The sequence below is a fragment of the Gigantopelta aegis genome, chromosome 6 (assembly GCF_016097555.1).
Source record: "Gigantopelta aegis isolate Gae_Host chromosome 6, Gae_host_genome, whole genome shotgun sequence".
Classification (NCBI taxonomy): domain Eukaryota; kingdom Metazoa; phylum Mollusca; class Gastropoda; order Neomphalida; family Peltospiridae; genus Gigantopelta; species Gigantopelta aegis.
The window spans coordinates 17,912,156-18,056,334 of NC_054704.1; the positions used below are offsets into that span (position 1 = coordinate 17,912,156).

The window sequence follows — 144,179 nt, forward strand, 5'->3', positions numbered from 1 at the left end:
GATAGGCCTACGCTCAGTGTAGTGGAGATTAAGCGAGCACGTAAGGCCGAATTAGTTGAAATCGCGGGTGAGAGAGAAATTGATTTAACGTCAGCTAAAACCTTAGGAGATATAAGGACAATTATTATCCAGGAAGCTTTTGGTGATAGTCCTGTTATGGAAGACAGTGAGATTGTTCCAGAGATAGAGATAAATCAGTTAAGTGTGGAACAACAATTAGCTTTTAAAAAGCTTGAGTACGAAAGAGAAGAACGTGATAGAGAGAGAGAGAGAGAGAGAGAGAGAGAGAGAGAGAGAGAGAGAGAGAGAGAGAGAGAGAGAGAGAGAGAAAGGGATAGAGAGGGAGAGAGAGAGAGAGAGAGAGAGAGAGACATAGAGATAGAGAAAGAGAAGAGAGGGATAGAGAGAGAGAGAAAGAGAAGAGAGGTATAGAGAATTCCAGTTAGAAAAATTAAAAGTGGAACATGAGTTAAAGTTGAATACTGAAGAAGTTAGACGAGAGGCAGGAAATGGTTTTAACATGTCGGAGGCTTATAGATCAGTGCCTGTATTTGACGACCAGGAGGTACATATGTTCTTCCAACTTTTTGAACGGGCCGCTAAGCAGCTAAATTGGCCGCAGTCTAAGTGGACATTGTTAGCCGTGTCTAAGTTTAAGGGGAAGGCTAGTGTAGCTTATAATTCAATGAGTGATGAGCGAGCAAGTCAGTACGACCTAGTTAAGGCTGCAGTGTTGAGGGCTTATGAATTGCGACCTGAGGATTATCGTTTACGGTATAGCGAGTTGAGAAAAACGCAGGGTCAGTCTTATAGTGAGTTTGTGGCTAAGAAGGCAGGGATGTTTGATAAATGGGTGGTGTCTCATCAGGTAGAGTCATATACCGAGTTACGGGAGTTGTTGATCTTACAGGACATTAAAAATGGATTACCAGTTAGCTTACGTATTCATTTAGAGGATCGTGATGTCAAAAAGATAGAGGAGGCAGGTATAGTGGCAGATGACTACGTGTTAATGCACAAGGCTTAGGCAGTACAGGGTAGCTCTATGCAACAGGGGGATAAGAAGAAATTTCAGCCAGGTTTTTTCCCGAGAAAGTAACTATCGGGGAGAGTCATCTAGTTGGTCAGCTAGTCAGGCAAGGAATGTACCTGGTGGGCAAAGTAAGGATAAGCCTGCATTATCAGCCAATGCACGAACTTTTCGTCCACATTGCAGTTACTGTAAAAAGGAGAACCATCTTGTCGGGGACTGTTTTAAATGGAAACGCGATAATGCGCAAGTGGTCGGTTTAGTGAGGTCAGCTCCGTTAGCGAGAGAGTTAATGGTTAGTCCCATGGCAGAGAAAGTAAACCCGTATGTGTCCACTGGTATGGTTTGTGATGTGAAACAAGAATGGAGTCCTAAGGCAATATCAATCTATAGAGAGGTTAAGCCATCGGACCACAGGCTGGTAGGTACAGGTTCGCAGCCCGGTACCGGCTCCAACCCAGAGCGAGTTCTTAAGGTCTCAATGGGTAGGTGTAAGGCCACTACACCCTCTTCTCTCTCACTAACTACTAACCAACTAACAATTAACCTACTGTCCTGGACAGACAGCCCAGATAGCTGAGGTGTGTGCCCAGGACAGCGTGCTTGAACCTTAATTGGATATAAGCACGAAAATAAGTTGAAATGAAAATCTATAGAGATACTGGGTGTAGTCAGTCGCTGATAACGCAAGAGTGTTTAGCTGGTATTGAGAATTCAGATACAGGACGTAGTTTGGCTTTAACCTCAGTTACTGGAGAAAATATGGTTGTCCGGTTACATAACGTTTTCTTGTATTCGAAGTTTGTGATGGGACCAGTCATTATGGGTGTTGTGAAGGACTTGCCTTTTGAAAACATAGGAGTTTTGTTGGGTAATGATTTGACTAGTCAATGTTGTCAGCCGCAATGTGACCAATTGTTAATTGAAGACAGCCCTTTACCCATAGAAGAGTGTGAGGTTGATGAGACTAGATATCCTGCGTGTGTAATGACTAGGGCTATGGCCAGTAGGTTTGCACGAGACCCAGAGGATATTTGTGATTTGTCTGATACGTGTGTGAGCCATGAAATTGGAGTGGATGAGGTTATCAGTAAAATGGTAGATAAGTCAACTGAGGAATTAAATGTGGTGGAACCCGTTGATCTCCTGCAGAGGGGAAATGAACCATTTGTGTTTGATAGGGGGGACTTACCTTGTAATAGACAAGAGTTAATCCTAGAGCAGGGGGCTGATCCAAGTTTGTTGGCAGCTCGCACTACATTGTTAACTGAGGGTGAGATGGAGGATCAGATGTCAGGGTATTATATGGACAAGGGAGTATTAATGAATAAGAGTGTGGAAAAGGTTGTGCCTGATAGTGAGGAATGTGTGACAATCTGTAGAATTGTGGTGCCCTCTAAGTACCGTCTGTCATTGTTATTGTTAGCACATGAGGACGTGTTTGCTGGCCACTTAGGGCGGAATAAAACTCATAGTAAACTTGCCTCAGAGTTTTATTGGAAGGAAATGTTTGCAGATGTCAGTAAGCATTGTATGTCATGTCATGTGTGTCAGGTTGTGGGCAAACCAAATCAGCTAATTCCTCCCTATCCCCTGCAGAAGGTTCCCATAGTTGGGGAAGCTTTTTCAAAAGTGTTGATAGATGTCGTGGGGCCATTACCGAAAACGCGTTCAGGCAACCAATTCTTGTTAACAATTATGTGCTTAACTACGCGTTTTCCAGAGGCGATTCACTTAAGGAAGGTTACTGCGTCTGTTGTAGCTAGTGTGCTGCTTAAGTACTTCACGTACACGGGTTTACCAGGTGAAATTCAAAGCGACTGGGGTATGAACTTTATGAGCAAGTTAATCCAGCAAGTACTGTCTATGTTAGATATACGACAGATTCGTTCTGCTGCATTCCACCCTAAGAGCCAGGGCGCCATAGAACGTTTCCACCAGAGCATGAAAAGTATGCTCCGCTGCCATTGTTTCGACAATGGTACTGACTGGGACCAGTCAATTCCTTTTGTGTTGTTCGCAGCACGGGATGCTAAGCAAGAATCCTTAGGATTCACCCCATTTGAGTTGGTCTATGGGCATTCAGCCCGAGGCCCTCTCAAATTGGTAAAAGATAGTTGGTTAGACAAGGATAATGCCGAAAACCTTCTGATTTATGTAGGGAGAGTTATAAATAGGTTGTGGCAGGCGACCGAACTGGCTAGGAAGCATCTGAGCTATGCTCAGAGCAAAATAAAATCAGTGTTTGACAGGAAGGCTAAGAGTCGGGAATTTAAACCAGGGGATAAGGTGCTGCTGTACCTTCCCATTAAACGGGGTTCATTACAGAACAGGTATTTCGGTCCCTATGTTGTGCACAAACGGGTTAATGAGACAGGGTATGTGATAAACACTCCTGATAGGGTTAAGAAAAGTAGATATTGTTGGAACACGACATTCTGGAACCATCAAACAGTCAGTGGGCATCACCTGTTATTGTGATTCAAAAGGGAGATAACAGTTTCCGGGTGTGCGCGGAATCAACTCATCAAGGCAGATGCCTACCCTCTACCCCGCCTTAACGATTGGACACGCGCAATACATCACCAAATTGGACCTACTGAAGGGTTTTTATGCCATTCCGTTAACGGAGGAAGTTAAGGACATTCTGGCGATCATCACACCTGACTGCCTCTTCCAATTCCGAGTGAAGCCGTTTGGTTTTACGACTGCCCTGCTGCCTTTCAAAGGATGATTAACCAGGTGTTATCAGACCTAGAAAACGTCAGTGTATATCTGGACGATGTGGTGTTAGCCACCGACACTTGGGATGAACATTTAACCGGGTTACAACAAATATTCAGTCGCCTACAGAAAGCTAACTTGACTGTGAACCTGGGCAAATGTGAATTCGTGAAAGCTTCAGTGACCTACTTAGGTCATACTGTCGGACATGGTTGCATCGCCCCACTGCAGGCCAAGACACTAAGCATCAGCCAGTACCCTGCATCGACCAACCGTTGTGAAGTTCGCCGGTTCCTTGGTATGGCCGGTTATTATCGTCGTTTCTGTGCTAAAATTGCGACGGTAGCGGCCCCCATCACATCGCTGCTAAAGAAGGAAACGAAGTTCCAGTGGTCAGATGAATGCGAGAAGTCATTCAACCGTCTCAAGCAGATGCTCTCCTCGTCTCCCGTGATGGCAGCACCAGACTACTGAATGCCTTTCAAGCTAGCTGTGGATGCCAGTGACGTGGGAGCTGGAGCTGTGCTGTTCCAGGAAGACGAAAATGGACTGGACCATCCTGTAAGTTTCTTCTCCAAAAAGTTTGACAAACACCAGGTGAACTATTCCACTACAGAGAAGGAAGCTTTGGCCATGGTACAAGCTCTGAAGCATTTTCAATCTACGTGAAATCGGCAGTGCATTAAGTGGTGGTCTTTACTGATCATAATCCGCTCACTTTTATTCACAGAATGAAAGCCTCCAACCAGAGAGTTTTGAGATGGAGTCTTCTTCTGCAGGAATTCCCAATTACCATTGGACATATCAAGGGCACTTCTAACGTAATCGCTGATGCCCTGTCCCGAAGTTGAACGTTATGATAATGTGTTGACATTCTTGATTTCTGTTTTGTTTTTATATATTTTATTTGTATACCAGGGACTCAGAGACTCAGTGTGATTACTGGTAGTCACCTTATTATTACATGTGTTATAAATGCCCGGATGCGTCTTTTAACGCACCTTTTGTTTTAATGTAGTATATTTCCCTATTCCTAGAGTAGAGGAAATATCCCTTTTGAGGTGGGGGTGTGTGACGGTACATACTCTTAATTTCTTTTCTCCTGTGGCGATATTAATTGTTTTAGAGGGCCGTGTGCAGTTCCAATATGCACTTAGTCCAGGGATGGAGGAAATGTGGCCAGTAGTTACATAATACCTCCGCGAGTGCGGTTTTTACAACCGTGATTTTGGCGACTAGGCGTCATTGAGTCTGGCGATCTAAGAGAAAGATATGCCGTCTTGGTCGCTGTGGAATATCACTTGATAGGGGGAGGACCGCCTTGTACCCCCAGGCGATATTTGGTTTTTTAATAAATAGCTAGGGTTTTAGAGATATCGGGGAGAAACATATTGGAAGGTGTCCAGGGGGAACGTTGTCCGTTTGGACTTGGTAATTATATATATTCTGCTCTGTGTATAACCTTGATGTGATTGATGTGACTTTAAATATTAATACTGTATTATACCAATATTATTTAGACGGTACTGCCGGTCATCTGACGCAGTATACTGTAGGCTCACCGTTCTGATCTATATATTATTAAGGCTTAGCCAGTCATCCTAGAGGACCTAGGTAAACTGTAGGTTATTGTCTTTATTGTGATAGGTACCAGTATTAATTCTGTGTTACAAGGTTACTGAATGAGTAGTAATTGTTAATTAAAAATTAACCAGTTAGGAATAGAGTTGTAATTCCTTTATTAATTAAGTTCCCCTGGCAGCGTTTCTCAATTATCACACGTTACTGAATGAGTAGTAAGGGTTAATTAAAAATTAACCAGTTAGGAATAGAGTTGTAATTCCTTTATTAATTAAGTTCCCCTGGAAGCGTTTCTCAATTATCACACTTGTGGGTGTTGTGTCACGGTGAAGTGATTAGCATATTGTGTAAACTAGACACCTAGAGATTAACTAATTAAGTGATCAGTTCTGGGTTGTTATTATTTGTTGTTGTTAATTAACTACTGCGGCAGTACATTTGTCAGCGTAGGTTAATACAGATTCCAAAGTGTATTGTGTTTTTGTTGTGTTTTCTAGTGAACTAAACGTGCTATAATAATATATACTTATATAAGATCTTATCTCTGATCATACCTAGACGAGCCACAAGCGGGTATAAGTGCCTATTACAGAGAGATCTAATAGATATACAGTTAGGAGAGATATTTGGACAATCGTGTTTCATTCAGTTACGGGTATTATAGGATCCCCGTGACAATGACCAAAACAAATTATTAAAGTTATCAATCTTTCCTTTAAAATTCGAAAATAATATCTACATATTTGACCATGTAATGATCATTAAAACATAAAACAATATATTAACAAACAATTTCCATTCATAAATGAAACTGAGGTAATGTAAACAAACATCTTCCCATTTTACAGTGTGTTTTTAGTTGTTCTCCATTTGGCTGGAACATAATCCCTTCTATCTCCTTGCTTGACGGTTACATCGAGGAGTGTGTATACAAATGCAACCTTTTGCATTACGTTATTGTCGAACGGTCGCCAAGACTGCTGTGTTGGAAAAATGAAGCATAACATTTTGTAATTGGATATTGGGAATTATCGACTCTGAAACGTCCGATACCATGTTAACAAAACGATTCAATGTCACAAAAAGAAGTGAAATCATTATGATTTACGCTAACAACTTACTTTTACCTTTGTAAAAACATTCCCACAGTAAAAGAATATATAGCCTCATATGTATATATAATACTTTTAATATACTTACGTGTTGATGGGGAACATACTGGTAACGAACATTTCCAGTTTAAAATGATGGCGCCAATCGAACGTATTTGATCCAGAAAAAAACATTTGGATGTGTAACGCGTATATTTTATTCCATTTCATCTCATTCCTGAAATGGAATACATTGTTCACATTAACCAACATTCGAATATAGTATAGCTACGTCCATCCTTGTTTAAATTATAATCATGAATAAAGAGAGTAACAAACATTTCACAATAGTTGGCGACACAAAGAAAATGGTAAAAATGTCTTTGAAATAGATTGGCATTGGAACGGAGTTTTCAATCATTTAAACTACTATATAAATATCTATGAAATGAGCAAATGAAATTAAGCCTGTTACATCATTTAGTATTATAAAAAGTGGCTGAAACATTATATTTCATAGCAGCGACAGTAACAAATCTTTTTAAAACGGTGACATTCGGAGGTGTGTAGGGAAAGTGGATGATTTCTAGGTTTTAAAACCGAGTGTCGATAGATCATGGGAACCCTAGCATTTAAAATCTGATAAATTATTTTGCTTTCCGAGCTTAATTCTTTTTAACCTATTGGCGCATCATATACACCGGTTTATTGAGAATGAGTGTGAATCGTTTGGTAATAAGAAGCTTAAATGTTTATTTCCACATCATACAGACCTCTGTACTACTGAAACAGAACTCCCACATACTGAAGGTCTCGAATTGCATCAATGTAATTAATTTGAATGTTTTTAATATTCCGTGTTACCAAGAGACTTTTAATTGTGGTGAATCGAACCCTTTTGTTGTTTGTCTACTCATCTACAAAAGGGTTTACCGCTACATTTCTCTTAATTAATAAATATATTATTATGCATGTTGTTGTTTTTTCCTCTCTCTCTCTCACACACGCAAAAATACTTCTATAGGTATTCGTCACTAGGGAATTTTGTTGCTCGTCAATCGATATAGCAAAATGCATGCAAATTTGTATTCTAGTAATCGCCACTCTCAACTAAGGGAAAGTACAACAGTCAAGAATATGTTACGCTTTTCGCATCCAGACATTTGCTTAAATTTTTTATTAAATACAGAATAGTTCTAATGTGCTTTTCAAAATAAGATTCATTCGATTATGAACACCCGACAGAGAAATCCCATTAAAATTTATTGTGTATGAGTAATCTGCTAAACAATTCCAAAGATTGGACCGTGTTTGTCAACCTATTGTCTTTAAACGCCACAGATTCCATACTCTGTGCAAGCCAATATATTCTTTTGCTGGATATTTGATCCCATTAGACATTCAGTAAAACTTGGAAACCAATGACATTCCAGATTCAGTAAATGATTTGTAACGATTGATTTGTCCGTCGGTGATAGTAACTTTTGAAGGTGGTGATGGCACATTGATTTCAAATTGGCGATGAGTGGTAAGCGCTGTCATGGGATTCCTATTCTTACAGAACAATGCGACGGGAATGTATTTTAGTTACCTCAGCTGCAATATGTTGAGACATACACACAGACGTGGAATACTTTCGTAGTCATGGAGTTGACTAGCATTGAAGAACGGTTTCCTGGAAACCATGTATGTATACTTTACATTATATTAATTTTATGACATTAATTCTAATGTGATGGATAAAGTACTGTTAATAAATAAACTGTTGTTTATTAAGTTCTGTAATTTATAGATAGATTCACCTATATGCGATAAAATGTTTATTATGAAGTTGTTGTTTTTCCCTTTTCTGTATCTAATATATTTATGTTTTTTCTTGTTTTGTTTTGTTTTTCACGTTTTAAACGTTTTGCAACCACTATCATTATTAAAATGTTAAGAACATAACTTTATAGATACATTTAACTGAACAATTTTAATTGTTTAGTTTACCGATTTAAAAAATAAAAAATAAATGTAAATTATCTATACAACATATAAATATTTGATATTCAGTGATAATGCGTTCTAGATGTATTGAATGCATTGATAATGTATTCTATATTGTTGTTCCGGTGACATTTGTTTGTTTATTTGTTTATTTGTTGTTATTTTGTTTTAGTTACTGAATATGTTTATATGTTGTTGAAAAATAATTGCATGATTTACATTTGCTTTATACTCATGTTAAGGGTGAAGGGGTCCCCGTGATTGCCGGTATCCTTAAACTAGTTCAAGTAGAGGAATAAAGCGAAAATAGTATTACAAAATGATTAGACGCTAATGCTCAGTAGGACAATATCTTAAATGGCTCCACATAATCGACGTCAAGGGAGCAACTAATCACTTCACTCATTGTTTTTGTTTTTGTTTTTTTGTATGGCGAGGTCTGGGTATTATAACCAAATAACATCATTTTTTTTATGTCATTTATACATTAAACTTTTTCTTGTTGTTTTTTGTTTTCTCAAAATGAAGGAATGGTCCACAGTAGTCTACACAAGTACAAATTTCAGGAATAATTCACACATATTAATATAGGTATTATCATAGTAGCTAAGTTTTAATAGTAGGGTTTCAACTTATTTTCGTGCTTATATCCAATTAAGGTTCAAGCACGCTGTCCTGGGCATACACCTCAGCTATCTGGGCTGTGTCCAGGACAGTGGGTTAGTTGTTAGTTTGTTAGTGGTTAGTGAGAGAGAAGAGGGTGTAGTGGCCTTACACCTACCCATTGAGCCCTCGCTCTGGGTTGGAGCCGGTACCGGGCTGCGAACCCGGTACCTACCAGCCTGTAGACCGATGGCTTAACCACTGCGCCACCGAGGCCGGTTAATAGTAGGGTCTACAATATTATGTTTGTTACAAAGGACTTGTTTTTATTGGTGCGCAGTTATATTCAGTATTCAGTTTGTTAGATTACATATGTGGTTTGCTTGCCGCTTAGATTACGGGGTCACGAGCGCATTTGTAATATTGTTATATCGCGATTGTTTGATTATCGAGTTTTGATAGTATGTACAATGTATATAATATATACTACAACAAGAAGAGTGTACGAACGAGATTTTGTTCTATTTTTAGTTATTTCTTCAGGGTGTCAACCTTTTCATTTTTTATTTTGTTTGATTTTGATTTTAGTATGTGAATTATATTTGAAGTTGTAGGTCATTCTCCAGAAACTGTAAACTCCCCCAAAACAGAATAAAGATTTAGGCACAGGTTGTTTCCCAGGTGTCTTCCTTCTGCTCCAGTTTTGTGTCTACATATAGCAATTTCTGAGATACCTATTATTCATACATCGATTTCAAGCAATGACATGTCACTGAGACTCAGAAGTTATTTCACCAGGGTTATGTTATTCAATAACGCTTGACCACTTTCCAAGTCTTTAAGACTATATCATTTATGTACAGCAGTTAGTTCATCAGGGTTATGTTATTCCATGACGATTGAACGCTTTCCAAGTCTTCTAAGACTATATCATTTAGGCACAGCAGTTAGTTCACCAGGGTTATGTTATTCAATAACGCTTGACCACTTTCCAAGTCTTTAAGACTATATCATTTATGTACAGCAGTTAGTTCATCAGGGTTATGTTATTCCATGACGATTGAACGCTTTCCAAGTCTTCTAAGACTATATCATTTAGGCACAGCAGTTAGTTCACCAGGGTTATGTTATTCAATAACGCTTGACCACTTTCCAAGTCTTTAAGACTATATCATTTATGTACAGCAGTTAGTTCATCAGGGTTATGTTATTCCATGACGATTGAACGCTTTCCAAGTCTTCTAAGACTATATCATTTAGGCACAGCAGTTAGTTCACCAGGGTTATGTTATTCAATAACGCTTGACCACTTTCCAAGTCTTTAAGACTATATCATTTATGTACAGCAGTTAGTTCATCAGGGTTATGTTATTCCATGACGCTTGAACACTTTCCAAGTCTTTCTTTAAGAACATGTCATTTAGACAGAAGTTATTTCATTAAGGTTATGTTATTCAATGACGCTTGAACGCTTTTCAAGTGTTTCTTTAAGATCATATCATTTAGGCACAAAAGTTATTTCACCAGAGTTATGTTATTGAATGACGTTTGAACATGTTACAAGTGGGCCCATTGGGCTATTTCTCGTTCCAGCCAGTGCACCACATTCAAAATAAACGCGCTATGAATCGCCTTTGACCAATTGTGGTGTACTGGTTGTAACGAGAAAACCCCCAGTTGAATGGATCCACCGAGGTGGTTCGATCCTGTGCAAGCACCTCAGGCTGATCCGACTGATCTAAATCCCGCCCCATCTTTTAAGACGATCGAGAGGGATAGCGGTCCTGTTGAGTATTTGAACAGGCGTGTGGACGGGTCTAAATTGTCGCGTGGGAAGTTTTTAGGGTGTGTGTGGGGTGGGGAGACGGGGTCAAGACATGTTACCCCCAAAAATACATTTTTAAAATTCGCTTGAGCATGGGGGTGGGGACAGTCTAACAAACAAAAGAGAATGTGTTTATATTGTTGTGCAGAATGTACTCGTCGTCATTGTCAACGTTATATTCAAACTCTTACCAAGACAACTATGAAAGCAGTGTGAAACCTGCATGCGGTTTGTTAAATAGATACATGTTTGATTCTTTTAAATGTTAAACAACAGTACCAAGACAAGAAGCAACTGCTTTTAGACTCACAACGTTTTAGGGTTTTGTTCTACCCGAAAGTCAAAACAAATTGCTCCTTGGTCTCTTATCAATGCACCGAATAGCAAATGCTCCAATACTTCTTATTAGCACCGAGTAGCAAATGCTCCAAGACTTCTTAGTAGCACCAAGAAGCAATTGCTCCTAGACCTCTTAGTAGCACCAAGAAGCAATTGCTCTTTCACCGTAGTAGCACCAAGCAGCAATTGTTCTTTGACCTCTTAGTAGCACCAAGAAGCAATTGCTCTTTGACCTCTTAGTAGTACCAAGAAGCAATTGCTCCTTGACCTCTTAGTAGCACCAGGAATCAATTGCTCCTTGACCCCTTAGTAGCACCAAAAAACAGTTGCTCCTAGACATCTTAGTAGCACCAAGAAGCAATTGCTCCTTGACCTCTTAGTAGCACCAGGAATCAATTGCTCCTTGACCTCTTAGTAGCACCAAAAAACAGTTGCTCCTAGACATCTTAGTAGCACCAAAAAACAGTTGCTCCTAGACATCTTAGTAACACTAAGAAGCAATTGCTCATTGACCTCTTAGTAGCACCAATAAACAATTGCTCACTGACGTCTAAAGGCGTAGCTTCAATAAGCAATTGTCCCTATGTCATGGCCCAATAGGGGTCCGTGAATCTAATGGCGTACTATTTATAACATTTCATTGAGACCCTTATAATCTTTACTGACCACCCTCGACCGCTCACCCCCTTCCACACACCCGCAATATCACCTTCCAAAACCAAACACTTTAAGTAAAACGGTTTCTTTCCTATGATGTGTAACGAGGTCAAACATTCTGATAGGATTTTCCATGATATTCTATACATAATTACTAAAGTAGTCTCTTCCGGTGCCCACTTTGGCTCGGATTGACTTGGACTTGTAAGTAGGGCGGGACGTAGCCCAGTGGTAAAGTTCTCACCCGATGCGCAGTCGGTTTAGGATTGATCGTCATCCTCGTCAGTGGGCCCACTGGGCTATTTTTTTGCTTTAGCCAGCGCTCTACCAACTGAACTAGATTCCGCCCCCGTTCTTTTTAAAAGTAAGCGGGTCCAGTGCGTGGTAACATTTAAAATTCCAATAAAACTGTTCGCTAATTGAACATGAGAAAATCGATAAGGCCTAATGATTTATTTATTTATTTATTTATTATTTTATTGCATATCAATTTTCACGTGGCCAAGTCTAATTGAAGTCGCAGTTTTAAAAATTGTTGGAACTCCGAACACGATACGGGTTTCAGAAAAGGTGGTTTGCAACCGGGCTTCGTGCTTTTTAACCAGTCATGCCGTCCTGAAGGCAGTATCGGTTACATTATGGTATTACCTCATGAAAAACGTTCACCATTCTATAATAAGATTCTTTTAAGGCGTATTTTCTTGTCTTAATTTTCAGTTTCCTTTTATATTTATTATCATTATTATTTTATTTTATTGTACAGTTAACAAACTCTGGATGAATATGATAAGAGTGCATTTGCAAACATTATTTGGATCAATATCCATTAGGTTTATGGCGTTTTTCTGAAAACCTCCAATATATGGTCAATAATGTAAAGATACACGCGCTGTCATTACGTTAAAGGCAGCAATTGTTACACAGTACACAGAAACAAATTTCAATGATGCATACCAGATTACATCTAAATGCAGTTTTTTGTCCCCTTATAATTATTGTCCTGTTCAATTATTTAAAAACTATTTAAAAAAATATATAATTACATTTAATTCCTATTCAGTACTTGTTGTTCCATACGCAATGCAACCAATCCAAACAATAACAATTTTTATACATAATTCATCTGAAAGGCACGAAGTTTAGCCGTTTCAGTTTTAAAGTCCAGTGGTACAACGCTTGGCTGATGCGCGATCAGACTAAGATCGATCCTGTCGGTTGGCCCATTGGGCTATTTCTCGTTCCAGCCAGTGCACCACAACTGGTATATCAAAGACCGTGCTATCCTGTCTGTGGGATTGTGCATCATATAAAAGATCCCTTGCTACTAATGGGAAAATGTAGCGGTTTTCGTCTCCGAGACTAATGTCAATATACTCTAGTGGTCTTGTTAAACAAAACATACTTTAAGTTATTTCAGCAGTCAATACCTAAAGCTATTTGCATAACAAAAAGCATCAAAATAATGTTCCTTTTGATTTTTCTATTTAAAAACTTATTGCAAAACATTATTCAAGAAATATATTTGTATATATTTTGTAGAAATAATTATACTCTGTCAAAAAAGAAACGCATAGGCAAAACATTCATGGAATTATCTCTTTAATACAAAGTGGCATTATTTCGTTATTTATGATCGTATCACAGTCAAATTTGACATGAGTATGTGACAATGTTCTTGCTATGGACTGACGGCAGTGGAGGCGTTTTCGTCTCCAAACAGCGTCGCACGAGGGCGATGAAATCAGTACCTTGTGTGGCCACCAGCAGCAGCAATCACTGCGCGACATCTTCTTGGCAAAGACTGAATGCGTCTCTGAATCCGGGCACGTGGAATCCTAGCCCATTCTTCCTGTAGCGCATGTGACAGTTGCGGAAGCGTCTGAGGCTCCGGGTCACGCTGGAGTACACGTCTGTCCAGTTTGTCCCATAGATGTTCAATGGGGTTGAGATCTGGCGATTTTGATGGCCATGGCAGCACATTAATATTCTCATTCTGTAGGAAATCTATTGTTACACGCGTCTTATGCGGCCTGGCATTGTCCTGCTGAAAGAGTTCTCTCTGTCGATCCAAAATGGGAAACATGTGACGGCGAAGAATTTCCTCCCGGTAGCGTACAGCTGTCAGGTTGCCTTGTAAGAACACAAGTTCATTTCTGCCGGTGTATGAGATGGCTCCCCACATCATGACACTCCCTCCAATCTTTTCCCCGAGTTTCACGTGCATTCGCCAAAATCTGACCATTTCACGCCGATTTCCTGCAATTGTCGCACAACGTGCCACAACGTGCGTTAAATTTGTTTTAGGGTGCATTTGGGCATGCTGTCCCATTCCAGGAACATTAACAAACATGGTAAAAAACCCACCACACACGATATTTTGTAAAATCAAACACTTTTCTTCTTTCCCTATCACCTATACGTTTCTTTTTTGACAGAGTATATATGTGAAATAAAGATTTTCGGGTGGTATTGAGGATTAAAACTGAAGTGAACGACTAACGTATATAGGTGAGATTATGATAATTCGGTTGCATGGCCGTGAATTATATGCAACATTAGCATATTCCCGTTTAGTGAGGTAGGTGGATGGAAGTAGTAGGTGCGTCACTTGAGCCTCATGTATGCAAATGAGCTAGGTCACGTGACCTGTCCTGCGCTCTGATTGGTTGACCTCTAAGGCATGGCCTCTTCTGATTGGCTGACCTCTAAGCGTGGGGGCGTGGCCTAATGACGTCACGTTCAGTGCCTTGACCTCGGGGTCATGCAGCTGGCTGACCTTTAAGCGTGGGGACGCTACTTTAATGGGTTTAACCGTCGGGGGTCCTTTGATGTACAGGAAACAGATAGTGCAGAAGTCGTTAATGACCCATAAAGTGGTGTCGAATGACGGGAGGTTTATCTGACTGTGACAACTGTTCCTTTGATGTACAGGAAACAGATGGCGAGGAAGTCGTTAAGATGGCAAGATTGCGTGGGTTTACGAGTTTGTTAACAGTCGGGTTCTAAACAGATGGGGCGGAAGTCGTTAATCAGATGGCAAGACAGCGTGGGTTTTATGAGTGTGTTAACCGTCGGGGGTCTAAACATATGGGGTGGAAGTCGTTAATCAGATGGCAAGATGGGTTTAATCGTTTTGACGTGTGTATCAACCAGATGTGAGTCAACGGGGAGTGGAAAATTCCACGACGTTTGAAACGTGTCCATATATGGTCATGGCGTGGGAACACCATGAGTCATCCCAGAACGTGTTCAGACACGTCTTGACCTCGAGATAGCGTGGGGGTCTGACGTCACAAGAAATGCCCGAATCATTGCTGTAGTCGGTGGTTAAGACCGGGGTAGATACCGGGAGTTCGTATCCGGGTATTAACTGGTCATCACCCAGCCTTTTCACTAGCCACAGACAGCGTGCTTGAACCATAATTGAAATATGAGCACGGAAATAAGTTGAAATAAATACAAATAGTAAGCTTTGTTTTAAAAGTTTAACGACGCCACTAGAGCACATTGATTTATTAATCATTGGCTGTTGGATGTCAAACGTGGTACTTTTGAAACATAAAGACGAAATCCGCTACATTATAGTAGCAAGGGGTCCTACACCAGCCCGCAGACAGGATAGCACATACCACACAACTCCCACTGTCTTAGATATCCACAGATAGCTGACGTGTGTGTGTGTGTGTGTGTGTGTGTGTGTGTGTGCGCGGGCGTGCTTAAACTTTAACGGGATAGAGTATTTCGTATTGCCAGACATTCGTAGAGGATGGCCCCCGAGACTTCATAACAAGATTAGCCAATGAGAAGGTTGCTAGTTTGTTTTGAAATACGACCTTCTTTCATATCTCGCAATGATCGCACGATGGTAATTTCAAAAATAAACAGACAAAGCATTAATATTACATATGTATCACTATAAAATAAATACTGAATGTATACTCAAACGATATATACCATTTAAAGAATAACAAACACGGGGGTGTTGGTAGTGGCATTTAACGTAAGAGCAGATAATCTCTCTCACCCCTACATTATCCCCACTGTCTTAGTCACAGATAACTGGCATTTAAACCTTAATGGGATAGAGGTACGGAAAAATAAATATAACCTCATAGTTTGAAACTTTATTTCAACATTAATCACTTCCCACTGAGACAGATGTGTAGCTAGATCTCTTAAAATACAGAAATACCGTCTGCTATAGATACTTAATGAGAAACACACGCGGGTCACTTCTAAGTATTACTTTCTTACTACGTTGTGGCTGATTGGGGGAAATATGATACCCCTGAAGCTACAAGCGAATGCTTTATTTAACGACGCACCTAAGCTTACAAAGTCGAGTTTAATTTCCCGGCTTATTTTTAGCGAAGCAGCCGATATTTTTCAAAGACAGAAAGAAATACAGTGGAAAAAGCAGATACACTTATTCGGTGGCCAGTAGGGGGAAGAAAGGAATGTGCGTAACAACCCAGCCCATTACAAACATTAATAAAGGAATGTATAGACGGCTTAATTGTTAAGGAAAGAAAGGAATGTGTGTGTGTGTTTGTGTGTGTGTAAAACACCCCAGCCCATTGCTTTGAAGAAAGAACGTGTGACTACAACTCAACGTTCCAACGTAACCTATGATCTTTTAACTGCATTTGAAATACGAGTATTTCCCTAGAGTACAAGCCTTTATAGACAACCAGTGTATTATGTCTGGTATGTCAAAGGCCGTGGTATGTGCTGCCCTGTACACACAGCTCTTGCTACTATAAAGTAGCGGTAGAAATATCCAATCGCAAATCTAGTCAGAGTAGAAAAAACAAAAAACAAACGCAGAGAGAGAGAGAGAGAGAGAGAGAGAGAGAGAGACTATTTTACCAAATGGGTAAATACAGTGATCGATCTTGGATCGATCCCCGTCGGTGGTCCAATAGGCTATAGCCAACCAGTGCATTATGCCAAGGGCCGTGGTATGTGCTGTCCTGTACACACATCCCTTGCTACTATGATGTAGCGGTAGAGACTGACATTCAATCACAAAACTAGTCATGGAGTAAAACACACAAAAAAACAAACGCAATGGGTTTTTTTTTTCATTTTATTTCTAAATGACAAATCACAAACTACACATATATAAAATGGACACACACTGGGTTACATCGAGAGGCCTTAAAGGGACACACCCTAGTTACGGCTATTTGTTAACCACTACGGCGTTGTTTTTCGCTATTAAACCCCATTTTTCACAAATAAAATTACACTTTACTTACATTTTATTATTTAGAATACACATTTCCATTCACCTGAAGTGCTTTTTGGTAATCCTGATGTTTGTAAAACCACGAAATGCATTTTTTGCTTTTTTTCACAAGACGTTCTGTCGAGAAAAAACCCGTTAAGCAAGCGAAGTCGAATCTATTTTTAATGTCACAGACGTTGGTATATCACGTGACCGTTATCATTTTGGTTCGGTTTGTTTTCTCGTGCACGGTTCGCGCAATCAACATCCGATTTGTTGTTGTTATTTTGTGAGATTGTTCTTCACAGTTCGTGAACATTTTCAGTAACAATAAAGTTCAGACAAGTAAGTGTCTCAATACAAAACGTTACAAACCCTTAAAACCAATAATTTTGCTAAGTCTTACGATATCTGGAGAGGGGATACAACCAGGACAGAACAGTTGGAACATGTCCAGGAGAGGTGAAACGAACGCACCCCAAGAATTAGAAATTTGTCGTGACGTAGGCATTGTTGTGCTTCGAGCGACATCTACCGTTGGCATCAGAATACTAACTTTCAAAATTATTTCAAGCAATTGGGACATGGGGATTCCCATGGTATTTATCGATATAAAACCTGCTTTTTCACTCCATTTGATAAAAACGTGATTTAAGTGTGTTACAGGTTTGTAGATTAACCAAATTATAATTTATTTTCGCTGGATGGAACTAGGGTGTGCGGCTTTAAGGGCGACAACTACATACAGTAGAATCTCATTGGCTCGAACACTGTCGGTGCATCAAAGTTTGTTCGACCCATCGGGTAGTTCGAACCATGCATTCGGCCGTTGTCGGATGCTTCTGCAACACAAAAATCATTCGGACAACCTCGCATATATATAAAATGGACACACATTGGGTTACATCGAGAGACCCTAAAGGGCGACATGTGAATAATATGAGTGTTCATTTCTCTTCATCTTCGTCCTCATCATCAGTATCATCACCATCGGTATCGTCGCCGTCTAGTTCGTCCACATATTCGCCGATCCACGAACGATACTGATTTAATTTAGAACGGATCTGAGGTCTCAGATCTCTTTTCGGATTCACAGACTGTAGAATTTTTCTCGTGTTGGGGCCTTTATCAAAGTAATGCATATAAGCCAGGAAGCGAGAGTAAATAACTTCCATTGTAAAGTCTTTATGTTTCTTTCGATGGCATCTTGGGACATGTTTTTTTTCTTCGTAGCGTTTCCTCTTGCTTTCGATATAATCACGATTGATGTCGAATTCACGCTCGATCATCAGACGTACGCCTTCGTTTTCCAGATCGGACGACGGCTCCTCTTCTTCATTTCCCTCCTTGCACGTTTTAAATCGTAGATGTCGCTGCAAGTCACTCCCGTCTTTAAAGACCAGACCACACGTATCGCAAGACTGCATCCTCTTGACTTTTTTCAGATAGGGCTCTACCTCATTTTCTTCTTCGTCGTCACTTTCGTAGGCGGGTATGCCTGGTAGTTTTCTCTTGAATGTGTTCCTTGGCATGATTTGCACGTAGAGCTCTTTCTCCGACGGTGGTTGAAACTCTTCTGAGACATTCGTCGTTACGTTCGTGCTTTTATACCATTCGGACGGCCCCGTCTCTAAACCATTAGGTCGAAGGCGCCAATGTTCGGGCGTGGTCGGTTTCAAGTCCACCAAGAGATGTCCGTAGGGCCTGTGGGTAGCTTCCTCAAACCGTTGCATGAAATGACGAGTATTTCCAGGATACATCTGCTGTGCCAAGGTTAGGACTTGCTGCTTGTCGATGGGTTGTTCAACAGTGCCAGGTAATGACAGTTTCTTCTCTGTGTCGGGTCTTTGCTGCTATAGAGGTTCTGGTTGATAGCACCGAGAGGTTTCTGTGGTGACTTCCTTCGGTGAACAGATCGGTGATACGAGTCTTTTCCAGCTGTAGACATCAGGTCATCCAACACGATGAGATTTCTGACTCTGGGATCCAAATAACGATCCTTTTCCAAATTGTCGGGTATGCCTTGAACAAATTTTACTCGAGCAACCATTTTGATCGTATCATAGAGAGGTTGCCATCGTTTGTAGAGCCAGATGATGCGCTGGGGAGGCGGGTGGATTTTACCATCCCGTAGCAGTTTGTACAACAAAAATGTTTTTCCACACGACGTGGGTCCCGACACGATCATGGTGAACGGATGTAACAATCTTAAGGGCTGCTGCTGCTGCTGCTGCTGCTGTTGCTGTTGTTGTTGTTGTTGCTGCTGCTGCTGCTGTTGTTGTTGCTGCTGCTGCTGCTGCTGCTGCTGCTGCTGCTGGGAAGGCTTATTTTCAGATTCCAAGAGTCCATGTTTATTTCGTACGTGCCGAGTTAGGTCGTGGGTCCAAACATTTTTTTTCCGCAAATGTGACACCGATTCATGATGTTGACTTTTGAAGTGTTCGACGTGAACTGGCGATGTTGAAACTGCCATGCCCCCTTTTTTAGTCTTCTCAGAAATGCTTGTGCCGTTTTTGCCCAGTCTGCTCTCGTCGTTTCTGTTCCACGCCGCTCTGTTCTCGTTTCCGTTTCTGCTCGGCCTTGGCTTGTTTTACCACCTGTTGCGTTAGGGAGACCATGACGACTTTAGGTGTCGGGTGCTTGTTCTGTTCCTCTTTTTCCTTTTTCCAAGTGGCATCGTAGAGTTCTAGACATCGATCCACGCTGTACATCATCTGACTTTTCCCACCACGCTGCACTGGAAAATGAGGTTGAAGTTTGCCTTGGGCTTGCAACTTGTAAAAGCGGGTCCACTTGTCCGCGTCGGGAATGTACAACTTGTACTGGTCTGACATGTTGCGCCTCTGAAGGTTCTATCTCAAATGACGATGTTACCCATTGCCCTTTTATTTATACTCTCTATAATTTCGCGCATGCGCACAAAGATTAAATTTTGTGTGATACGTATGGTCCATGGAGAATAACTCGTGCACGGCTCAGGGCCACTCTCGGGGTCACTCTCAGGGCCACACTCAGGACCACAGGGCTACACTCAGGGCCACACGGAGGGCCACAAGACCACACTCAGGGCCACACACGGGGCCACACTCAGAGCCACACACAGGTCCACACACACACACACACACACACACACACACACACACACAGAGTCACCCTTACATTAATAACAAACAAAACGTGTTATTCACATGTTTATTTTACAAAACGAAAAGTAGCACACACGTGTTTAATGTCTCAACACATTGTTAATGTTGGGAGATCTTGGGGACAGCCTGTAATGTTCCATCACTGGATCGTCCATCTTCTGCCATCTGTAAGTGCGTAGTCCACAACAGTAGCAGACGACGGCATCGTGGTCTCCCGTGTAGAAGAAACCGGCCTTGGCGAGTTCCCTCGGTTTCTGGCGCAACTGTATGGGCCACCACCCAAACGTGCAGAGACGTTTGTAGAATCTTCTCATTTCGGGTCGATGACAGAACAAGTAATGTCTCGAAAGACCACCCCATTCGTCATCGGCGTCGTAGGCATCATCATCGTAGGGAGTCGAGTCCGTTTCTCGAGCAGCATCTGTCTGATCCATGGGTTCTTCGTCCACGATTTCGACGGGTTCACGGGTATCCATGGGTTCTTTATCCACGATTTCACCGGGTTCACGTGCAGCGTCCGTTTTATCATGTTCTTCTGGTTTGGTAACCACTCTTTTGCATTGGATCGTGTGTCTTTTGGAACATTTGCATACCAAGACATCGTCACCGCTGCCACAACTGCTGTTACTGCTGCTGTCCATTCTCGAATATCCCGATGCCATCTCTGGAGTGCACGTCTTCACTGTACAGCGGTCGACTGAAGAATGACGAACAGTTCTAAATATAAGGTTTATATACACAATGTCTGATCATGTCCAAACACGTCCTGGGTTTTTCCGTGACGTCACCGAGCATGTCTGGACACGTCTAATATCTCGGGTTGCATTCACTCTATGGCACCCATCAGATTCTGATGATCTTGGTAACATGGATCTTTCAGTTCTGGCACAAAGTCGTAGATAGTGTCAAAACATTTCTGGAGCTCTTTCCACTGTTCGGCAGTCAGTCGAACGCTGCTACGGGAGGGTTTCAGTTCTTGATCACAATACCACCACTGACGAATATCCACACCTTTGTAAATGGTCTCGACGTAGACGTTCCCACCGAGATGCTGCGGTACACTCGATTTTCGTTTGAAGGTGGCTAGTTTTAACCACTGTTTCATCGTCAGAGAAACGCCTTTCTTGTGGGGAAAAGTTTTCCACGGCCTCGTCGAACTGACGAACGTGAATGGCAATGTCCCCCTTCCACAGTTTAGCCACGACGTAGACGTTACCGCCAAGGTCTAGTTTGCATCTCGTTTCGTTTTCTTCGTTTTTGACACTGACCTCAGTAGTGCTTCTGTTATATCCCGATGCCATTTTCTTCTTTCCAAGTACAGCGCAATCAGACACAGGAACGTAAGTATCAGCAACGGTATACGTCTTCTCTCTAGCAGTGTCGATGAGCGAATGGCAAGCGTCCTGAATCTGTTTTTTTTTTATAGGTCCCCACGGTAGCGTCCCAACGCTATCTCAGGTCAAGATGTGTCTGAACACGTTCTGGGATGACTCATGGCCAACGCCGTATATGGGCACGTTTCAAACCTTTCCCCGACATCTGGCAAAACCCCTGTGGTTTTTCCTCTTGAATTTTCCACTCCCTCATTGACTGTTTCTCCTTAAACAGCCCACACAAAGCCATTAAACCCATCTTGCCATCTGATTAACGACTTCCGCCCCCCATCTGTTTAAACCCCCGACGGTTAACACACTCATAAAACCCACGCTATTTTTCCGTCTTAACGACTTCCACACCATCTGTTTCCTGTACATCAAACGAACAGCTGTCACAGTCCGTCATTCGACACCACTCTATGGGTTATTAACGACTTCCGCACTATCTGTTTCCTGTACATCAAAGGACCCCCGACGGTTAAACTCATTAAAGTAGCGTCCCCACGCTTAAAGGTCAGCCAGCTGCATGACCCCGAGGTCAGGGCTCTGAACGTGACGTCATTAGACCACGCCCCCACGCTTAGAGGTCAACCAATCAGAGCGCAGGACAGGTCACGTGACCTAGCTCATTTGCATACATGAGGCTCAAGTGACGCACCTACTACTGGTGGGTTGAGGCATGGATGTTGTGATGCTCATTGTGACCTATTCCACAAACAAGCAAGCAGGATTTTTGCATACCCACGATTGGTGGGGGCGTTTTCAGTCAGACCCACGATTCCACCCAATATATTAATTTGTTTGGCTTCAGAAAATAATAGTGTACGATTAGGAGGGAGGTCTGGCCAGACGCTTATATAGGGGCCCACACTGAAGTTTTAAGTACAGCGGCAAATCGTTCGACAATTCGATAAGCGATATATTTGTCTGCCACGCTGATATTTTCCTTCAAAACAAAATCAAAACAACAACAAAAAACGCACCATCAAACAAATAAAAAAAACCTAAACCACAAACTAAGCATTAATTATACATCGTGAGTTTACATCAACTTTAGTGCGTTTCGATTTCTCCATATTTTACTCTAAAAAGTAGGGGGCGGGACGTAGCCCAGTGATACAGCGCTCGCTCGATGCACGGTCGGTGTGGGATCGATCCTCGTCAGTGGGCCCATTGGGCTATTTCTCGTTCCATCCAGTGCACCACGACTGATATATTAAAGGCCGTGGTATGTGCTACCCTGTCTGTGGGATGGTGCATATAAAAGATACCTTTCTGCTTATCGAAAAGAGTAGCCCATGAAGTGGCGACAGTGGGTTTCCTCTCTCAGTATCTGTGGTAAAAAACAACAACAAACCATATAATGATAATAATAATAAATGAAAATAAATCAACATTCTAACTAGCAATAAAATGTTAATTTATTTTCTATCTGTTGATATGTACATGCAATGGGACATATTATGGACATCCAGGGTCATACTTTGGGGAGGAGCAAGTGGAGCAGAATGAATGAATGAATGAATGAATGAAAACAGCACCAAAAAAATGCATCTGCTGTTGGGTGTCAAACATTGGTAAAAATATGAATCAATTGATTATAATAATCAATATAAAATTAAAAACACAGTGTAAACAGCTGTGCAAAGTACACATATCACAAGCATATTAATAGTTTGAGTATATTAAATTTTTGAATAAAACCAATGTTGTAAAAATTCAAATGCAAAATAAGTTGAGTTTGGAATGGAACTGATTCCCTCAGATTTTGTCTTCCAAATTAATCTTTCTACGTCGGTTCAGAATGGTTGCACTCCACCAATTTGTGATGAACCGTCTGTGTACATTGATAGTGTTCACACTGAGATGGAGAATCCTTCTTCAGAATAAATATGTCAAATGTGTGTGACCGATGCGAGCATGATGCGATGTTATTTAATTCTTCCTGCCAATAGGAGGTCTGCCACTCACAGGTCTGGTTTGACAGAATGAAGCTTGTTCGCAACCGCACCGTTCCAGTCATAATGTCAAGTGGAAAAGATATATTGATTAATATCATGTTTAAGATCAGTGAAAGACACACCAACCCTGGAACGAGGCAAATCCAAAGCAGACTTGGCAGCTACATCTGTATTTTCATGCGAGTATGGCTGGGAACCCAATCACACATAATGTCTTTATTGGTCATGGATAAAAAGACACACTTTCGTATGAACATCCCAATTTAGGGATGTTCCAGCTTCATGTCTTATAAAGCTTCGAGATACGAAAGCGAGTCCGTACAAATGTAGACATTCGTAAAAATAGTATATCTGGATCTCAAAGAATCCTTAATTTATTCCAGAGCTTTACTAATTGTCCAGGTTTCAGCAGGAAAAAAATAGATGACAACTCAGACAATCTCATAGAAATTATTGCATCTGATGCAAAAACTGGCACAAGCCACAGAATTCCCATCCCGTTATGCATCCGAATAAACAGGAATGTAATCACGGTACCTCTATCGAATTACCACGAACCGTTGTTTATAAATAACTGGTTCTGTGCTATCCTTTTTCAGATACACAAGAATTAATACAATTTTGAATGATTTGATACACCAGGGTGACAGTATGAGATATGAAAGCGTTTCCATAATATCCGTTAAATCAATGTTGGAGGCCGATAAGAACTGCTTAATTTGAAGACCATATGTGATAATGGCATCTGGCTTCTCATCAGACAACTTCATAAAAGTTGCGCAGAATCCTAAAGGTATGAATAGCTTTGTGGTTTATAAAAGCCGCGTGTTACCATAATATTCGAAAGATTGGATAAAAAGGGGTCCGTCCCTACTTTAAAACAAGAAAGAAAGAAAAAGGACCCACCAAGCATTTTACTGCTGATTCTGTTACATCCCAACTTTGTTCCGTAAATTATATTGATTATAATTAGCACCGCTATGATATACGTCATCGGAGCTTTTCTAATACAAATTAGTCCGGCGTTCAACCGTCCACTTTCTCTTTGAAGTCTGTCTTCTCTTAGAGTTTTGGTTGGATTGTTCTGAAGCTTGGTACAGTGAGCCTCTGTGTCACCATTCACAAGCCAATAGAAATATATTTTGAAATTTTAAAAATTTTAATAAAAGTTTTCAAAATTTAAATTGTAAATTTGAAAGTCCATCTTCTGCAAGAGTTTTGATCGGATAGTTCTTGGATTTGGTACTATGATTCTCTGGGGCAGTCTTCACAACCTAACAGATATTTAGGAAATTTCGAATTTGTGAATTTGTACTAAATATAAACATGTTAAATAGAAATTTAACATTGAAAATTTAAAAGTGTATCTTCTCCTAGAGTTTTGATTAGAAAGTTATGAAACGTTATATAATAACAAGTAACTGTTAAATTAATAAAATCACCTGAATCACATGTACCATATATCAGGTGAAATTATTTACATACGTAAATGCAGGCATAAGCCGGTAGCTGTCGAATTTCATTGGCTATGGAACGTTTGCATTGCATGGTTACATTATGGATCTTTAAATACGGTACAAATTAAATAACTATGTTAACAATAGGGACGTTTTCCTCTAAATAATCTGAGAAAGATTTTTTTTTTTTAAAAACACTTATGGTTCCTGGCTTGAAATATCGTTCTGTGCACATCCCTGAGCTTATTCAGAGGTACTTTCATTTAAGGAAGCTGTATAAAGGTTTTTAGCGTATGGCTGTATACCCTCACGACTTTCGTAACGTCTTTTGGAATCTGTGCAGAAATACTGTTATCGAGAGTATTAACGCTTTGAGTCTAGTAATTTTTATAAGCACGGCGTCTTGGCATGTAGCATCTTAAAAGAAGTATTTTAACAATATACTGTAAATCATAAAATATTAGCGATCTTAAAATGTAGCGAAATACAAATAAGTGACAACATTTTACGAGGTCGCCAGTCAGACACACCCACACACACACACACACGCGCACACGCACAGATATATATATATATATATATATATATATATATATATATATATATATATATATATATATATATATCTTTTGTACGTCTAGTTGTGGGACTAGCTGAAATAATACTCTTGATATATTTTGACGTTATGCAACTTACAGACAACTTAAATTTAGTAGAAAATTGCAGTATTGTACATGCTAACTAACAAATGTTTGCTATATATATTGCTTAATCAACAATATTATATGTAACCATTGTTCTATGTTCAGTTAAACACAGTCAAAACAATCGCATTAAAGTTTTTCTTTTTTTGAACATCTCTTTTGTACGTCTTTTTAAAATTAACAAATGTTGTTTGCTATATATATCCTTTTGGCTTAATCAACAATATTATATGTAACCATTGTTCTATGTTCAGTTAAACACAGACAAAACAATCGCATTAAAGTTTTTCTTTTTTTGAACATCTCTTTTGTACGTCTTTTTAAAATTAACAAATGTTGTTTGCTATATATATCCTTTTGGCTTAATCAACAATATTATATGTAACCATTGTTCTATGTTCAGTTAAACACAGACAAAACAATCGCATTAAAGTTTTTCTTTTTTGAACATCTCTTTTGTGCGTCTATTTAAAATTAACAAATGTTATTTGCTATATATATCCTTTTGGCTTAATCAATAATATTATATGTAACCATTGTTCTATGTTCAGTTAAACACGGACAAAACAATCGCATTAAAGTTTTTCTTTTTTGAACATCTCTTCTGTAGGTCTATTTAAAATTAACAAATGTTGTTTGCTATATATATCCTTTTGGCTTAATCAATAATATTATATGTAACCATTGTTCTATGTTCAGTTAAACACAGTCAAAACAATCGCATTAAAGTTTTTCTTTTTTGAACATCTCTTCTGTAGGTCTATTTAAAATTAACTAATGTTGTTTGCTATATATATCCTTTTGGCTTAATCAATAATATTATATGTGACCATTGTTCTATGTTCAGTTAAACACGGACAAAACAATCGCATTAAAGTTTTTCTTTTTTGAACATCTCTTCTGTAGGTCTATTTAAAATTAACAAATGTTGTTTGCTATATATATCCTTTTGGCTTAATCAATAATATTATATGTAACCATTGTTCTATGTTCAGTTAAACACGGACAAAACAATCGCATTAAAGTTTTTCTTTTTTGAACATCTCTTCTGTAGGTCTATTTAAAATTAACAAATGTTGTTTGCTATATATATCCTTTTGGCTTAATCAACAATATTATATGTAACCATTGTTCTATGTTCAGTTAAACACAGTCAAAACAATCGCATTAAAGTTTTTCTTTTTTGAACATCTCTTCTGTAGGTCTATTTAAAATTAACTAATGTTGTTTGCTATATATATCCTTTTGGCTTAATCAATAATATTATATGTAACCATTGTTCTATGTTCAGTTAAACACGGACAAAACAATCGCATTAAAGTTTTTCTTTTTTGAACATCTCTTCTGTAGGTCTATTTAAAATTAACAAATGTTGTTTGCTATATATATCCTTTTGGCTTAATCAATAATATTATATGTAACCATTGTTCTATGTTCAGTTAAACACGGACAAAACAATCGCATTAAAGTTTTTCTTTTTTGAACATCTCTTTTGTACGTCTATTTAAAATTAATGTCTTCGATGCTCGCTAACATTTCCTGATTTACAGTATTCTATTAATGTTTATAAAATGAGACCCATTTTATTTTGACCATGAATTTATTTTAAACTAAAAGAGAAGGGATCAGTAATCTGTCGTTAAACAGGTAATAAAATTATTGCGGTTCCACTAGTATAGTTAAACCTGGCTAAAAGACCACCCAGAAAACAATCATACGTCAAACTATTTGAAGTTATATATAGAAATAATATATTGAAATGCTCTTAACAAACAGGCCATTGTTATATAATGTGTCTTTAACAACAGGTGACCTCAATATTTGTTTAATTAAATATTAAAAAATACCTGATACATGTATAATTATTTTGGCAATACAGGCAGTACAAAAAAGGGTAATAAAACGTTATCACAACGTTCCAGAAATACCGTGTAATTACCAGCGTTTCGTGTGGATTGTGCTCTTTTGACAGGTATCAGTATGGCTTTTATGAAAGCTTTTCACGCGACCGCGATCTTTCAAAATGGTATATTGATCAAAACTTGATTGCAAATGCCTCCGCAAGCACCATGGGAAAGTGAACACGTTTGGCATGGGCACTCTTTAACGACAACACGCGTGATGTTGATTGGTGCTAGCCATGTCACTTAACCTGGATACAAAATATGATTTGGTGTTTATCAGGTTACTCTACTGTATTTATAGGTGTGGAAGGGGTACTTTGAAGGAAGGGGTCACATTCTTTTGGGTTGTTTTGGTAATATTTTTTTAATAATCAATCATTTAAAAAAAATAAAAATAATGTTTCGGTCATAAATATTGCTTCATTTTTTTTTTACATTTTATAACAAATATTTTATAATTTTGTTTTCGCAATTACACATTCATAAAACAATTTTATTATGCTATTAAAACGAGAAGAAAAGAAGAGTTATTTTGTTTTGTTTGTCGACATCACTAGAGCATATTGATTTATTAATCATCGGCCATTGGATGTCAATAAAAAGGAGAGACCAGCTCGTACTGGATGTGGTGGTGGTGGTGGTGGTGGGGGGGGGGGGGGCACGATAAGCGCACGATAATGTATGCGGTATTTCTCAATACCTGAACTTGTGAAATGTTTCAGCTTTAAATTTCAGTTTCTCAATATCAAGAATTACCTTCTTTTTTTTACATTAATAATAAACTTTAAGGAATAGCACAGACATATTTTGATGTTTGTACTTTAATTTTAAGGAATAACACAGACATATTTTGATATAAAGAATTGTATTTCTTTATATACTCTTCAAAAGAAGAAACGCAAAACCACATTGTCGTAACATTTGGAGAATTGATTTAATTATTGAATGGTGAGTCCGATAATTACCAAATGTTGCAGGATTGTTCACAATTCACTCTAGTCCATTGTGAGTAAGAGATAGGACACACCACCAAGGTCAAGGTCATCTGGAGTCAATACCGGGTGTGGCCTCCGCGTGTGTTGACAACTGCCTGGCACCGCCTGCCCATTGAAGCAACCAGAGTACGGATGACGTCCCGGGGGATGGTGGCCCACTCGGCCTGCAAGGCTGCTGCCAGCTCGGGCAGGGTCTGGGGCTGTGGTTGTCGCTGTCGGAGGCGTCGGTCCAACTCGTCCCATAGATTCTCAATTGGGTTCAAATCTGGTGATATCGATGGCCAAGGAAGGACATTAATGTTGTTGTTCTGTAGGAAAGCCGTTGTGAGACGTGCTGTGTGAGGCCTGGCGTTGTCATGTTGGAACACTGCGTTGGCGTTGGCCATAACTGGAACGATGTGTGGCCGGAGGATCTGGTCAATGTAGCCCTGTGCATTCAGGTTGCCCTGCACGTGGACCAGGTCAGTTCTGCCAGTGTGTGAGATGGCTGCCCACACCATGACACTACCCCCGCCGAATCTGTCCACTTCCTGCACGCAGTTTGCCGCATAACGTTCACCACGACGCCTATACACGCGACATCTTCCATCATGACGTCGGAGCAGAAATCGGGACTCGTCACTGAATCACACCTGTCTCCATCGCAGTTGAGGCCATTGTCGATGAATCTGGCACCACTGCAGTCGGAGTCGACGGTGTTGTGGTGTTAAGATGACACCTCGAACTGGACGTCTGGCACGAATTCCTACCTCACGTAGGCGGTTCCGTACGGTCTGGTCGGATATCCTGCGCAAACCTGGTATTGCTGCGGCTGTGGAGGTGGCAGTAGTCAATCGTTCCCGAAGGTGGCGTACCCGGATGTAGCGGTCCTGCCCGGGGGTAGTGACCCGTGGTCGACCGGACCTAGGGAGGTCACGTGTTGATCCATGTTGCTGGTAACGGTCCCACAGTCTGGAGATGGTGCTTGGGGACACATGGAATGCCCTGGCAACGGCCGTTCTGGATTCGCCTGCGTCTAGTCGGCCGATGGCATTGTTTCTCTGCGGTTCACTGAGACGTGGCATGTCCTGGATTGTCAACTGTCGGCCAGATACAGAGGCCAGGCAAGCGAACACCCTGCACTTTTATACTGTCGGTGTTCATGTTGCACGTGCAGACAACGCACGTGCAGTGGTGACATGGTTTGCACGTGGCTGCGTTTTTACGAATATTCACATTTTGGAACTTTATTGTACAGTAGCTGCGTTTTATCGAATGTAACCGTGGGAATGTGTTTGGGACATGCAATGACCTTATATTCACAAAGCATGAACCGGTAGGAAACATAAAATCGGAGTTATAACCCATTTGTACCCTTTTGCGTTTCTTTTTTTGAAGAGTATATTTAGCAATGCCTTTTTGCTTATTAAAATTAGTTTTTTTCGACATTAAGAACGGTACCCATGGCACTGGACAGTATCCATGTAGGTTTAACTGTGTTAAGGCATATGAGTGGCAGTCCTCCTACAGAGTTGAACGTGATTGTGTTGGAGAGTGGCGGTCCTCGTGCGAGCAAGGCATCTCACCCTGATTTATAGGCGAAATTAACGACGTTGAAAATGTTCTTTAGAGACTTAACATATGCCTTTTGAACACGTTCATGGTATTGTCGATCAGATTTTATACTTAAAGTATGCCAATGTAAAAATAACCTATACGGTCAGGACTCGACCCACGCTAATACGCGCGCACATGTATACGCACGCATGAAAAGGCGCTTGCGCCACGCGTGTGAGTAAAAGAGAAATAGTGTATCAATAAAATCCTGTAAAACATAAAATGAAAAAAAAAGATGTGTTAGGTGTGCGTTCGCGTATAGAATTTAGTTTGAACTGCGATCGGCATCAAGTTTCCACGCATTATTCCCTGGAAGTTAACGGCGTAATTTGCCAATTATTCGATCGGTGCCCGTGATTGCTTTATTGGATATCAACGTCAAGGCAGGAAACTGAACCGTCTTGAACGCTGTGATAGGTTTTAGAATTCATTTATTGTGGGGCAGTCCATGTTTCATAGGGATCAATAGTTGTGGTTATGCTCCTTAAATATATCTTGACTAGGGGTAATAAATAATTTGACGCGAAGGATCGTATCTTTAAAAAAAAAGAAAAAAAAAGAGGTAGTTGAATTTTGACAAAATCTTTCAATCTAGATTCATTGGCCCATTTTGAAGAAGAAAAAAACATCTCATGGTCAAACCTTCAAACATTGTCACCTGCACCACAACCATCAACTAGGTATTCGTGTTTTGTTGTCTAGGCAACCAAGTATGAATGAAAGCCACAATTCGGGAAGTCACGTACAGTATCGTAATAGAAACCAACATGGAAAATTGTTCCTAAATTAAGTGGATTTATTTAACCGGCACAGAAAAAAAGGCAGACAGTTACTTTAAAAGGAAAATATCGTGCTGCACGAGTAAGCAAACATTCAAAGTGGAAATGGAAAGACCTAATTAATGTTGTCACAAGGCTGTGACTTGTTGACTATAGAGCCTGAAACCGACAAATACGAAGAAAGGCATGCGGAACTAAATGATTCTGATAAACTAACTATTCTGTTTCATGGAGTAACATCATTACATATAAGGATATTTTAAAAACACATTGTGTTAATATGTGAATTGTGGATTTAAACCACAATGAAAAAGACAACCAAAAGAGAAACTGCATTTAGTTGATTACTTTTTGAGTAATAACGTGATATAAACACTTGTCTATGACAGCGTAAAATATTTTTGAAAATAAGACATCGTCTGAAAATTTGGCGACACGTAAATTTTCTCAAATATTTCATAACTAAGTCAAATGTTTCTATAAACATTAAGATGTAAAGTATCATCTTTTTTTCTTCTGTGAAGACTTCAAATTGATTTTTTTTTAAAGACTACAGCACATCAACTTTCGTTTTCAATACAAGATGATACTCAAGTCGAATTTTCGAAAAACTATTATCTTCTGACAATGATTACTGAAAAACAAACGTCGGAAGTAAGCTACAGGTATCGGGATGTCGGGTGATAGTTTCAGCACAGGACAAAAATAAGATACTGAAATTAAGGAAAAGAGAAACAAGCATCAGCAGACGTCAAAATGACTACTCCAGCAGACGACAAAACGTCTGGTCTTGTCACTGGTAGCGCATCTTCCAGCGGCGTTAGTAGTGGCGCTTCCATAAAGAATTACGATTCCAACTCAGAAACAGCATCTACCAGCTCTTTTGGAACTTCCCATGGGAACCAAATACAAGCTAAAATTTTACTTCTTTGTCAGAAAGGGGAGTGGATGTTTTTGGAACACAAGTTAAGAAACATAGATAAAGGAAATCCTGAATTAAATGAGACCGATGAGGTAGGCTTACTGTTACCATTGTAACCACCCCAAACTCCTTAAAAATATTCTAACAATATTATAGCAAGCATTTGTGTATTGTTTTTTTTGTTGTTGTTGTTTGTTTGTTTGTTTGTTTGTTGTTGTTTTATCAATTTTCTTTTTTGGTTTGGTTTGGGTGTTGTTTTTTGGGGTTTTTTTATTGGTTTTTATTATTATTATTACTTTTTTTTATTTATCATTATTACTTTATCCATAAAATTTATTAGTTCATTACAAAATGAACCCCTTTCATAAACTGAGGATGCCTATGTGTGGGCATGATTATTTTAATTTGTTTAATGATGATCCAACTTTTTAATTAGGTGTACACTGTTTGCGTGTTAAGAGCAGCATGCTTCCTCAAGTAATTAGATATAGCTATGCATTCAACTGGGAACAAAACCATAATTAGCACAACTATAGTTCCTGGTTAATTAGTACTGTCACAGATGAGCCATCACCAGCCATGGCTAAAGAGCTAATCCATACCAATGGTACCAGTCAGTAATCTATTTTTAATTATTTATTACATTTATAGAATGGATATTACATTATTCTAGTCTGGTAGCATAGCTACAATAATCTTAAAGGTGCTATGTCAAAGTTGCAATAATGGTGGTTCCTGCCAAAAATATTTATTAATTTTTGTTTTGAAACAAAGTTTATACCTTCAGCTATAAAAAACGACAACCAAATAATTCCATTTACTAGTAGAAAAAAAGAGAGTATTGGGATGGCGGTTTGTTGCGTACTATTACTAGGTCACTGTGACCTACTTTTCACGGTCTGCTGCACATAACAGTAAATCCTTGTCCGGAACATATCTTACATACAGATGCATACAGGACCATCGATCTTCACATGTAGGAACAACATGGGATGGCTGTGTGTTGTGTACTATTACTAGATCACTGTGACCTACTTTTCACGGTCTGCTGCACATAACAGTAAATCTTTGTCCAATCATATCTTGTATACAGATGCATACAGGACCATCAAACCTCACATGTCATGGTCATGGTAAGTTTTTCACGTGTGTATATGCCATGAAAGCTTCACGCATACCTGTCATGGGCTTAATCTCTGACTTTTGCCAGTGAATACGTCCGGGCCAGGAGGGGGGATAAGTTTGAGGTGGGCAGAATTTGGAATAAAAAATTTAGTGGTCAGTTAAAAGACCTAAGTCCTAAAGAGAATAACCTGCTGTATCCTACACATGTCTGGACTGAAAAATTAAATCCAAAAGTAGTTTTGAATGCTCGGCCTAAAAGGTTTTAAGGTGATTTGAGCAATTGAACAGGCGCCAAAGTAAAGTGTGTTGGACTGTTTACAAAAAAATAAACATAAGAATTTTGAACCGCGACTGAAAAATTTAAAGTCCAACTAAGCCCAAAAAGGAGGTTACCTGTCTTAGGAGAGGTTAACTAAGTCGGCGAGGCTGGTGATTCTTGGGGAGTCGGCAGCAGATGTTGTTGCTGGAGCAGGGTACAAACTACCGTGCCGTAGTCGGGGACACAGACCGCTCGGAACATCTTATGTTGAGCCCGGTTGTCAATCTTGCCAAACAGGATTGCTTGTCTGAAGGTCTGCTCCTTCTTGTGCGTAACGACTACTGGCTGCTGTCTCCCAGTGGTCTCCAGTCCGCGTTGTGGTGGCCGCCCTTGAGTGCCTTCGGATCTGCCGTGTCCCCCTGCATATACGGGTGCAGCTGTTTCGTCTTCCGGGGGGGTGGGGGGGGGGGGGCTGGGGTGGAGTGGTGGTGGTGGCTGGCGGCTTGACCTTGGCTGGAGTGGTCGGTATAGTTGACCGCTTCACCAGAGTCGGCACCCTTAGAGTGGAGGTCGGTGGAACCGCCTGCGGAGCTTGACACATTGCTATGCGAAGCTGCGAGTAGGTCTGGTCTGGGGACTCTGGTGCCGTCGGCTGTCGGGTCCTCTTCTGTGAAATCGGGGGAGGTGGTCCAAATCAAACTGTTCATCCATCCCATTGCAAAAATGTCACATAATTAGAATTGAATCATATCCGTTAATATAGATATGGTTTTCCATCAAACTCCTGATGGGCGTATCATCTACCTCATCAGTACTCTTGTTTTAACAATACCTTGAGATATTGAGCTGACATTTTGTGTATAGCTTTATCATGTACTGTTACAGATAAAGTTTGCCAGAGTTATGATACTTCAACTTATGAGATACGAAAATTAGTTTTTCAGACTTTTTTTAATACCTCGAGATATTGAGCTGAAATGTGTACAGCTTTATAAGGTACTGTTACAGATCAAGTTTGACTTTCATGGCAATTTACACATTTTTCACATTTTTTGCAATGCCTTAATTAAGATATTGATATGAAATTTTGTACATGGCAATGTAACTAGCACAGATAATTTAAAAAATATTTAAATCTAGTATGTGTAACCATGGTTATCACCTTTAAAGATAGCCCAGCACATTACAAAAACAAATCTCTTTCAAACATTATTAGTGATGTCACAGTGACACTGCTTTAAGCTTTCATACTAATGTTAACAATAATAATTGTGCATTGTTATTTATTAGACTGAAGGCAAAACTGATTTTTCATGTATTTTTAAAACAATTATTTAATATTTAAAAGAAAGAATTTTTTATTTTATTTTAATAGTCATTTATGTTATCAAATAATTATATTGTATTCATAATATAGTTATCATATTTACCAACACATTTACTGTTGGTTTTTTAATTAGAAATACAATATACTTTGGCCAAGGTTTGTACATTGTATATTTAGCATTTGATATTGTGATATTTTACTTGTACATAATATGGACATGATGACAATATGTTCTTCTGTTTTGGTTGCAGGAAACCGGAGTTACCACATTGATGGTAGCAGTACGTGAAAATAAACTGGTTGTTGTTGAAAGACTTTTAGAACTGGGAGTTCACCCCAACAAACAAGCCAAGGTAGGTGCATGCAGTTGTTTAACACATAACAAAATTATTGGAAGGAAGAAAATGTTTTATTTAACAACGCACTCAACACATTTTATTTACGGTTATATGGCATCAGACATATGGTTAAGGACCACACAGATATAGAGAGAGGAAACCCGCTGTCACCACTTCATGGGCTACTCTTTTCGATTAGCAGCATGGGATCTTTTATATGCACCATCCCACAGACAGGATCATACATGCCTTTATTACATCACTGGCTGGAACGAGAAATAGCCCAATGTGGACACCGATGTGGATCAATCCTAAACTGACTGCGCATCAAGCGAGCGCTTTACCACTGGGCTACGTCCCGCCCCCTCAAAATTATTGAACAACAGCATTTTAAATTTAGTATTCTGTGGGTTTTAGTCTCTTCTCAAAATGAACTTGATTTATAGAATTTTAAATTTAGTATTCTGTGGGTTTTAGTCTCCTCTCAAAATTAACTTGATTTATAGAATTTTAAATTTAGTATTCTGTGGGTTTAGTCTCCTCTCAAAATGAACTTGATTTATAGAATTTTAAATTTAATATTCGAAGGTTATAAATGTTTTTAAGCGTAACCTCAGAATACACTATTTCTGAACTAGCTAGTTGCTGACCGATCAGTGGTGGACTATCAATGGCTTCATTGTTGGACCACTGTCAGTTTGGCCATGCAGCCTATTGTCATAGGCATACAGGCTCTCATTTTGATAGGTGGGGGGGGGGGGGGGGATTTTTTTATGGAAACATTTATTCATATTAGCATTACTGCCAAACAGCTATATAGGTTTGCAAATGAATCAATACGCATGTTTACATTTATTACAACTAATTGTGCAGGTAGAATGATGGAAATACATGGTAAAAAGGTCTCAGGTTATCACATTTTGCCAGAATATCTCTATAATTTGTGCCCAAATTTGAGGATTTGCCCCCACCCGCCCTCCGCTCCCCCATCTTGTACACGTATGCCTATTGTCAGCCTCTTAGTAAAATTGCTTAATTTATTTTAAAGCCTTTGACACCAATGGAAAAAATACAAACAGAAATTAATTCTTTAAAGATTATTTGAACAAAAACAAGAAGAATAACATTTCTTCTTATTACTCTTGTTCAAATAATTTTTAAAGAATTAATTTTTGTTCATATAAAAATCAGTGTGTTCTTTTCATTGGTCTCAAAAGCTCTAAAATTTAATTGAGGCAATTATGCTGCGGCAGATACTATGTTGGGCAAATTGCTCACTGATGGCTAGTCACTAAGGTTTAAAAAAACAAACAGATCCAAAATATTACGTATTACAAAGAAAACCAATTTAAATATTGCATATTACCAAGAATACAAATACAAATGTTCGAAATTACAAGGGATACAGATACAAATATAGCATATTACTAAGAATGCAGATGGAACTGAACATATCAGATGTTTTCTTATTTTTGTTGGGGGGTGGGGGGGGGAGATAAAAATAAAAGACCCACATTACCCTATGATTTTTATCTGATGTCATAAAATGTATCTGTCAGTGCTTTAGATACCATCAAAGTCAAGGTGATTAACGTTGTGCCCAAAATACATATGCCCAAAATAATCACACCCAAATTAACCACAAACATGCTGACCTCAAAACATTTCACCTTAAAACTACTGAAATGTTAAGTTTAATTACATTAAAATAACTTGAAGTGCATTTGGGAATACTGACAACTCTACAGCAGCTGTTAATGCACTCAGAAAAGACAATATTCTCTGTTGTACCGAAATTAGTGAGATCTACAGCCCTACAGTCTTGCATAGGTAGTAATGGGAGAACACAAAAAATGCAGACACGAACTGTATATATGCAACACAGAATGCAAATACATATCTTACAACAAAGAAATGCTAAAAAAAAAAAAAAAAATATTGATATAAATCTTATAACAAAGACTTTCTATACATATAGAAATTTTAAGATTTGTTAATAGTATTTCTGCAAGAAAAAACTTATATATAGCATTCTAAAATTGTAAACAGAGACAAATAAAATAAAGATTGATTTTTCTCTTCTATATTCCATTTTGTGGTAAAGGAAATGTACTAATTAGGTACATTTGTTAGAACATAATGAGGGCATATTAAAGTGTGTACACAAGATTCAATACATTATTGATAGATCTTTAAAAAAAAAAATGGTTGCTTCGTGGCTGGTTTATTTTGATTAGAGCAATATACCATGAAAATCAATGGTTATTTTTGTTATTAAAAAAAGTACATGTACTGGTAAATTAAGGACATAAATAAAATCGGATATCTTAAAATAGTAGTTATATCATGATTGGATGAGAGGGTTCTTTTTCACCTGTTAAGACCTCTGTAAAGTTACACCTAACATGAAAATAAAGAAACAATAACTGTTTAGATTTACACTTTCAAAAGACACATATTTAAAGAACATAAATATATATATATACAGTCAAACTTCGATAACTCCACCTTTGATCTCTTGAAAACTTCGATCTCTCAATCTAAAACGACGGTTCCGGTGGAGTTGCTATAAATACTAGTAATATCGGCCGTCGGAAACTAAAATTTCAAAAACTTGATAAACTCGATCTCTTGACCTAGTTCTTTGGTCCCACCATAAAGATTTAACAGAATCTGCACCTCTAAAACTCGACGTGTGTGGGTTGATTAAACTGTCGTTGCCGATAATATTTTAAAGACGAATGTATTGTCAATCATGTCAGTCGAGCGAAGCGCGCCTGTCTCGGGTGGTCTTGGCTATGGAGGATTAAGGTGATAATTACAGAATAATAGATTGCCAGCTAAGTGGAACGAAATGATCCTGTGTTTGGTTGTCAGTGTTCGTATGTGGTGGAGAGCCTTGCTACGTAATACATAATTACAGACACAGTCTGGTTGACTTCAAAGAGCATTTGTAATAATTGTTAGCACTGTTTGTTTTTGCTCTTAAAGGCGTGAATCGTGTCAAACTTTACCTTTTCTATTTATGCATCAGTCATTTAGTTATGTTAAAGATCGAGCAATCTGGGAAAGGACCTGGAAACGTGGGGATAGCCAGATCGGTTTTAAAAAGTCCTGCTTTCTTATCATCCCAGCAATCTTGTGTAGGGCCCAGAAATGGGGATGGGTGGCCAGATTGGAGAAAGAAAGTAGAGGTGTGAAGCGTAAATAATTTTGTGTAAAACAAATGTACTCAGTGTTTTATTTGTTACTTACGTTCTGCCATGTTTTGACATCTGTAAAATACGTCAATGTTCATTATATCATTTACTTTCTGTTATTTATATATCTTTTTTTCGTTTTTTTTTCAAATGTAGATGCATACATGTAGTTCAGAGGTAGGCAGCGAAGCCACTGGTACCCCCAAACAGAAACCCCTAATACAAATACTATAGTTACATATAATTTGTATAATGTTACTATAACATATCTGATGTTATTGTTTGGGGATACCTGTGAGTAAAGCGCACGCTTCTTAGAATATTAAGTGAAATCAACCAGCTGCAACGCAGTTTCAAATTTGAACTCTTATATATTAATTTCAAAAACGTAAACTCCCTGAAACTCAAACTATTACCTCGTCCCCTTCAAGATCGAAATATCAAAGTTTGACTGTATATATATTGAAGGGTTTAAAAAGTTAATGTTTCTTTTTTTCTTTACATGTTTCTTTTTTTCTTTAACATTTATCCAGTATTACAATTAAGTCTAATACATTTATAAATACAAACAAAAAATAATTAATTTGGCTCCTTTTAACATTTGATGATTCATAGGGTGGGACATACCGGTAGCTATTTCTTGTTTTAGCCAGTGCACCACGACTGGTATATCAAAAGCTGTGATATGTGCTATTCTTTCTGTGGGTTGATGCATATAAAAAAAATCCCATGCTACTAATGGAAAATGTAGCAGGTTTCCTCTTTAAGACTATATGTCAGAATTACCAAATTTTTTACATCCAATAGCCGATGATTAATAAATCAATGTTCTCTAGTGGTGTCGTTAAACAAAACAAACTAACTTTTGATGATTGACATATAATTGAAAAGAAATTCATATCATATTTCCGCTGAATTGGCCAGACATTGTGTGGTAAAAGATGGTCTGATTGATTTCGATAAGCAGGTTTTTCACAAACCAAAGTGCTGTAGATACGGGGCTACTTGAAATCAATATGTCCAAGTAAACAAGTCTAATGTGAAATGATTTGGTAACTTCTAGCTCCAGCGTGAGAGAATTATAGGATTATATTAATTCCCATCCCAGAGGATCAATAACAGGTGTGTATTCTGAACAGAGCTAATGCAAATGGGGTTAGACATTATTTACTCTGGAGAAGAAAATCACACGCAGAATCACAATAAAATAAAATATTGGTACAGTGAAATAAGATGATGATATATTATAATTATACATATAACTGTTTATTAACAGCTCAGACAACAACAAACATAAGATTGTGTTGTAGTTTATAACAAATATTTGTCACCAAGCTTAAAAAGTCATAAGATATTTTGTTATTTACTGAACATTAATTTGCAATTTGTTTGGCATTGTCATGACATTAAAACACTTACACCATAACAATAGTGCTATAAATGTTTTTATAATAAGATACACAAACATTTAATAAAAACACAGTGTATCTATACTGCACCGATTCCTATAGCATTTGACAGTCCATGCATGATGCTAACCACTTGACTAACACAGACATTAATACCAATTAATGCTCAAATATAATTATTGTTAAATTATATTAAAATACAAAGGGCCTGACTTGCATCATATGATAATCATTCCTGGGATGTTTGTGATGTACAAGTGCTTGAATCTTAATTGGATTTAAGCACAAAAATAAGTTGAATTGAAATGAAATGTTATGTACAAACTGAGGCAAACAGAAAACTGGGCCCATGCTTATAAAGCTTTTAGAACGAAAGAAAGAAATGTTTTATTTAACGACGCACTCAACACATTTTATTTACGGTTATATGGCGTCAGACATATGGTTAAGGACCACACAGATTTTGAGAGGAAACCTGCTGTTGCCACTTCATGGGCTACTCTTTCCGATTAGCAGCAAGGGATCTTTTATTTGTGCTTCCCACAGGCAGGATAGCACAAACCATGGTCTTTGTTGAACCAGTTATGGATCACTGGTCGGTGCAAGTGGTTTACACCTACCCATTGAGCCTTGAGGAGCACTCACTCAGGGTTTGGAGTCGGTATTTGGATTAAAAATCCCATGCCTCGACTGGGATCCGAACCCAGTACCTACCAGCTTGTTGACCGATGGCCTAACCACGAAGCCACCGAGGCCGGTATATATCTTTTAGAGTCTATACTCAAATCTTTAATGTCATCACACCCATGTAATTTGTATGGCATTGCCATGACATTAAAGTCTCAGACTCTGTTAGAGTCTTACGCATTAAAATCTATCCGTTTTACAAGCATGGGGCCTTGTTCTTTGATGAAGCTCACTGTACATGTAACACCCTATTTTTTAGAACCCTAATTATTTTTAAAATTTTGTTGTTGTTGTCCAGTTCTATTCAAAACTATTCAAAAGAATTAACGTGCACATTCAGAGCAAGCTGTTGTAGCGCACGCCTGTCCTGTTGTTGTCAGATGTTTAAGCATTGTAAATGTATATAATTACACGTGTAAGACATAAACAGGCTTTGTAACTGTGGCCATGTAAATTTACGTTTGCAACTAGCAGTTATACCTGTCGTAGGTTTACATGTGTTATGAATGATGGAGCATAGTAAGGATGAAAAAAGAAATATATATATATATATATATATATATATATATATATATATGTGTGTGTGTACTTGAAACTACAGTAGTCAACCTGTCTTAAGTGGTCACAAAAGAGAGTAGAGAAAAGTGACCACTTAAGACAGGTGGCCGTTGATTAAAGGTTGCCACATATACAGTCTTCAAAATGTATGTATATTGTTGCTTCTTTCTTTTAACCAATTAATGGAACTGTGATCTGTAAATCAATCTTCAGAAGTAATGTGTAAGTGAAGTGTATTAATCTTTTTCCATTTAATTATTTAATTACTACTTCACAGTAAGTGAATCTACAGATGTAATGCTTAGCCTACCCAGAGGCAATTAGATGCATTCCACTGTCATACTTTCTTAATTGATAGGACTGAAGGTGTGAAGATCGCTTGTTTGCTGCACCTTTTCACTGTTGTTAAAAATATCCTTTTTATATAACAAAAACCATTTACTATGACTGCTTAATACAGGTATTTTAGCGATTTGGGATCCAATATAGTTGGCTGCTGGCTACGTTAGACAGGTGACTGCTTATTATGAGTGCATTTACATTAAATATTGTTTGGGAGGGAAAAAAGTGACCGCTTACAGCAGGTGACCGCTGATTACAGGTGTCCGCTATATACCAATACTATAGGACAGGTTTCACTGTATATTAGTTGTACTATTAGTAGTAATACAAATTGTGCTTTACGTTTACGTGCAAAACTACATTTATGATGTTTTGTGAAATTGCTCTCTGATCTAATATCGCAATTACACACCTAATAAATATTGATTAGACGATGTGCTTGTGTGTCATTAAACACACTTTCCTTTCCTTTGAGTTCAGACAGTACCGACAACCTGTGCTGACCTCTACCCACTTTTAAAACAGTATCACTGTGTTCTCTATCCATAATTGATGAGGTTGATTTAACAAAGCTAATAACAAACACAAATCAAAGTATCAGGCTTTTTATCACTTGCTATGGATGATTAATTTAGAAAGTGTTCATATTTATTATTGGGTTGTTACCGTGTTTTGGTAAATGTTGATTCTCAGTGGGTGTTTGAAGAAAGACAATCAATTATAGTAGTGATCATTTCTATTTTAGATGGATGCTGTTGATATAATGATCAATATAATAGTTCTATTTTTTTTTTTCTTACACCCAAATTTGTCAATTAATTTTCAAGCTATTCTTTTCTATTATTAATTTATCCCCATGCCTCAGTGAATGTTCAAAGTACATTGATAAGTGAACATGAAATATTTATTATTCTTTAGAATTTAAACTATAAATATATGGTTATCTGTCACAGTTCATTTTTACTGCTGTAGTCATTTATGTGACTTAATTTAGGTCACCATCATCGGGAATGTTTTTTTCCAGTGGTAGAGAGGTTGAATAATAGGGTGTCAAGGGATTCAAAACAGGGCAGTAAAAATGTTTTCAGTGATAAAACTTTATGGGTAAAAACATAATTTTCGGTGGAGTAGAAAACCAGGCTCTTTTCTAAAGTAGTTTGAATGCACCATCCCACAGACAGGATAGCACATACCACGGCCTTTGATATACCAGTCGTGGTGCACTGGCTGGAGTGAGAAATAGCCCAATGGGCCCACTGACGAGAATTGATCCCAGACCGACCACACATTGAGCGAATGCTTTACCACTGGGCTACGTCCCGCTCCTCAGCCAGAGGTAACTCTGTAGTGAAAGTACGGAATTGCTGCCTACCACTGGGCTACGTCCCTCCCCCTCAGCCGGAGGTAGCTCTGTAGTGAAAGTACGGAATTGCTGCCTACCACTGGGCTACGTCCCGCCCCTCAGCCAGAGGTAGCTCTGTAGTGAAAGTACGGAATTGCTGCCTACCACTAGGCTACGTCCCGCCCCTCAGCCAGAGGTAACTCTGTAGTGAAAGTACGGAATTGCTGCCTACCACTGGGCTACGTCCCTCTGTAGTGAAAGTACGGAATTGCTGCCTACCACTGGGCTACGTCCCACCCCTCAGCCAGAGGTAGCTCTGTAGTGAAAGTATGGAATTGCTGCCTACCACTGGGCTACGTCCCGCCCCTCAGCCAGAGGTACCTCTGTAGTGAAAGTACGGAATTGCTGCCTACCACTGGGCTACGTCCCGCCCCTCAGCCAGAGGTAGCTCTGTAGTGAAAGTATGGAATTGCTGCCTACCACTGGGCTACGTCCCGCCCCTCAGCCAGAGGTAGCTCTGTAGTGAAAGTATGGAATTGCTGCCTACCACTGGGCTACGTCCCGCCCCTCAGCCAGAGGTACCTCTGTAGTGAAAGTACGGAATTGCTGCCTACCACTGGGCTACGTCCCGCCCCTCAGCCAGAGGTAGCTCTGTAGTGAAAGTATGGAATTGCTGCCTACCACTGGGCTACGTCCCGCCCCTCAGCCAGAGGTAGCTCTGTAGTGAAAGTATGGAATTGCTGCCTACCACTGGGCTACGTCCCTCTGTAGTGAAAGTACGGAATTGCTGCCTACCACTGGGCTACATCCCTCCGTAGTGAAAGTATGGAATTACTGCCTACCACTGGGCTACGTCCCGCCCCCTCAGCCAGAGGTAGCTCTGTAGTGAAAGTACGGAATTGCTGCCTACCACTGGGCTACGTCCCTCCCCCTCAGCCGGAGGTAGCTCTGTAGTGAAAGTACGGAATTGCTGCCTACCACTGGGCTACGTCACTCCCCCTCAGCCGGAGGTAGCTCTGTAGTGAAAGTATGGAATTGCTGCCTACCACTGGGCTACGTCCCGCCCCTCAGCTAGAGGTAGCTCTGTAGTGAAAGTATGGAATTGCTGCCTACCACTGGGCTACGTCCCACCCCTCAGCCAGAGGTAGCTCTGTAGTGAAAGTACGGAATTGCTGCCTACCACTGGGCTACGTCCCTCTGTAGTGAAAGTACGGAATTGCTGCCTACCACTGGGCTACGTCCCTCCGTAGTGAAAGTATGGAATTACTGCCTACCACTGGGCTACGTCCCGCCCCCTCAGCCAGAGGTAGCTCTGTAGTGAAAGTACGGAATTGCTGCCTACCACTGGGCTACGTCCCTCCCCCTCAGCTGGAGGTAGCTCTGTAGTGAAAGTACGGAATTGCTGCCTACCACTGGGCTACGTCCCTCCCCCTCAGCCGGAGGTAGATCTGTAGTGAAAGTATGGAATTGCTGCCTACCACTGGGCTACGTCCCGCCCCTCAGCCAGAGGTAGCTCTGTAGTGAAAGTACGGAATTGCTGCCTACCACTGGGCTACGTCCCGCTCCTCAGCCAGAGGTAGCTCTGTAGTGAAAGTATGGAATTGCTGCCTACCACTGGGCTACGTCCCGCCCCTCAGCCAGAGGTAGCTCTGTAGTGAAAGTACGGAATTGCTGCCTACCACTGGGCTACGTCCCTCCCCCTCAGCCGGAGGTAGCTCTGTAGTGAAAGTACGGAATTGCTGCCTACCACTGGGCTACGTCCCTCCGTAGTGAAAGTACGGAATTGCTGCCTACCACTGGGCTACGTCCCTCTGTAGTGAAAGTACGGAATTGCTGCCTACCACTGGGCTACGTCCCGCTCCTCAGCCAGAGGTAGCTCTGTAGTGAAAGTATGGAATTGCTGCCTACCACTGGGCTACGTCCCGCCCCTCAGCCAGAGGTAGCTCTGTAGTGAAAGTACGGAATTGCTGCGTACCACTGGGCTACGTCCCAGCCCCTCAGCCAAAGGTAGCTCTGTAGTGAAAGTACGGAATTGCTGCCTACCACTGGGCTACGTCCCTCCGTAGTGAAAGTACGGAATTGCTACCTACCACTGGGCTACGTCCCTCTGTAGTGAATGTACGGAATTGCTGCCTACCACTGGGCTACGTCCCTCTGTAGTGAAAGTATGGAATTGCTGCCTACCACTGGGCTACGTCCCGCCCCTCAGCCAGAGGTAACTCTGTAGTGAAAGTATGGAATTACTGCCTACCACTGGGCTACGTCCCGCCCCTCAGCCAGAGGTAGCTCTGTAGTGAAAGTACGGAATTGCTGCCTACCACTGGGCTACGTCCCTCCGTAGTGAAAGTATGGAATTACTGCCTACCACTGGGCTACGTCCCACCCCCTCAGCCAGAGGTAGCTCTGTAGTGAAAGTACGGAATTCCTGCCTACCACTGGGCTACGTCTCTCCCCCTCAGCCGGAGGTAGCTCTGTAGTGAAAGTATGGAATTGCTGCCTACCACTGGGCTACGTCCCGCCCCTCAGCCAGAGGTAGCTCTGTAGTGAAAGTACGGAATTGCTGCCTACCACTGGGCTACGTCCCTCCTCCTCAGCCGGAGGTAGCTCTGTAGTGAAAGTACGGAATTGCTGCCTACCACTGGGCTACATCCCACCCCTTAGCCGGAGGTAGCTCTGTAGTGAAAGTATGGAATTGCTGCCTACCACTGGGCTACGTCCCGCCCCTCAGCCAGAGGTAGCTCTGTACTGAAAGTACGGAATTGCTGCCTACCACTGGGCTACGTCCCTCCCCCTCAGCCGGAGGTAGTTCTGTAGTGAAAGTACGGAATTGCTGCCTACCACTGGGCTACGTCCCTCCGTAGTGAAAGTACGGAATTGCTGCCTACCACTGGGCTACGTCCCTCTGTAGTGAAAGTACGGAATTGCTGCCTACCACTGGGCTACGTCCCGCTCCTCAGCCAGAGGTAACTCTGTAGTGAAAGTATGGAATTGCTGCCTACCACTGGGCTACGTCCCACCCCTTAGCCAGAGGTAACTCTGTAGTGAAAGTACGGAATTGCTGCCTACCACTGGGCTACGTCCCTCCCCGTCAGCCGGAGGTAGCTCTGTAGTGAAAGTACGGAATTGCTGCCTACCACTGGGCTACGTCCCACCCCTTAGCCAGAGGTAACTCTGTAGTGAAAGTACGGAATTGCTGCCTACCACTGGGCTACGTCCCGCTCCTCAGCCAGAGGTAACTCTGTAGTGAAAGTACGGAATTGCTGCCTACCATTGGGCTACGTCCCGCCCCTCAGCCAGAGGTAGCTCTGTAGTGAAAGTATGGAATTGCTGCCTACCACTTGGCTACGTCCCGCCCCCTCAGCCAGAGGTAGCTCTGTAGTGAAAGTACGGAATTGCTGCGTACCACTGGGCTACGTCCCAGCCCCTCAGCCAAAGGTAGCTCTGTAGTGAAAGTACGGAATTGCTGCCTACCACTGGGCTACGTCCCTCTGTAGTGAAAGTATGGAATTACTGCCTACCACTGGGCTACGTCCCGCCCCTCAGCCAGAGGTAGCTCTGTAGTGAAAGTACGGAATTGCTGCCTACCACTGGGCTACGTCCCGCCCCTCAGCCAGAGGTAACTCTGTAGTGAAAGTACGGAATTGCTGCCTACCACTTGGCTACGTCCCGCCCCCTCAGCCAGAGGTAGCTCTGTAGTGAAAGTACGGAATTGCTGCGTACCACTGGGCTACGTCCCAGCCCCTCAGCCAAAGGTAGCTCTGTAGTGAAAGTACGGAATTGCTGCCTACCACTGGGCTACGTCCCACCCCCTCAGCCGGAGGTAACTCTGTAGTGAAAGTACGGAATTGCTGCCTACCACTGGGCTACGTCCCGCCCCTCAGCCAGAGGTAGCTCTGTAGTGAAAGTACGGAATTGCTGCCTACCACTGGGCTACGTCCCGCCCCTCAGCCAGAGGTAGCTCTGTAGTGAAAGTACGGAATTGCTGCCTACCACTGGGCTACGTCCCTCCGTAGTGAAAGTACGGAATTGCTACCTACCACTGGGCTACGTCCCTCTGTAGTGAATGTACAGAATTGCTGCCTACCACTGGTCTACGTCCCTCTGTAGTGAAAGTATGGAATTGCTGCCTACCACTGGGCTACGTCCCGCCCCTCAGCCAGAGGTAACTCTGTAGTGAAAGTATGGAATTACTGCCTACCACTGGGCTACGTCCCGCCCCTCAGCCAGAGGTAGCTCTGTAGTGAAAGTACGGAATTGCTGCCTACCACTGGGCTACGTCCCTCCTCCTCAGCCGGAGGTAGCTCTGTAGTGAAAGTACGGAATTGCTGCCTACCACTGGGCTACATCCCACCCCTTAGCCGGAGGTAGCTCTGAAGTGAAAGTATGGAATTGCTGCCTACCACTGGGCTACGTCCCGCCCCTCAGGCAGAGGTAGCTCTGTACTGAAAGTACGGAATTGCTGCCTACCACTGGGCTATGTCCCTCCCCCTCAGCCGGAGGTAGCTCTGTAGTGAAAGTACGGAATTGCTGCCTACCACTGGGCTACGTCCCGCTCCTCAGCCAGAGGTAGCTCTGTAGTGAAAGTATGGAATTGCTGCCTACTACTGGGCTACGTCCCGCCCCTCAGCCAGAGGTAGCTCTGTAGTGAAAGTACGGAATTGCTGCCTACCACTGGGCTACGTCCCTCCCCCTCAGCCGGAGGTAGCTCTGTAGTGAAAGTACGGAATTGCTGCCTACCACTGGGCTACGTCCCTCCGTAGTGAAAGTAAGGAATTGCTGCCTACCACTGGGCTACGTCCCTCTGTAGTGAAAGTACGGAATTGCTGCCTACCACTGGGCTACGTCCCGCTCCTCAGCCAGAGGTAGCTCTGTAGTGAAAGTATGGATTGCTGCCTACCACTGGGCTACGTCCCGCCCCTCAGCCAGAGGTAGCTCTGTAGTGAAAGTACGGAATTGCTGCCTACCACTGGGCTACGTCCCGCCCCTCAGCCAAAGGTAGCTCTGTAGTGAAAGTACGGAATTGCTGCCTACCACTGGGCTACGTCCCTCCGTAGTGAAAGTACGGAATTGCTACCTACCACTGGGCTACGTCCCTCTGTAGTGAATGTACGGAATTGCTGCCTACCACTGGGCTACGTCCCTCTGTAGTGAAAGTATGGAATTGCTGCCTACCACTGGGCTACGTCCCGCCCCTCAGCCAGAGGTAGCTCTGTAGTGAAAGTATGGAATTGCTGCCTACCACTGGGCTACGTCCCGCCCCTCAGCCAGAGGTAGCTCTGTAGTGAAAGTACGGAATTGCTGCCTACCACTGGGCTACGTCCCGCCCCTCAGCCAGAGGTAGCTCTGTAGTGAAAGTACGGAATTGCTGCCTACCACTGGGCTACGTCCCGCCCCTCAGCCAGAGGTAGCTCTGTAGTGAAAGTATGGAATTGCTGCCTACCACTTGGCTACGTCCCGCCCCCTCAGCCAGAGGTAGCTCTGTAGTGAAAGTACGGAATTGCTGCGTACCACTGGGCTACGTCCCAGCCCCTCAGCCAAAGGTAGCTCTGTAGTGAAAGTACGGAATTGCTGCCTACCACTGGGCTACGTCCCTCTGTAGTGAAAGTACGGAATTGCTGCCTACCACTGGGCTACGTCCCGCCCCTCAGCCAGAGGTAGCTCTGTAGTGAAAGTACGGAATTGCTGCCTACCACTGGGCTACGTCCCGCCCCTCAGCCAGAGGTAACTCTGTAGTGAAAGTACGGAATTGCTGCCTACCACTTGGCTACGTCCCGCCCCCTCAGCCAGAGGTAGCTCTGTAGTGAAAGTACGGAATTGCTGCCTACCACTGGGCTACGTCCCGCCCCTCAGCCAAAGGTAGCTCTGTAGTGAAAGTACGGAATTGCTGCCTACCACTGGGCTACGTCCCGCCCCCTCAGCCGGAGGTAGCTCTGTAGTGAAAGTACGGAATTGCTGCCTACCACTGGGCTACGTCCCGCCCCTCCCAGCCAGAGGTAGCTCTGTAGTGAAAGTACGGAATTGCTGCCTACCACTGGGCTACGTCCCGCCCCTCAGCCAGAGGTAGCTCTGTAGTGAAAGTACGGAATTGCTGCCTACCACTGGGCTACGTCCCGCCCCTAGTGAAAGTACGGAATTGCTGCCTACCACTGGGCTACGTCCCGCCCCTAGTGAAAGTAAGGAATTGCTGCCTACCACTGGGCTACGTCCCTCTGTAGTGAAAGTACGGAATTGCTGCCTACCACTGGGCTACGTCCCGCCCCTCAAAGAGAGGTAGCTCTGTAGTGAAAGTACGGAATTGCTGCCTACCACTGGGCTACGTCCCGCCCCTCAGCCAGAGGTAGCTCTGTAGTGAAAGTACGGAATTGCTGCCTACCACTGGGCTACGTCCCTCCTCCTCAAGAGGAGGTAGCTCTGTAGTGAAAGTACGGAATTGCTGCCTACCACTGGGCTATCCCCTTAGCCTGAGGTAGCTCTGTAGTGAAAGTACGGCTTTACCACTGGGCTACGTCCTGCCTACCAAAGGGCTACGTATCGCCCCTCTACAGAGGTAGCTCTGTAGTGAAAGTACGGAATTGCTGCCTACCACTGGGCTACGTCCCGCCCCCTCAGCCGGAGGTAGCTCTGTAGTGAAAGTACGGAATTGCTGCCTACCACTGGGCTACGTCCCGCCCCTCAGCCAGAGGTAGCTCTGTAGTGAAAGTACGGAATTGCTGCCTACCACTGGGCTACGTCCCGCCCCTCAGCCAGAGGTAGCTCTGTAGTGAAAGTACGGAATTGCTGCCTACCACTGGGCTACGTCCCTCCCCCTCAGCCGGAGGTAGCTCTGTAGTGAAAGTACGGAATTGCTGCCTACCACTGGGCTACGTCCCTCCGTAGTGAAAGTAAGGAATTGCTGCCTACCACTGGGCTACGTCCCTCTGTAGTGAAAGTACGGAATTGCTGCCTACCACTGGGCTACGTCCCGCCCCTCAGCCAGAGGTAGCTCTGTAGTGAAAGTACGGAATTGCTGCCTACCACTGGGCTACGTCCCGCCCCTCAGCCAGAGGTAGCTCTGTAGTGAAAGTACGGAATTGCTGCCTACCACTGGGCTAGGTCCCGCCCCTCAGCCAAAGGTAGCTCTGTAGTGAAAGTACGGAATTGCTGCCTACCACTGGGCTACGTCCCTCCGTAGTGAAAGTACGGAATTGCTGCCTACCACTGGGCTACGTCCCGCCCCTCCCAAAGTACGGAATTGCTGCCTACCACTGGGCTACGTCCCGCCTGTAGTGAAAGTATGGAATTGCTGCCTACCACTGGGCTACGTCCCGCCCCTCAGCCAGAGGTACTCTGTAGTGAAAGGCTGGAATTGCTGCCTACCACTGGGCTACGTCCCGCCCCTCAGCCAGAGGTAGCTCTGTAGTGAAAGTACGGAATTGCTGCCTACCACTGGGCTACGTCCCGCCCCTCAGCCAGAGGTAGCTCTGTAGTGAAAGTACGGAATTGCTGCCTACCACTGGGCTACGTCCCTCCCCCTCAGAGAAGAGGTAGCTCTGTAGTGAAAGTACGGAATTGCTGCCTACCACTGGGCTACGTCCCGCCCCTAGTGAAAGTACGGAATTGCTGCCTACCACTGGGCTACGTCCCTCTGTAGTGAAAGTACGGAATTGCTGCCTACCACTGGGCTACGTCCCGCTCCTCAGCCAGAGGTAGCTCTGTAGTGAAAGTACGGAATTGCTGCCTACCACTGGGCTACGTCCCCCCCCTCAGCCAGAGGTAGCTCTGTAGTGAAAGTACGGAATTGCTGCCTACCACTGGGCTACGTCCCTCCCCTCAGCCCTAGCTCTGTAGTGAAAGTACGGAATTGCGCCTACCACTGGGCTACGTCCCGCCCCCCCAAAGAGAAGGAGGTACCACTGGGCTACGTCTGCCCCTCAGCCAGAGGTAGCTCTAGTGAAAGTACGGAATTGCTGCCTACCACTGGGCTACGTCCCGCCCCTCAGCCAGAGGTAGCTCTGTAGTGAAAGTACGGAATTGCTGCCTACCACTGGGCTACGTCCCGCCCCTCAGCCAGAGGTAGCTCTGTAGTGAAAGTATGGAATTGCTGCCTACCACTTGGCTACGTCCCGCCCCCTCAGCCAGAGGTAGCTCTGTAGTGAAAGTACGGAATTGCTGCGTACCACTGGGCTACGTCCCAGCCCCTCAGCCAAAGGTAGCTCTGTAGTGAAAGTACGGAATTGCTGCCTACCACTGGGCTACGTCCCGCCTGTAGTGAAAGTATGGAATCGCTGCCTACCACTGGGCTACGTCCCGCCCCTCAGCCAGAGGTAGCTCTGTAGTGAAAGTACGGAATTGCTGCCTACCACTGGGCTACGTCCCGCCCCTCAGCCGGAGGTAACTCTGTAGTGAAAGTACGGAATTGCTGCCTACCACTTGGCTACGTCCCGCCCCCTCAGCCAGAGGTAGCTCTGTAGTGAAAGTACGGAATTGCTGCGTACCACTGGGCTACGTCCCAGCCCCTCAGCCAAAGGTAGCTCTGTAGTGAAAGTACGGAATTGCTGCCTACCACTGGGCTACGTCCCACCCCCTCAAAGAGGTAACTCTGTAGTGAAAGTACGGAATTGCTGCCTACCACTGGGCTACGTCCCGCCCCTCAGCCAGAGGTAGCTCTGTAGTGAAAGTACGGAATTGCTGCCTACCACTGGGCTACGTCCCGCCCCTCAGCCAGAGGTAGCTCTGTAGTGAAAGTACGGAATTGCTGCCTACCACTGGGCTACGTCCCGCCCGTAGTGAAAGTACGGAATTGCTACCTACCACTGGGCTACGTCCCTCTGTAGTGAAAGTATGGAATTGCTGCCTACCACTGGGCTACGTCCCGCCCCTCAGCCAGAGGTAACTCTGTAGTGAAAGTATGGAATTACTGCCTACCACTGGGCTACGTCCCGCCCCTCAGCCAGAGGTAGCTCTGTAGTGAAAGTACGGAATTGCTGCCTACCACTGGGCTACGTCCCGCCCCTCAGCCAGAGGTAGCTCTGTAGTGAAAGTACGGAATTGCTGCCTACCACTGGGCTACGTCCCTCCCCCTCAGCCGGAGGTAGCTGTGTAGTGAAAGTACGGAATTGCTGCCTACCACTGGGCTACGTCCCAGCCCCTCAGCCAAAGGTAGCTCTGTAGTGAAAGTACGGAATTGCTGCCTACCACTGGGCTACGTCCCGCCCCTCAGCCAGAGGTAGCTCTGTAGTGAAAGTACGGAATTGCTGCCTACCACTGGGCTACGTCCCTCCTCCTCAGCCGGAGATAGCTCTGTAGTGAAAGTACGGAATTGCTGCCTACCACTGGGCTACGTCCCACCCCTTAGCCGGAGGTAGCTCTGTAGTGAAAGTACGGAATTGCTGCCTACCACTGGGCTACGTCCCTCTGTAGTGAAAGTATGGAATTGCTGCCTACCACTGGGCTACGTCCCTCTGTAGTGAAAGTATGGAATTGCTGCCTACCACTGGGCTACGTCCCTCCTCCTCAGCCGGAGATAGCTCTGTAGTGAAAGTACGGAATTGCTGCCTACCACTGGGCTACGTCCCACCCCTTAGCCGGAGGTAGCTCTGTAGTGAAAGTACGGAATTGCTGCCTACCACTGGGCTACGTCCCGCCCCTCAGCCAGAGGTAGCTCTGTAGTGAAAGTACGGAATTGCTGCCTACCACTGGGCTACGTCCCTCCCCCTCAGCCGGAGGTAGCTGTGTAGTGAAAGTACGGAATTGCTGCCTACCACTGGGCTACGTCCCAGCCCCTCAGCCAAAGGTAGCTCTGTAGTGAAAGTACGGAATTGCTGCCTACCACTGGGCTACGTCCCGCCCCTCAGCCAGAGGTAGCTCTGTAGTGAAAGTATGGAATTGCTGCCTACCACTGGGCTACGTCCCTCCTCCTCAGCCGGAGATAGCTCTGTAGTGAAAGTACGGAATTGCTGCCTACCACTGGGCTACGTCCCACCCCTTAGCCGGAGGTAGCTCTGTAGTGAAAGTACGGAATTGCTGCCTACCACTGGGCTACGTCCCGCCCCTCAGCCAGAGGTAGCTCTGTAGTGAAAGTACGGAATTGCTGCCTACCACTGGGCTACGTCCCTCTGTAGTGAAAGTATGGAATTGCTGCCTACCACTGGGCTACGTCCCTCTGTAGTGAAAGTATGGAATTGCTGCCTACCACTGGGCTACGTCCCTCCTCCTCAGCCGGAGATAGCTCTGTAGTGAAAGTACGGAATTGCTGCCTACCACTGGGCTACGTCCCACCCCTTAGCCGGAGGTAGCTCTGTAGTGAAAGTACGGAATTGCTGCCTACCACTGGGCTACGTCCCGCCCCTCAGCCAGAGGTAGCTCTGTAGTGAAAGTACGGAATTGCTGCCTACCACTGGGCTACGTCCCTCTGTAGTGAAAGTACGGAATTGCTGCCTACCACTGGGCTACGTCCCGCCCCTCAGCCAGAGGTAGCTCTGTAGTGAAAGTACGGAATTGCTGCCTACCACTGGGCTACGTCCCTCTGTAGTGAAAGTACGGAATTGCTGCCTACCACTGGGCTACGTCCCGCCCCTCAGCCAGAGGTAGCTCTGTAGTGAAAGTACGGAATTGCTGCCTACCACTGGGCTACGTCCCTCTGTAGTGAAAGTACGGAATTGCTGCCTACCACTGGGCTACGTCCCGCCCCTCAGCCAGAGGTAGCTCTGTAGTGAAAGTACGGAATTGCTGCCTACCACTGGGCTACGTCCCACCCCCTCAGCTGGAGGTAGCTCTGTAGTGAAAGTACGGAATTGCTGCCTACCACTGGGCTACGTCCCACCCCCTCAGCCGGAGGTAGCTGTGTAGTGAAAGTACGGAATTGCTGCCTACCACTGGGCTACGTCCCAGCCCCTCAGCCAAAGGTAGCTCTGTAGTGAAAGTACGGAATTGCTGCCTACCACTGGGCTACGTCCCGCCCCTCAGCCAGAGGTAGCTCTGTAGTGAAAGTACGGAATTGCTGCCTACCACTGGGCTACGTCCCTCCTCCTCAGCCGGAGATAGCTCTGTAGTGAAAGTACGGAATTGCTGCCTACCACTGGGCTACGTCCCACCCCTTAGCCGGAGGTAGCTCTGTAGTGAAAGTACGGAATTGCTGCCTACCACTGGGCTACGTCCCGCCCCTCAGCCAGAGGTAGCTCTGTAGTGAAAGTACGGAATTGCTGCCTACCACTGGGCTACGTCCCTCTGTAGTGAAAGTATGGAATTGCTGCCTACCACTGGGCTACGTCCCTCTGTAGTGAAAGTATGGAATTGCTGCCTACCACTGGGCTACGTCCCTCCTCCTCAGCCGGAGATAGCTCTGTAGTGAAAGTACGGAATTGCTGCCTACCACTGGGCTACGTCCCACCCCTTAGCCGGAGGTAGCTCTGTAGTGAAAGTACGGAATTGCTGCCTACCACTGGGCTACGTCCCGCCCCTCAGCCAGAGGTAGCTCTGTAGTGAAAGTACGGAATTGCTGCCTACCACTGGGCTACGTCCCTCTGTAGTGAAAGTACGGAATTGCTGCCTACTACTGGGCTACGTCCCGCCCCTCAGCCAGAGGTAGCTCTGTAGTGAAAGTACGGAATTGCTGCCTACCACTGGGCTACGTCCCTCTGTAGTGAAAGTACGGAATTGCTACCTACCACTGGGCTACGTCCCTCTGTAGTGAAAGTATGGAATTGCTGCCTACCAATGGGCTACGTCCCGCCCCTCAGCCAGAGGTAACTCTGTAGTGAAAGTATGGAATTACTGCCTACCACTGGGCTACGTCCCGCCCCTCAGCCAGAGGTAGCTCTGTAGTGAAAGTACGGAATTGCTGCCTACCACTGGGCTACGTCCCGCCCCTCAGCCAGAGGTAGCTCTGTAGTGAAAGTACGGAATTGCTGCCTACCACTGGGCTACGTCCCTCCCCCTCAGCCGGAGGTAGCTGTGTAGTGAAAGTACGGAATTGCTGCCTACCACTGGGCTACGTCCCAGCCCCTCAGCCAAAGGTAGCTCTGTAGTGAAAGTACGGAATTGCTGCCTACCACTGGGCTACGTCCCGCCCCTCAGCCAGAGGTAGCTCTGTAGTGAAAGTACGGAATTGCTGCCTACCACTGGGCTACGTCCCTCCTCCTCAGCCGGAGATAGCTCTGTAGTGAAAGTACGGAATTGCTGCCTACCACTGGGCTACGTCCCACCCCTTAGCCGGAGGTAGCTCTGTAGTGAAAGTACGGAATTGCTGCCTACCACTGGGCTACGTCCCTCTGTAGTGAAAGTATGGAATTGCTGCCTACCACTGGGCTACGTCCCTCTGTAGTGAAAGTATGGAATTGCTGCCTACCACTGGGCTACGTCCCTCCTCCTCAGCCGGAGATAGCTCTGTAGTGAAAGTACGGAATTGCTGCCTACCACTGGGCTACGTCCCACCCCTTAGCCGGAGGTAGCTCTGTAGTGAAAGTACGGAATTGCTGCCTACCACTGGGCTACGTCCCGCCCCTCAGCCAGAGGTAGCTCTGTAGTGAAAGTACGGAATTGCTGCCTACCACTGGGCTACGTCCCTCCCCCTCAGCCGGAGGTAGCTGTGTAGTGAAAGTACGGAATTGCTGCCTACCACTGGGCTACGTCCCAGCCCCTCAGCCAAAGGTAGCTCTGTAGTGAAAGTACGGAATTGCTGCCTACCACTGGGCTACGTCCCGCCCGTCAGCCAGAGGTAGCTCTGTAGTGAAAGTATGGAATTGCTGCCTACCACTGGGCTACGTCCCTCCTCCTCAGCCGGAGATAGCTCTGTAGTGAAAGTACGGAATTGCTGCCTACCACTGGGCTACGTCCCACCCCTTAGCCGGAGGTAGCTCTGTAGTGAAAGTACGGAATTGCTGCCTACCACTGGGCTACGTCCCGCCCCTCAGCCAGAGGTAGCTCTGTAGTGAAAGTACGGAATTGCTGCCTACCACTGGGCTACGTCCCTCTGTAGTGAAAGTATGGAATTGCTGCCTACCACTGGGCTACGTCCCTCTGTAGTGAAAGTATGGAATTGCTGCCTACCACTGGGCTACGTCCCTCCTCCTCAGCCGGAGATAGCTCTGTAGTGAAAGTACGGAATTGCTGCCTACCACTGGGCTACGTCCCACCCCTTAGCCGGAGGTAGCTCTGTAGTGAAAGTACGGAATTGCTGCCTACCACTGGGCTACGTCCCGCCCCTCAGCCAGAGGTAGCTCTGTAGTGAAAGTACGGAATTGCTGCCTACCACTGGGCTACGTCCCTCTGTAGTGAAAGTACGGAATTGCTGCCTACCACTGGGCTACGTCCCGCCCCTCAGCCAGAGGTAGCTCTGTAGTGAAAGTACGGAATTGCTGCCTACCACTGGGCTACGTCCCTCTGTAGTGAAAGTACGGAATTGCTGCCTACCACTGGGCTACGTCCCGCCCCTCAGCCAGAGGTAGCTCTGTAGTGAAAGTACGGAATTGCTGCCTACCACTGGGCTACGTCCCACCCCCTCAGCTGGAGGTAGCTCTGTAGTGAAAGTACGGAATTGCTGCCTACCACTGGGCTACGTCCCACCCCCTCAGCCGGAGGTAGCTGTGTAGTGAAAGTACGGAATTGCTGCCTACCACTGGGCTACGTCCCAGCCCCTCAGCCAAAGGTAGCTCTGTAGTGAAAGTACGGAATTGCTGCCTACCACTGGGCTACGTCCCGCCCCTCAGCCAGAGGTAGCTCTGTAGTGAAAGTACGGAATTGCTGCCTACCACTGGGCTACGTCCCTCCTCCTCAGCCGGAGATAGCTCTGTAGTGAAAGTACGGAATTGCTGCCTACCACTGGGCTACGTCCCACCCCTTAGCCGGAGGTAGCTCTGTAGTGAAAGTACGGAATTGCTGCCTACCACTGGGCTACGTCCCGCCCCTCAGCCAGAGGTAGCTCTGTAGTGAAAGTACGGAATTGCTGCCTACCACTGGGCTACGTCCCTCTGTAGTGAAAGTATGGAATTGCTGCCTACCACTGGCCTACGTCCCTCTGTAGTGAAAGTATGGAATTGCTGCCTACCACTGGGCTACGTCCCTCCTCCTCAGCCGGAGATAGCTCTGTAGTGAAAGTACGGAATTGCTGCCTACCACTGGGCTACGTCCCACCCCTTAGCCGGAGGTAGCTCTGTAGTGAAAGTACGGAATTGCTGCCTACCACTGGGCTACGTCCCGCCCCTCAGCCAGAGGTAGCTCTGTAGTGAAAGTACGGAATTGCTGCCTACCACTGGGCTACGTCCCTCTGTAGTGAAAGTACGGAATTGCTGCCTACTACTGGGCTACGTCCCGCCCCTCAGCCAGAGGTAGCTCTGTAGTGAAAGTACGGAATTGCTGCCTACCACTGGGCTACGTCCCTCTGTAGTGAAAGTACGGAATTGCTGCCTACCACTGGGCTACGTCCCGCCCCTCAGCCAGAGGTAGCTCTGTAGTGAAAGTACGGAATTGCTGCCTACCACTGGGCTACGTCCCACCCCCTCAGCTGGAGGTAGCTCTGTAGTGAAAGTACGGAATTGCTGCCTACCACTGGGCTACGTCCCACCCCCTCAGCCGGAGGTAACTCTGTAGTGAAAGTACGGAATTGCTGCCTACCACTGGGCTACGTCCCACCCCTTAGCCGGAGGTAGCTCTGTAGTGAAAGTACAGAATTGCTGCCTACCACTGGGCTACGTCCCACCCCTCAGCCGGAGGTAACTCTGTAGTGGAAGTACGGGATTCCCAACCCAATGTTTAACATTAAATACCTTTGCATTGATCATTTTTGAGTTCACTGACACACACACACACACACCCCATCCCCCATAAGAGACCCTAACTTTTGAATTCCTCTCCCATAAAGACCAAATCACAAAACATAGTACATGTATTACGGTAACTAGTTGCAGGGTGCAAATGTTTAAACTCTTAAACTATAACCTTCCTGTCACCCTCTCCATAAAAATAAAACCTTTGGATAAATTAATTTTGGTAATAGTAACTAAGTTACAGTAACAATATTAGTGATGAATACTGTTATATACTTATACATGCATTGTGAAAGTCTTTAAAATATTGTCAGTCTGTTCTGTTTGGTTGTTAAAAAAACAGTGTTTTCAGAATATATTGTAGGTTAATAACAACTCCTGTAATGTCTCCTGAAAATGTCTACTGTAAAAGTAACATGTTGTGAAAAAAAATCGTATATAGTCCAGAGCAAAAAAAGTGCTGTTGAGAATAAACAAAAATCCACAGCAATCTCCATGGCATTGCCGATTACTGTGGGCAATTGTAGGGGTTGAATAATGTTTACTATCAAATTCCATGACAAGTATTGATTTCGTTTTGGATATGCAAGTATTAATGCATAATATATATTGTCACATTCAGTTTATAGTTGGTTTAAGCACTGTATTACTTACGTATTAATAAAACATAATGTAGTGTTTTCCCTAGTGTGTTTTAGCATGGCGCCTGCCCTGCTACTGATCAGTGTCATGCTTCCCTGGGCCCTGTTTTACCAAGCGATCTTAGTGCTAAGGTCAGCTTAAGTGCATTTACTAGTTATACACTTAAAATGATCTTAGTGACATAATGGGGCCCTGGGATTTAACAAGCCTTTTTCAGTAATTTATTTTTAAATAGTCTTTATAAAACACCCAGTAATCCAAAATATGCACACTGTTTATGGAACAGCTTTTTGATAGTTTTACATATATAGATTATCAATGTCTCCAGGAAAAGTTTAGGGGTTTTTTCATTAAAGATATTTATAATTTGGAATAAAATTTATTGCATTACATTTTAATTAAAAAAAAATTATTAATGGAAAATAAAGGGTGGTATTAAAACCCACAAATAAACAACCAATAGCTGATTATTAATAATTAAGTAATATATGTAAATGCATATAAGATGGTTTGTTTCAATAAAACAACAAAAACCAGTTGAAATAAGAAACTATAGTTACACATATGTCATTTCTGAATGGCCAATAAATTTGAATGGATTATGGTAAATAAACTGCTCTGCTCAGTTACTACATGATTACACAAATGACCACTGTCTTTTGGATCCTCCCCCCCCCCCCCCCCCCACCAGGTCATTCAGAGCTTACTACAGTGTTGATAGAATGATAATAATTGGATTATCAAGATACCAATTACATGTAGGCTATTTTCATATGATTTGCTCTTACAGATATTTGAATTCTATAATATTAAACTGTGCTGTGTGTGTGTGTGTGTGAGAGAGAGAGAGAGAGAGAGAGAGAGAGAGAGAGAGAGAGAGAGAGAGAAGGAGAGAGAAAAAGAGAGATGAAGAGAGAAATTCTATAAATATTAAACTAGTGTGTGAGAGAGAGAGAGAGAGAGAAAGAGAGAAAGATAAAATCAATAAACAAACCCAAACACTTGATAGCTTTGATCATATTAATTAATTAATTAATTAATTAATAAACTATCCTTGTAACATTTTTGCCATCCATTTATTAAACCAAATACATTAATTAAATTTTATTTTATTTTAAACAAATCTTTTTTTTTCTTTTTATATATATATATATATATATATATATATATATATATATATATATATATATATATACAGGTAGCACGAAACAAAAACCCCTAGTATGAATACTATAGTTAGATATATAAAGAGTATTATATAACTTAAGTATAAGTATAACACATTGGTTGGGGATACTTGTGGTTGAATACAGCCTGATGGTAAATAGAGTTCAGTGTGAAATATAGAATTACTTGACAGCCTGATTCAATGTTTAAGTAGATGATGCTTTTCATGTTATGTGTACAGTAAACATTGATAATGCACTGTCACGTTTGAAAAATACCTAATGTTTGTTCTTTATGGAATGAGTCTATGTTATGAAGTACTAGTCTATGTTATGAAGTACTAGTCTATGATCTGAAGTATTTAATGAGATGCTTCAATCAAATATGCAGAAAAGAATAACAACTGAAAACATGTTATGACTGTGTTTGTAAAAAACAAAAACTTAAAAAACAACAACCCATTAAAATAGAAACAGTTTTATAAAAGTATTATTTTTAAAAATCCAGGGGTTTTTTTTTCTTTCTTTTTTAGTTTGTAGGTGACATCACTGTAAAAAAAATAGTATTTCTTTTGACTGGCTTAGTCGATATACTTTATAGAATAATTTTTTTTATCATTGTTAATATACTGATGGAAAGTTTCACACCAACTCTAACAGGAAAGAGTGACTGCAACCAAAACATTCATACATATATAAAAATAAAAGCTTGTATTACAGGTTAATAAGAAAACAAGATTCAATTAATTTATGCACAATATTCAGCAACCAGTAAAGGTAAAACAAAATATAAAATAGTAATAACTGTTGATGTAAAAAGATACTTTTCTATTCACTAAGCACACAGGGTGATTCTTACTAACCACTGTCACTAGATACACTTTCATTTATTTTCATGCTTATATTCACTAAAGATCCAAGCATGCTGTCCTGGGCACACACCTTGGCTACCTGGGCTGTCCGTCCAGGAAAGTGGGTTAATGGTTGGTGATTAATGAGAGAGAAATCATTGTGATGGTCTCACACTTGCCAACTAAATTGCGACTTTACTCTGGGTTGCTGCTGGTCCTTGAGTGTGAACCTACCAGCCTTATAGGTAGTAGATGGATGGGTGGAATTGTTTAATGTGCACATTCAGAGCAAGATGTTGTAGCACACGCCTGTCTTGGGCCCAAATTATAAATAATATCCAGCTAGGTCAAAGTCTGAGGTGCACCTAACTTTTGATAGAACAGTTAATACCACAAGTCCTGTCATTGGTGATAAATGTGACAGTGTTTGTTCTGATAGAATGTTGGTCCATCTGGCCAGTAAATTCCTGTAATTTAATTTGAACTAGTGTCAATGTACCAACTACCATTGTGCTTGAAACATATGCAGGGTCCTACTAAAATAGCATGACAATTTTTGTTGTGTAACTAGGGCAGTCAAAGATGCTACCCTTTATATCTGAAAAGAGCAGCTTAACCCCAAATATTTTCTGAATTACTTTAAAGGTGAGGGGTGTATATGTTGATTTATATGCTGCATGTAGGAGTTTTAGCCACATACATATGTTACTATTGTCGTCTATGGGATTTGATTTGGTGGTATACACCCTAAAGGTACACTATCAGTTGCAATCTGCCCTATTTTGCTAAGTGATAAATCACTACGAATTAATCAATCTCACATACAGTCTTTGCATAAATAATTTGGGAATATATAAATTGTGTTTACCACGAGTGGTATAAATCTTGTGCATTATAAACAAGTGCAATAAATAACATGGGAAAAATAACTGGTAGGTGCTGCTGTATTTATTACATACCACCTTTCTATACTAGGATTAAAAAAAATTCAATTACATAACACAATTTACTTCATCTGGAAAGTTAGCTAAATTTTGTGGAATTGACTGAACGCTGGAAACTTAGATACATTTTAAGGAATTGACTGAATGTTGGAACATTTGCGAAATTTTGTGGAATTGACTGAACACTGGAGAGTTAGCTAAATTTTGTGGAATTGGCTGAACGCTGGAAAATCAACTACTGGGTAATGTTTGGAATTGACTGAACGCTGGAAAGTTGGCTAAATTTTGTGGAATTGACTAAACACTGGAAAGTTAACTAAATTTTGTGGAGTTGACTGAACGCTGGAAAGTTAACTACCGGTTAATGTTTTGGAATTGACTGAATGTTGGAATGTTAGCAAAATTTTGTGGAATTGACTAAACACTGGAAAGTTATCTACCGGGTAATGTTTTGGATTGACTGAACGCTGAATGTCCTGGTTAGGGACATGACGTCATTTGAGTGAACAATTAACTACACATGTGAGCTTTTGTATTTCACATATGTTCAATAAAAATAGTTTTTTCTTTATTGTCTTTCTTTTACTACAGCAAGATAAAATGTGTATGTAATATAACTAGATTTCTGTCTTCTCATGTTATAACATATCTCATGAAATAAACAAATCCACAAAATCTGCCAACTAGATTTGGACATCAGAAAGATACATGTAAGTTGCACAAGGGCAGCATACTTGACATCTGTTGTATTTACTCTTAATATAATGGGGTGTTTTTTATTGTTTTTGTTCTAGGATGGGCGGACTGCACTACACTATGCAGCATGCTATGCCAAGGATGAAATTATTAAATTGTTACTCAGTAAAAAAGCTGATCCACATATTACTGGAGGGGTAAGTAAATCTTTTTGTATTCATTTTGCCTTTTGGTATATGTTTAACTATCATCATTCTCTAAACTCTTTCATAAAACAAAAAAAAAAGGAAAAAAAAAAAAGGTTCTGTTTCATTGCGCATTCATTTTTATTAATAAATAAATAAATAATTCACAAATGTGTACAGGTTAACACAATATTTATGAAACTGGTTTAAGAGTTGTATTGTTGCCCTAATTCTGCTTATGGAATAAAACATTTTGCGAACTTGTTTCATAAATTTCATACAGTGCGTGTACACTTTCATTTAATATTCTAAATACAAACATATAGAGAAATAGGGAGTTTATGCCTTGGTAGCCAATGAATACGATATACATGTATCTGATGGAACCATTTGCAGTATTTAAGTGATTATATCAATGCTCAGTTGATTTTCTATGGTTATTTAGTATTAGCATGAAGGTGTGAAACACAAATGAAAACACGATAAATCAATTGCCCAAGCCTCTTTTACTATGGCAGATATGAAAAGCTTAATTCAATCGACACCCACTTAGGAAACAAATTGGATAAACTGGAGTTTCTGTCATGTTGATTTTGTTTATCCTTGACGACAGTTATAAAGCATTATGAGAATTTTAAGCTGATGAAAGGTGACTGAGGACGTTTCGATTGTCTGGGAAAATATTGCAATACTCACTCAGCATAGAGAAATCGGATCTTATTAGCTTTTCTATACTCACATAATTATTTCACATAGGTGAACATAAATACCTGTTGATTATGGGTATTTTTGTTGATTATATATATACATGTATAGGTAGGCCAATTTTTTCAGAATATTCAAATTTGCAGATGTAAAAAACCCCAAAACAAACAGAAAACAAAAAGCACAAAATCCCCACAAAAAACTAGAATCCATTATGGGAAATGGTTTTTAATGATAAAAGAAAGAATGGTTTTTAATGGAAAAAGAAAGGAATGGTTTTTAATGGGAAAAGAAAGGAATGTTTTCAGTGGGAAAAGAAAGGAATGATTTTCAATGGGAAAAGAACGAAATGTTTTAATGGGAAAAGAAAGGAATGGTTTTTAATGATAAAAGAAAGGAATGTTTTCAGTGGGAAAAAGAAAGGAATGATTTTCAATGGGAAAAGAACGAAATGTTTTAATGGGAAAAGAAAGGAATGGTTTTTAATGATAAAAGAAAGCAATGTTTTTTAATGGAAAAAGAAAGGAATGGTTTTTAATGATAAAAGAAAGGAATGTTTTTAATGATAAAAGAAAGGAATGGTTTTTAATGATAAAAGAAAGGAATGGTTTTAATGGGAAATGAAAGGAATTTTTTTTTTAATGATAAAAGAAAGGAATGGTTTTAATGGGAAATGAAAGGAATGGTTTTAATGGGAAAAGAACAAATGTTTTTAATGGGAAATGAAAGGATTTTTTTTAATGGGGAAAAACAAATATTTTTAATGAGAAATGAAAGGAATGTTTTTAATGGGAAAAGAAATAATGTTTTTTAATGGGAAAAGAAAGGAATGGGTTTTAATGGGGAAAGAAAGAAATGCTTTTACTGGGAAAAGAAAGGAATGTCTTTTAATGGGAAAAGAAAGGAATGGGGATTTTTTTAAGGAGAATGGTAGGATGTAGCTGGGTCAGATTAGGATTGATCCCCCTACATTGACTCATTTTAACACCATCCCAGCCAGTGTTCCACAAATGATACATTCAACTGCTGTGGTATGTACTGTTCTGTCTTTGAGAAATAATATTTTTGGTATGAGTATAGCCTCTATATGTGGTGGCAGTGGGTTACCTGTTCGTCTCTTGATCAAGATTTAAAATGTATTGAATTGTTGTTCAACAAATATTTGTTTCAAGACCTTTTTATTCCTCTAAGAAAATCCCAATTTGCAATTATTATATTTCACCCTTGCTAATTGTGTCTCTTGGTCTAGGCTGAGAAAAGAAACCCATTGCTATTGCATAAGCTATTCTGTTAATCACAAGGTGTTTCTTGAATGTATTTTAGTGACGGGGGCACCGTTTGAAACCGATTCTTGATACTTCATACCTATTACTGAACTAAATCATACTTTACTTATAATGGAAGAACAAAATTGGCTAAATTGATTAGTGTGTACCAAAAAATCATTTGTTGCAATGTTTTTATTAACATTAAACAATCTGCATGTTATGTATTTATATTTAAAAAAGAAAGAAATGTACATAACCTTTTTTGCTCCGTTTAATGTTTTATTTACAAACAGTTAGCTGCTGACATAGTCTCCAGTATTGTTTGCACAGATATAGAGGCTATGCAAATTGAATACAGAATTGATCTGGTGGCAAACATATTGGAAAAATATCCCAAAACATGTTTTATTTAATGATGCACTTAACCAAGTATATTGATGAGCGAGTTTTAAATTAACAAACTGAGCCAGGCAACATTCACAGTATCATTGTTAAAAAATTTCTGGATTTTCACTCATATACAAACAATAAATTAACCTGATAAATTAATGATGATGATGATGATGATATTTTCATACGTTTGTCCAGGTTCGAGTACACTGTCATAGACATGTAACTCAGCTACCTGGGATATTTTTCAATGACATTTTAATGGATTGATATACAGCAAAGAGTCTTTTTATATGCATATTCCACAGACATGGTAGCAAATACCACAGCCTTTGATTTACTATTTAAGTGTTCAGCATTTCGAGACTATCACCATTTGAGGTACTAATTTTAATACTGCTCAATTTTGATGTCAACATGGTATAATTGTTTAACTCCCTGGAACTCGGATAACTTTTGATTTATGTTGTGTAGATTATGTGTTAATCTATAACACACACAGCAGACCACAGAAAATAAAAGCAAAGGAGCACAAAGATGGCATCAAGTGTTTAATTTTCATGGTCACGGGCAATCTAGGATTGATCCCTGTCGGTGGGCCCATTGGGCTATTTCTCATTCCAGCCATGACTAGTATATCTGTCTATGTCTGTGCATATAAAAGACCCCTTGCTGCTAATGGAAAAATGTAGCGGGTTTCCACTCTAAATCTATATTGCAAAATTACCAAATGTTTGACATACAATAGCCAATGATTAATAAATCAATGTGCTCTAGTGGTGTTGTTAAACAAAAACTAACTTTTACTTTTAACTTTAATTTTCATGTTTACTAAGTTGGTGAATAAAATTGTTTCTCAACCTTTTTGGCAACACTTTGGAAAAGGAAACTTAGGGTGATTAAGAATCTGTTGTTGGTGAAGATGATATATTACTAAATCAATACACCTAATTGACACACAACAATCAAGTGTTTGATTTTTTGGCGATCCTGTCTGGTTGCTGGGAGATGTGCTTTTTGCAGTTTATTGCTGTTTCAAAGAAATGCATGAACAAGACGCTGAGCAAGGTGTCTTTTGGATTTTCATTCTGAATAAAATGTATAAGATGTGCATATATACAACTACTACACACACATACACACACACAGAGAGAGAGAGAGAGAGAGAGAGAGAGAGAGAGAGAGAGAGAGAGAGAGAGAGAGAGAGAGAGAGAGAGAGAGAGAGAGTATATATAAAGTCAAACCTCCCAAATCTGGACCCTCTATAAATGGAATTCCCTCAAAACCAGATGTTTTTCAGTCCTTTCTAAAATAAATGTGTATCATTACAGAACTGAACCTCTCTAAACCAGATACCTCTTATAACCAAAGTTTCACTGTATAAGGGTTCACATTTGCGCAATCAACAACCAATTTTTTGTCGTCTGCTAGTCGTTCATTTGTGAGTTTTTTCTTCACAATTTGGGAACATTAACAATAAAAGTCAGACAAGTAAGTATCTAAATAAAAAACTTTCCAAACCCCCAAAACCATTAATTTTACTCCTTTGTTTATCCTTAAAACTACAGATATCGGATCCACTTAACTTGGGTCCACTTAACTCGTAGGAATTGATTAAAAATGGAGGAAGATGTTCAATTAACTTTCGGTTCATGTCACATGACCTCACATGTGTCAGATCAAAAAGGCCAAATCAATTACCCGGTAATTTTTATTTTTATGCTCCCTGTTTTTGTTTTTTTTGTGTTTTTTTCATTTATTACATTCGATTTGCAAATAGTATGCTGCACTTTCTGTAGTGAATAACAGATATAGTCCATTCAGAACAATTGGAAATAATTTTGAATTTATAAATTGTTTTAATTAACAAAACAATTCTTTTTAAAATTTATCGTTTACTAACTCTTCATTGGTATGAACATATTGCCTATCTGTATTGACATCAAGTGTTGTTAACAATCATGGGGGAAAAGAGGTGAACTGACTGCTTTTGACAAACTGAACTTTTCCTTTTCAAAAATATTAATCAAAGTGTTCATCCACTGCATACTTCAGAACTTATATTTTTATCATGTAGTGGCTTTAAAATTTGAAAATGACCAACTGTGCATGCATGGGAAGGTTATTTTTGCAAGCACGTGTGCCTGAACGCAGTTAAAAACTCAGTCTAATTAAAATTAGCTCCACTGTGGATCTAACAGCACACCATTGGAGCTTATGTCCAGTTGACCTTTCATTTGACAAATCAAAACCTTACTTGCAAAATCATGCTAGTGATTTGAAAAGAATTTGAAAACATTCGGGATTATGCCGAGGATATACGGAATTATTCAGGTGAATTATGAAGTATGCCGGAAACTAATTTCAATATAAAACTTTATATAAAATTTGTTTCAAGACGAAAAAAAAAACCGTGATGGTATAGCCATAAAATTGGTTTATACTAGTATACAATCCAGAGTTTATTACTGCACTTTTCCCCCTGTTTTTTAATGTTGAAATAAACCAACAAGTTCGCCTATTGCATAAATAGTCTTACCCGATATTTTTAGAATTTGTATGCTCCCGAATAATGCTATAAAAGGCGAAGTGTAATTGGTTGATATTTAAATTGTTATTTATAGATGAAATGTCACCTGAACATGGGAGTTCACACTATGCTGTTAAATCTACGGGTAGACCAGTAGAGCTAATTTTAATCAGATTGTTAGAAACTAATACCTTTTCTTGTTTACTGGATGGTGTTAAACTTTTTTTTTTTTATAAGAATGGATTCATTTTACATCTCTGTTGCTGATTTTGTTTTCATTAACTGATTGAAATATGTTTTATTTCATGTCCTGTAACTGAAAAATATAAAATATTCTTTCCATCGTATCGTATTCGTGTTTTTGTTGTTAACCGAATGCAGTTTGGGACGTTGATGGTATATAGAATAGCACACAATAATAAAAAAGAGAGTTTATTTCATTCTTATGTATTAATAATTGTAATGGTAGTATAGTCCCATGTGCGTGTACAGCAATTGACAGTTGTTTATATATATTTTGTAATTACATAATGATAAATTCTTTATGATTACAACAGTGACACAGGGAAAACAATATAACAAACAGTGTTATATATTAACTAATGCACATATAAGAAATGGCCTAACAGGAAAACAGCAACAATTAGATTACAGTGGTTAAAGGTTAAAAAAGGAAACAAGTGTGACTTTATAAAGCTTAATAAATATATAACTATTTTTGGTTGTAAAACAAAATGACATACATGCATACAATTGATTATGAATTTTATTATATACATAGCTATGAAATATATACCGGTAGATCTACAGAAACAATCAAAGTGATATTCAGTTAAAAGTCACATTTTCACTTGAGTTTAGTTACAGTGAAAATGTAGAAATCATATTTATACTTTTGTTCATGATTAAATTACCTCTTTTGTTGTTATCTAATTATCGTCATCATTTTTTAGTTTGATGCATCTGATCATATTTGAAAATTTTTAAAAATATAATTTAAACAATTGTATCTATAAAAAAATTGATACAAAGTGCAATGACAGTAAAATATCTAAAACTGATTGATTATGGTGACACAATGTCCTGTCGTTGAGTGTAAGTTAAAGTTAAACAGAGTTTGATTTAGGTTTTGTTTTGGTGGAGTTTTTTGGCATTTGCTTTGTCAGGTATTTTTTCACAGTAGCATTATTAAATAATTATTAATTTAGCAATTAAATAAAGGTAACTTTTATTCTCTTTTTTTTCAAAAATCCTTGGTCAAGTAGATTTTTGTCAAAAGTGTCAACAGAACAAATATTATATATCATGGCATTACATGATTTTGATAAGATAAGAGAACGATATTAACAAAAAGTGACAGGTATTGTTAAAAATGAGGAAAGTTTGTTTTGTTTAACTACACCACTAGAGCACATTGATTAATTAATAATTGGCTATTGGATGTCAAAAAATTAGGAAAGATGCTTATAATAAATAGACAATTTATGGTGTTTTTTCAAATACAATTTTTATGTCAACTTGTGATGTGTGGATATAAAAATCAAAGTCGAAAAATCCCATGAAATAGCCTCTATTTATTAAGAATATAAACAAAGACACTTGTAAATGATGGAAGCATTCTTTTATTTATTTCAGCCCAGTCATCAGATTCCCCTGCACATGGCTTGTGCAAGAACTAATGCTTCCATATCAGGTGTCCAACTATTGCTTCATGCTTCTGGAAAAGATGCACGACTTCATAAGGATAAGGTTTGCATGTGTTATGTTTTATATTTAACAGATTTATATTATTATATACATTGGTAATGTGTAATTTGATATAATAAATGTTGATGAATTAGGACCGTAGCTAGTTTTGTTGTTTTTTGGGGGGGAGGGTGGGGGGCAGATGAATTCTTGGAATTAATGAGCATGGAAGGCACAAGACACTAGGGGATCTGGATGCATGCCCCCAGGACATTTTGAAATCTACAGGCTCTTAAATACCATTTTGCAGCTATTTCAGGGAGATTACATACCTAAAACCCTTTTTAAGACTTTCTTTAAGTTTCAATTATTTTTGCCATATTTTTGGGGGAAGAGAGGGGCAACTGACCCCCTTTCCCCCACTCTGCAAATCAGTGTTCCTGCCTAATTTGATAATGTGACATTGCGAGATTGAACGTTTATGTGTTCCCAACATGTGGAAGTAGATTATTAGTCTAATTTTGCTGATAAAATGAGTAATCATTGTGACAACAGGCCCATATACCATCTGATTTATTTTCTTATTCTATACCAAATATGACAATTACTAAACACATTATACAACATGGGACCAAATTATTTTTGTGTGCATAGTTAGATTTAATACAGTTTTAAATAATAACAGTACATGATTAGTTAATTGTATGTGGATTCCATATACATGTATATAGTGACATCCAAAAGAAACTTTACGAGGCTTGAAATTGTATTTTAAAAAAAAGAAACGGTATGGTGGGATATGAAAGTATCATGAAGTTCAACATTTAAATGTCACATTGCACTTCTTGATACATGCTTAAGTGTTTGTAAGATGGTTTCTAAATTCGTTTTTGATTTGCAATAATAAGTTAACAAATTATTAAAATGTTTATGAATGTAAAGTTTTTTTCCGATGTCAGTATATTAATTTTAATAAGATTGTTCATCCTATTCAAAGCATGGGTGCATTCCACTTATCCTGGCAGCTGAGGTGGGCAACCATGGAGTGTGTAGGGAACTGCTTCTACTTCACACGAAACAACAGGTCATCAGTGCAAAAGTGGTGAGTTTGAATGCCTTTATTATTTAAAGTCTTTTTAATTTTAAAAAATAAATTATGATTGATTAAAGTTAAGGCCATTCTTCTTTTATTTACTGTTATTATTGGCAGCAATCCCATTATGGCAAAGAAAATGAAACCAACCCTTTTTTTTATCGATCATTATTAGCAACATTGTTATTAGTCCTCTACTGGTCCAGCTGGAGGGCACTATGGTTTTGTCTCCATCCTTCTGCTTGCCTGTCTGTCTGTCTGCCTGTCCATCTTTCCCACATATAGTTTTCCAGACTTTTTTTTCACAGTGCCTCAAGATGATTAAGATAAAAATAAATTATATAGCTTTATCATGTACTGTTACATTCAAATCAAGTTTGTCTTTCATAGTGATTTCATGGCAAGTTATATATGGCCCTTGAACTTAAGAGATACAAACATTTGTTGAGCTCAGTAAGGAACATGTAGCAATACTCTCAGAATGCTTGTTTCTTTAATTATCCTGTAAAAGATATATTTTAATTAGGCCATATGTTATTTTGTTACATAGGACACGGGAGATGCAGCGATTCACATTGCAGTGCGCAGAAATGATGTAGACCTGGTGAAGCTGCTGCTTGAGAGTGGGACGCCGATAGAATTACAGAATGTAAGTTTGTACTCTTTTTAAGATTAACTTTATAATCAAGTAAAGTTAAAACCAGTTAAGACTCTTTTAAAGGTTAACTGTATAATCAAGTAAAGTTAAAACCAGTTAAGACTCTTTTAAAGGTTAACTTTATAATCAAATAAAATTAAAACCAGTTAAGACTCTTTTAAAGGTTAACTTTATAATCAAGTAAAGTTAAAACCAGTTAAGACTCTTTTTAAGATTAACTTTATAATCAAGTAAAGTTAAAACCAGTTAAGACTCTTTTAAAGGTTAACTGTATAATCAAGTAAAGTTAAAACCAGTTAAGACTCTTTTAAAGGTTAACTTTATAATCAAGTAAAGTTAAAACCAGTTAAGACTCTTTTAAAGGTTAACTGTATAATCAAGTAAAGTTAAAACCAGTTAAGACTCTTTTAAAGGTTAACTTTATAATCAAATAAAATTAAAACCAGTTAAGACTCTTTTAAAGGTTAACTTTATAATCAAGTAAACTTAAAACCAGTTAAGACTCTTTTAAAGGTTAACTATATAATCAAGTAAAGTCAAAACCAGTTAAGACTCTTTTAAAGGTTAACTTTATAATCAAGTAAAATTAAAACCAGTTTATACCCTTTTAAAGGTTAACTTTATAATCAAGTAAAGTTAAAACCAGTTTATATTCTCTTAAAGGTTAACTTTATACCAAGTAAAGTTAAAACCAGTTAAGACTTTTAAAGGTTATCTGTATAATCAAGTAAAATTAAAACCAGTTAAGACTCTTTTAAAGGTTAACTGTACAATCAAGTAAAGTTAAATACTTAAATTTCCACCACCTCGGGTGTACTTTTTCTATTCCAAATGATGGCATATGATGGAGTCTTATATTCTTATACACCCATTGGTGAGAACATCATTTGTTATTTTTGATAACACATACGTAAGAATTTAGGATATACAACTGGTGATGACCAGGTTGCCAATGCCATACTATCCAATAGAAAATAAGCAAGATTGAAATGGATCACTCAGTGACTTTACAAGTTAACATGAAATTAACTTGTCTGTGACACATAAGTTAATAACTACTAGCACAAGGGCCGTAAATAGGTTTTAGTTAGAAAAAGCATTTAAATTTATTTTTAAAATGTTTTTCAGGATATTTGAAAAATAGAATACTTCATTTGTGTCTGTTAGATACCAACTTGTTGTTTGAAAACATATCCATCTCGCTTTCACTCAATAGAAATTGGTGTACGTTTTAGAAAATGAATTCTTCATACATAATTTAATTTGTTTCAAAAGGTATTTTATATTGAACCATGTACTATATTATCATATTCCACTTGTTAGTGGTATTTTGGTTTATATAGCTATAGATCAGATTAAAAAAAAAAAGTTATTGATTTGAGCTAATTTTGCTAAATATCTTGTTGTAGCGAGTGTTAATTGAGAAGAACATATACACAGTGTTTATTTCTAGTAACATAATCCATGCAGCTGTTTTTAGTTAGTCAACTGCAGTGTGACCATACCTTTAGAAGAAATTGTGAAAACTAAACATATCTCAATTTGTAACTCTATTTTCAGAAAGATGGTCACACAGCGCTGCACCTGGCTGCATGGGAAGGAGATGAGGTTATGGTCAAGTTCCTGTATAACATGCGGGCTGATCCTAACATCTCTGACAAAGTGAGTTACTTAATCATTCAGACTTCACAATTCTCATATCTCTGACAACTTGAGTTATTTAATGATTCAGACTTCACAGTTCTAATATCCTTGACTGAAAGTTGTTTAATTATACATACTTCACAGTTCTGATATCCCTGACAATGTGAGTTAGTTAATCATTCAGACTTCACAATTTGCAAAATAGTTACCTGTAATTGTATTTGTTAAATGCAGATGGACAGACTTCCACTTCACATTGCTGCTGAGAGAGGAAACACCCTTATTGTTGACCTACTAGTGGACAAATTCAAGACATCCATCTCAGCTCGCACAAAAGATGGCAGCACTTTAATGCACATTGCTTCCCAGTGTGGTCATCCAGACACAGCCTTGAGCTTTCTGAAGAAAGGGGTACCACTACAGATGCCAAACAAGGTAACCAGATTTAGGTTTCATGTGCTTATTTCATGTAGAATACAGTATTGATGACCTCGAACTTCCTGAAGATAGGGGTACCACTACAGATGCCAAACAAGGTAACCAGATTTAGGTTTCATGTGCTTATTTCATGTAGAATACAGTATTGATGACCTCGAGCTTCCTGAAGATAGGGGTACCACTACAGATGCCAAACAAGGTAACCAGATTTAGGTTTCATGTGCTTATTTCATGTAGAATACGGTATTGATGACCTCGAGCTTCCTGAAGAAAGGGGTACGACTACAGATGCCAAACAAGGTAGCCAGATTTAGGTTTCCTGTCATTCTTTCATGTAGAATACAGTATAAACTGATTTATGGTCTTGAATCCAGGTCACATAAAAATACACACCACTACTATGAAGCACTGAGAGCGATCTGCTTAATTGTACAGTTTTATTAAAACATGGTAACTCATTGTATTTGTATTCTGCATTAATTGACAGTGTTATAACATTACACTTGTAGTGTAGGCACCGAGGTGGAAGGTTGTGTTTCTGTGAGCTCTGAGATTAGAGCCAGGATAAGAGGATTATGTCCTTCCTAGACAGCTCAATAACACTGTTAAAGTCGGTCTTTTTTTCTACTGATGATTCTCAATTAAATCAAAATGAGGAACTTTCAAATAACTCAAATGAAGAAGTTTCAGAGGATATCAATATGTCAGCCAAGGATGTGCCTGTATTTTTGGATATTTCCCCGAAGAAACAGAGTATCATTGTACGAATATCACCATATATGTACAAACAAGTGGAAAATATTCTGAACAAGGATTTGAGTTTAATTAAAAAGAATGTGCAGAATGGTGCAGTATACAAGACAGAAGATGCATCGGTGACAGCCACTCTATACTGTACCACACACAAGCTACACATACAAGGTAAGAAGATCTACTCTTGGTTAGACAACTTTGTATGCCACTGTGAACAGTTAGAGCCAGGATATCCAAACGTGCATGTAGTAGAAACACAACCACAGTCTTCTACACCGTACAAAAGCCCACAATCGTTGCTGGAAAGCATGTCTCCTTTTCAAAAAGATATGGACCTTTTTAGTGTTACAGATGTAAACTATGAAGAAAACTGTCCATATGCAGGAAAGAGCAGAGAAGAACTGATCAACATGATCACGGAACTCTCGAGGTCTTTTGAATATGAACATATTAATACATGTCCCTCCAACGCTAAGAAGACTGATGCTGGGTGTCAAACCGATGTTGTGCAAACTGACATGCAATGCCAGACAGAGCCATCTGTGTTAACTGATAAATGCTGTCAAACTACATCACTAACTTCTATGGATGTACATGTACAAACCACACCAACTTTTTCAACTTCAATGGATGCAGAAATACAAACGACACAACCATCTCCACCTTCCATGGATGTTGTAATACAAAAGGAACAAACTAAACATATTCCAGTAGTTGTAGAGAGCAGTAATGTCAGTGTGTTGCATACAGACAAAAACAAATCAACAGATACTGAACACAACATTAACAATGATTTGGACACAAAGTCTACAACTTCAAACAAGGATTATAAAAGGAAAGGCAAAAACACTTTGATAATAGGATCCTCCATTTTAAAAGGAATAAAACCTAGAGGCCTGAGTGATACCGACGTGTTAACCATCAGGGGTGCAACAGTTGACAGAATAGCTTGTGAGTTAATGAAACGGGACCTGTCAAGCTACAAGAACATAATCCTCCAGGTAGGAGGAAATGATATTGCAAGATACAGAAGTCTACAGAACTTTGAAGAAGACTACGAGAGTTTATTGTATGCAGCTAGGGCATTTGCAAACAAGGATACCAATATCATTGTATCAGGACTCTTACCAAGGTCAGACATCTGTGTTCATGATGCAAATATTATACTAGAAAATCTGTGCAACTTTTTGTGTATAATGTTCATTCCCCAGTTTGTAACTATTGCAGAGAGTGAGTACAGCATGTATTTTGTAAGAGATGGAATACATCTGAATAGAAAGGGCACATCGAGGTATCTGAAGAACATCAATAACATTATTGGAATTATGAAAACTGCTACTGCAACAAAGACCTGCATGAACTGTGGGGAACATAATCATGACACTGGATCATGTAGGTTTGGGCGAAAATTAAAATGTCATCATTGTGGTTTGTTTGGACATAAAGGAAAATTTTGTCGACACTTCTGAAGATTTGGCAAGGAAGAACAAGCCAAAAACATAACTGTCACAAACAGATGTAATACCACAGTGAACTGTTTTTACTATAATCTGTTTAGATGTGCATGTATTGCTAATGCAAACCATGTTTTGGGGCCTGTTTCAGGTCAGAGGGATAAAATATCATCGGACTCAACAAGTGACTTAAATTTGATTATTGCGAAGTGTGTGGTGGGAAGATTAGTTAGCGCATCCAGTGTGGTTAATGAAGACAGTGCTCTTCATTTATCATTAAAAAACAGATTCGACACACTGAGTTCTCTGTGTCAAGAATGTGATAATTGTATCTGTATTTGTAATTCCCCTGATTTGCCAGTAACACTGGAAGAAAACAGCTGTTGTCCTTTAACTTCAATTAATGCCAGTTGTGTAATTAAGAGATTAGTAGAGGTGACTACCAGATTACATACCTCGCCCCTGTCCTTCGTTTATACTATTAGTGATCCTGCTGATACAAACTGTGACACTTCACACCCTGGGTGTTTAGTAACTTCCTCTGTGGACTGTGTAAATAACACTCTCTGTGAAAGGGATCAAACCCTTCCTCAGTCTCACCATGACTTTAGTGTCAGTCACAGATTAGCATGTGTGTGTATATATTTATTGTTACTTATCTCTTGTACATATGTTCTTTGTAATGAAACCCCCAATGTTCTATCCAATGATCCTATCAATGTATTCAATTTTACCTCCAAAGGTCTAAAAATATGCTCTCATAATGTAAATAGATTACAACACAAGTTAGATGAAGTAAGGTTTAACCTTCTTCATACTACAAATCCCCCAGATATTCTTGGATGTTGTGAAACATTTTTCACAAGTGACATTTTAAATGACCACATTTCAATACCTGGGTATACATTGATAAGAAAAGATAGGACCAGTGACTTAGGTGGGGGCTGGGCAATATATTTAAATGATGTTTTAACTTTTGAAAGAAAAACTGAATTTGAAGTAAGTAATATTGAAACATTATGGCTTGAGATCAAACCTACTTATAAAAAATCTTTTTTACTCTGTTTTAGCTACAGACCTCCAAAATCTCCCATTGCCTGGATTGATAAGCTTGAAGAGGAAATTAAGTTAGCAATGCATTATAATTCTGATATAATCCTCACTGGTGATTTTAACATTGATCTCCTGTTAGCAAATAACACACCTCAAAAATGGCTAAACATGTTAGAAATATACAATTTACAACAGATAATTACTGACCCAACACGGATAACACAAAATTCTAAAACTCTGATTGATCACATATATGTAACCAATCGTAGCAAAGTACAGGAATCTCATGTTGTTCAATACTCAATTAGCGACCATTATCCTGTTTGCTTTACAAGAAATGGCAAATTTCATACAAAACAAAATGCACACAATACTATTACCTACAGAAATTGTAAACATTTAAATGAGGAGGAGTTTGTTAATGATTTACTAGATGCCCCATTTTATTCTGTGGAATTTGAGGAGGATCTAGATACTTGCTTAAAATTATGGTACAAAATTTTCAACAATGTATTAGACAAACATGCCCCTTTAGTTACAAAACGAGTCAAGAGGAAAGAGCAGCCAGGTTGGTATTCCTGTGAAATAACACAAGCCAGACAGTTACGAGACAGATATCACAAGCTATGTATGTGGGATGAATATAAGGTGTGGAGGAACAAAACTAAACAAATTACAGACAAAGCCAAACAAAACTACTATTCTGCTGTGGTGAATGACTCTAGGGATCCAAAATCATTATGGAAATGTATCCATGAGCTAAATCCTCCACATGTATCAAGTCCAGCAGAGCTGAAATCTGACAATGGAACAACACTTAAGGATAAGACCGACATAGCAAACAAATTTAATGACTTCTTTACTTCTCGTATTGAAAATTTGAGAACTAATTCTGGATATGATATGCCAAATCTCGAGAAAGTGGAACGTTTTGTAAAAGAGAGACTCCCAAATGAGGAAAAGTTTAAGATAGCTCCTGTACAAATAAATTATCTTTATAATGAGCTTAAGAACTTAAATGTCAATAAATCATCTGGAGATGACAACTTAGGTCCACGAATACTTAAGTTAGGTGCCTTGGAAATTGCTTCTTCGTTAACATTTATTTTTAACAAAATAATAGACAGTGGTATTTATCCACAATGTTTTAAAAATGCTAAAGTTACTCCAATTTTCAAGACTGGTGACAAAACTGAAGCTACAAATTATAGGCCAATATCTGTATTGCCAACACTGTCCAAATTAATAGAAAAACATATCTCCATGCAATTTTATGATTACTTAACAAAATTTAACCTTTTACACTCATCTCAATCAGGTTTTAGACCAAAACACTCATGCCAAACAGCACTTATTGATATAACTGATAAATGGTTACATGAAATGAATGAAGGAAATCTAAATGGAGACATATTTCTTGATTTCAAAAAAGCTTTTGATGTTGTGGACCATTCAATTCTGATTCAAAAGTTAAACATTTATGGCTGCAAAGGGAATTCTCTTAACTTGTTCCAATCTTATTTAACTAACAGGACACAGCAAGTCACTATAGGAATGGCAACATCAGAACCTAAATCCATTATTTATGGTGTTCCACAGGGTTCCATACTAGGACCTCTTCTATTTATACTGTACATAAATGATCTTCCACTATACATTGAACATTGTACCACAAGTATGTATGCAGATGATTCAACAATGTTCATATCAGGGAAAACTGTTACTCAAATTCAAGATAAACTACAGCAAGATCTGAATAGTGTAGAAAAATGGTGTTCCTATAATAAAATGTTCATAAACACAAAAAAGACCAAATATATGACTATAGGAACAAGACAAAAAGTTACAATCCAAAATGATATTTCTCTTATAATAAATTCAGAACGTCTGCAACACACTGAATGCGAAAAACTTTTAGGAATTAAAGTTGATAATAATTTAAAATGGACAAATCAGGTTAAACATGTGTGTTCCCTGATCTCTAAACGTCTGTATCTGTTATCAAAAATCATTAGGTATTTAAATTTAGATGCAAGAAAACTTTTCTACAATGGGTATATTTTACCACTCATCGATTACTGCTGTGTAATTTAGGGAAGCTGTAATCAGGATGGATTAGAACGTTTACTAAAACTGCAAAAGAGAGCTGCAAAGATGATATTAGATGTAGATCCTATTACTCCATCTGCCCCACTATTTAAACAGTTAAAATGGATGACAATGGAAACACGAATCCACTATCACAAATGTTTACAAATTTATAAATGTCTATACAATGAAGCCCCAAACTATCTTTCAAACTTATTAATATATGTTGGAGAAAACAATCCCTACAACCTTCGAAATGTAGAGGATAGAAATCTATTAATTCCAAAACCTAAAATGTCTTTATTTAAACATGCTTTCAGTTACTCTGGACCAGTACTTTGGAATAAATTGCCTAAAGCTATACGATCATCGCCAAATACTGCTGTTTTTAAATATAGACTCAAGAAATATTTTCTAAAATAATATCATTTGTACATATGTTTATTGCCATATATGTATTTTCTATTTGTTCATAAATGTATGCATTGTAATTCTGTATTGTTTGTACCTGAGGGCCTCAGGGAAGATTAGCTTTTGCTAACTGTGTTACCCTCACTAAATAAAGAATTTATTATTATTATTATATTATTATTAGGAGTTGAAAGTGTAGGTTTAAATTAAAACATTGTAACTGTAAAAATTAAAACATTTAACTGTAAAATTAAAACTGTAATATCCATATGTTTTCAGTCTGGCGCCATCTGTCTGCATGCTGCAGCCAAGAAGGGACACAATGCTGTGGTGAAAGCCTTGTTGCAAAAGGGAGCATTTGTTGACACAAAGACAAAGGTGATAGATACCATGTAGATTAATACAATTTATCTCTATTATAATGCATTGATGAGGGAATTCTAGCCCTAAAGATTAAACAAATTGTGAGTGCTGAGATTTACAAAGATTTTCACAGAAACATTTTCTCCCATGATTATAGTGTACTTTCCTTGCTATACCAGACAAACTGTGATTAATTCTTTTTTCTTGTTGGTTATTTTGTGTGCTTTTATTCATTCACACTTCATATGTCTGTGTTTGTCCAGGACAGTAGTAAATGGTTAGTAATGAGAAAAACATTGGTGTCGATGCCTCACACCTCAGTATTAAGCCATTAAGTCGAAATGACATCATATTTCACATGCAAAGTCTGAGCTAGGACTGGGGAAGCAAAGTCATGTTATGACATCCCTTCACAAATTATGTCATTACACGTGTGCATAGGCGTACAGGCTCCCATTTTTGTAGGGGGGGCAGGCTGGATTTTGCCCGATTTAAATGAAAATGCCCATATCTGAAAAAATCATTTAATCTTATTAGCATTACTACCAAACAGCTACATGTATATAGGGTTGCAAACAAATCACTATGCATTTTTACATGGATTACAACTAATTTTGAGGGTAGAATAATAGAAATACACGGTAAAAAGGTCTTGACTTAGCACATTTTGCCTGAATATCTGTATCATTTTTGCGCAAATTTGAGGTTTTGATCCCCCCTGTCTTGTACGCTTATGCACGTGTGCTTCATATGATTTTTATTAACATGGTTATATTGAACCATGTGGATAATAAATATCATGCTTACCATTTCAAATAATCATACATATTTCACAGGATGGGTCCACTGCACTGCATATTGCTGTCCAATTCAGCAGACCTCAGGTTGTGCAGACTTTGCTCGGTTTTGGAGCACAGGTGGAACTCAAGGGTGGAAAGGTAATCTAGAACATCATAGATAATCATCATATATGTTCATCTACATTTCTTATATGAAGGACTGGTTAAACATTTTAATTTAGGTAATGAAATGTACTGTTGTCCATGACTGTACCTAGCTAATAAATAATTGGGATACAAAACTGAATTAGGATACATTAATATAGACAAAACAGGTTTTTTCAAGCTAAAAAGGACATTTTTTCTCTCTTTTTTTCTCAGAGCGACAGCACTTTTTTTTCTTTTCCTGAGAGGGAGGGTACTTTTTCTGATATTTTTTTTTTTTTTTATGAGGGGAAGGGTGCTTTTTTATTTTTCTGAAAGGGAGGTCACTTTTTCTTTTTTTTCTGAGAGAGAGCAGCTTTTTTGGGGGGGGGGGGCAAATGCTTGCTTATAATTATATCTTAGATTTAGCTATTGTTTTTATTTTAGGATATGGAAACTCCACTTCACATAGCATCAAGGACAAAGGACGGAGAGAAATGTGCCGAGATGCTCATTAAGTCAGGAGCAAATGTAAATACAGCAACAGAGGTTGGTGCCTTTAATATCAGTAGTCCTGTGTTATAATTATATACAGTCCATTCCGTTTAAATTGCCATATATCTAATAGAAAAAAATCTGTCTAAAATAGTGTTTCTTAAATGTTTATCACTGTGTACCCAACAAGTCTAATGACACTGTTCTGGTTAACTAGAATAGTTTAATGATAATTTGGTGATATATGTGTTCATATTGATTTTATGTATGAGATGGTATTTTGTTTGAAATAATAACAATATTCCTTTTTCTTTTTCAAATGTTGATATTTATTATTTATATATAAATAAAGTATAAGTTATAATAAAAGTTATATTGTTGAGTTCAGAATGGTGATATTATCATGAAATAATATATTTGTTTTGTATTTTTTGTTTAAAATGATAGTATTTACTTTATACTGTGAACCGTATTAATATTGTGACGTGTTTTTTTGGCAAATGTATACCTTAGCGCATGTTCACGACGTGTAAATTTCACGAACGACCGTTGACAGCTCAAAAAAAAAAGTGGATAAAGACAGCTCACTGTAATTGTTATAAAGTTACTGTCTGTAAATCAATATTCTGTTATCCTACATCAAGCAATTGTGCCTGGTACAGAGTCTATAGAGGGGATTAGGCCCTACCCACCTCACCTGTATTAGAATCACAACTCACAGCTTCAGTTGTTAACTGTTAACACCCTTTGATAGATAAAACAATTAACGATTAGTCGCCATCAAGGAGAGCTCGTGTATAGGCTGTGCCTGTTGAGTGAATCTTTTTGTGAATTTTATTCTCAATAAAATATTTCAAAACAAAACAAATTATTTTAAGCACACTTCAAACTGGAAAATAGTGCGTGCATATTAATTTCGCGACATAAGGTTGGACGCGAACGACGCTAAATTTATATGCACGCATTTTTTTCACGGTTTACAGTATATAGATTACTTGCTGCAGTACATGTATATGTTTTGTATGTTATTGTTCAGAATGGTGATATGTATTATGAGGTGCAGTACATTTTGTGTATTCTCTTTTTAGAATGGTGAGTCAGCATTACACATGGCTGTTCGGTTTGGTAATGTCAAGATGGTGAATATTCTGTTGGAGGAAGACGCAGATCCTCAGAGTCAGTCCAAGGTACATTGTGTGGCACTGATTACGTACTTGAAATGTGAAATATTTAACACAACTGAAAACAAGAGATTTCAGGTACTTTGTTAACATTATATTTAGGGTTGCTGTTCTGAAAGTCCAAAGCAGATGATCATATAGTTACAGCAGGTGAAATGAATGTCAAAATGTGGAAAATCAGCAGTTAGTAGCAGACATTAGGAGTTAAAATCCTGCAGACAGCCAGCAATTGTTGCTAGTAAAGCTAGAACCTTGAACAATCAAATTAGTACTGTTAGGAAAATTCTGACCATTTCATATTTTGTTGTTATTCATTACTTTCATCTAATTGTTTAGTTCACTACTGCCGTTTTTGGTATCATCTAATCATTTTAGCTTCTTTACTTAAAGGTAAACTTGGTCTTCTAACCACAGTTTATGGTATTTCTGTCTCAAACTTTGTTTGTTGCTTGAGATAGTAATTTTTGAATATGCAACCGCCTACATTTTTGTCCGAAATCTTATTCTGGAGATGAGTAAATGCTTATGTCTGTGATTCAAGTCTTTTGAATTGACACAAACTAAGATGATTCATTCAGACTAGTTTCTACAAGGTACTTTAAAAAATCCAATATGATCTAAAATCTGGCATCGTGTTGAACAGTGACTATCAGATCTCAAAAGTTTGTATTTGGTTTAATGTTAAAGCTGTATCACAGTTTTCTCTTAATATTTTTAAGATTACACTGTGTGGAACTGACACTGGATATTGGTACTGTCATAGTGACAAATCTTGCTAGAATAAGTTGAGAAAAAATAATTCTCAAAGTTTTGTCTTTTATTAATGATTTTCTTTTGGGGCTCACTTCTCATTGTTCATGTCTGTGGATGTTCATATAACTAACATTGTAGAACACATTGTGCATAATAATGCATTTCTTTCATTAAAATTTAAATGGCAACTGTATAGCGAATTGCAGTGATGTATGGGGAATTGCTACAGTTATTTTTACAATCTTGAACAACGTTTAAACCATTTTCTCAAAATTAACTGTTTGCCACTGAAACTGTTCGGCATGTTTGTTTGTAAAATTCTTAAATATAGGTCTCCAATTGCTTAATTATCAGTTATAACGTTAAATTATATGGCTAAATAATGATTTTATCACTGTAGTTCCATATGTAGTAAACTATATTGCTACAGTACTAATATTGGGTGTTAGTTCCACACAGTGGATTACGTATGTGATTATATCAAATGGGTGAGATCCTGCTACATGTGGCTGTTCAACACTGTCATGTATGTGATTATATCAGATGAGTGTGGCTGTTCGACACTGTCATGTATGTGATTATTTCAAATGTATGTGGTTATTTCAGATGGGTGAGATTCCACTACATGTGGCTGTTTGACACTGTCATGTATGTGATTATTTCAGATGTATGTGATTATTTCAGATGTATGTGATTATTTCAGATGGATGAGATTCCACTACATGTGGCTGTTCGACACTGTCATGTATGTGATTATTTCAGATGTATATGGTTATTTCAGCTGGGTGAGATTCCACTACATGTGGCTGTTCGACACTGTCATGTATGTGATTATTTCAGATGTATGTGATTATTTCAGATGGGTGAGATTACACTATTTGTGGCTGTTCGACACTGTCATGTATGTGATTATTTCAGATGGGTGAGATTATTTCAGATGGGTGAGATTATTTCAGATGGGTGAGATTACACTACATGTGGCTGTTCAGCACTGTCATGTATGTGATTATTTCAGATGTATGTGATTATTTCAGATGGGTGAGATTCCACTACATGTGGCTGTTCGACACTGTCACGTATGTGATTATTTCAGATGTATGTGATTATATCAGATGGGTGAGATTCCACTACATGTGGCTGTTTGACACTGTCATGTATGTGATTATTTCAGATGTATGTGATTATTTCAGATGTATGTGATTATTTCAGATGGATGAGATTCCACTACATGTGGCTGTTCGACACTGTCATGTATGTGATTATTTCAGATGTATATGGTTATTTCAGCTGGGTGAGATTCCACTACATGTGGCTGTTCGACACTGTCATGTATGTGATTATTTCAGATGTATGTGATTATTTCAGATGGGTGAGATTACACTATTTGTGGCTGTTCGACACTGTCATGTATGTGATTATTTCAGATGGGTGAGATTATTTCAGATGGGTGAGATTACACTACATGTGGCTGTTCAGCACTGTCATGTATGTGATTATTTCAGATGTATGTGATTATTTCAGATGGGTGAGATTCCACTACATGTGGCTGTTCGACACTGTCACGTATGTGATTATTTCAGATGTATGTGATTATATCAGATGGGTGAGATTCCACTACATGTGGCTGTTCGACACTGTCATATATGTGATTATTTCAGATGTATGTGATTATTTCAAATGGGTGAGATTCCACTACATGTGGCTGTTCGACACTGTCATGTATGTGATTATTTCAGATGGGTGAGATTACACTACATGTGGCTGTTCGACACTGTCATGTATGTGATTATTTCAGATGGGTGAGATTCCACTACATGTGGCTGTTCGACACTGTCATGTATGTGATTATTTCAGATGGGTGAGATTACACTACATGTGGCTGTTCGACACTGTCATGTATATGATTATTTCAGATGGATGAGATTCCACTACATGTGGCTGTTTGACACTGTCATGTATGTTATTATTTCAGATGGGTGAGATTACACTACATGTGGCTGTTCGACACTGTCATGTATGTGATTATTTCAGATGGGTGAGATTCCACTACATGTGGCTGTTCGACACTGTCATGTATGTGATTATTTCAGATGGGTGAGATTACACTACATGTGGCTGTTCGACACTGTCATGTATGTGATTATTTCAGATGTATGTGTATGTGATTATTTCAGATGGGTGAGATTCCACTAAATGTGGCTGTTCGACACTGTCATGTATGTGATTATTTCAGATGGGTGAGATTCCGCTACATGTGGCTGTTCGACACTGTCATCTTGTGGTTTCCAAGCAGCTGCTGCAGTTTGTTGCTAGAAAGTCACGAATTGATGCTGTTATGATGGTCAACCAACAAAACAATGTAAGCACAGCAAGAAATCAGTCATCAACCTATGTATATAAAATATGACGTCATTTTGTCATCTCCATTTAAGCTTAGTTGTGGTGGAAACATTTTGTGATGCTCATTGTTATTCATAAAAAAATTAATTAATAATATGAATAATGAAGCAATTATTACCCTCGCATGTTTGTCAAACTGATGTTACAAAAAATCAATACGACACACAAGCTTGTATAATAATCTCTATGTATATAATATGCTTATAAAAGATGTACAGTAAAACCCCACCTAACGACCACCCCGGTTCTAAGACCACCACACTATAAAGACCAATATTTTAAAGACCAGAATATTTCCGTATTATTTTATAGTAAAACTACCCCAGTATTAAGACCACCACGCTATTACAGATTATGACTAGTAAAATCAGATCCAATGGTAGTTTTCAGTGCATTTGCACCACACAAATACAGCCACTGCATTTACTTGTCACATTACATAAGTGACAAACAATAAATAGCATGGTAAAATCTTGCCTAGTTGTCCATGCTATGATGTTAAATTTAATTGCAGGTAAAACTTGTCTAAACCGGACACCCTTGGGACCAAGTAAAATGTCCGTTTTTAAGAGGTGTCCCATTTAGAGAGGTTTTATTTTGTATAGATATTTAAAAAGGGGCCTGCAATTTACAGAGGGTCTGGTTTAGAGAGGTTTCACTGTATATGTGTTGCTGAAACTTGCAATTAAATAGTCTTATATTTATTTAGTTCGAACGACAAAGGTATTAGTTTTGAACTAGGAAGTCCTAATTAATTTCTGAAAGGTACGGCACAGTCATTTTATTGTATAACATGCACACAAAAATCTTGAAAAGTAACAGTTACACTATACCATCCTATTACTTTATTTTCACAGAAACTGAAAACAAATGCAATGATTAGCTACAATCAGTCAAGTGAGACAGAATTGACGTCTGTATTACCTTTGGGGGCAGTAGACATCTTAAAATGTTGGGAGGGTGTCATTTTCCCAGAGAGTTGTTAATCTCTATTGTGTAATAATTAAGAAAAAGAACGGGTCCAAGCTTCCAAATAACTGAAGCAGGTTTGACACTATTCTACAGATTTATCTGGAACAGTAAATGAGATGAAATCAAGATAAGGATGCTGATAAATAATTATAAAAATGGAGGTCTTAAGTTGATCGATCCATTAGCCTTCTGTAGGTACTTGAAAGTAACTTGGATTAAAAGACTGTTAACATCTGATGGCTTCTGTAGATACTTGAAGGTAACTTGGATTAAAAGACTGTTAACATCTGATGGCTTATGGCAAAAACTCAAAAGCATTCTACTAGACGACTTCAGAAACAATGTTATATTTAAATTTGAAAAACATCAGTTACTTAGATTAAAGAAAAATATTTCAAATTTATTTTGGAAGGATGTCGTCATTAATTATGCACTGATTAAAAATAACGTGTTTGAATCTGAAATACATTTTATTAACACACCACTGCGTAATTTCGTTCCTCTGAAAGACATAAATCTATTTCTAAATTGGCATAATAAAGGTCTTTTCCTTGTAAGAGACCTACTTCTTCCAAATGGTAAAATTTAACTTTTTAAATCATTACCACAAGAATTTAACTTACACGGCGATTATGTGTTATATTTTAGACTAATCAACAATATTCCTAGGTTATGGCTTTTTAAGATAGAGAACCAAAGGCTTAATATGGACACATTGTTTACATACTATTTGCAGAGAAATTATAAATAACATAAGCAGTAAATTTAGAAATAATATTTATTTAGAATCAAATCAGTCAAATCTGTCATGAATTAGTTATAAATGGTCACAAAAACTTAATTCTGAAATTACAGAGAACTTTTTATAAAAATGTTTTGAACTAATCTTAAAAATAACAACTGATGCTAAAACAAGACATTTTCAATTTAAGGTTAGACACCACATTTTAACAATTAATATTTATTTGCAGATATGTGGAATACAAACTGACAATATGTGTACCTTCTGTTTGGACGATGCTGAATCATTAGAACATTTATTTTTCGATGCCGGTAAACTACTGTACTGTGGCGAACCTTTACACAATGGTGTAAAACGAAAACTAGCAAACCAATTACGTAATATAAACATTTGTACTGTTTTACTTGGTAATCCAAGTGAAAGTCTGCTACTGAATCACTTACTTGTAATAATTAAACAACATATATACCACTGCAAATTTGCTAAAATGAAGCCAAATTGTTATGAAGTTGTTACTAGAATAACATTTTACAGAAATATCAAAAAATATATTTACTCATATAAATGAAGACCGCTTCATGGATAAATGGGTTATTTTACAATTATAATACCAATCATTACATTAAATTAATTTTATAGCTGGGTTTTTTTTTTTTTTAATTTTGCTTTTACAAAACTAGAACACAAATATAGATCCTCGAAAAACTTCCTCTTTTTTATGTTAGAACTATTTACTTCTGACAAAAGTGTCTATCCTCCATAAATTTTTATTTTCTACATTGTAATTCATAAACATTTTAAAAGTTATTGGTAATATGGAATGTGGAGCAGACCGCAAGGTTATGCTCTGTCTGTATAGATCTCTTGTGAGGTCAAAACTTGATTATGGATGCATTTAGAACATCTCCTGTATGTTGATGCACATGAACCTTGTTTGATTAATGTTCCTATAAGGACGTAATGCGCCTGTTGTATGACATCATCATATGACATCGAGGTGTTACATCCCACTTGACGTTTTAGTGAGATGTCAAACTTTATATGTACCAAGATATTTTTTTGTTCAATTATGTTGTGAAAGTGTAGCTTAGAGAAGGCCTCATGGAAGAGCCATCCTTTATCCTGCATGCAATTTAGCTTTACTTCTGAATATTAGCATATGATAATAATAGCTATAGCAATATTAGTTATATTGTATTATGCCCATTTTGATTGTTTTGTTTGTTCCAGGAGGGAGAAACATCCATGCATTATGCAGCTGAATTGATGAAGAACATGTGTCATAATGACTTTGAGGATACAGATCTCATTAAACTGATGTTGGAGTTTGATGGCGACACCAACATACAAAGCAGATTGGTAAGAATTAACTTATCATTTATCATTTTCCAGCTCCTTGCAGTGATAAAAATAAGCAAAAAAAGTTACTAGTCCACCGGACAAATACATTAAGAAATCTATTTGTCAGCCAATATTTTCCATAAACGGATTGTTTTCTTCAAGTACCAGGATGATGTTTGTGATTGCTCAAAAAGAAACTATTCTGAAATATTTTACTTGTCCACTGGACAACCACGGAGACACATTTTGCATGTCCCAATAGATTTTCACTTGTCAGGACAAATGGACAAGTGCTTATTTTGAACATTGCCTTGTCATATTTTAACTCAATTTAAATCATGTCAAAGAGAAGATGCAATATTTATATTATAAAATGTTCAAACTTGCTTAACTACTGTTCTAATGCAATATAACAATTTGATGTTAGAATATTTTTATGGGGAGCTATTCAACTATTTTTCAGAAACACATTATTTAAACATTTCTATAGGATTAAATTATTTCTTTTTTTATCTGATACTAGCAGTCCAAAAGTAATTTAAGAATGGCAAGTTTATGATCTGGTGTTTTAAAACTAAGTTATTACAATTATTTATTCTCCAACCACTGGTAAAAGCAGAGGTTATTCAATGCATTAGGTTAGTCTGTTCTGTCTGCCTTTATTGTGTGGGCAGGACATAGCCCAGTAATAAAGCACACTTGATGTGTGGTCGATCTAGGATCAATCCACATTAGTGGACCCATCGGGTTATTTCTCATTCCAGCCAATACGACACAACTGGTATATCAAAGGTCATGGTATGTGCTATCCTGTCTTTAGGATGGTGAATATATAAGATCCCTTGCTACTACTTGCTACTCTAAGACTACAGGTCAAAATTACCAAATGTTTGACATGCAATAGCCAATGATTAACAAATTGGTTGTGCTCTAGTGGTGTGATTAAACAAAACAAACTGTAACTTTTACATGTACACATGTATTAACTAAACTAACGAGACCTGTTTTAGACTATTGCACTTTTTTTGTTTATGTAGACCTTCCAGACACCATTGCATTTTTGTGCTCATGCCGGGAATGTGGATGTTCTCCTGGAAATTGTCCACCATATTGGATCAAATAAACTCCAGTATGCAATCAACAAACAAGCCAAGGTGAGAGATTACTTTCATCCCACTTACAGTCTTTATAAACAGTAGATAGATGAAATATTTCAAGCTTAATTTAATATCATTGTTTGTAACTTAGGTTATTTCAGATTTTTGGGGGATGTTTTAAGAAAGTAAAAACAACATATTAATACGTCAGTGGGCACTCATAACCGGTGAAATAAAAATAATAATTTATCAGTGTGAAATTATTATGCATTGGTGTAACGAACAATATTATTGGATGATTTGGTGCTTACAAACCAAGGACTTTGTCTGTACTTACGGTAATATGATGTCATCACAATTTGGTAAACCTACACAATACCGTCACATAGTTTAAAGAGTTTGCATTTATGCATCTTAGGTTTTATTGTTAAATTTGTAATAAAATGTAATTTTGATACAATTCATAATTTGTTTTTATTATTATTTTTCATGAATAAAATGCAAAGTTATAGTAATACTCAGGAACACAATGTAAATAGAGAATAACTAGTTAATGACGTCGGATATCGGTTTTATCCTGTTCAGGCAGAATCAGAAATTCCGATCAGTAGAGCCTCACGGAATTTCCCATTCTTACCTTCACAGGATAAAGCTGATATATGACATCATTAACTAGTTCTTATCTTTATCCTGCAGACCATAAGAATTAATGTGAAAAGCTTTTATTTCTGTTATATCAATTACATTGAACTAGAGGTCAAATGAGTGATTTTTTAATGTAGCTGTGCTGGTGACATCAAAAATCATATCCTGCTACTATATGGATATTACTTTTCTTTATCATTCAGCATATGCTGTCAGTAGAAATGGTGGTTGCCTGATAAAGTGGCTTTCATCATTTCTATATGCACATGTTCATTGATGGATATAGGGGCAGGGAGGCTTTTACAGAAAAAAAAGCTAAGTTAATACATTTTATAACAAACAAGTTACATATTATTATCAAATTGATGCCTCTCGTAAAACTGTTTCACTTAGGACATAAATTTGATAATAACTAGTAGCTCATTTATGGTTACAGATTCAGATAAAAAAAAAATTGGGGGGAGGGGGGGATTTGTTTATTTGTGTCTTTTGAGAAATATATTTGCTTGTAGAATGGGCAGTCTCCATTGCTGATGGCCAGTGAAGAAGGTCACCTTGAAATTGTGAAAATATTGCTCCAGAATCATGCAAGAGTTGATGTCTTTGATGAGGTATGGGAAAATCAGTATTATGAATTTACAAGAAATGCCTAACAACCAATGTGTATTTCAGAAGTGCCATTAAAAATATATTCATTCATCCATTTGCAAAACATATTATGGTAGCAAACAATAGCTGATGAGGAATGTGTAGATTTCAAGTCACATCATCCATGTCACTTGTCTTAGGTCAACTGTGTGAGCTCACTGGCACAGCCAGGAAGGGGTGGGGTGGGGGGGAGGAGACCAAGCTATCCACCAATCACACCTCTTTTTTTCCCCCCCATTACCTTTTATATTTGCCTATTGCCCCATAACATCTCCAATATGGATGCCCCCCCCCCCCCCTTAAAAAAAAACCCAACCCCAAACATCCTGGTTATACCAAAATGTGTGAGCGTGACAATTTAGTGTGGTATATAAAGAATAATTGAAGAAAGACATAGTGATGTGGAAAATTGTACATATTTTAAAATCCATCTAATACAGTGAGACCCCTCAAAACCAGAATTCCCTTAAAACTGGACATTTTTCAAATAACAGTACCGGTAATAGTACAGAACAAAATCTCTCTAAACTGGATACCCTTTAAAATTGGTCTTTTTTACTTGGAACCAAGGGAGTTCAGTTTAGAGGAGTTTCACTGTGTATAATGTAGAGTTGTATAGTATTTTAAATTTTAGTTTAGGTGGATGATAACACTTACCTTCATACATTATTGTGTCATCTGTTGTTGTTATTTTTGTTGGTAGCATGGTAAAGCTGCACTTCATCTTGCTGCTGCTAACGGTCATGAAAAGGTGGCTGACATCTTGCTGCGTCACCGAGCGTTTATGAATGCCAAGTCAAAGCAAGGCTTCACACCTCTTCACCTGGCGGCTCAGAACGGTTACAACAAACTTGTCAAGTTGCTGGTTGAGAGTCACAATGCATTGATCGATGCCTTATCACTTGTACGGACAGTTTTAATTTTCCATCATTTGATTTCCATAGCTGTGCTATACTTCATTTTTGTAATATTTACAGTCAAACTTCGATAACTCGATCTTGAAGGTGACGAGGAAATAGTTTGAGTTTCAAGGAGTTTGAGTTTCAGAGAGTTTGAGTTTTTGAAATTAATATATGAGTTCAAATTTGAAACTGCCTCGCAGCTGGATGATTTTGTTTAATGTTGTAAGAAGCGTGTGTTTCACTGCCTACCTCTAAACTCTGAAAACTGTGCATCCCCAGTTGAAAGGCACCCCACCCCTTTTGTTGGCATCTTCCGACGCATGTGATACATTTTTTTTTTTATATATTATAAAAGTAAGTAAATAACAAAACAAAAAAGATAACCCAGATGAAGGAAGTAAATGATATAATCAACGTTGATGTATTTTGGAGATGACAAAATATGGTGGAATGTAACTAACAAATAAAACACTGAATATCGAATAACTCTTATAATTATTTTAATTATTTTAAATACGAAAAATCATTAAAAAGCACTAATTATAAAAAGGAAAAAGCACTAACAATTATTACAAGTGCTCTTTGAAGTTAACCAGACTGTATCTGTAATTACATAGCGAGGCTCTCCGCCATGTACGAACACTGACAATGAAACATAAGATCAGTTCGTTCCGCTCAGTCGGCGATCTACCATTCTGTAATTATCACCTTAATTCTTGTCAGCCTAGACCTGCGGAACAGGTGCACTTTGTCTGATTGGCAATTCATTTGTCTTTAAAATACTATCGGCAACGACAGTTTGACCAATCCACACGGGTCAAGTTTTGGACGTGCATAATCTATTAATCTTTATGAAAGGGCCAAAGAATTAGGTCGAGAGTTCGAGTTTATCAAGTGTTTGAAGTTTGAGTTTTCGAAGGCCATTATTACTAGTTTGTATAGCAGATCGGCCAGGACCGACACTTCAGGTCAAGAGATCAAAATTTTCAAGAGATCGAAGGTGGAGTTATCGAAGTTTTACTGTGTGTGTGTATATACAGTGGTCTCTGTCTAAACCGGACTCACTTCGTACCGTTGAAATAGTCCGGTTTACATAGAGGACCGGTTTAGACAGAGTTCATCCAGAGTTATGGTTCTTGAATGATCGACAACTCCTGATCAACAATGACATTTGAACCCAATGGATGATTAGGAAATACAGTCATACAAGCCAGACTTGCAATCGATTATTTCACAGACATAAAAAATATACCTAAAGGGACATTCCTGAGTTTGCTGCAATTTTTAAGATGTTATCCACTAAAAAAGACTTTTTAACGATTATAATTACATATCAAATATATTTTTCTGCATAAAATATTAGTGGCTGAATATTAAACGTGTTTCTGGTAGTTCTAATATTTGCACTAGGTTAAATTTCGTTTTATTTCCTAAAACATTATTTATTCGTACGTACGAACTTATTTGAATACAAAATCCAGATCTAACAGCCTACTGCAATAAGAGTAAACTTCACACGAGTGTGATTACATTTTGTATTTGATCTTGCGATGACGTCCCGATTACTTGGCAAGTGACAATCATTGTTCAACTAATTAAGCAGCCCGTCGCTCATTCAAATCCCAATCTGGTGTAGACAGTTCTTTCGTTCTTGATTTTTGATCCGGAGTCCGGAGTAGACAGAGTACGGATTAGGCAGAGATTTATACCTAAGAGATAAACAGTAGCTGGACGGGGCTTTAGAAATGGACCGGTTTACGCAGAGATCCGGATTACACAGAATCCGGTTTAGACAGAGTCCACTGTATATGTGTGTTTGTACGTATGTGTGTGTGTGTGTCATTGTGTGTGTGTGTGTGTGTGTGTGTGTGTGTGTGTTGTTTATGCACCTGAGAATATGTTGGGGGGGGGGGGCACAGAAAATTATATTATATTTAATTAACAAAATGAACTATCTGATATGCATATTAAATCTGAGAAAATCTTACTAAAACATTCATTATATCCTACTGAATGGAAATGAAAATATAAATTTCAGGCAAAGAGGACTCCATTGCATATGGCTGCCCAGAATGGCAAGATGGAGGTGTGCAGTACACTTATCCAGATGAATGCAGATCTTAATGCTACAGACGAGGTTGGTTATATGTTTGTGTAGTACACATATACAGATGAATGCAGACCGTAATGCTACAGACGAGGTTGGTTATATGTCTGTGTACTACACATATACAGATGAATGCAGACCTTAATGCTACAGACGAGGTTAGTTATATGTCTGTGTAGTACACATATGCAGATGAATGCAGACCTTAATGCTACAGACAAGGTTGGTTGTATGTCTGTGTAGCACACTGATCCAGATTAATGCAGACATTAATGCTACAGACGAGGTTTCTTATATGTCTGTGTAATACACATATATACAGATGAATGCAGACCTTAATGCTACAGACGAGGTTGATAATATGTCTGTGTATTATTAATAATTTTAATTAATATAATTTCCAAGAATTATACAATACATTAACAATATTCACTGTGTCTCTTAGAAATCTTAAGTTCCATAAACATCTATAATGTTTTCAAATCTCTATTTGTTTATTGTGTTAAATGTTCTGTGATAAATCATGTTGATAGTTACACATACACTGTCTCCATGGTTTGATCACAGCATTAGTTTTTGTCTTTTTTAAATATCATTATGGTGGGGTTTTTGTAATTTTAAAATAAATTTAGGTTGATCCATTGAAGCAGTTTTTTAAAAAGATATTAGCTGTATTTCATTTTCAAATGAAATTGCAACATGTCAGAAAGCCCTACAAAATGTCAGCCTGTTTGATCATGAATAAAACATGCATCATTTTACCTACATTTGATTGTAGTTCTTATTTGACAGTTTATTACTTTTTCTGTATTTAATAGTGAACAGAATACAACATAAACTTTTAACACAATCCAACTGTGAACTGAGTACCCATCGAAACCAGGCTTTTTACTCTGGGCTCAATTTGGGTATCGCCTACTGTTTAGATGGGTTTAACTGCATCATGTAACTACGGGTATATATGTTATAGTACATGATTAATAAGAATAACAGTAACATTATTACATTTGGTGACGGGCACATTTTCACTTATGATAGACTCAACTTGATTGGCAAAGGTCATTTTAATAGGCACCATCAAAAAATATTATTTCCAAAGCTGTATAGTGATTAAGCCATCAAAGTTGAGGGTGGTAAGTTCTATAGCTGCATCTCATGCACCATGTACCAGCTCTCTACATTGTGACCAATTTGGTCATATATGCGACAATTGTTTTCATTTGGCGACTAAAACGTTTCATACTTTCTTTATAAAAAATAGAAGTAAGTGCCATCTGGCTCCTAGGTAGAAAAGTTAATGTAGAGGGCTGATTACCAGCTCATATCAAGAGCAAGTTCTAATAGCTCAACAGGAAGGTGTTAGGCCATTACATCGACTTTACTTTCTCTATAACCAATAAAAACTAACCATTAACCTCTGTCCTCAACAGATATCCCAAATACATGTAGCTGGGGTGTGTGCCCAGGACAGAACCTTATTTGGATGCAAGCAGAAAAATAAAGTTAAAATGAATTTTAAGGATTTTTTTTTTTTTTTTTTTTTTTTTTTTAGATAAAGTTTATTAACACCATAAACAAATTTGGTAGTGATATCAGGGCCCCAACCCTGGCATATACCTAACATTATTGTAGGGTAGTGATATCGGGCCCCAACCCTGACACTACCAAATTTGTTATATATATATATATATATATATATATGGAATAGAATAATACGAAAAATATATCGGTTTTTTAAGGATTAACAGCAAAGAAAGAAAGAAAGGAAATGTTTTATTTAACGACACACCCAACAAATCTTATGTATGGTTATATGGCATTGGTAGAAAGAAAGAAGACAGAAACAAAGATTAAATTGTAATTGTATATATATTTTTCTACTTCAGAGAGGCCAGACTCCACTGCATCTGGCTGCTGAGAATGATCACTCGGATGTCGTCAAGCTATTCCTCAAAACACGACCAGAACTTGTTACCATGGGCAATACAGTAAGTATCTTTCTGTTTAGTCCAACCCCTGCAACTGCCCACAGCAATCGGCAATGCCATGGAGTTTTTAATTATCCGAGCACTTTTTTTCAATGGCATGTTTTTTTTGCTATGGACATTTTCCTAATTGCAGGGTTTGCCAGTCTGATGATTTCTTGTTTTTTATAGATGTGTTTGTATGTGTGTGTGCTGCTGTTCTTCTTTCAAGTGACTAACACATATTGCTTCACGTTCACTTCTCTGTCTATACTCGCTTCTTGTCTTACTCTGTTAGATATGAAACATGCTGAATATATTAAAATATAAATAACTTAACATCAGTGGTCATGTTTTCTATTCTCTTTGTTAAGTCTCAGTTTGATTTCTGTTTTGTTCTTCTGTTTAGTAAAAGGTATTTTAAGATTTATATTATCAAAAATATGCATTTTAGTATACATTTTAATATTGAAATGACCTGCTGGGTAGTTTCCAGGTAAGCCAAGTTTTACAAAAATGTTGAGCTTCTTGTTTTAGTTAATTGAGTGAAAAAGCTTTACTGCAGAATATTATGTGATGGTGTTTATTCATTACTGGTGCCATGACTGATCGGATAGGAGTTACCCAGAACAGGGCAATATGACTATTTATTTTAACGTTAAGGAAATTTTTTTTTGTTGAACAAGAAGTACACATACATTTACAGAATGCATAATATGCACCTTTAGAAGATGTTTATTTGTTTATCATACAATGGCACATTAGGATATGGTAAGTATGCTACTGTGTATGTCAAACAGAATAAACTGTATTCACAAACAGATTTAGCAGCACACTGGACACATGTATGAATTACCATATAGCAGTATTCAGTAAGCAGCACACTGGACACATGTATGAATTACCATATAGCAGTATTCAGTAAGCAGCACACTGGACACATGTATGAATTACCATATAGCAGTATTCTGTAAGCAGCACACTGGACACATGTATGAATTACCATATAGCAGTATTCAGTAAGCAGCACACTGGACACATGTATGAATTACCATATAGCAGTATTCAGTAAGCAGCAGACTGGACACATGTATGAATTACCATATAGCAGTATTCAGTAAGCATTAGATAACCAGACAATAGGAAATGGAGTTTTATATTTTTTTAAAAACATGGCTGTGCTTATGTTGGCACTAGACATGCATATGATTATACAAAATAATAATAAAGTACATATATATTTTTTAAATAACAAAAATTTACATGTTAAACTGCTGTGTAAAATATGACATTTCCCCTAACTGCTTTCACTTTTACGGATATCTTATTCTTAACATATTACATATTTCTGAAATACTTAATATAGATGATTAAAATACCTGTATATCAGTTTGCATGCTAAAATTTAGATTACTAAAATACATTTAGTTGTAAATTAGTAATACAATGATGAAATTTGTATTATTGAAATTAGTATTATTTTTAGATTTATGTTTTTCTTATTTTAGAATGATACTAAAATTATTATATTGTTGTTGTATATGATTATGGATAGAACGATAATTGGATATTTCCTTTAGTTGCATGATGTATAGTTTTTCATTCGTGATGGAATTTAATAAATTAGAATATTTTTATGTAGAACTAGAACAGAATACATAAAAAGATACAGATACTAGTTACCAGATCAATAGTTAAATTATAATATGGTTTATAAAATGAGTTTTAACTTATGGTTAAAATACAAAACAAGTTATTACTTTTTTTATTATTATAAAGTGTTAACCCAAAATAATGTTTTGTCATTTAAGTGACATAATGTTTATATATTTGAAGTTAAAAATGTTAAAACCATTATTTCACACACAAAGAATAATGTTTCTTTGAATACATAATAATATGAAACATGATAACCATCTTCTCAAGTTACGGAATATCAAGAACTCTAGTTTAAAAGTATGAAATGGTATTAAAGGTATATATGCATACACTTTTAGTTTTTCACTTTGTCTTATTTAGATGCACAAGTAGTTACATACCTTAATGCATTTTTCTTAAAACTGAAGTTTTACACTGGTCAGTTTACTGTGACAATGATTCAAGTAACAATGTATGTGCTGGTCATGTGTACTGGTGTGTATGAATATTTATGCAATGTATTTACAAAGTACATGTTATTATTTTAAATATCACACATTGACATTTATTCTTTCCCAGTGTGTTTTATTTCCTCTAAGTAAATCATATGTCAACAGACTCATTTACATTTTAAATAAATTCACTGTCAACCTTTGAATAAAGGTAAATTTAAATAGAATATAACTAATTTTATTTGCTTGTGCATCAAGTCAGGCCAGGTCAGATCATAGGATGTAATGTGCACATTCAGAACAACCCTTTTATTTGTTATACAGTTGTTATGCAGTATATATGAGAGGTTGAAACTAATGCGGGGTACCCCCAAAAATGGAACTGCAATTTTCAGCGAAAATGACGGTTGCTATTAAAAACATTAATTAAATCTCTTAAATGTTATGTGCCCCCCCCCCCCCCCCCATTTTCTTGCAAGTAGATTAGATGTGGGGTGCCACACCTTTTATTGCTGTACTTCTTGGGTGTGTTGATACGCTGCTTATATCAGTTTTATTAGTAAACGTTAACATTATCGGCAATAAGAATTGATTTGGTCTATTAGAACCTGTAATATGGGCACAGGTTTCGGCTCTCACTGGCTCCTCCGTCTGGGGCAGGATGGAATTAGGTCAGGTCAGGTCAGGTCATAGGGCGTTATGTGCACATTCAGAACAAGCTGTTGTAGCGCACGCCTGTCCTGGGTGCAAGAGCCGGCCTCGGCCGGCTCCTCTGTCCAGGACATGGAACTAGAAGAGAAGTAATTTTATATAGTACCTGGTTCTACATGCTTTGTTGGTCAAATGGAATAACCCAGTAATACCGTACTTGCTAACTTTAGTGTTTTTTGTTACCTAAGGACATTATATAATTGTACCATAAATTGAAAATGATTATGTTAATTTTTAGGGGATAGGGTTTTATTAAGAACTACTCCTTTAAAAATATTTAGTAATGAGGTGAGCAAGTTGTTATAAACAAGATTTAATGTAAAATAATGTGGACTTAGCTTGTATAGAGTTTGAATACCACAACTGAAAATTGAAAAACAAAAAGATGCATTTATCTACCTTTATATTACCTTATTATTTTTATATTTTGCAGATTAAAAGAAAGATAAAAGGTCCAAAACTATGAAATATATTGTAACAAAGTACTGTTTGTTTTAGAATGGAATGACATGTGCACACATTGCTGCCTTCAAAGGAAGTATTGCTGTTATCAAAGCGCTAATGAGATTTAACAAGTCTATCATAATAAGAGCCAGAAACAAGGTGAGTTAAAGTATTTCTACTGGAAATAACAGAATCAGTTACTTTTAACAATATAACATTCCTTTCCTGACCACAACTTGTGTAAAAGTAGTTCAGTCCCAAAAAGCTATATTTTTGGTCAGAGATCTAAAATAAGAAATTTATCTGGTCATCATATCTTGACAATACATATAATAAGTGCAGGATAAAGTAACAGGAACAGGCTAAAACGGAACCGTGCCAAAACGGAACCATTTTCTTTGGCGAAAACGGAACCATTTTTGTTGGCGAAAACGGAACCTATCATGGCTAAAACGGCACCATATATAAATATATATAACTTATCTTATTTTTAATTTCAGGATTAGGGTTAGTGTTCAGAGCGATGAATAGGGGTTGGGGGGGGGGGGGGGTGAATTTGGAAGTCTTTCCATTTTGATGACGTAGACTGGCCACACTGTTTATGTAATGTTACTACTAATATTACGTATTAATAGATTATAACGTGATGTAAATACATAAATGTCTGAATTTCTTTTGATTTTTGTTTTACATTGGTACACTTCACTCTTTGTACATACTTTGATGCCTAATATACTGACCTCGGTAGCGCTGTGGTTAAGTCATCGGTCTCCAGACTGGTAGGTACTGGGTTCGGATTTTTAATTCTGGTAAAGACTCCAAATCTGAATGAGTGCTCAGTCGAGACATGGGTAGGTTTAAATCACTTGCTCCGACCAGTTATCTGATGGAAGCACGTAAATAAATTTACCTGACCTGAAGATTGTTTGTGCAACTATCAGAAGTGACACAAAAACATTTATTTTTTCTTTTAATAAATAACTTTTCATTTGAGTTAAGTTGTTTTGTTGGGGTTTTTTGTCTTATTTACTATTCTTCAAATAAAATTGAATTATGGTGCCGTTTTAGCCATCGTAGGTTCCGTTTTAGCCATAAATTTCGGTGCCGTTTTAGCCAACGCAGGTTCCGTTTTGTCCAATTTGGTTCCGTTTTCGCTTGGTGCCGTTTTAGCACGGTTCCGTTTTAGCTATAACCCAAAGTAACATACATCAATTCTTTGGAGGCAATATTTAAGAATCTAGTTTAAAATGGTGATACCAATTCAGCAGACGCTGAACACAGTTTCTCCCTATATAATTTCATATTGACAGTAAAGTGAAGATTTTTACAGTCAGACTCTCTTAAAGCTTTGGTGTTCTTCTGTCACAATAAAACACTGAAACATCCATTCACGCCACAGTGTAAGGCGCACATAAGCAAATTTTCCATAACAACAAACTTTCTACATCCAACTCGGACTAGTACACACCAATATTTTATTGTATTTTTTTTTGTACATTTTTTGGTTGACTCTGTGTTGACTCTTTTGATGATGGCATTTAGAGACTTGGAAAGTCTGCTAATACACAGCGATATAGAGGTGGAGCAAAGCTAATTTAAGTGTTTATATTTCAGACAACCCATTCGACACCATTGCACCTTGCAGCCGCTGGCGGCAACAAGGCCGTTGTCGACGCCCTCCTGGAGGCGGGAGCATCACCTACTGATGAAAATTCTGTACGTATTTCATTGATTCTGTTAATTCGTTTTAGTGGGACTGGGGTGGGTGTGTTTGTAATTGGGTGGAAGATTGTATTATAGCTGGCGGGATGAAGAGATGGATTGTAGATAGGCAGATTTGCCTGGTTTGTTGGATGGTTGGGTTTATGGGTAGATGGATGAAGGGTGGGTGAGTCTTGGGTAGGTGGTTGGATGGAAGAATGGGTTGAAGACTGGATTGAAGGATGAATGGTTGGATGGAAGAATGAATGAATTAATGGATGGATGGGTTGGTGAGTATGTGGCTTTTGGGTGGGTAGGTGATTGAGTGGGTGACTGGCTTTGTATAGATGATGGTTGATTGGGTCTATGATATGGATGGGTTTAATGAGTTGTTGGATGGGATGAAAGGGGATGGGGATGGGATGGATGTTTGTTTCATTATATGGATATTGGTTGATTGGGTTGGTATATAAATGGATGGATCTATGTTAATTGATTTGAGTATATGGATGGATTTTGGCTTAGTAGGTGGTGGATAGACTGGAAATGTGGATGGATGTTGGTTAAATAGGCAGTGGATAGATGTTTACTGTGTGTGTATATGGATGGATGTTGGTTAATTAGGTTGGTATATGGACAAATGAAATGGTGGGTGTGTTTGTGGCTGTGGGTGACTGGTGATTGATTGCATTGGGTGGTTGGGTTGGTAAATAGATGAATGGATGGATGGATGGATGGACGGATGGGCAGATGGATGAGTTGTTACTGGGTGAGTATGTGGAAGGAAGGATGGATGAATGAATGGACAGACATAATGCCAGTACATTTTTAATTTTTTTTTTATGTTTTAGATGATGCAGAAATGAACGCAGCTTTTTCAAATTCCCTCTATTTATTATCTTAGATAAATTAAACAATTTCATTTTATTCTTCTGACGTAACCTCCAGCAGTCACACCAGGCATACGAATTAATTTATTTGCTCTTGTGATTATTTCAAGAAGAGCATTAGACCCATCTGTACTGATAACTACGTGTTTTTGTTTAACAGGATGGAATGACCCCGGTCCACTTGGCTGCCAAGTACGGCCATGTTCAGATTCTGGAGTCACTCAGTGGTGAGACTTTGTGGAGACTTATAAGCAAAAAGGTAAAGCAAAAATTATTCTTTTATAGGTATTGGACGTTAATACCATCTTTCAGGGGGAAATATTTTAAACCAATTTTTGATGATTTTTTTTCCTAGTATTTTCTTTATGTTAGAAGAATTTAATTTTGGGGAATTTAATTTTTAATTTTTTTTAACCTTTTTGGGCCAAGGGTGTGGAAATGATTCCTTACTTAGAAATGTTATTTGTAGACTTACATTATTTTGACAAGCTGTAGAGAAATGATTCCTTACTTTATAATGTTATTTGTAGACTTTATTCTGACAAGCTATAGAGAAATGCTTCAGAGAAATGATTCTATTTTCAGACTGGCTTGACAGCTCTTCACGTGGCAGCTCACCATGGCCAGATTGAAATTGTTCGGGAGATGCTCACCAAAATGTCAGCCATCGTGAAGAGTGAACCACCCAATGGAGATTCTGGACTGCCCCGAGACCTTAATTCGGAGGTTTGTAATGATACTTGTACCAGTGACATTTTTCAAATTTAAAGTCATACTGCAAACTTTAAATTGTGTGCATTTGGTAAACACAATTTTTTTATTATTATAATTATTATTAAAGGGACACGCCTTAGTTGTTAACCATTACGCCGTTGTTTTTCGCTATTAAACCCATTTTTTCATAAATAAAATTGCACTTTACTTACCATTTATTATTTAGAATATACATTTCCATTCACCTGAAGTGTTTTTTGGTAATCCTGGTAATCCTGGTGTTTGTAATACCACGAAATGCATTTTTTGTATTTCTTAAAAAGGCACATACCTCTGAGAAAAAAACGTTGAGTAGACAAAGTTTAATCTATTTTTAGAGGGGATATTCCCATTTCAATGTCACAGACGTTGGTATACCGCATGACCGTTATCATTTTGGTTCGGTTTGTTTTCTTGTGCACGGTTCGTGCAATCAACATCCAATTTGTTGTCGTTTGCTTGTTGTTCATTTGTGAGGTTTTTCTTCACAGTTCGTGAACATTTTCATTAACAATAAAGTTCAGACAAGTAAGTATCTCAATACAAAATGTTACAAACCCTTAAAACCAATAATTTTGCTAAGTCTTACGATATCTGGAGAGGGGATACAACCTTGGGGGGTGGGGGTGGGGGACACAAGCTATATTGTTACCTTTATTTAAATAGAGTAGGAAAAAAAAATCTTACATTTAAGTCCTGGGGAGGGGAAGTGCCTCTCCACCCCTGACGATGACTACTACTACTACTACTACTACTACTACTACTACTACTACTACCACCACCACCACCACCACCACCACCACCACCACCACCACCACCACCACCACCACCCACCACCCACCACCACCACCACCACCAATAATAAACGGTGCATCTAATTGCTAATAACAATAGGTTAGGCACTAGTACCCGGTTCCGAATAGCAAATGTAGGCTAATTGCGGTTTATACAAAATATATAAAATTTATTATTTCAAACACTGTAGTATAGTCAACATGGTCAGTATCGTCTTATTCCGATTCAAGTATCATGATTGCTGCAGCAGCCACTTCCTAAACAGAAGCACCCATGTTCGTAAAGTAACTTCCAGTTCCAAACTCATTCCTTTCGCTGTCCCGGACAGAACAGTTGGAACATATCTAGGAGAGGTGAAAGGAACGCACCCCAAGTCTGTGCGCACTCTGTGAAATTTGTCGTGACGTAGGCATTTTTGTGCTTCGAGCGACATCTACCGGTGACATCAGAATACTAACTTTCAAAATTATTTCAAGCAATTGGGACATGGGGATTCCCATGGTATTTATCAATATAAAACCTGCTTTTTCACTCCATTTTATAAAAACGTGATCTAAGTGTGTTACAGGTTTGTAGATTAACCAAAATTATAATTTATTTTCGCTGGATGGAACTAGGGCGTGCGGCTTTAATTTGAAGTCATTCTGCACAGTTTAAATTTAATAGGTGTGGTAAAGTGAAAATAACAATATTACACTATCACCATATATATTGAGAGAGAGAGAGAGAGAGAGAGAGAGAGAGAGAGAGAGAGAGAGAGAGAGAGAGAGAGAGAGAGAGAGAGAGAGAGAGAGAGAGAGAGAGAGAGAGAGAGAGAGAGACACACACACACACACACACACACACACACACACACACACACACATACAGACAGACAGACAGAAAGAGAGATAGAGCTGAAGAGAGAGAGTGAGTGAGTGTTGAATACTGTGTCAATGGTAAGACATAATAATTATGCAGAAAAGAAAAATCTCCGAATTTTTCCAAAATCTTTCTGTCCTCCTTTCAAGATCATAAAAAGGTTTCCAATTTTTTTTTTTAATCCAAGCTCATTTTCATCTTAAAAACTTGAGGAAACCTTTATATATTCAGTATAGGTTTGTTTTTTCAAATACATTTTTAATAAAGTAGTAAATAACAAATTGTAAATGTTAAAATTCTAAAGTGTTATTTTCCAGTATGGCTTCACTCCACTACATCTAGCATGTCTTTCTGGCCACGAAGGACTTGTTCGTCTGCTGCTCAACTGTCCAGGTGTTCATGTGGATACTGCCACTGCCATTCAGGTACGTTATTTGTCTCTTACTTGTCTCCACTGTATCCAGCATACAGTTAAAGATGTAGTTTTGTTACATATTTAAATTTGTGGATCGAAAACTTAATATCATAAATTCAAATTATATGAATAGATGCAGGCTTTTGGACAGAATATAATTTGAGGGTATGTAATAAAAACAAAAAAGACCTTAAGTTCCCCTACTATGTGGTTAGGAGTTTGAAATGTCATCTAAAAATATAAATATCTCCACTAATTTCCATGATTTTAGGGTACATAATTTTACCTTCTAGCAGAATACCCTGCCATGTATCACATTGATTGCACTAGACCACCATGAATAAAAGTGATTTCACAGCAATTCAGTGATAATGAGAAACAGAGAGACGGAGAGAGACAAAGATAGGGAGCAACTGTAGGATAACAAAACCTAATCCCATTTTCGTCCCCAAGTACAATTCCCCGGTAACCTTCACCACATCCCAGTCCTTGTCTCACCTTGTGACAGATCCCTACAATCATTTCATCCAGCTCAATGAGAATGTTAAAAATGCACCATCTGTAGCATATTTCAAATAAAAATACTGGTAGTCATGTTCCAAAGAGTCACAAGGTTAATTTATAACCTAAATGTAACATTGTGATACAAATATTATGATTAATTTTGGAAAATGCTATATTTGAGATATATTATTGGGGTTTAAGGAAATTTTTTTTATGAATATATATTAAATGTTGATATAGTTTAGAGAAGGCCATATGGGAGACAAGTCTCTGTTTGTACTGAATGTGTCACCTTCTTCAAATAAAGATTATTATTATTATTATTATGATTGTGTTTCCAGGGTTCGATCCCCCTGCACCTGGCTTCTCACAATGGCCACACGACGGTGGTGAGTCTTCTGCTGAGCAAGTCGACGGCCCAGCTGCACATCAAGGACAAGCGAGGCCGCACGGCGCTGCACCTGGCCAGCGCTAATGGCCACTACGACATGGTGGCCCTGTTGATGGGGCAGGGCTCCGACATCAACTCATGTGACAAGGTTTGCCAACATTCGTATTAGACAAATAGCATCAGTACATTAACACAACGTTCGGTCAGGTTTGCCAACATTCATAGTAAACACAGCATTGGTACATTATCACAACGTTCGGTCAGGTTTTCCAACATTCATAGTAAACACAGCATTGGTACATTAACACGTTCATTTTGGTCAGAACAGTTACATGTGGCAAGGTTTGCCAACATTCATAGTAAACGCAGCATTGGTACATTAACCCAACATTTGGTCAGGTTTTGTCAACATTCATAGTAAACAAACAACATTGGTACATTAACCCAACGTTCGTTTTGGTCAGGATGGTATCATGTGACAAGGTTTGACACCATTCTCATATGAGGCACTCGTATTGTGTGACATCGCATTAACCACTGGCTCATCGATGGAATGCTGTCTGAGTACTTCATAATCCTAAATTACATTTTAGTGTGATTGTCATTCTGTCTCTGTATTTTGTATGGTGTATTAAAATAATTAAAGTCCGAATTACATTGTTAACAACTGCGATAAGTTGCACTCCTACCTTTAATTACCATTAGATTTCTCCAACATTTTGTTCAGACACAAATCGTGAAAAAAACACCATTACAGTGACACAGATTCCACATACTTGATACAGCAATCCATAATCTAGTATGTGAAATCTATGTCATTGGAATGATTTTTTACACAATTTATGTCTGAACAAAAAATGGAGAAAATCTAACGGTAATTAAAGGTAATGTTTTGGACTTTAATTATACAATTGTTAAGTTTTGTCATAAAAAAGAAAGAAAAAGAAGAAGATTATTGTTATTTATTTTATTGATATGCATTATTTCTATATTTCTTTCTTTATTCATTTAAGAATTGACCGCAATTATTTTTTGGTTCATGCAAGTATGAACCGCAAAAAATGATGTGCACACTATATGACTCCGCGTAGAGGGCCACACAAAAGTGTGTACATTGTTTTTTCGGTTCACACTTGCATGAACCAAAAAATAATTGCGGTCAAATCTTATAATTAAATTTATATGCATACTTTAACAATACATAACTGAATTTATTTTGTTTAGCTTTAAATACGCCTGTAGTATTGTTTGTGTAAACTTCATTGATACTTATGTCGCGTAAGAATGCAAACGTTCATTCACTATTATTTGAATCAGGTGATTTTTTGTAAATGACGTCATTTTAATAAGCGATGCCATTTCCTCTAGCTACTGTGCATTTTTACGGATCATTTAGTTAAATTGGAAGGAATTGTCCTATTCGTGTTTAGTTTATATTTTATGAAAGTGAATGAAGGGAATGTGTCTAATGGTACATTTATGCTGTCGGTGGAACCGTTTAATTTTCGCCAACAGCTGTAGAACATCGCTTACAAGTAAGTTACAGGCGTGAAGTTTCCTACAAGATCTCTTTGGCCATCGACGGAGTCTCATGTCATGATTAGCGAAGGGTTTTTTGTTTTGTTTTAAATCAATGCGTATAGATCTACATGTCTACATGTACTCTGCTATAGCATTTTCCATTAATTTATCGTATACATTTTTTATTGCTTTTGTAGCTTTCACATGTGTTTTCTTCAAAATATCTAAATATGGTTGCCTGAATAATCTGGCTTGTTGCACAAAAGTAGTGTGGGTGGGGGGGTAGGTAGTAGGCATGGTTTAAAAAATTTCAGTTCATCGAGATATGAACAAACAAAAGTAAGCACCTCTGGACCAATCAGATTGCCGTAAAGTGTATAGACGCAAAGAAAATTTAATTATTTATTGTTGTGGGTTATTTCTATTCCCAGCATGACCATTTACCTACCATTGTACTTAAATATTTGGTGATATTCTCAGCCTTTATTGGATTTATTCCTGATCATTTCACTATGGGTATTTGTTTGGGATAATATTACATTTTAATTAGTTAAATTGTCAAAAAAATAAAAATTAACAAATTAACAAATTCTTTACATAAAAATAGACCTAAAAGGTTACCTGTGTCTTACAGAATGGCTGGACAGCCCTTCACCTGAGTGCTAAAGCAGGCTATCTGAATGTCGTCATGCTGTTGATAGAAACGGGAGGCAATACCAAGTTGGAGACCAAGGATGGCAAAGTGCCAATCTGTTTTGCTGCTGCTGCCAATCATTCAAATGTTCTCAGCTTTTTGATGAAGAAAGATCACAGCACTCATCAACTAATGGACGATAAGAAGGTTAATATTTGAAGAAATGATTTCCAAAACAAAATACATTCATTTACATCATTTTGAGAAAATTGTGATTTTGCAGCAACATAACGTAGTATGTATCACAGAAAGCACAATTTTAAGATTCTGTTAAACGGGCATAAATCAGCTATTAACAGAAACTTTATTGTCGTATTGCAGAGTTGTATCAACATCAGTATATTTCCACCACTAACTCCAATTTTTTTTAATTAGTGTTTATCACGTTTAAAATGAACTCTGCCAGCGTTAAGATGGACTTGACACAGAGCTGCTTCCACTTTCTAGTTTTGTGTTGTTTCCTCCATGTACAAGACAGTCCATATATACATGGACGTTACATGTGCAGTTATAATGTCTATTATGTAGTATTTCTCATTCAAACCATTGCCCTGAAACTCGTATCAAATGCTATGGTATGTGCGATCCTGTGCTTATCCCTTGTTAATTGTTGACAAGCAGTGTTGCCTTCAGTTCATAGGTTTTGTCATGGACACTTGCTAATGATATCACTTAAATGAGTTCATAAACAAGGTTAGCAAACAAATTGAAAAAAAAGAAGACACATAATAATATGTTATAATATATTAACTCTGTTATACCTTGAATTATTATGAATTACTTTATTCAAGTTTCTTTCGTCTTCTTTTTTTATTGTTGCTACAATGTAATCAAAATTAAATAAATTGATCACATTACTAACCATTTCTAAAAGAACATTTGATATATATAATTTTGTTTTCAGTTTGTGTTTGATCTGATGATCTGTGGAAAGCTATACAAAAATAAATGCATCGAAGAGTTCATTTTGTTATCACAAGAACCAGTAGATACTGCAGCAAAATTGTCGAAAAACTTCCGCCTTCTGGCAATCAAAGAAAAAGAGAGAGCACGGGACCTGATAGCGGCTGGCACGTACTGTGAGAATATGGCAACGGAACTGTTGGCCATAGCAGCCAGCCACGACAGTGCCGAACAGATTCTCAAATCTGTCGACGTCCATGGTGTTCCGCTATTAGACGTCCTTATTGAACACGAACAAAAAGAGGTTGTGGCACAACCTGCAGTTCAAAAGTATCTGTCCGACGTGTGGGTTGGCAATTTACACTGGACGACATGGAAGCTTATTATGTTGTTTTTAACCTTTCTTTTGTGCCCAATAATCTGGTTGATATTTTCACTGCCCCTAAAACATCGGTACAACAGAGTGCCAATCATAAAGTTTATGGCCTATTTAGTATCTCACATTTACTTGATGGTTCTGTTTTGCATTACGGTGGTGATCCCGATAACGCCGATATACATGTCAGGTACGCTGATTCCACACTGGAATGAATGGATTCTGTTGGTGTGGCTGTCGGGACTTCTGGTGTCCGAACTGACCAATCCTGGAGACCGAGCGGGTCTTGGCTGGATCAGGTTTGTGATCATCTTACTATGTTCTGTGGGCGTGGCCATCCACTTGATAGCATTTGCATTTGACCACGAGATGCGGTTGATCCTCGTTTACATCCGAAACCAGTTTTTCGGATTCTCCTTACTGCTGTGCTTTGTACAGTTTCTCGATTTTTTATCATTCCATCACCTGTTCGGACCCTGGGCAATAATTATTCGTGACTTGATGAAAGATCTGACAAGGTTTCTTGTGATTTTGCTCATCTTCATGATTGGTTTTACATTCCATATGGCATGTCTGTACCAGCCAGTGTTCGCACCTAACATTTCCGACCCAAACTTGGGAGACGGATCGGGAAGCGGTGGGGCATCTGAACAGACGCCAATAGACACTTTTGAAATTCTATTTTTTGCTCTATTTGGACTGATTGATCCATCGGCTCTTCCACCGGTTCACCGCAGCCCATTTTGGGTTGGAACGATGGCGAGGATTGTGTTTGGAACGTACATGATGGTCACTCTGATCGTCCTCATCAACCTGCTCATTGCCATGATGTCTGACACCTACCAGCGGATCCAGCAGCAGTCGGACATAGAGTGGAAGTTTGGCCGAGCCAAGCTGATACGCAACATGAACAAGACGTCGGCGACCCCGTCTCCACTGAATCTCTTCACCAAGCTCTTCCTCTACATCAGAGTGGCCTACAAACATAGATGTGAGTTTCCTTTATTTCTAAATGGTTTAGCAGACACAAATTGGGAGATCCAATAGCTCTAGTGGTGTCGTATGGGCAATTATATATTCAGTTGATTTTTCAACTGAGGGGTGGGCAGAGAATGGGAGGGGGCCCAGTGCTTAGGGTGGGGACAGGGGTTTGAGTTGAGAGAATTTTTCGGTATTCTATTTCCCTCCTGCGAATCCCCACAACTACTTGCGGTTCCAGTGCCTATGGAGCATAAAAACCATTATCAACTGCTTGCATGGGGTGTTTTTATAAAACTGCAAATTAACCTGTCCAAGTAATATCTGGTAAAGTGGGTTGAGATCATTTTTTAATACTTCTTTTGCCCCCTTCCAACCCCGTACTTCCAATGCCTATGGAACATAAAAGGCATTATCGACTTAGTCTGTTCTACAATTGATTGCATGGGGTGTGGATGGGGTTTAGGTTGAAAAAATGTTTTTATAAAACTGCAAATTTACCTGTCAAAGTAATATCTCTTAAAGTGACAGACCCAAGTTTCAGTGAGTGAAAATGGATACTAAGTTTGGTTAATCTACAAACCTATGACATATTTGGATAAAGTTACAAGTTGAAACAAGAGTCTGTAATGTTAAAATGGGGAAATATTTTTAAAAAATAGACTAGTGTTCATCCTCATAACCGTTACTTCTCACAGGTAAATATGTTTAAAATGCATTTTGTGGTATTACAAACGCCAAGATGACTACAAACACTTTGGATGTACGGAAATGGATAATCTCAACAAAATCTAAGTAATGTTTGAGTTCAATGATCAAAAACGGCTTGAATGGTGAAAAATAGGCTGTAATTTTTTTAAACTAGGTTCTGCCATTTTAAACATGAGACTGGGTTTTTATTTATATTTTTTTAAACCTTAATATTGCAGGTAATAAAACAAATGCATTTTGTAATTTTTATTAATTCATTTACAACCGATTCACCGTGAACAGCCACCTCTCTTATACAACCTCATTGCTATTCTCCCAGATCATCCAATGTTGGAAACATTAATGTGTATAAAACAGTCAGCTGTGTTAACAGGCCAATCAACAGGTTAGACTGTACATTATACGGTAATAATGTACCAGGGTGCACATAAATGTATTACAGGTAATTTGTGTACCAGTATACATGTATATTTTATCACAGGTATAATTAGTCACGGTTACATTATATAGTGGAAGTTGTTATCTCCATGTTGAAGTGACCGAACAGCTTGAGTTAAAAAACCACGTAGTTTTTGGTAAAAATAAAATTTAAAGGCGCAGACCCTAGTTTCAGCACATGCATTTATTACCCACTATATACTGGATTGTCCAATAACAGGGTAAATGTCGGGTACTCGGGTCCGGGAAGAGTTTGACCCATGAGTACTGGAATCCAATATTTTGGACTCATGGAGGCCCTACTGTGGAATAGAGCATATAAAAGAAAACAATGTAGCTGGTTTCCTCTCTAAAACTATGTCAAAATTACCATACGTGTATGTTTGACATCCAATAGCAGATGATCAATAAATCAATGTGCTTTTGTGGTGTTGGTAAAGAAAACAAAGTTTAACTTTAAGTCTATAACTTATACGTCAGTTCAAAAGACTATAATGCTATGCACTTGAGGCATAATATTAGTACATGAACTATTAGATCTTTTATACAGAACCACAGACAATGTAGTTTCCTCTCTAAAACATAATTACGTGTATGTTTGAAAATGGTCAAATAAAGAAGTTACTTGTCTATAACTTATACGTCAGTTCAGCCTATAATGCTCTTGAGCCATCTTTTGTCTGTTCGTGTAAAATAATGGTTTATATACCCAATGAATGAGAGAAAAAGACTATCATATTGGGTCATGTGGGATAGAAAAAGTACAACCTCGGTTGTCAAAATGTCTACCATGGGACTCAGCAAGCCTCGTCCCAGGTTGAAATTTCCAGCACCTCTGGTGTATTTTTGTTATCCCACATGACCACATATGATGGAGTCTTTTATTCTTACATAGCTTTTTTCTGTGACATAGGTCTGTCTGTAAAAGCTGAGGATAAGAGAGAAATTGGTTAAATAAGCAGTGGGTATCTCTCCCTGTTACCCAACTAACCTGCAGAGTTTACAAAGTAATTAATTATTTAAATATAATACAATAAAGAAATAATACAACTTACCCACAATAAGAATTTTTATTTGCATTTATTAGGATAGAATAATTTACTTGACAATTAAATTATTTATTAACTTGTAGAAAAAAACATGGTTTTCTTGAAGTAATGTCAGTATGTTGTATTACAGCCGCAGTTTGCAGTTCTCGAGTTCAGCATAATGTATTGCATGTGGTTTTCTTAAAGTAATATCACAGCCGCAGTTCTCGAGTTCAGCATAATGTATTGCATGTGGTTTTCTTAAAGTAATATCACAGCCGCAGTTCTCGAGTTCAGCATAATGTATTGCATGTGGTTTTCTTAAAGTAATATCACAGCCGCAGTTCTCGAGTTCAGCATAATGTATTGCATGTGGTTTTCTTAAAGTAATATCACAGCCGCAGTTCTCGAGTTCAGCATAATGTATTGCATGTGGTTTTCTTAAAGTAATATCACAGCCACAGTTTACAGTTCTCGAGTTCAGCATAATGTATTGCATGTGGTTTTCTTAAAGTAATATCACAGCCGCAGTTCTCGAGTTCAGCATAATGTATTGCATGTGGTTTTCTTAAAGTAATATCACAGCCGCAGTTCTCGAGTTCAGCATAATGTATTGCATGTGGTTTTCTTAAAGTAATATCACAGCCACAGTTTACAGTTCTCGAGTTCAGCATAATGTATTGCATGTGGTTTTCTTAAAGTAATATCACAGCCACAGTTTCCAGTTCTCGAGTTCAGCATAATGTATTGCATGTGGTTTTCTTAAAGTAATATCACAGTTCTCGAGTTCAGCATAATGTATTGCATGTGGTTTTCTCGAGTTCAGCATAATGTATTGCATGTGGTTTTCTTAAAGTAATATCACAGCCGCAGTTCTCGAGTTCAGCATAATGTATTGCATGTGGTTTTCTTAAAGTAATATCACAGCCGCAGTTTGCAGTTCTCGAGTTCAGCATAATGTATTGCATGTGGTTTTCTTAAAGTAATATCACAGCCGCAGTTCTCGAGTTGAGCATAATGTATTGCATGTGGTTTTCTTAAAGTAATATCACAGCCGCAGTTCTCGAGTTCAGCATAATGTATTGCATGTGGTTTTCTTAAAGTAATATCACAGCCGCAGTTCTCGAGTTCAGCATAATGTATAGCATGTGGTTTTCTTAAAGTAATATCACAGCCACAGCAGTTCTCGAGTTCAGCATAATGTATTGCATGTGGTTTTCTTAAAGTAATATCACAGCCATGTGGTTTTCAGTAATATCACAGCCGCAGTTCTCGAGTTCAGCATAATGTATTGCATGTGGTTTTCTTAAAGTAATATCACAGCCGCAGGTTTGCAGTTCTCGAGTTCAGCATAATGTATTGCATGTGGTTTTCTTAAAGTAATATCACAGCCGCAGTTCTCGAGTTCAGCATAATGTATTGCATGTGGTTTTCTTAAAGTAATATCACAGCCGCAGTTCTCGAGTTCAGCATAATGTATTGCATGTGGTTTTCTTAAAGTAATATCACAGCCGCAGCAGTTCTCGAGTTCAGCATAATGTATTGCATGTGGTTTTCTTAAAGTAATATCACAGCCGCAGTTTGCAGTTCTCGAGTTCAGCATAATGTATTGCATGTGGTTTTCTTAAAGTAATATCACAGCCGCAGTTCTCGAGTTCAGCATAATGTATTGCATGTGGTTTTCTTAAAGTAATATCACAGCCGCAGTTCTCGAGTTGAGCATAATGTATTGCATGTGGTTTTCTTAAAGTAATATCACAGCCGCAGTTTGCAGTTCTCGAGTTCAGCATAATGTATTGCATGTGGTTTTCTTAAAATAATATCACAGCCGCACTTTGCAGTTCTCGAGTTGAGCATAATGTATTGCATGTGGTTTTCTTAAAGTAATATCACAGCCGCAGTTCTCGAGTTGAGCATAATGTATTGCATGTGGTTTTCTTAAAGTAATATCACAGCCGCAGTTCTCGAGTTCAGCATAATGTATTGCATGTGGTTTTCTTAAAGTAATATCACAGCCGCAGTTTGCAGTTCTCGAGTTCAGCATAATGTATTGCATGTGATTTTCTTAAAGTAATATCACAGCCGCAGCCGCACTTTGCAGTTCTCGAGTTCAGCATAATGTATTGCATGTGGTTTTCTTAAAGTAATATTGCAGCCGCAGTTTACAGTTCTCAAGTAAATAAATACTGTATTGCATGTGGTTTTTCTTAACTAATGTTAGTATTTTGTATTATAGACGCAGTTTGCAGTTCTCAAGTTCAGCATAATAAATAAATACTGTATTGCATGTTTTTTTCTTAAAGTAATGTCATATGTTGTATTACAGCTGCAGTTTGCAGTTCTCAAGTTCAGCATAATAAATAAATACCGTATTGCATGTTTTTTTCTTGAAGTAATGTCATATGTGGTATTACAGCTGCAGTTTGCAGTTCTCAAGTTCAGGATTTCATCACTGAAGAAGAAGATCTGGCTGAAACATCTGACACTGGATCGGTTGATTTCCTTAACCACTCGTCTGCCAACTGGCTGAGAAACATTGTTCGCAGAAATACACAGGTTGCTCCAGAAGGTAAGACGCAGCTCTAGGCATAACAAAATAGGACATTACTCAGTTGGATATATTTCTTCTTCTTTGAATGCCCAGTAGCCCGAACAAATGCTGCTGTGCATTGCAGGTTTTCCTTGGGGCCGAATAGTTTCTCGTTATGGGGTTCATCTGAAGACCAGACTGATTTTCAATGGTCCAGTTCACAGTAGTTTGTTTTGGACCCATTCGAGGCATAGGGCCTGGCACTCTTCCACCCTGGTGGGGTTCCAACGGCTGAGCACCATCTCTCGAGTTTCTGTTGTCGTCTGTCATGTGAACGAATGTGCGTTGAGCTGTGGTTAGGTGCCTCCTTACAAGTAGTGTGGCCTAGCTCATCAACTGAGACATAGAAACTACTTCACCACGCCAAGGAATGTACCATGAGATAGTGTTGGATATATGAAGAACTATATGATATAAAAATAACTATACTCATTAGCATAAAGTAGGCTACAGAAATTAATTAGCTAATATAACTTATTACCCATGTGGTTAAAAATATCTTGGTTCATAGAATGTGGGACATAACACCTTGACGTCATACAATGATGTCATATAATTGGTGCACCACAATCTTACCAGAACAGAAGTCAAACAAGTTCAGTGATATAAATTAAAATCATCATCATACTAAATGGAATATCCTACAAATAGTAGCTGGAAGATATGACATAATATTTGGTTACTTGAAAGCCTTTTCTCTACATATATATGGTATGAACTGACCTGAATAGATTATCAGTAACATCTCAGTATTCAAATCATAGTAAAACTAAATATAAAATGCTGTATATTTAGGTTTTGAAAACATATATATCAAAAATTAAATTGTTAAAACATTTATATGTTATGATGTTCACAAACCAAACATTCTTTATTTGTTTTTATTACATGAATATATGTTGTGGTGTTTTTGTTAATAATTTACGAGTCCCCCAGAAAATCAAGGATACTGTTATTTGTTTACTTCAGATACATTTCTGCGTCAAATGCATCGTCCAGGTCCAATGCGAATTAAGGATGTTGTGGACTGGGACATTGTCATCAAGAATTACCTCATCAGCCAAGGCATCACAGTAGCTGAACAGGGATCCAGTAAAATGGGCCGAAACAGAGAGAACAAGCCAGATGATGATGGTGTAGCTAAACGAAAATTCGGCAAAGTGATGATTTGATATCACCAAGAGAACTTTAAAAGAAAAAAAAAACCTTTATTGAAATAAATTTTTCAAACAATTAATTTGATAAAGAGAACTTGAAAGGGAAAAGAATGTTTTGTGGAATATATTTTGACAAATGTGGATGTAATGTGATAAAAACTGGAAAACAAAAATTTGTTACACAAAACCTGACAAAGTATTTATTTGACATGATTTAAAAGAAAAGGAATCATTTCTCAATACTTTTCCTGATCATTGGTTATACAGTATGTGCCAAAAATAGTGTGCAATAATGTCTGTTATATACTTTCCCACACACTGATCTGATTATTCTACAACAGTTGATACTGCAATCACCGAGAATGGGTTGGAAAAAATATATATCTGTAACTTGAAACCAAAATACATGTGTTTATTGGTATGATGTGTTCAGAGCTTCAAATCAGAATATGGGAACTGACAGGTAGTAATGTCACTTAAAAACTTTAAACCTGAACATATAGACCGGTTTATTGGCCAGTGACGTCAAAGTACTGTGCGCGGCCATGTTTAGAATCATGTGATCGGTCGACCATTACGGGAGTGTAACTCGCACAATAATAACATGTGAAGGCATTGCATGTGGGTGCATTTTCAATATTTATTACCTTTTTAGTACATTTTGTTAAAGCAAAACCAGTATGTCGAATAATACAACCTCATTTAAAGATTGTAGATTCATATCCAAGTTGGTGGAAGTGTATTAATCATAAAAAACATAAATAATAAAGTATGTATATATACACGCGAACATAAAAGCATATAATAATTTAAACTTATGCAAATATAACTTCCCTGGACACTTGTATAGCCTATTATATTGAACTTTAAAACAATATTTTAGCCAGCAGACGAGGTTATCAGATGCCCCCCCCCACCAGCCTAAGCTCCTATTTTGTTTTGTCAAAGTGGTTCGCTTTGTAATTAACTAGCATATAGAACATTTTATGACTAATCGGAGGCACATTTTCGGGGTAATTTAGTGTTGTATATTGTGGATGATTAATTTAAAAAAAAAAAATCCAAAAAAAAAAAGATAATAATTTAAAAAATATATATATTATAATTATAAAATAATAACAAATAAATAAATAAAATTATTTTTTTATTTATTTTTATTATTAATTAATTAATAATAATAATAATAATAATAATAATAAATAAATAAAAATTCAACGAAATGGGTGGGGGTGCGATTTTTGGTGTGGCATGCATGCATGTTACGTCAGTAAATTATTTATTTATCATTTTATCGCACACATTTAACATCATAATAACTCTTATGTATATAAAAAATAAAAATAAAAATAAATAAGAGATAAATATTTGGCAGTGTTAACCGAGCCCCACTTCAACCCCATGTAACCATATCTGGAATATCCCAGAGCTAATAATAGTAACGGCTAAACGTTGACATCTACTCTAGATCTAAGGTCAGTCTTTCTTTTTTTAAAATGGTACACCACATTTTCTACAAATGTACATAATTGAAATACTTTTCTATATTTTAGGATGCATTCAGTAAAGTTTCACTTAATAACCATCAAAATTATTTACACTTGCGTGTGTTTAATTTATTCCCTATGCTTTTGTAATGGCGTATATAGGTGCTTTATTATTTATGTTTTTAATCATTCACAGATTTCCACTGATATTTATATGAATATACAATCTTTAAATAAGGTTGAATATTCCAAGAGACTGATTTTGCTTTTGCAAAACGTTCCAAAAAAGTCATAAAAACTGAAATTACACCCAGCTGCAATGCCGTCACATGTTATTGTTGCGTGAATTTCACTCCCTTAATGGCGGCAGTACGGTTACGCCATCTATCGGAAACGTCATAAACTGCTGGGCGACAATCGGAAAAACCCGTCTGTACATTTATATTACTGAAGAGATTCAAACCAGAACATATATATTTATTTGTTACTGAGAGGTTCAAACCGTAACATACAGATTTATTTATGTTATTGAGAGGTTCAAACCTTAACATACAGATTTATTTATGTTACTGAGAGGTTCAAACCGTAACATATATATTTATTTATGTTACTGAGAGGTTCAAACCGTAACATATATATTTATTTATGTTACGGAGAGATTCAAACCTTAACATATATATTTATTTATGTTACTGAGAGGTTCAAACCAAAACATACAGATTTATTTATTTTACTGAGAGGTTCAAACCTTAACATACAGATTTATGTTACTGAGAGGTTCAAACCAAAATACAGATTTATTTATAAATGTTACCAAAATGCTTCAAACTGGAACATGTGGATTTATTGATGTCTTTGACAAGTTTTGAACCAGAAAATATTGATTTACTTTTTAGCACTTTGGTACTTAAGAATTTCAAACCAGAAAATATTGATTGATAGATGTTATTAAGATATATCTTTAAAATATTTCAAAACCCAAACAATGCATTTACTGATATAATTGAAGAATATTAAATCAGAAATATGATGAATATATTTATATAACATATGTGGAATGAACATATATATGGAAGTGGTAATAAAAAATCTTCAAAACAGAGCATTAGAAGTAGCCCAGAGTATTTTGGCTACTCATTTGTTGCTCGGGCTACCAGATGTTTAAACCCAGTAGTCGGCTTAAACACCTAAAAAAAAACCTCGCCTAAAACATGTTTAAATAAAAGTAAATGATTTTGCTTTTTTCTCTCTTTTTTTATTTTATTTATTAAAATTATGGGACTACCAATTTTTACTGAGGCTACTAGATTTTATATCCGGGTAGCCCACCGGGGCTACCACTGAAAAATGTTTAAGGTCAAGGCCCGACATCAACTCAAAGTTTAAATGACTGTATGAACAGTATTATTGGTCCATCCAATTAGTAACCGATAAAAACATTGTTTTAATCTATAGTCAAAATATAATGTTAAAAACATTTAGCTGATTCAGGCTGAAATGCTATTTAATTATCATGTTCGAATCTCATAAATGTATCATGTGCATGTAACTGACTGCCAGGCAACTTACTTATTTGAAGTAAACCATCAGTGTTTATAGTTACTAGTCATTTGTGAGATCAATGATTGATGTTATTCACTGTCAGTACATCTAGCAGTAACACACAGTAACTTTTGATTATTTGTTAATGTTTGAATTCATGTTTCTCATTAAGTGCATAATAAATGTCCAATAGTTTCAAAATAATTTTAATAACTGATATGGACATTAATCATAGTAATTCAGGTGCTACAATTTGACACCATTAGATTATTAAATTTCCATTATGTTTATTTTCTAGACGATTGTACTTTTTTGTGCATATATATTGTATTTTGGTTATCTCAAAGCTGCTAGTTAGTCCCTGTATCTTTGACACAACAGTGTTCAACTGCATTTATGTAATGTCATTAAAAGACTTTTAACCTGAAAAGGGACTTCAGACCTGAAATGAAGATGTTATTGTATTACAAAAGAGCATTACATGGCAAATCCTAAACAGTATTTTGTAAAGCATTTTACCCTGAATATACCTGTTACTGTGTTAACCAGTTAAGGATTGTCTGTTATTTCTTTTACATTCATCAGGGTATAACAAAAACAAAATCATCTGCAAACTGTGTGAATCGCCAAAACCGTTCTCACATAAGATTGTGGATGATTTTTTTTGTTCATATGCAGGTGAACGTAAAAGAAATAACAGGCAATACTTATAATTAAATTTGAATCATTCTTGCTAATAATAACACTAAAACTGAATAATTTATTTTAATTATTTTTGGTCCATAAACAATAACGCTTAATAAGACAACTTTCCCATATAAAATGATGTCATCAGATATGATGGTTCCTGACGACATAATTTTTACATTCACTGAGAAATGAACAAACTCCTGTTGCTACATCTGGACCAGTGTTGTAATGAATGTAAAGGAAATTTAATTATTACTGCTTGACTGTTAACATTACAAATAATCAGTGGCTCTACGTGTCATATGAAACTTCTGGATACATATCACTTACATACAAGAATATGTTTGCATGAAATTATTCATGTGATTTGAATATTTAATGTCCCGGTAACAAGTGAATGGCAGATGGTGGACTTTCAATTACCGAGCCTGGCTATAATACTGCAAAGGACAATCATATTACAATGGATGAGGAAGGAAAATTGTTAATGAATTTCGCATTCTATCAATATGGAATATACAGAATTTTTACTTTGTACAGTGTTATGCTGCATTCTGTAAAATCAAACATTTATACTGAAGAACTTGAAAGTGCAAAGCAGTAGTCTAGCACTGAACTAGAATGCATTTTGTTTTTGCACAGTTACCATGTGAATATTCTACCTTGTGATAATATGACATGTGATAAGATGAAGTATGTTTTAAATACAGAGCCCCCTGTCTAAACTGGTTTTTGTTAAATCCTGAAATCTGTTTATACCACGCCTGGTGCTTATAAAACTTTTAGAGTCTGGACTCAAGACTTTTAATTTAATAGATAATGAGACACTAATGTCATGACAACGCCATACAAATTGTATGCATGTGACATCATTAAAGATTGAGTCTGGACTCTAAAAGTTTTATAAGCAGATTGAGAAAGTTAAAAAAATTATTTTTTAACGACATCACTAGACCACATTTATTTATAAATCATCAGCTATTGGATTTCAAATTTTTTTCCATTAGTAGCAAGGAATCTTTTATATGCACCATCCCACAGACAGGATAGCACATATCAGAGTCTTTGATATATCAATCGTAATGTCCTGGCTGGAACGAGAAATTTCCCAATGGGCCCAGACAGGGATCAATCCCAGACTGACCACACATCAGGCAAGTGCTTTACCACTGGGCTATGTCCTGAGATTCAGGGCCCTAAGTAAGTCTAAAAGACAGCAATGTCAAAACATGTTTAACAGGTCTAAATTAACATTTAATCCAGTTTAGATTGAGGGCTTGTACATGTACAGTAATTGTATATACATTTAATATATAATGTGGCAATAAAATGTAGTTAATAGGTTCTGATAATCAAAATTTGTCAACATTGAGATTATACGTGGACAAAAATAACAAATATTGTTTGTTAATGTTAGTTTTACAGTTTATAATAAAATAAAATTACAAAAAATCATGTGTTTATGTGACTTAGTCAGCTATAGAGCATAATTCACATTCAGAGCATGTGTAAGTATAAAATACTTGTTCTTTTTGAGAGAGCAATTAACTAGAAGAGCTTGCTCCAAGGTTGCTGTAAATCACCTTTGACCTTCTGGCAGGACAGCACATACCATGGCCTTTGATATACCAGTTGTGGTGCACTAGTTAGAACAGGAAAAAAAACCCCAACTACTAGAGAATGGGTCCACAGGTGGTTTGATACCATGACATGGGCACCTCTGGTGAGCACTCTACCCACAGAGCTTGATCTCACCCCACTACCAAGCTCAAGTCCAATAACTTAATGACAGTTTTTGTGCATTTAGGAGTGATGCAAACCTGTACACTGGAAACAGACTTGTGCAGGATCTAAAATTGGTCTTCTTAAGCAGCAATGTTTGGCGGGTTTTTCAGTTCTGGCAAGAAAGGCGAATATAATTTATCAGTACAAATGACTAGAATACGTTTACCAGTAGCAGAATTTTCCTTTTTCATTATCAAATACACTGCTAAAATATTAGTACTTGGTAAATGAAATAACAAATTAACCATGCATTTTATATAGAATTTTATTTTTAAAATATACATTTTTAAACAAACACTTCTTAATTCCAATGAATAAGGGTTTTGACTCTTTTTAACAGATTTTATGCAATCAGTATAAATTAACATGAACATTAAATTATTATTTTAATTTTTTTTTAAATAAATATACAAAGATGAAGACCACAATAAAAAGAAAGGTAATTTCTAACATCATTAAAAAGTAAATTTGTACATAAATTTATGACTGAAATATTAGCAGACTAAAAAATAATACTGAGCTACTAATTGGTAACTGAGACCATGGAATTCTCATACTGATGATAAATACTTGGCCATATATATGTATAGACTATTATATCCATCTTGAATATATGCATGTAAATCATACATCAATTAGTAAATTTGATCTACATTGCAGATATTTATGCTGTCCAGGGGCCTAATTCACTAAACTCTCGCAATCTCGCAGTGCAATGCTAAAAGACTTGCAGAGAGGAAGCTTTGTTGTCTAATAGAGCCTAAGAGACCTTTCTGAGTTAGGCCCTGGAACTCCGTCTCTCAGGAATTCATTTCGCAAAGTCCATCATATGTAAATGTATATAGGTTATATAAGCATAAACACTGTATCACTCAAATAAGTGTGTATACCACTAAATCAAATCCAATAGATGGCAGTTTTAACATCATTTCAGTCCACAGGTACACTATGACTAATACTATCGCCCCTCACCCATAGCTGTTAATTCCAGACATAACGGGATGCATCTGAGACTATCCTAGTCCGGCATGACAATTAACATCCTATTTTCAGTAGGACTCTATGTTTTAAATACAATAACTATAGTAGCTGATACACTGACACCAGTCAAAATTAAAATTAGAGGAATTTACTGGCTAGATGAAATATGGTAACATTCATGACAACAAACATCGACATATTTTAAATTTATCGCCAATGGCAGGACTGGTAATGTTAACTGTTGTTAAAAGTTGGATGCACTTCCCACTTTGACCCAGTGGTATACTGCATCCTCAATTCCCCCATCTCAGGTATGCTTTTTCATATTCACACATTTTATCCAGTTTAGGGGTGGGATATAGACCAATCTGATTAAAATTAGCTCTACTGGTCTACCAGTAGATACAACAGCATTGTGTGGACTCCCATGTCCAGATGACATTTCATCTATAAATAACAATTTAAATATCGACCAATTACACTTGGCATTTTATAGCGTTATTTGGGAGCATATTTATGCAATAGGCGAACTTGTTGGTCTCTTTCAACTTTAAAAAACAGGGGGAAAAGTGCAGTAATAAACTCTAGATTGTATACTAGTATAAACAGATTTTATGGCTATACCATCACAGGATTTTTTTGTCTTGAAACAAATAAATATAAACTATCAAAATATTACACTTGGAACTATGATAACAGCACTTTAAATATCGAGTTTTGTGTCCTTCCTGCATACATGCCACACCCTCTCATTAAAAAAATTGTCCCTAAACATTTTGCTCTCAAGAAAGACTTCAATAAAAGTTTATTATTTGCATATAACATGTAGATCAATACTGATATATATATATATATATATATAATGTAATGGTGGACAACAAGCTTATATAAAAATTTCAAATAACAAGGACTACTGCATAAATTAATACATGTAGTAAGAAAATAAATCATAACTAAAAATAAGATAGTAACTTAATACAATATTTAAAATAAACATTAAAAGGCAGTTGACCCCAATTTCCAAGGTATGTACCTTTATTGTTTCACATAAAAGTACTTTTGAGCTATTGTAAACAAAAGGATGATCAGAAATGTGTGCCAAATTAGTAATTTAGGAAAAATACAACTGCTATGAGAAATGAAGGTAAAAAAGCTTCAATAGCTGAACATATTTCACACTGTCTAATAAAGGCAGCACCCGTCTACTTCAATACTGAGAAATAATGTTAAAAAACAAAGTCCAAAACCCACAGAATGAGTATTTACTTTGTTATGACTGCCAAAATCTGTATTTTTTTTAATAATGATTAGTTTTAAATTCTCTCCATTACTGAATAAATAGAGGAGGGGGAGGTAGATAAATCCTTAATAACTTCTCCATCGAGTCCCCAGTTGGCTTCCCGACTCACAGCATCATCTTCCACTTCTGTAAGTAATTATTACTACAAACCAAAATTAAGGTCTCACTATCCAAAACAAGGGCCCATGCCTATAACACTTTTTAAGAGTCCTGACTCAATATCTAATGACATCACACGCATACAATTTGTGTGGCGTTGTCATGACATTAGTGTCTCAGACTCCATTAGAGTCTCGAGTCTAGACTATACAAGTTTTATAATCACCAGGCCTGGTAATAAATCGGAGCATCAATCAGCTGATGCTTTTGCTGTAGATGTGACAATTTATTCATCTTAACTAGTTTGATTCTAAACAATCTGATTAAAATTAGCTCTACTGGTCTACCAGTAGATCTATCAGCATTGCGTGGAATCCCGAATGTTTTGAAATTCTTTTCAAATCACTGGCATGATTTTGAAAGTAAGGTTTTGATTGGTCTAGTGAAAGGTCAATTGGACATGAGCTCCAACGGGGTACTGTTAGATCCACAGGTAATAATAATTAACCAGTGGAGCTAATTTTAATTAGATTGGATTCTAAAGACAATGGAGTAAGAATCAATGTTTTAATTATCATTTTCATTGTTGTTGATGATTCTTTACTTTAATTCTGTTATTACAGATTATCAATTAGACAGACAGTAAACTTTAAGGTAAACAATCTAGCTTCCTGTTATGATCAGTCATTAAGTTTAAGACATACCTATGCAATCTTACCATAATGATAAAGAAATTTATCTTCGACTGGAACTTTTAAATGGGGAATTCCCTTTTTATTTTTACTGAAGTTAGTGCCTTTTCATTACTGATGTCACATATGGTTTACAAATTATGTCACATCGGATTTGAAACAATTATACAAGGTTGCCACAGAGTGTGAATCATAACGTTAAGTAAATCCATGAAAGGAGTATTCATCATAGATTTAAGAAACTGTTGTTATGACATTAAATTAAAAAAAAAAATTGTAAAACATAAAAGAACGTATATAATAAATACAGAACTTCACATATGTTGTTTGTGCTTCCTATTTATTGCAGTCATTTATTTTGTGCAAGGACATACCACTCGACCATTACGCGGTCTCGTGGTATATATTCTTGCACAAAATAAACTTGTGCAATAAATAGGAGCGAAAAAACAATGTATGTGAAGAGGTAAAATAACTATTCTTTAAAATTAGCTTTATTTTATGTATCTTTTTGAAACAGTGTGGTATGTGATATACATAATAAAGAAAGTAATTATTTTAGCTATCTGGGACTAGAAACAAAGAAAGAAAGAAGTGTTTTATTTAACGACGCACTCAACACATTTTTATTTACGGTTATATGGCGTCAGACATATGGTTAAGGACCACACAGATTTTTTTAGAGGAAACCCACTGTCGCCACATAGGCTACTCTTTTACGACAGGCAGCAAGGGATCTTTTATTTGCGCTTCCCACAGGCAGGATAGCACAAACCATGGCCTTTGTTGAACCAGTTATGGATCACTGGTCGGTGCAAGTGGTTTACACCTACCCATTGAGCCTTGTGGAGCACTCACTCAGGGTTTGGAGTCGGTATCTGGATTAAAAATTCCAAGCCTCGACTGGGATCCGAACCCAGTACCTACCAGCCTGTGGGACTAGAAACAAAACCAATTCAGTTAAAAATATGTCACGTCATGGTTTCTGTCAAGATTTTTTTCAGTGTTCAGTATTAATGGTTCAGTCCATTTTACCCTTCATCACATCACTTTGTTGAATAGTTACCAATAATGATAAATGAACTAAGCCTGGGTTTCACTGTTGTATGTTAATCGTATGGAAAATGTAGATATTACTTAAACAATTGTAAAACTATTTTTTCAATACAATGTCACTGCAATTTTAAAATTACAGATCTATACCCTGTACACATTTTTACCCATTTTTTAATGTGATTTTACCCTGTGGAAAAATCCCTGAATTAGCTAACTGTACATTAGTACTAACGAAGTCACTAATTTGTAACCATTACAACCCATATCAATATAATAGGTTACTGATTCCAGGATATTTTTTAATAATTAAAAAACAATTCCAATCAAATGACTAACAGCCACAATGATGCCTTTTTTCACCACTGTAGTGTAGACATGTATAACAAAATTCATATCACACACACCTGTGTGTCTGTGTGTGTGTGTGTCTGCCTGTGTGAGTGTGGGTGTGTGCCGGTCTCTCTGTGTGTGTGTGTGTGTGTGTGTGTGTGTGTGTGTGTGTGTGTGTGTGTATATATATATATAGATATATACACACACACAAACACACCTATACATATAAGATGACAATCATTTTTTATTAAACATTGACGAAATTGCAAAAACACAAAACCAACAATTTGACCCGTTACTGCTTTGTTAACAAGGCCACTGAATAAGACAGAAAAACGTAAATGAGAAGTTATTTCTTATACTCTGGTATTAAACAGTTATTGCTGAAAACATAAATACAATTATCTGACATGGAACCAACTACTTCCCCAAGTGGACAAGCAAATACTGCAATTTATCCCAGACTAGATAGAATGAGCTTTTTCCAGTTTCAGTTGGTCAAATTGGTTACTCAGTTTTAAAAATTATCTCGACAAACTAAGAAGCCACTTTTGCCATTTTTAATATTTTGATTCCAATGAAAAAGTAACAAAAAAAGAATATTAAATATATAATGTTTGTCAAGTTTTGATAATAGTTCAGCGACTCCCAAAACGATAAAAATGAAGAATCTACTATCAAAAATCTGCTAGAATCAATTATTATTGTGCTATATTATCACAAATAAACCTAAATAGACCAACTGAAAACTGGATTAATACTGCGATATGCCGATATGCCATTTTCGTGAATACGTACCCTTGCACATGTTCCTGCTGATATATGCAATACATATTTGCAATAGAAATAAGGTGTGCCTATAACTTTTGTGACTTGACGTTGGGTGTGAACAATGCAAAATGTATACACACACATTTTGTTTCCTGATTAACATTACAAGTGCTTAGAACTAAAAGGTATGATATGCATTTATTATTATTGAATTTCATTAATACAATTATGCATGTAGAAAAATAAGCAAAATAAAATGCATAAGCAAAATTTATTTTAAATTCTTTTGCTATCCGTTGTCTGTATTTTTCCTATTATTAAAATTTCATTGAACAGTTATAAAAACACTGTTCTTCATATTTTCGAGGCTTCAAACACTTATTTATTAAGTAAATTCCAAAACTTTAAATAAAGGCATGTATTTAACATAATCTAAATGTCTAACAAAATTACTATGTTTGGATATGAATTGTATATCTTATTTGTGTTATTTTGAATTAAAATTTAAAAAACTAATTTTCGACTTCCATGACTTTTCAGAACCTAACTCCAACCTCTATGTCATTCCAGACCTGCAAAAATAGCAAATACAAATCCGATTACTTTCCTCGATTTCCATATGAACCCGTATGAACCCTGATTTTTTTTAAATTAAAAAAACATTCATAACAAATTACTGTTCATAATCAAGTAGAAAATTGTAAGTCACTTGTGAAATTGTCAAATACTGACTACAGTCCTCGACTGCAGTCGGCCTGTAAAGCACGGAACATTCTAATCAGGTTGTCTAAACCGAACAGATAACCGGAATGGGGTCCAGTGTGAATGAGATCGTCGTCGAAGCCATCGAAGGTGGCGTGACTGAAGTCTATCATCCTGACATCAAGCTTGTCTTCCGTCTTGTCCATACAATCGCCATTTTCCTTGTCCTTGTCTCCTGTGGCGACTTCGTCATCGTGCACGGTATGCGGCCTGGAATTGGCGCTGGCTTCCCCTGCGTGGTGGTCTGCTGTCCGGTACGCCCCATCGTAGAGGATGAGCAAGGAGCTGGAGTAAAAGCGGAATGTGTCTTGCTGCTGTATGATGTGTGACAGTTTCACCAGACGCTGGATGATCGGCTCGATCAGCGAGCTCCGCAGTTCGAACCCGTTGTGCAGGAACTGGTAGAGGGCCTGCTGAAAGCCTTCAGTGTTCAGACTGCGTCCATAATATTTATCATGGGTGATATATGTTCCAGTTTTTGGTTGATAGACCTACCAAAAATAAAATAAAATAAAATAAAATTAATTGACAGACACAGAAGGTCATGTAACTTGTCAAACTTGGGCTCTATCTGTTTTGTTCTTTGTGCTACAAAATATATTTTTAATCAGGTTGATAGACCTACCAAAAATAAAATAAAATAAATTAATTGACAGACACATGTTGGATGTACGTAGAAGAAGGCCATGTAACTTGTCAAACTTGGGCCCTATCCGTTTTGTTCTTTGTGCTACAAAATATGTTTTCAATCAATCAATATTTTTTTTTAACTCTTTGTGTTTATTTCATTTCGTGAAATTCAATCAAGTGTAATAATACCCACAAAATATATGAAAAACCCTCACATTAAAAACATTTGTTAAAAAGAAATTGTTTATAAAATTAAATAATATTTTTACTTTAAATAAAAAAAGAGAAGAAAAAAGGTCAGTCATCATAACACAGTGAAACCCCTCTAAACCAGACCCTCTGTTAACCAGATGTTTCTCATGGTCGCTTTTTAACTATCAATAAAGAACAGAACCTCCATAAACTGAATACCCCTTAAACACATGACTTTATACTTGGTCCTGTGAGTGTCTGGTTTAGAGGGTTTCACTCGCAGCTTTGTATCTCACTAATTTGGGCACAACGGAGACTTTTGTCTTATCTGATCGCAGGAATGTCATTTTAGTTCAGTAGTCATTAACAGCTGCTGTAGAGTCGTCAATATTCACAAATGCATTTCAAGTTATTTTAATCTAATTAAACTTAACATTTCAGTGGTTTTAAGGTGAAATGTTTTGAGGTTACCATGTTTGTACTAGCACAACGTTTATCGCCTTGACTTTGATGCAATCTACCGGCCTCGGTGGCGTCGTGATTAGGCCATCAGTCTACAGGCTGGTAGGTACTGGGTTTGGATCCCAATTGAGGCATGGGATTTTTCATCCAGATACCGACTCCAAACCCTGAGTGAGTGCTCCGCAAGGCTCAATGGGTAGGTGTAAACCACTTGCACCGACCAGTGATCCATAACTGGTTCAACAAAGGCCACGGTTTGTGCTATCCTGCCTGTGGGAAGTGTAAATAAAAGATCCCTTGTTGCTAATCGGAAAGAGTAGCCCAGGTAGTGGCGACAGTGGGTTTCCTCTTAAAATCTGTGTGGTCCTTAACCATATGTCTGACGCCATATAACCGTAAATAAAATGTGTTGAGTGCATCGTTAAATAAAACATTTCTTTCTTTTGATGCAATCTAAAGTCCTGTCACTGTACATGTACCCCTACGCATGCTGTAACCTCACCGTGGTGCATGGGTGTAACATTCTCTATGAGAATGGCCAATACAGCACAAAATTGAAGTTTTGAGTTGGGGTCAGTGTCTGTCTGTGAAGTTTGTGTTTTTGTGTGGTTCTTTGCACTGTGTTTTTGTTTAAATTTAAATTTTTGTTGATCATCAATTGATGTTTTGCATCTACCGTAGTTTGACACCCAGTGGCCGATGTGTTTTTCGTGCTGGGGTGTCGTTAAAACATTCATTCATTAATTCATTCTGTACATGTACTGACCTGCATTCCACCAAGCCGCATTCCTAGGCACTTAGATGTTGTGGCTGCACACTTCTTCACCTGAAGATCTTTTTTCTGAGGCGAAGCGTCATCACCATGTTGCCGTGTGCCCATCTTGAGGTCAAGAACACAGGGATTCTTAAATTGAGCAACTACGTTTTCTAGTAATATAAATTCTGATCACCGTTGAGGAATGAAAAAGAATATTTGTTTATCGACACTTCAGCGTGTTTTAAACTACAGCTATTTGCTGATACATTATAGACTACTCCCACTGAAAAAGGAGCAATGAATATTTTATATGCACTTTTTAAGACAGAGGACAGTACATACCAAAAAAAATCTATCAATCAAAAAGTCCAGTAAAAAAGTCTAAAAATAATTGTATAGTTTAGGCATATCAAGACCTCTATTTTCATGATAACTAAACAGATTGGGCAGAATTTAAAAAGCCTGTTTATGACTTACGTGTGTGTAACTATATACATTTACAATGCTTAAACACCTGTGTTTAAGAAAAACAGGCTTTGTAAATTCGGCTCATTACCTTTTATTCTAAAAATTACAGTGAATACAAAGAGTGAATCTAAACTAGAAAAAAAAAATGGACAAAAATAAAATAAAAATTCTGTTGAGTAAATGTTTTTCAAGCCGAAGTGTTATATTTTATAAGAAACACTTGTCGTACAAGCCGATATATATTTGATAAGAAACACTTATCATACGAGTTGATGTATATTTTATAACAAACACTTATCATACGAGTTGATGTATATTTTATAAGAAACACTTGTCGTATGAGTTGATGTACATTTTATAAGAAACACTTGTCACACGAGTTGATGTATATTTTATAAGAAACACTTGTTGTACGAGTTGATGTATATTTTATAAGAAACACTTGTCATACAAGTTGATGTATATTTTATAAGAAACACTTGTCGTATGAGTTGATGTATATTTTATAAGAAACAATTGTCATACGAGTTGATGTATATTTTATAAGAAACACTTATCATACGAGTTGATGTATATTTTATAACAAACACTTGTCGTACGAGTTGATGAAAATTTTATAAGAAACACTTGTCGCACGAGTTGATGTATATTTTATAACAAACACTTGTTGTACGAGTTGATGTATATTTTATAAGAAACACTTGTTGATGTATATTTTATAAGAAACATGTCGTATGAGTTGATGTATATTTTATAGAAACACTTGTCGTATGAGTTGATGTATATTTTATAAGAAACACTTCATACGAGTTGATGTATATTTTATAAGAAATACTTGTTGTACGAGTTGATGTATATTTTATAGAAACACTTATCGTACGAGTTGATGTATATTTTATAAGAAACACTTGTCGTACGAGTTGATGTATATTTTATAAGAAACACTTGTCGTACGAGTCGATGTATATTTTATAGAAACACTTGTCGTACGAGTTGATGTATATTTTATAAAAATCACTTGTCGTATGAGTTGATGTATATTTGATAAGAAACACGTCGTACGAGTTGATGTATATTTTATAGAAACACTTCGTACGAGTTGATGTATATTTTATAAGAAATGCTTGTCGTACGAGTTGATGTATATTTTATAGAAACACTTGTCGTACGAGTTGATGTATATTTTATAAGAAACACTTGTCGTACGAGTTGATGTATATTTTATAAGAAACACTTGTCGTATGAGTTGATGTATATTTTATAGAAACACTTGTCATACAAGTTTATGTATATTGTAAAGGATACTGCACTTGTTCATGTCCTGGCCCACTCGACTCAGTTTGGACAGGTTTTCTTTGTGGCACTTCAAGCTCCAAGGGTTGATACCAGACTTGTCATGCCATGACACATCGTCCTTCTTAGAGTTCACCTCTATATTCCCGTTACGCAACAACCGGATTACATTTCTGTAAATTGTTAAACCAAAATTCTGTTATACAGATTTTTATGTAGGTCCAGTGAATTAAATGCCAAACAGGTAAAAAACCTTCACAAGAAGGTGAGTACTTAATGTCAATTATAAAATATAGAACATTCTTACATAGCTTTGATGTCACAATGCAAGTAGCAGTTTAAAAAGATTTTGTAATCTTTCCTCTTTTTAGGACCTAAAATCAACTCTTAATAACGGCATTCATTATAAAACATTTAATGTGCAAAATGTACACACTTCAAAAAGCTTAAATATAAGAACAATCACTTTTTCAAACACCTTTCAACAAAGGAAATGGCATAATGACTGAACAACTGATATGACTAAACTTGATTTGGTTTTTTCTATAGATAATAATATAAAATCTTGACAAACCAATAAATAGGAAATGGAACCGCACATCAAGCGAGTGCTTTACCACTGGGCTATGTCTCGCTCCTAACCAATAAATAGTTACTAAGTTTAACTGCTGCGTTTTTTACTTTGTCATTCTATACTTTCATTCGATTCTCTTTTTTTTCCCTGTTTGACGCTGTGGCGAGAGGTCGTGTTAGCAAGAAGCTGCAACAAGTTGAAGAAAATTTAGTTAAATGCCACTGTGCATACTTCTTAAAGGTAGAGTTAACTCAAACAAGAGCCTTATGTGTTGGAAAGATGCATACCTGGACCACCAACACATACTGACACTTTAACAAATGAAAAACGCGTAACTTTAGAGTTAATAAAAAAACATGATTATTCCTGCTAACTGGGGGCAGCCATTTTGTTTCGTTTTTGTGACGTCCGGTGGTATAGCTTGGGGCGAAGTGACGTCAGCTCCGTCCATCTTCTCTATGCACAGTGTAAACAAACGCTCTAATTTACGACAAAGCACTTCGCTTTCATCAACCTGACTTGTAAAACAACATAAATGACTTGATAGTATAATAAAGGCCACGGAAAGAAAAGACTAATTAACCAAGAAAACACTCCGATTATTGTTTCAGTACGTGGGTTAATTTATGTATGAAACATAATACAGTTATTTTAACACTTTGACAATGGTGGTTTATTTTGTATTGAAAAATAATATATAATTGGTACTGGCTTACTAGGATGTATAAAATTACAGAACATTGCGATGCATCTGCAAAAATCAGGTATGTTTTGTTTCTTCAGTTCGACACGTTAGGTATTACGTAACCACCAGCTCGCCAGAGGGCGTATTCACTGGGATGGTACAAAATGGCTGCGCCCGTTATATATAATAGCCGTCACATTTAACCGTTTTATTAATTAACTATATGATTAAACTTGTTGATATTAAGCAATAATGTGCATTATATATCGTTGAATATGCATACCAGGCCAAATGCCTTAATTGTCCCCTCCTTTAAGTCACCAGCCGCCCAGCCGCACTGTAATTAGTAAGTTTTACTTAGCCGAGACGAAAGGAATTCAATTAGGAATTGAAATACCCACTTTTTAAGGTTTACGATCACGTCCGACCTCCATTTTCCTTTGTTTAAAGATAGGCTATTGTTACTACTTATTGTTTAATTTAAAACTAGAAATTTAACCCTTAATACTATTTTGCGCCAGTGCCAGCTGACTGTAGAGCAATATTGATTGTTAGTTCTAAAATTTGTCACTTTCAAAAGTCTTAAAATAGTTAGAATTATTTAAATAATTAACAAAAACTAATTTTAGGCCAAACTACAACTATTTGTAAAACAAAATGGTGGCTTGTCCTCCATCACTAAATGATATTTCCGGTATAGGGTCAACCATAGGTGTAGATGACAATAAGTTAGAAAAACATAATCCAACCCAATCCTCCAACTTAAATAAATGCTGCCACAATTCTGAGTTAAGTTGGAGTAACCCAGAATGTGGCGATAGTTCTGATGATGGTATTTCACATTCCAACCCACTAGATGCCTCCACCTCCTCATGCAAAGACTCCAACACGCTGGTATCCCGTCAATACCAAACACAACTTCGATCGATACTGGCTGAATCATACCACGCCAAGTATAACTCCAACCCGGATGTTTCCGTTGTTCCGTCACAAAATTTGGATTCACCCCCACCCCCCCGGGGGATGGAGGTGAAGGCTGATATCGCGATTGGTATCAACACTCCACTGCCTGAAGAAGATGATGAACACCTTTTTATAGTTAAGTCGGAGGAGAGCGAATCAACTACCCCAGAAGAACCCCCTACTGAAATAAATACTAATTGTTCCCCACCCCCGTGTTCTGTGTCAGACTTATGTGTTCAAGGTAGGGTAAGCACCCAACAGGAAACATCAATGGGGGAGGAGCCGGGGACACCAAGATTGCCTACACCACCACCATCATGTGAGGAAAAGCCGACCAACCCACCAGGAGAAGGAAGGTCATTCCCCCACCCACGCCTTTTGTGGAGGGCCAACGAAAGCGAAGAGCTCGATCCCTGACACCCCCCCCCCCCCCAAGAACAAGACGAAGACTTGGGTGAGTACCTCATTTCTGTTAGCAATAGATTTGATGCACTTGAAGACCAAAATTTAAGCATTAAAAATCACTGACAACATTAGTAAGAAATGTAAGATTCATAACATAGTGCCATCCCCCCCAGTGCCATCCCCATCCCCCACTGCCGGACTGAGACAAGTTCTCTTTGCCGGAGTTAACCCCACCACATACGAGTATGTATTCTTTCAAGAGTCCATTGCGCAGATTCAGTTATTAACTGATCTGGGACTAGAAGCCACTGTCTTTTACTTTACAAGTCTTCCCGGCAGTAGTACCTTTGTCCGTTCCGACTCCGACATACCTTTACTCAAACTTGGTAGTCTGTTGGAGTTACGCCCCTATGAGATAGAAAACCTCACAGTGAATGTACTACTCGAGACCTGTTCCACAGAACTGCAAACACTTAGAAGTCAGCTTAACCTCTCCCCCACCCGCCTAGACTCTACTCCGACAGATAGGTGTTACACCAAAGGGCTGGGACTTAGCCAAAGTATACGTGACAATATCACAAGTTCCAAGCCAGTGGATGTACAATACAGTGCGGTGGAAGTAAGTGGCACCGTTCAGGTCCGCGCGGTATCTCACTTACTAGAAATGCGATCGCCAGCACACGTGGAAAACATAAACAACACCTCCGACTCAACCCGAACATTACTAAACAGTGACGACAAACACACACTTCAGGGATCTCCGTCCCTTTCGCTTACCTTTCGTACTACGGAGACCGCCGAAGTTGTGTTGACATGTCCACCGCTTAGCCAGACTCGTGGCCATAATAAACACACAAAACAAAGAGCGGAGAATACAGTTGTAGCCCAAGTGTATGGGCAGACACTAATGAGAGGGTGGAAATCTGTTGGCCTTTAGTAAACTTTCAAGCTCCCCAAGAAGATAGTAATGAAACTAAACACCTTAAAAACAAAACTAAAAAGAGCATTATTCGGGGAGCACAAAAAACCTATAGCACGGAAAGATTTTTTACACTCTACTGACACAGCCCCAGCTCCCCATGCTAAATGTAAACCAACTCTTAAATCCACTCCCCTGGGGGAGGCACCAATACCTAGGAAAAGAATTCCATCTTTTAATTCTGAATACCCGGAACTTGCACCTAAGGCTTTTGGACACACCCCTCCTTACTACCAGCTCGCAGGTACCAAGTCCGTTTTACACGGAAGTTCAACCCGCTAGGGGCGGTTCTGGGGTGGTCCAACAACAAGCCTCTGACGCCCCTAATGAAAATAGCTTTCAAACAGTGCAACCTAAAATGGCTCGCAGGTACCAAGTCCGTTTTACACGGAAGTTCAACCCGCTAGGGGCGGTTCTGGGGTGGTCCAACAACAAGCCTCTGACGTCCCTAATGAAAATAGCTTTCAAACAGTGCAACCTAAAATGGCTAAAGTTACCATTAATAAAGATAAACCTGGTCAAGATTTTTCCGGGCGCCGCTTAGTGAAAATGCCGATGGGACCCATGTCAGCGGCTCAAATTCAGGCGGTGGTATCACGGGAGAATCCTGATTTAGATATTCAAAATTTAACAGTGTGGCGGAACAGCTATTGGGACATCTTGCTTAGAAGCCCTGAAAGCTGTGTCGACACCCTCTTGTTTAAACGCCAACCCTACCCCCTACTCCGGTTTAGGCCTAAAGCAATCAAATGCGCTCAGTGCCAGAGGTGGGGCCATAACATTAAGAAATGCCGTTCCCAGGGAGATCCTACCTGTTTCCGGTGTGGCAGCAAACATCCCAAAAGGGGCCCCAATAACCCGTGTACCAACCCAGTGAAATGTGCCAATTGTAAACAGGAGCACTGCACCAATAGCCAAGAGTACTCCTACTACAAAGAGGCCATGCACATCCTCTATACCAGAGAGATGGGTGATACAGGGGCCCCTAGGGTACAGCGCCTGTGAGTAAGCTGAGCAGGGCCACACAGGGTAAACAATAACAACATTTCTGGCCTTCACAATAAATCATACCAACAACCCCCCCCCCCCCCCCCCAACCACAAAGGTCATCTAATGACCCCAACTGACCGGTCACAGCCTTTCAGCTAATGAGGGTTTTGACCGGTTTATACTTAAATGATTCCTTGGGAGGGGCTAAGGCACTGATGATCACTCGGGAAGTAGTTAAAGATGCCACCCTTATGGCATGTAAATCCATGCAACAATATCTAGGGATACTGGTGTGTGGCCCCACGGCTCTAGAGGGCAACCGTAAATGGTTCCACTGCACTACAGCTGAGTCAGCATCTGTCTCATCACCTAATCATCATAGTGTGGACTAAATTATATACTCTTCAAAAAAAGAAACGCAAAAGGGTACAAATGGGTTATAACTCCGATTTTATGTTTCCTACCGGTTCATGCTTTGTGAATATAAGGTAATTGCATATCCCAAACACATTCCCACGGTTACATTCGATAAAACGCAGCTACTGTACAATAAAGTTCCAAAATGTGAATATTCGCAAAAACGCAGCCACGTGCAAACCATGTCACCACTGCACGTGCGTTGTCTGCACGTGCAACATGAACACCGACAGTATAAAAGTGCAGGGTGTTCGCTTGCCTGGCCTCTGTATCTGGCCGACAGTTGACAATCCAGGACATGCCACGTCTCAGTGAACCGCAGAGAAACAATGCCATCGGCCGACTAGACGCAGGCGAATCCAGAACGGCCGTTGCCAGGGCATTCCATGTGTCCCCAAGCACCATCTCCAGACTGTGGGACCGTTACCAGCAACATGGATCAACACGTGACCTCCCTAGATCCGGTCGACCACGGGTCACTACCCCCGGGCAGGACCGCTACATCCGGGTACGCCACCTTCGGGAACGATTGACTACTGCCACCTCCACAGCCGCAGCAATACCAGGTTTGCACAGGATATCCGACCAGACCGTACGGAACCGCCTACGTGAGGTAGGAATTCGTGCCAGACGTCCAGTTCGAGGTGTCATCTTAACACCACAACACCGTCGACTCCGACTGCAGTGGTGCCAGATTCATCGACAATGGCCTCAACTGCGATGGAGACAGGTGTGGTTCAGTGACGAGTCCCGATTTCTGCTCCGACGTCATGATGGAAGATGTCGCGTGTATAGGCGTCGTGGTGAACGTTATGCGGCAAACTGCGTGCAGGAAGTGGACAGATTCGGCGGGGGTAGTGTCATGGTGTGGGCAGCCATCTCACACACTGGCAGAACTGACCTGGTCCACGTGCAGGGCAACCTGAATGCACAGGGCTACATTGACCAGATCCTCCGGCCACACATCGTTCCAGTTATGGCCAACGCCAACGCAGTGTTCCAACATGACAACGCCAGGCCTCACACAGCACGTCTCACAACGGCTTTCCTACAGAACAACAACATTAATGTCCTTCCTTGGCCATCGATATCACCGGATTTGAACCCAATTGAGCATCTATGGGACGAGTTGGACCGACGCCTCCGACAGCGACAACCACAGCCCCAGACCCTGCCCGAGCTGGCAGCAGCCTTGCAGGCCGAGTGGGCCACCATCCCCCGGGACGTCATCCGTACTCTGGTTGCTTCAATGGGCAGGCGGTGCCAGGCAGTTGTCAACACACGCGGAGGCCACACCCGGTATTGACTCCAGATGACCTTGACCTTGGTGGTGTGTCCTATCACTTACTCACAATGGACTAGAGTGAATTGTGAACAATCCTGCAACATTTGGTAATTATCGGACTCACCATTCAATAATTAAATCAATTCTCCAAATGTTACGACAATGTGGTTTTGCGTTTCTTCTTTTGAAGAGTATATATTAATATAATATTCAAAAAGCTAGTATTGCTCCACACCCATAATGGGAGACAGAGTAGATTTAAATAGGGTACCTTTAGGATTGTCTAATATAAATAACAATAAAGATAAAAATAAGCAGTTAAATTTTTTTAAAGGCTTAGCTCTTTTGCAGTGGAATGCTAGGGGCCTGAGATCCCCTGGCAGGGGGGACGAGTTAAAGAAGCACCTCGGGGACTCTAAGATCAAGATAGACATCGTTTGTATTCAGGAGACCTGGTTATCCAATAATGTAACTAACAACAAGAAAAATAAACATAAATATTATACTCATTTTAAATCTGCCAGGATACTATGGGTTCTACCACAATACTGGATGTACCAGTAGGGGAGGGGTAGCTATATACATCAGGAATGACCTATCTTACTCACCCATATCTCTGAATGCAACAAAACCTAATCTTGAGGCCATGGGTGTAACAATTCATGGCCGTGAAGAATCTATAGATATATTTAACGTTTATGTACATCCGGGACATTTTACTAAATTAACATTACAAGATTACCTTAGTAATATTAATAAAGTTAGTAAAAATAAGAGAATTATTGTTGGGGATTTTAACTGTAAAAACAAATTATGGGGTTCTGAACAAAACTGTGTACAGGGAGCCATTTTGGAGGATTATATGGTAGAACTTAATTTAATTTGTTTAAATGATGGCTCCCCTGCTTGATTTGGTTTATTTGGAGCAGCGCTACCGCCCTCGGCCTGGTCTCGGACAAGGTATGGTCTTTTAATGTTGGAAGACAGGAAAGTCCCTGCCACATAGGTGTCGATTGGCCTTTCCACTTCTTAAAACTTTATATATATTTTTAGTTAATTTATTGTCAGCACGAGATGGATATATGGTGTATGGAAGGGCATCGGACAGCGGACTTTGGTTGTGCTCATACCTGGCAGTGTCGGCACTTCCTGTCTGCCGTCGCAGGCTTAGTACATATGTATGTATGGTTATTTGGTGATGGAGTTATGTATTATTAGGGAGGGGACCGGTTACACATAGGTGGCACCAACCCCTCTTCTCTTTTAATTTTATTTCTAATCATATAATAAATAAATATGTTGCTAATCTCCTCTTAGCATTTTAACAAATGTTTTAACCATATATGTACTTTTCTTTTTAAACATTTAAATAGGTTTTAAACTGGCATTAACTCAATCAGTCCCTATTAATTATAAATAAAAGAAAATAGCCGGACTGATACTTGGGGCAGTCCATTTAACGACAAGTGGTCATCTGGACGACCTCATGGTTTATATAGCAATGATATTTGTCATCCGTATGGGTGGCACACCACCACCCCCCGGGTGTTGTGAGTGCGAGTGCTCAAAGAGCTTTGTGGGACGCCTTGGAGTCAATACGTCGACATCAATAACAGTGAACGCTATGATCAACAAAAGAGATACATTTCCAGCAACTTCGTCTAGGACGCGACTGGCAGGCTTTCATTTCCATATCATTCCCTTCCAATCATTCCCTCTCTTCCTTCCCTTCATACATCATCCTAACACCCGGTTAGCTGTATGGATAATTTGGGGGTAGATGGGATGGGGGGGGGGGGGGGAGACACTGTGTTAGGGTGCTATTTGGGTGCGGTAGGGCGTAAGCGGTTTCGGCCGATAGTTTTACCTGTTAGGAGGCCTCCCCACCCCGGCGCGCCTGCCCCATGGAAATCCAGCCCGGCTACCATTGGGCTTAGCCCAGTGTTGGATCGCACTCTGGATTGGGCACGATGCTCCCCCCCTTTTGTCAACCCTTTCCTCCAGGGCTAAAAATAATGAGTAAAGTTTTGATTTTTAAAGTACTAGGATATATATTATACTTTAGATCAGCCCGATCAAAATCAGCACCAGATAATATAATAATAATAGTACATAGCCTGAACTGATCTCTTTTTTTTATGGTGCATTGTAAAAATAACTATGTATCTAGTGATACATATTAAATGTAAATTAACCCATTCCCCATTAGGACTTTTAGAAATAGATCTTACCATCTAAATTTGGTAATTGCCCCCATCAACCTACTAGCTTCCCCCTTCCCCTTCCCCCCATGGAATCGTGGACTGGTTATACCAGAATCCGAATCCATGGTGGGCGTGCCCGAACCGTAAGGATGTGGGCATGTTAATATAGCCGCCTTCCTTCCTTTCACTTTGTATGTGATCTGTACTTAAAACCACATCACTTTTAGTGAAAGGGATGGGTATTATGACCATTTTTGTACTGCAATATATCACTATATGGCTTCTCTGTATCACAATACTTATTATATTATTTACAGCAAGGTCAAACGATTATAAGGGCAGTTTCTCACACAATAGAAAAAAATACTTTAATTTATATTCAAAACATAAAGGAGACCGGACACCAAACCATATATACGGCGTAATGAATTGTTTGCCATCATAAACCACAACACGCAACTACTGCGCTCCCCATATTGACTAAGTTAAGCGTGCCAGTCTTGGTTGGGGTTTTTTTTTTGCCGATCTCCGATGTTTGCCGGAAACTGTCGACAATTGATGAGCTAGACCCATGAGGTCATCGATGAGAGGCAAACTGAAGAAACTACCAAGCAGCATGGACGAACTTAGTGATTCAAGTAACGAAGAATTGTGTCCAGCTTGTGCTAATGGCATCAAACCGTATCAGTTTGAACCACTTATCAGAGACTTTGTCCCTAATCCTGGAAATGTTGTCTTAGACGAAAATTCAGATGAATCAACTGCTGACGAAGACGAGGAAGCCACATGGTCATAGACTAGCATACACGCATTTTTTAAAATATAATTTTTTTATGACATTTTTAATGTAAATTGAAGCAAATGGATCTAATTAGAAGAAAAGCACACAAAATTTAATAATATTTCATCATAAATCTTGTTCCGCATAGATGTAAATATGACACGTCAGTGGATATTCCATAGGCCGATTTCGCAAATTTGCAAAAAGCGTCCCCTCCTCACCAAAGCAAGATATAATAATTTAACAAAAAACTTTGTTCTCTTAACTAGTTACCCTCCAAGTTTTAATGTGTTTGGTTAAACCGTGTATTTTTAATTATTAAGAAAATGTGTTGCCAGTCTGCCGAAACTGTCCACAGCCGGGTACAGAAACACAGAAATGTTGGAAAATATTATACCGTTGCCACATACTGACAATCACTTTACAACTAATATGTCGACAATATTATTATGTAATCTTTGCATTTATTAATATAAAATACAACAGACCCGTAGGAACTGGGGAGGGGCGGGCCTAGGGGCTTGTTCTCCATCACACACTCTAGGATGAAAATGTATGTTTTAAGTTTTCACTACTTTGCATAAATAAGGATGATATAAAGATAAAAATCTAGTTTGTATCCCTCACTAGAGACTGTATTCCCCCTTCCCCCACTTCAAATATCGTTCCTACAGGCCTATACAAATGTAGGTAATATGTAGAGGGTGAGGTTAGGAACCAGTTCCTTTTATCTTTAGGATTTTGTAATCATGATTTCAAACCAACTGTTTTTTGTAGTTTGCTCCACATACTGACATAAAACACATTTGTTATATATTGGAATAAAATAAAAATAGTTACAATATATCCAGTGTTATTTTCTTTAATCATTCATGAAGGAATTACAGGTAAAACAAAATAACATATGATGCTTATTCCATGTGGTAACTATTGTTAATTTTGCTTTAAATTGCTAGATGCCAAAAGTGATTAATTATATTATTTTATGGTAACAGTCGAAAATTAGACGACCAATTGTTTCAACCTCTGCCAAAGGTACCAGGTTTTCTGCCAGAAAATAATTTGAGGGTACGTAATAAAACAGGCCCGTAAGAACTGGGGGGGACGACTTGTGAGCTTTTCTTTATCACATTAATTTTTGCCATTGTAACCAAAATCTGATGTAGAGTTTATACCTGGTCCGTCAGTGCCCCCCCCCCCCCCACTCCCCCCATCCCAAGTCGTTCCTACGGGCCTGTAAAAACTAAATATATTCAAAGGAGTATATTCGGTGGTTATAGGTTTGAAATGTTTTTTTTATTGAACATTTTATTTCATGCACTTTTATAAAAATTTTAACAGCAATTATGTTACTATAATCTATCGAAAAAATTAAACATTATATATATATATACACATTAATTTCTGAGATTTTTTAGTACATACATTAAGTGTACCCTCCGCACCCTCTGGCAGAAACCCAGCGTATTAAAATAATTATTTGGTGTAAAGTATTTTTAATATGATATACAGAAAGCATTGAAAAGTACAATTTTATTATGCTTTAATAATCGACATTAGCTTTAAAACTAATTAAACATCATTCCTTCTGGCCACAGTACATATGTTGTTCCTGCCAAAGTGTTAGCATTTTAATTTTAATGACAACATACTGAACTGACTATAAACATTGTTAACTAACGTAATAATTCACGTTTTGAAGGTGTTTTGTTATAAGGTTAACAAACCAACTAGATAAAGAGACGTTAGTATGGAGTCATTATGGGCTGTTGGTGAAAATTAATTTGGTAATTATAGGTAAATAAATGTGAAGTTTAAATATTAGTATGTGAACAAATTGCAATACCTTTATTTAATGTATATCTTAAGTACATACTTGTTTTAATTTTCACATTGTAAATGTACCATAACCTGCTGTATTTAGTTGGTGTAAAGCCCGTTCGACGACAATAATGTGTCCATGTTTTAAAACAACTTTCGTTTCGATGTTGGCTGTTTCTTGGGATGTATTGCTGTTACTGTTGCAGTTAAACACTGCGCAGTTAACCATCATATAATTACGTCGACAGTATATAATAACACTAATTATCTTGTAAATTAAATTTCCGATAAACCTGGAGACAAAAAAAAAATAGACAACTAAAAGGCACAACCAAAGAATCAACACGTGTACCGGTATTGCTTGGTAACTCTCACCGATGACATATTGCCTCGCTTTTGTTCAGATCTATGCACTTCTGTTTTTACCCCAAACCTAAGACGCGCAGCTGACCGGTGACTTGCAGCGTGCCGGGCGTTAAGAGTAATGCGGTCTTTGACGCTAACTTAATCCATTAAACACTACATGTCTTTTGGTATCCAGTCTCCTTTAAGGTCGACGAAAGTCACTTTTCGCATCCTTGTTTTGGCTTTGGACACAATAAATATAGTATATCTCACCATAATTTCACCTGAAATCCGTATTTCGTAAAAGGTACAATTTTTTAATCACAAGATTTTCTTCAAACACATTCAGATGCATTAGTAATGTTCAAACAAAACATGGGTGGGATGTAGCCCAGTGGTAAAGCGCTCGCTTGATGCACGGTCGGTCTAGCATCGATCCCCGTCAGTGGACCCATTGGGCTATTTCTCGTTCCAGCCAGTGCTCCACAAATGGTGAAACAAAGGCCGTGGTATGTACTATCATGTCTGTGGGATGGTGCATATAAAACATCCCTTGCTGCTAATTGAAATGAGTAGCCTATGAAGTGGTGACAGCGGGTTTCCTCTCTCAATATCTGTGTGGTCCTTAACCATATGTCTGACGCCATATAACCGTAAATAAAATGTGTTGAGTGCATCGTTAAATAAAACATTTCCTTCCTTCGTTCAAACAAAACATATTCAAAAGCAAGTTTGTATTGGAATTTTTCCAGCATTCTTAAAACGAAAACGTCATGTACCCAGTTTATGATTATTGTAAGGAGATGCAAAGTGGTGTCATTGAAATACTGACATCATTCAAATTCAAAATTAGCTATATTATTACCAATGGTAATACCATGCTTCGCCACATTAAAATAAAAACTGGTCTACTAACCTTGACCCCTGTCAAAATTCTATAACAAGCAGACAACGCTGTTTACAGATCGGTATGTTTTCATTTTTCATAATTTTGGACACAAGCGTCTGTTTTAAGTTTTAAAAGATGAAAGAAATAAAAAGTAACTTTTGTCAAATATATATCAATTATTACTGTTGGATATGTTTTATTTATTGTGTACGAAGCCAAAATAAGGGTGCGAAAAGTGACTGTCGTCGACCTTAAATATATATAGATCACTTGGTGTACTAAAGCTTCTTTAATAATGCCAGACTGTTCCTTTTTCTCACATTTATCAACAGTTTTAAAAAACCCCAGTCTAATCTAAGAGCCTAGATATCAGAGTTTTCAGCTGACAATCAACTTGAAATACGGAAATTACAGAGAGTTTCGGTACAGGTAGGGTGTAATACATATATTAATTACCCACTGATCACAATATATTGGTATACCAATAATACTGTGCATGCCTAGTTATTGAGTGTCAAGTGTAACTGTGAAAGACACCAAATTAATAAATTAGCACACTATGTGTTTCGGATTCAGTATTGTAATATCAACTCATCACCTACGTTTTTGATGCTGCCACTGTGTCAGTGTCACCTCCATTAGACGCTGCAGACCCCGTGTCGGTGGGATCGTGTGACTGGCGCGAGTTGTTCATCAAGGTATCACACAGCTCCTGGGGGCGGCCTATCAGAGTTATGTAACCCTCGCTGTCTTCCTCTATCTGAACCTCTATCACACCTAAAAGACGTCAACAATTCCATAACAGACCCTGCATTGAAACAAACTGATTCCATCGTGAACTTTTGTTGCAATTTCTTCTTGATACTGAATTTTATTCTAAATTTTAATTTTATTTATCGGAGATATTTCTATTTATTGCCCTGTGTTTTCATTTAACTGTTGAAGTTTAGTATTGATGATGTTTATCACTTCATTTATGCATTTACCATAGTTTGACACCCTATAGCCGAGACCGGCCTCGGTGGCGTCGTGGTAGGCCATCGGTCTACAGGCTGGTAGGTACTGGGTTCGGATCCCAGTCGAGGCATGGGATTTTAAATCCAGATACTGATTCCAAACCCTGAGTGAGTGCTCTGCAAGGCTCCATGGGTAGGTATAAACCACTTGCACCGACTAGTGATCCATAACTGGTTCAACAAAGGCCATGGTTTGTGTTATCCTGCCTGTGGGAAGCGCAAATAAAAGATCCCTTGCTGCTAATCGGAAGAGTAGCCCATGTAGTGGCGACAGTGGGTTTCCTCTCAAAATCTGTGTTGTCCGTAACCATATGTCTGACGCCATATAACCGTAAATAAAATGTGTTGAGTGCGTCGTTAAATAAAACATTTCTTTCTTTCTTTCCCTATAGACGATGTATTTTTCGTGCAAAGTGTCATTAAACATTCATTCATGAACATTCATTCATGAAACAAATTGAGGAGAGTGAGTACCGGTAATGGCTTCTCTAAATTGAATTTTGGGCGAGCTCTGGGTGTGTAGGATATTTTGTCAAATTATCTATTAAGCTCTAAAAATTGAAAGAAACCCACCATTATTTTCACCAATCATTACATGAAATTCTTTCATCAAATTAAAATAAAATGTGCCAGCTGTGTTCAAAATTTGCAATTAGTGAATTTGGGGAGTGCCAGAGCTAGCCCTGGGAGCCATTTACAATACTGATATATTTTTTTAATTCACATGCAAAGCGGAGCTAAAAATTTACTCTTCTTGAACTAGTCACAGGGGAGTGATGGGGAGCTAGAGTGATCACTCCCCTTAAACAGTGAGGTATGTTGTTGAAAAATGTTCGATGACCAACCATTATTATTAACATTATGCAGTGATCTCCAAAACTGCAATAGTGGATTGTAACGTGATACTGAACCAAATGGTCCCTGTGTACACAAACTACCTAATATCAGAAGAATATATCGTGGCATTAACTTGTCCAAAATCATGAATGTAACTTAACTATATGAACGAACGAATGAACGAACGAATGTTTAATGACACCCCAGCACAAAAATACACATCGGCTATTGGGTGTCATAAATGGTAAGTATATGAAAATATGAGCTGTGGGTGAAAAGTATAATACAATATATAAAATCAAGGTAAGTATATTT

At 38.3% G+C, this 144,179-nt stretch overlaps 2 protein-coding genes across 3 annotated transcripts in view; one reads left to right on the plus strand and one right to left on the minus strand.

The window, feature by feature from the left end:
• The first annotated feature begins 33,488 nt into the window (after positions 1-33,488).
• Positions 33,489-115,430, plus strand: LOC121374393 (serine/threonine-protein phosphatase 6 regulatory ankyrin repeat subunit A-like). Its single transcript, XM_041501493.1, has 29 exons — positions 33,489-33,737; positions 34,872-34,973; positions 61,635-61,733; positions 68,250-68,363; positions 69,298-69,402; positions 69,944-70,042; positions 71,612-71,713; positions 71,930-72,130; positions 78,172-78,270; positions 79,092-79,193; positions 79,626-79,727; positions 80,762-80,860; positions 83,841-83,966; positions 86,952-87,080; positions 88,100-88,216; positions 89,317-89,415; positions 90,156-90,356; positions 92,393-92,491; positions 94,348-94,449; positions 97,725-97,829; positions 99,285-99,386; positions 100,422-100,520; positions 100,847-100,987; positions 102,988-103,095; positions 103,931-104,128; positions 106,136-106,342; positions 107,100-108,465; positions 113,046-113,198; positions 114,189-115,430. Exons 1-29 carry the CDS (start codon positions 33,489-33,491, stop codon positions 114,389-114,391), a joined length of 5,028 nt encoding a protein of 1,675 aa, XP_041357427.1. The 3' UTR covers positions 114,392-115,430.
• An 8,334-nt stretch (positions 115,431-123,764) lies between these two features.
• Positions 123,765-144,179, minus strand: part of LOC121374343 (inositol hexakisphosphate kinase 1-like) — a 37,056-nt gene continuing 16,641 nt past the window's right edge. For both annotated transcript variants that reach the window (XM_041501416.1, XM_041501415.1), the window contains exons 3-6: positions 142,614-142,788; positions 129,686-129,846; positions 127,922-128,097; positions 123,765-126,362 (exon numbers count right to left, since the gene is read on the minus strand). In XM_041501416.1, coding sequence (XP_041357350.1) covers positions 125,841-126,362; positions 127,922-128,097; positions 129,686-129,846; positions 142,614-142,788 — 1,034 coding nt within the window. In that variant the 3' untranslated portion in view covers positions 123,765-125,840. The remainder of the gene's footprint in view (positions 126,363-127,921; positions 128,098-129,685; positions 129,847-142,613; positions 142,789-144,179) is intronic.

Bases quoted from the DNA above. Each gene is read 5' to 3' on its own strand.
- LOC121374393 (XM_041501493.1), top strand. From the start codon at position 33,489: ATGTTGTTGCTGGAGCAGGGTACAAACTACCGTGCCGTAGTCGGGGAC. The intron at 108,466-113,045 runs GTGAGTTTCCTT...GTGGTATTACAG, and splicing joins AGTGGCCTACAAACATAGAT to CTGCAGTTTGCAGTTCTCAA. The intron at 113,199-114,188 runs GTAAGACGCAGC...TGTTTACTTCAG, and splicing joins TACACAGGTTGCTCCAGAAG to ATACATTTCTGCGTCAAATG.